Raw genomic sequence first — 144,179 nt, forward strand, 5'->3', positions numbered from 1 at the left:
TTACAGACAAATGTCGCCAAATATTAATTTACCATTTCCTAGTGAAATGAACACCGAATCGGACAGTTGCCAAATATTAATTTGCCATTTCCTAACATTGTAGTAGCCTGATACTGGTTATGATAGGCAAAAAATATAATTATTCGTATTTGTTGGTACTGTAGCTTATAGAGACTTTAATTTATTGTTGTATCATTGAAACACTCTCTAAACAAACTGGAGAGATACAAGGAATGCTATATTGTCTCAATATGATGAAAGAGAAAATACAAATAGAAAATTCTACTGGTATGGAGCAGGCAATGAATAAAGGTGGCTTTTCACATGCAACAAAAGTGACACCACTTGGCCACCACTTGAGTGGCATTATCACAGTTGCATGTCACAACACCTAAATTTCTGTGCACCATTAGAATAAGGACAATTTTAGCAATGCCACAGATTTTAAAGTTGCTAAGCTTTGTACTGCCACTTTCTTCCCTGCATCACCAATAACATCTTTCGACTGTCATCACGTGTCTGAAATACGAAGCACCGTTGCAGTATCTTGTTTTCTGTGTCAACAGTTTTGATGTACGTGTTTTGTAGTGTTTAAAATATCTAAAACGTGTTTGCAAAGGCAGTTGTACTTTTTATAGAGGTGTATGAAGAGCAACCTTGCCCATGGAAACACAAATATGAGTGCTACAGATACAGTATTTTGACCATTGTTTGAAACTGTGAATCATATTTGGGAACACATCTCTACTTGTGATTTATTTGTTGCAAAAGCTGAAATAAGCATTCACAATGCCTATAACAGTGAATATGCCAAAGTGTTAAAATCTTATAAGAGTGGTGCACCTGCAGTTCCATCTGTCACCCAAAAAGATTGGTTTTTGGAAATTATGTAGCAAATATGCAATCATAAACAAAATAAATTATACTAAAAATACGTTACCTTCCTTTACGTCTTTAAAAAAAATTCTTCTGCTTCATGTAATATACAAGTGAGATACTTCGTGAAAGTTAGTTGAAAATAATTTTATTAATGTACTTCGTGTGGTAAGCACACAGCTAATAACAAAAAAATGATATGACACAATATTTCATACTATATGTTGAGTACCAACAATATGATGTGTCTGTTTTTATCCGAAATGATATGTGTCTATATCCATGATGTGTATATTAACAGGAATATAATACCTTTTTTCTACATAGAAGATTGATGGTAGCTAAGGTTTTGCCTTTGCAATTACCAGTACAAAATGATTCATATATGAGGTGAAAGTACATGATACTTTTATTATCTGATGCATGGATGTTATTTGTCTATGAATGAGGAGCTGCTATTGAGAACTCAATGACAGATGTAGTTTCATATAGCTCACTTAATTCTACAAATGATGAAAATTAATGCAATGTTGTCAATATATTCAGAGTCTCCTACTGACAACATAATTGTATTTCAATGCCCGTTCAGCGAATCTGAGACAGGAAGTAACAAAGTTTCTGTTCGCAGTGTAACTGCTACTTAAATGTAGCTTTCAATAAAGGGACATGAATGTTCAGTCACCAATTATATTACAGTGCCTTTTAGTGCCCTTCCATAATTGTATATAAAATAGCTTTAATATTTCGTCTTATTTAGCATTACATAGTGCAGGAGTGAATATATATGCTTTCAAATTGACCTTTGGGGGTCAGTATCCAACACATCACACAAGAATGTTGAAAATCTACTTTTGGGAACATAGTATGTATTGGAAAGATGACAGGCTTTATTGCCAGATGTCAAATTTCGAAGTGCCACTTGCAGTTTCATCTGATCTTGTAGTGCATCTTAAATGTGAGTACTGAACCTTTTGACAGAGTGCAATATCCAGTTCAACATGTTCTCAGAATTTACTTTTGTTATTCGAAAGTGGCTGTTAAATGGCTTTTCATTTATGTCTGCTACTTTATTTATAAATTCGTTTGATGTCCCACATTATTCTTGTGCAAAACATACTTCTAAATCCAACTCTGATGCTATGACTTCTTCTTACTGAATCTTTGCTTAATTATAATGCCGTAACTGGATGATGATACCAATATCTGTCAGATAATCTCAGTTGCCCCAGTACTCAAACTGCACAACTGTAATTTTGACAGGAGCATATGGAAATGGCAGCGCACAGCACCACTGCCGTATCAGCTTTCAGGTGATTTGCTGTGGCATCGTTTTATTTGCATGTGAAAACCTGCCTTAATGCAGTTAATGCTGGTACAGAGCTCAAATCTACGAATTGACAAATGTTTCTTCCTTAGAAGAAGATATCTTTTAGAAACAGTGATGTTTGTACCTAAGATAAAGAACTCCAGATGTGAAACAGTCCTCTATTTCTATCTTTGAATGGTGATTACTTTGAATGGAGTCATTAAGAAGGATAAAAGTGATCTTTTTCATCTTATTGTGGAGACATAAAATGTAAGGACAATGTGAGAAGAAGTTACAGAATATAAAGATGTAGATGAAAAAGTGTAATTGAATTGAAGCGTATTGGAAAAGGAGCTGGGAAATAACCTCATAAAGTATAAAATGCTTTCCTCAGATGAAAACACTGAAATTTAGCTTCCATTAGCTAAACATAAGACTGTTGAAAATATTGTTCAGGTCAGTAGCTAGTATTGATTGATGTTTATTAAGTTCATAATAACTAAATATTGTGATTGTTCAAGTATGTATGCCAATAACTGTCTATGAAAACCATGAAGTGAATCTAACTTAGAAAAAGAAATGGATAGCATGTAGACCCATGAACCAAAAGGGACAGTCAGTACCATAATGACAAAAACTGTCAGTTGTTTAGTAGGAGAAAGAATGTTAAACAAACTCTAGGACCACTGGACTCCTTTGCAGAAATCAAATAAAAATGATCTGTTAGTGATGGATACTTGTCTTACAAAGAAATAACTATAGACGTAGAAAACAATTTAACACTTTGGCCATTACAAGATTTGTTACATGCTAACCAAATAGGGATTCACAAATAGCATACATCAACTGAAAACAGCAGTACAGACAGGACTAAAATCTTTCGGTGGAATGTAGAGAAAGAAACAAAAACAGAATTTGCAGAAATCGAGAAATAATGAAAAGAATTTAAAGAAACCATATTAAGTGTATTTAAGGAAATGTACGTTATGGAGGCTCTAGAGAAACATTTGTGGAAGACTTGAAGAGGTTCTCTAGGATATGTACAACAAGTAGGTCAGCAAGATTAAAATGATACCAAGGAAATCATGAACCCAACTGAGTAAATGTAAGGAAGGAGAAAGTAAATATTCAGTATTGATAAAGAACTTAGAAGTTTAAACAATTATGAAACAGAAGGGATATAATGATTTACTGGAAAGAAACCTTCACCCTGCAATGGAGTGTTCTCAATCTTCCCAGAAGTGTAGAACTGTGTGATGCACCAGGTATTAAGCTTTGAACTTTGCCTATTGCGGACAATGCTCTTACAGGCAGAGCTGCCTTGGTATGAAACCATACCCATCCTCACGACTTCAGTGTTGTCAAACTTTTTCCGCCTTTCCAAATAGTATAAAAATGCTAAAAACATTGCTTGTGAATGGCACAGTTCCAGTTTCGAGTCCCAGCCCAGCATACAATTTCAGTCTGCCATGAAGTATATAGATAAGGTTTTTGAGCAATAATAGACTTCAAAGACAAGGAATGTATGACTTGATGAACTATAAGACACAGGAATGAAGCAGTATTCTAGGAAGAAGTGTGTTCATTGGTGGTATAATAAATGAATAAGGCTAGCTAATCAGTAATGATTCACAGACTTTAAAACTTAGGGAGGAACCCTTATCACAAGAGGAATATACCTACTGAAAGTTATCAAAAATGGAAGAGAGAATAGACAAGGGCAAGAAAGCACCTAAAGTTTTAAACAGAAAAATAATTGAAAAAAATGTGGTAGGCAAAAGTTTCAGGTGATGATAGTTTATTTGGTGAAGAAATTTTGAGACAATGTAGTAAACAGAATGACTTAATTTGGTATTAAATTAAAAAATGGAATTTGCCAAAATAATTCTTAGGTATAAAAGAGACTGAAGACAAATCAATTAAGTGTTTACAGTACTGTGTGTCTTATTTTATACACAGGAAAATTAATGCATGTTCAGTTCCCAGACACTTGGAAGAATGGAAGATAAGATGGAAAATGTTATGGAAGAAGATCATCAGAAACTAAAATGAGAAGGAGACAAGAAACACTACTGAATTGCTGAGAATTGTACTAGAAAGCTTATTGGTGACAATGAATGCTTATGTTTTTGTTTATTTTCTGGCGATTGCATACAATTTGTGGAATTAGGGAAGCAAACTAAAAGAAACATAAAGATTGACGACCACTTTACAACCCATACATGAATTTAAAAAAAAGGAAAAATGGAGCCACAAAAAGAATTAAAATTGAGAGAGATGTGGAAAAACATGATGCATGTCTCCTAAATTGTGCCCTGTGTGGAAAGAGTGCCTGGTGAAAGATAATTAGTAAAATGTTGAGATATGAAGATGGTAGGCCCATTTATTAACAAGACAAAATGTATAGATGTCATGGTAGTTAGAGAGTCACTGGAAATATGTTAGCAGTACCTGGTAGAGAATGTACTATGGTTGGGAAAGAATATAACATGGAAATTATTTTTGATAAGACAAAGATAATAAAGAAATCTCACAATAAAATGAACTTACGGACAAAAATAGGCTCCACTAATGTGAAGCAGGTTCAGATATCTCGGAAATTCTCATGCCAAAAAACTGATGATATTCATTGTCAAATTTTAATATACAAAGAGGCAGTCACAAAAGATCTCTGCCTATTTGCAAGATTAATGCAGGAATAATGGAAATTTTTTTATATAAGTCTAGGATGTAGACTAGCAATTTGAAACCTAAGGAAAATTGGTACAAAATACAGGGGGATTTTCTTGGTAAGAGACAGATATGATTAGAGTGGTAAAACAAAAAAACGAGTAGCTTCTGAAATGAGATGGAGAAATGAAATCTGTTTCTCAGGAAATCTTCTAGGACTCATAAGGAAACATTCCCAAATGTCAATAAACGATCTTGATGAAACTTGGTGGGCATGTGGAAGGTGCAAAATAACACAACACATATTTTTTGTCCCCAGTTTCACATTTAAGTGGTAAAACAAACCCCAAAAACTGATTTGGCATTTTTGATCTGGAGGGAATAACTTCGAAATGATGATACATAAAAAATGTTTCTCAAGTAAAAGTTGATACATAACTAACATTCTTGAATACTGTATAGTCGAATTTTATAATAAACTGACATGTTACAAAGTACCTAGCTACCATTAATTAATTTTGAAAAATGAAAACATAGATTAAAGGAGTGTTCAAGCTACAAACATCCATGTGTAATAAAGCTAGTTTCTGAAACACCATTCCTGGAAAATGAATTGCACACAATCTGCTGTCAGAGTATTTTCAACATACCTAATTAAAATATCCAAACATTTATTATTAGTCTAGTTATTAATTTAATTATTATTGTTTTATGTTTTAAATTGCTATTTTAGACTTTTTAGCTTACTGTTTCACATATGTATATTTCGTTTATTAAAAATAATATCTTATTATATTGGTACAAATCATTACAATAATGATAATGTGTAAATAAAAGCTAAAAACATAAAGTTGTTGTACACCTAGCCCATAAAATGAAAGAAATTTCTACACATAATATACTCGACAAAGAACTTAATATGAAACAAAACTCAGCAGGATTTCAAATTGTCACAGATCACCTTCTAAATATCCTGATTTTTATCAGGCATGTTTCAGTAAATTGGTAAGCCTTGGCGAAGAGACTGAGCAAGGTGGCGCAGTGGCTAGTATGCTGGACTCACATTCGGGAGGATGATGGTTCAATCCCGCGTCTGGCCATCCTGATTTAAGTTTTCTGTGATTTCCCTAAATCACCTCAGACAAATGCCGGGATGCTTCCTTTGAAAGGGCAGGGCCGACTTCCTTCCCTGTCCTTCCCTAATCTGATGAGACCGATGACATTGCTGTCTGGTCTCCTCCCCCAAACAACCCAACCCCCTTGGCGAAGAGAATTGATCATATACTAGTGACTGCAGCATGATTACACTGTTTCTCAAGTGGAGATTGACATCATAATCACCCAACAGAACTATATCTGAAAATCTTCTCACAAAATTTTCCCAACATCGAAAGCCATATACATCTCATAACTATATAAGATTGGGGAGAAGTGAAGAGACGTTTGTGGCACAACTTGACCAGAAGAAGGGATCGGTTGGTAGGACATGTGTTGAGGCATCAAGGGATCACCAATTAAGTATTGGGGGCAGTGTGGAGGGTAAAAATCGTAGAGGGAGCCTAAGGGATGAATACACTACGCAGATTCAGAAGGATGTAGGTTGCCGCTCCGGACATGACAAATAACACGAGAAACGCGATCGTACACAAAACGCCAACAACCTCATACATAGTCAGTACTTGCGATCCCACCCCTCATCCCCTTGTCCTAAGTCCACTCCTGGCATGCAAGGAAGGACCAAAAGGAGAAGCACTCCAAGGGAAAGAAACACTCCACCACCCAAGCCCCAACCACTCCCTCACCCTCTGAGGAACTTGTGCCTCCGACAGCACCTGTCATCGCCCTGGGAGGGCACCAGGAAACAACTGCCCTGGAAGGGATCCGCGTAACCGAGCAGGACTCGGATGTTTTCGTGTTGGCGAAGAAAACCTTTCCCCAGCCAAAGCTTCCAGTGGCTCGGGGAGTGGCACCAAGTCCGAACAGGTTCCAGATGGTGGCTGATGAGCCAGAGACAACATATAACACAACACAAATACAAAAACATGTCACCCACCACCTCCCTCCGATTGTCGCAAAGTTTACTCAGAACTATGAGGAACTCTTTGAGATGCTAGAAACAGAAACTGGAGGAGGCAGTTTCCAGGCAAAACCTGCCAGTGGTGATAAAATCAAAATAACAGTATTCACACTTGAAGACTACTCCACGGTCAAAACACTTTTCAACAACAAAAACATACCCCCTTACACATTCCTCACAACAATAACACAAAACAAGAACATCGTGATCAGAAGCCTCTTGAGACGACTGTCCCCCCAGGCGATCAAAACAGACTTGACTGCCCAGGGGTACGTCGTCAAGGCGGTCCAGCAGATGGACAACATAGGAAGCAAATGGCCCCTATATCAGGTCACACTGCCAGAAATCCCTCAAAACAAACGGGAAATAATAATGATCCTGGCCATGCCTGTGACCACTGAACCACTGCACCACAAGAACAAGACGGTGCAGTGCTTCAGGTATCAGGGCCTGAATCACATTGCAGCACACTGCACCATGGCAGTAAGGTGCAGAAAATGCGCCGAGGTCCATGACACAAGGACATGCACACTAGAACTCATGGACCCACAAATAAGGTGCACACTGTGTGGCAAAAACCACACAGCAGCTTACCAAGGTTGTAAGGTCCACAAAAGACACTCACAACAGGCAAAGGGCGCTAAGGCCGCCCCCACACACGCAAACAAAACACCATCAGCCCATCCAGTCACACAAGAAAACAAAAAATGACAACACACACGGACAAGGCCTGGGTAAAACCAAGACTGGGCACACCATGGTCAACATACGCGAAAGTGGTTTCTTCTTCAAGAAGCCATGGAAACATAGCCCCATCACCACAACATCAGACACAGTCACAAGAACAACACCGGAAAACACACAGCAACAACGACCAGGTCCACCATGGCAGAGAAAGCTCTAGAGAACCCCACACACAGCCCACACTCTCGGATCAGGTGTCAGGCATTATGGTGCAGACCATGAACCTCGTCATGGAAATGATGAAGGAATTCAGGGAGGCCCAGAGGCAGAACACACAGATCCTCGTTGCCCTTCAGGCAGCAGTCCAGCAGTCGCTCCCCTCTGTGACTTCCTCAGTAGTTTCAAAGCCCCATCATGGATAGACCACGAAACACCTAAGGCCTGATAATGTGCGTCTTTAACACAGACGGCATTGTTAGTCAAGAGGTCGAGTTCAGAGAACTCATGAGAGAGTTCTCCATCGACATATGCATGATGGGGAAAACCCACCTAAAACTGGGAATAAAAGCGACAGTTCCCAACTACGTTAGCTACCATAAAGACTGGCTAACCCAAGGCGGAGGAGTGGCCATATACATAAAAAGAGGGATCCCCACCACCAGGTATTCTTACCAGCTACCAACAAAATCGAAGCTGTGGCGGTGGAAGTAACCACCGCCACCGGACCCCTAACAGTTGTTGCAATTTACCGACCCCCACAGGGCCAGATAGATGAGGAAGACATTACTGCTCTAGGGCAAATTGAAGGCAAACTCATAATAGGGGGCGACTTCAATGTCAAACATCGTGATTGGAATTCTAGAGTAAACTCCAGAGCAGGCGCCAAACTGCAACAACTAGCGCGCACCCACCACTTCGAAACATGGGGTCCAGTCGAGCCCACACATTTTCCAAAAAATGGAGGCAGGCCCGACGTGTTAGACATAGCTCTCACTAGGAGGATGACAGCGTTTGTGGCCGCAAGGACAATCAACAGAATGTCCTCCGACCACAACACAGTGATTCTAGAGGTCGATGTGGGAGAATGGGTAGCACTCCCACAGTACCAGACGTTTTACAAACGTACAGACTGGGAGCGATACCGAGAAACTGTCCCCTCTGATATCGCTCGCGCTCCGCCACCTACTGCCAAAACAGTAGAACGAGCGCTGCAAGACTTAACAGGCACCATTTTGCAGGTGGCGGAAGAGGCCACTCCTCCACAAAGGGATGGCCCACCTCCGCAAATACAGCTCCCGGAACACTTGCTAGCTCAAATTCGGCATATGAACAGAGTGGCAAAAGAGTGGAACATCACCAGAAATCAGGCCACCAGGAGGCTGCTCAATCGTCTACAAAGAGAACTGAAGGTAGCGCTCAATCAGCACAGAAACCATCAATGGCAAAACCGCCTCACAGCTCTCAAAGTAGACGATCATACACTATGGCAAGCAACCAAACAGTTCATAAAAAGACGCGCTAGGATGCCGCCACTGCACGGCGAGCGGGGTCTGGTCTACAGCCATGCTGAGAAGGCCAACGCCCTCGCCGACTCCTTCGAGAAGCAGTTTCAAGCAGCAGAGCCCCAGGATGAAGAGCATGAAGAGGTAGTCACTCGTCAACTGGCTGTCTTCCTCAATGCTGAGGAGGACCCAGAGGACGAACCCACACTTTTCGCCCCTGAGGACATGGCAAGAGTAATTAGGTCCATCCCCACGAAAAAGGCGACAGGACACGACAGTGTCACCAATCAGTTAGTCAAAAATCTCCTACCCATGACGATCACACACCTCACGAACGTCCTCAACGAGATTACTCGTTCCCGCGAGTTCCCAGCTTGCTGGAAACATGTGGAAGTAGTCGCGATACACATACCAGGGAAAGACCCTCTATTCCTGCAGCACTACAGGCCGATTAGCCTCTTGCCACCTCTCAGCAAGATCTATCAGCGCCTCCTGCTAAGACCCATACTGGAACATACTACCAGAGAGCAACTTCTGTCAGACTTCCTATTCAGATTCCGGCAGAACCACTCTGCCCCACAACGGGTCATGAGAGTAGTTGAAGCAGCCACAGAGGGTTTCAACCACAGAGGCTACTGTGGGATAGTACTACTAGACATAGCCAAAGCCGTTGACTCAGTATGGCATAGAGGGCTACTCTACAAGTTGTACACACAAGGGTTTCCTGGGAGCATAGTTAAGCTAATCAAAAGCTATCTCACAAATAGAACTTTCTCCGTCAAAGTAGAAACTGCTACCTCCACCAAAAGGTGTATTCGTGATGGGGTGCCACAGGGATCGGTCCTGGGGCCCATTTTGTACAGCCTGTACACTGCAGACACACCAGCGGCCCCCCTGGTGCACACTGCACAGTACCCAGACGACACAGCCTACTACACGAGAAATGCTAACAAGGACCTGGTCATCCATAGGCTACAAAGGGTTTTATTTAGATGACACGGAAACCTGGGCCTGTCGCCGGCGCATCGCCATGAACTCTGAAAAGATGCAGGCTATGCTGATTACCTACAGGCTCGGAAGGCGCGAACCTCCTTAACGCCCCCCCCCCCCCCCATTATCACCTAAACGGAACCCAACTCCCATGGTGCAGAACCGCCAAGTACCTTGGCGTAACCTTGGACTCTCGTCTTATGTGGAAACCTCACATAGACGAAGTCCACAGGAAGGTCTGCGCCAGAATGTCCATCCTATACCCAATCCTGAACTCAACCATCTCCCTTCCCTACCCAGTAGGTGTAAATGTGTACTAGGTCATTGATCTGGCCAGTAATTGAATATGCATGCCCCGTCTGGGGATACGCGGCAAAGCAGCATCTGGACAAACTCCAGAGGCTGCAAAACCGCGCCCTCAGGAAGGCACTGCACCTACCCCTTGGATTCCCCACTGATGATCTGCACGCCGCTGCCGAAATCCCACTCCTCAAAGAAAGATTCCAAGATTTGGCAAGGGCTTTCTACGAGAGCTCTTCCAGATCTGGAAATAACCTCATCTACTCTGTAGGTCGGTATGGCATGTCCCGCGACAAGAACAAACGCCCTATGACGGTCTTCGACGACCAAGTCGAAGAGAACATCCCTATATCCAAATCCTAATCCGCTTCCCACCCCCAAAATAACAATCATCTCGTCAACCTCATGCAAGTATCAGACACATACAGAACACTCATCACATTTCACAGACACCAAAAAAACACAGATAAATTCACACACACAAGTACACAGAGGAGTAAAAGCCGCAAGATTACATACTCCCCCACACGCTTCCCCAAAGAGGGGAAAGTTTTAGATGAGAGCAGCAAGGCATGAAGTGCAGCTTTCAGGTACAGCTTGTACATTAGAGAAGGAAGACAGAAGTGTAAAACAATGCAGAAAAGAATGTGGGTCCAGAAAATGTCATCACGAGGTACAGAAGGTGAATTTCTTTCACTGGACAAGGAGCTCGAGGAAGAGAAATCGGCATTTGTTCAATATTTTAGGAACTCGAAACACCAGTTGTTTCATCTCTTTACACCAAATTGTACCACAAATTACTATAAAGAACACAGTGTTATGAGCTGTCATCACATCCCTTGAAAAATTGGTTTCTTTAAGCTTACATTTAGTTGCCAATCAAGTGCAAATTTTTGAGGTTGGTTGGTTTGAGGGATTATAGGGACCAGACTGCAACGAAATTTTTGAGCAATAGTTATATTTCCCACAATACCTGTCCCTCCTAGATTTATAGTTTTTTATGTGTCGTATTTGGCTTTTAGTAGTACTGGGTTAGCTAGTGAAACCACATAAATGTTGACCACTGACGCTTGCAAAACTCACACACAATCCAGAGAGCTATTTAACAAGAAATAAACCTGTCACAAACAAATATTTAAACAAATAACTCTAATACATTACTTGATGCGCACTTCACAAAAAAGCATTTTGCCACTGTTGCAGTTTCTGAAGGTTTCAGCCCATTTCTTTATGAAACATCACAAATGCCTGACAACATACAAATAAATTCCGCTTGGTAGTCAATCTGATTCTACCCACATTACCATATTCACTTCAAGTTGCAGCTATATTACAGTCCATATCATTGTAAAATGTTAAATATGGTACAGGTGTGTATATAAATGAACTTTATAAATACTGTAGAAGGTAAGTAATCTAGTACACTCATTTTGCACAATTCAGACTGCTGCCTCACTGATTCAATTAATCTTTCGTCATTTATTATAAAATTGTAAATTTTAACAAAAGAAATAACAAAATGGAAAAATTTATAACAACTAACAAACAACCAACAACTGATGTCAACCACAACAGCCAAGACAAGACTAAATATGGAGATGTGCACATGGCTGTGTATCAGGTGGAAATGATTTCAGGGTCACTTGATTAACAATGAGTGGATGACGTCAAAAACCAAAACTTTCTTTCCAAGTAACCTCGACGGTGTTGTGACGTGACATGATGGAATGGGATGGGATGGCCAGTGTGGGTGCTGCCATATGAAATGCACTGCAGAATGTTTTGATGGGATATGATGTGTGTGAATTGACCTTCATTCTCATCTGCCATTGAGCTATATGCTATTGTATATTTAAATAAACTTTATACAGACGGATTTTTAACGCCAATTCACACTGGCTGTCATGGCACCTTTCCATCACAAACTGTCACATCATGTAACCGTCACGTCAAGGTCTAGAACGTCATGCACGTCAAGTCAATTCAAGTCATATGATCTCAACTGACATGGCTCTCCTGAGAAGTTTTTTCGTGGGCATTATGATCTTCGAAAGATGGTTTTCAACTGTGGTAGCTCATGTACATGGATGCTGGAGTCCACATTTGTACAAAATTGACGTTTATTGGACTCCAGAGAATTACATAACAATAAATAAGCCTGCCAAAAGCATACTTAAAGAAACACCTTTCATTGTCTAAATGTTTCAGACAGTTTCTTCATAACACGGTACAAATTCCTTACAACATACAAATGAATTCCACCTAGTAATCTGTTTGATTTTCCCTGCAGTACTCTTGTCATTTCAGGCTGGAGCCATATTGAAATGCATTTCATTGTAAGAAATACAGTTCAGGTATGTATAAAAATACACTTTACAAATGTAGTGGAGAGCAAGAAATTTAGTATGCTCATGTCGAACAATTCAGATTGCTCCCTCACTGATTCAATTAATCTTTTTGCATTTCTTATAGATTTTAACAAAATAAATAATGAAACTGAACAATTTATAACAAATAAGGGATGAAAAACAACCACAAAAACCAAACGAAATGAAATACAGAGACCTGTGCATGGCCATGTATCCAGAGGAAATGAGCTTGGCGTCACATGATCAACAAACGAACAGATGACTTCAGTCGGCAAAACTTTCCTCCAGAGAAACCTTGATGGTGCCGTGATGTGACATGACGTGACGAGACGGGACAGCCAGTGTGGATGCCGCGATTTAAAATGGAAAGCAGAATGTTGAGGCAGGACATGACATACAAACAAACATACATATATTAAACCTTGTTCCATAGATCATGAATATGACAATTCGTAAGGATGTGGAACATGGCGCTTTAATATACGTTTTCTTTGCACAAAATAATTAATTAATTATTTTTTTACAGTTACTACTTTATATCTAAGAATTCATCTATTGCGTAGAAGGAGTTGTCATTCAGTCATTCTTTTAATTTGCTTCTAAATGTTGGTTGGCTATCTGCCAAACTTTTAATACTATTTCGTAAATGACCAAAGATTTTTGTGGCAGTATAATTAACATCTTTCTGTATCAAAGTGAGATTTAATCCAAAATAGTGAAGATCATCCTTTCTTCTAATGTTGTCGCTCTACAGCTTGCTGTTATTTTTGAATTTTGATGGATCATTAATGACAATTTTCATAAGAGAATATACTAGGTGCGACGATAAAGTAATGAGACTGATATGAAAAAAAATTTTGCTTACTGTTTTAGTCAAGTTTAGTGTTGTCTCCTTCAAAGTAGTTCCCTTCTGATTGCACAAACTTTTTCTAGCGCTTCTGCCATTGATGGTAACATTTCTGGAGCTCATCTTCTGTAATATCCTCCAAGATGTTACGTTATATATGTAAAAAAAAATTATCAGGTGAATTTTTCTTTTGTTAGAGCATGATACTTTCTCTCAGGGATATTATCTTTTCTTATCACTTTTACATATGTGCATAAGAAAATAGGAAATGGGTTCTTGAAGGGCCAATGTTATTCATGTGCCAACTTTAGATTTTTGACCTGATGACTAAAGTATAGTTGCCGTTAACTGAATTCAATGTAATTTTGTTAATTTCTGTTTATTGATTGCAAAACAAGGCTTGAGAGACTTTCGATTGTTGCCGTGGAGTGGCCAAGATAAAACTTACTGAACTCATGGAATCTGTATAATTTTAAATATGAACTTTAACGTAAATTAATTATCTGTTGCAATTTAGAAAGGTTCTTACAACGAAATCTCTTGCATTTACAGTTACTGTTAACACTTTGAAAAATAACTTAATACTTCAGGGCATAATGGCCGAGCAGAGGCTGCATCGGAAGATGAGCTTCCCGCAGCGCTAATTACTGAAAAAAATGCTTATTAAAAATAACTAGCTGCTGCAACCATTTGAAGTGACAACTATTACAAAGAAATTCATTTTGTGGTAACAATAAGTAGTTTATTTTAGCAGACTACCGAATAACTTACATAAAATACGTGTAGCCGCTCAATGGCTGCCTTCTGTATCACGAAACAAACAGTGTGAGTCCCCTAAAGTACGTCCTTCCTCCTTAGCCATACAATCGCGTCTCTTAACAATCCTTTTTTATTTTCATAGACAAGTTTTAAATAAAGACGCTACTTTTAAATTATCACTGCATATCAGTTGTTTCTAGAACAATAACTGTATCTTTTATACTAATTATATACATAAAATATTTAAGTATTTACAAATAATTTTTAGTTCACCCTTAACACTTCAAAATATTGTTCACTGTTTACAACTGATAAAAATGTCAATTTTTATGTGACATACCGTCACATGGGCCCCCTAGTGAGGGTGTACCTAATAAAGTCCACTGTTTATGCACAGACTCACTACAGTTTTATATTTAGTTCGGTTTTGTGGACAGCCAAAAGTTTATGTTTGGCCCATCTATTTCAATTCACTGTTCAGTACTCTATTGAATTCACAATTATGGATGTCATACATAATTCACAATTACAGGTGAGAATGTCTATCAGTGGGTGTACCTGCAAATGCCTTCAAGCTGGAATCAGTGTGGAAGTTAAGAGATATTATTCTATTTGAAATTTTTTATTACGCGAATTCTCGCGTTTGTTCAGCGATTCGCTGTTAATGTGCGCGTCCGACGACCATGCACAATGCTTCTTCCCTTTTCAAGGTTTATCATGTGCAGAGCGTCCTTACACAAATTCATTTGCTAATCTCTTTTCTGTCATGGCACTTATTTAAGTGCAGTATTCCCCTTCTGTCACAACTCACTCATACATACACTTAGCAACTACTCTATATCTAACAAGCACAAGAATAAAATCAAATAAACATGAAAGAACTCTTACTAACTAGGCATACAACTTACATCTACCTTTACATACTACACATTTTAGACTTATACCCTTCAGTATCCCTGGATATAAATGGTTTTATTATTTGCCACCACACCATTCTCTGAATTTCTCTCCCCATGGTTTGTCTTTTCGACCATGGAACTGAATAGGAGGTACGGCAGAAAGTTTGGTAACGTTTTACTTGCATGTCGAACTCATACTCTTTTATTATCCCCAGTTTTTCTGAAAAAACTTGTACAAATTGGTTCAGCACTTGGCTCAAATCAGAGTGCTGTGACAGGCTCAGGCACGAAGATTCGGCTACTTTTGATGCAATATGTTGCTTAAGAATAGCATTTTCCCCTTCCCAACTGGGTTCGGGTTCGCTGCTGTCTTGATTTACGACACAGTTGTTGTGATTCAACGTGTCAGGATCCCGTAAAGTTACCTGGACGTTCTGGCAGTAGTTCACATATGCGTCCGGAGTCCTCATTAATGCCAGATCAATTTGTTGGTTTAGATAGGTTAAGGTCCATCTGGCTCAGGAGAGGTCAATTTTTGCCTTCAATTCCCTAAGCGCGTCAAGGCCCACGATGCAATGTACTGTGAGATTTTTGAACACCAGGAATGAGCACAGTATGGCTTCGTTTTCCAGGGCAATCTCTGTCTGCAGCTGATTCTATATTAGCTGCACCCTGCCCTGTAGGGCACCTACTACGCTACAATTTTCTACTCTCAGGCTCGGTAACTTTTTCACACAATCCATGTACTTGAATAACTGCTCATCAATACAAGAAGCACTCGCCCCTGTATCCAATATTATTGTTACTTCGACCCCATTTATCTTTGCCACAAAAGCAGCCTGCACATGTTCTATTTCTTGTTGGTCCGCAGGTCGAGGATCAACTGTCAGTTCATCTTTCATTTCGTATCCGTCATTGTAGAGGAGCAGATTCACCTCCCCCCCCCATTCTGTCTGCCCTCCTCTTTCGTCTTGCTGACCGTCTGGGAAGGGCCTACAGAGGTTGGCCAGAGTTTGATGGCCTGTTGCACCCTGCCAACACATCTGTTATTCGAACATTATCAGTCACAGTTGATGATGTGCACTGTGGTGCATACACATGTGACTGATTGTTCGGAGGCTGAAGTGGAGGCGGTGGCATCAGGATGACATTGATGTGATTAACAGGTACATGACCTGACGACATGTTTTGATGTGCTTGCCAGTTTGCTGGCCCATCCCCTTGCCACTGCTCATTGTTAGTTCTCATATTTTTATTGCCGAAGTTGGAATTTCCTCCCCCTTCGCCTCGTCTCTTTTGATTGTAGTTTTCTCCACCTCTTTTTGGTGAAGACGGGTTTGACTGGCCATGCTGGTACGTACTGTATCCAGTGCTGTGCCAGTGACCATCCACAGTGGTCACACTATTCATAGTGCTTCCTTTCTTAGAGAAGTTTTCCCATTGCGAATATTCGTCACTCTTTGAATACCTGTTCTTCCGAGGGCTATTATTGGATTGGTTTTTTCCTTTACCGTTCGCTTGTCCGTTGTTCATACTCCCCTGACCTCCCTGACTGGCATCCTCGTGTATTAAATCGAGGGAGTCTATGGTTGCCATAAACAACTCCATGTCAGGGACATGTACGAGCTTCTCTCTTATCGTTATAGGTAGTTTACCCTTCAAAATTCTTAGAACGTCCCTGGCAGGCATGGGTTCGTCCCAGTACCTCGTTTTGTTTAGGTATCTTACAAAATATTTTCTCAAGTTACCTGAACGGGGATTGAATGGTTCCGGGTTATACACTTGTTTGTGGAGACGCTACTGAACAGACCTGGACCATCATCTGACAAGAAATTTACTTTCGAATTCAGACAACGACGGACACTGCTCCTCGATTTCCATTGCCCACAGTGCCGCGTCGCCTGTGATGAAAGAGATCACAAACTGCACCTTTTGGTGCTCAGTCTATGATGCCCGGAGTATATTCTGGAAACTTTTTATAAAGATTACTGGATGGACATTCTTTTCATCATTAAATGTCTGGAACTGCCTGTATCTTAATAGTGATTCCTCGTGCTTTACTTGCGCTACAGTTGGTACCACTACCTCTTCGTTCGTGGCGACAACGTCTGAACAATTGACTGGCGAGTACAGTTGCACTTTCTCGCAGTCAGCTTTTTCCACTTGGCATACATTTATCAGCACATTTCTGTACTGTGTTTTGCTACTAGGTGTGAGGGTCGATGACTGCTCCCTCTAAACGAGCTACCGTCTGTGTTATGCAGTCGTCGAATCGCTGCTCGACAGAGATGGAAATTTCGTCAACTGCATGGACGACATTTTTCACTTGTTCTCCAACAAGCACTGAGCTTTGTCTACTCGATCTACACGTTCGTCTAATTGCGTGACCCTTTGTGGAATGTCTTTGTTCTGGTCTACCAATTCAGCCACTTGCTGATCTCCTGTGACAAATATGATACTAGCGCCTTGTTACGTTGTTCAGACATTTCATTTAATTTTGCCAGGGACTGAGCGTCACGCTCCTGTTCCTTGCGTTCGCGTTCGTTGCGTTCTTGTCTTTGCTTTTCCTCACGTTCGAGACGTTCTTCCGCTAAAATGTCCTTAACTTGGGTAATTAATGCCTGCTCCCGTTGCTTGTCTCTCATGTCTAATTGTGCCATCAGCAGCGTTAGAAAATCGGTCGTTGGTACAGGTACCTGTACAACACTTGCTGTCGATGCAGTAGCATCCTCCTTCCCTGTGCCAGTAATTCATTGGATTTCTTTGCTCAGTTGAGCTTGATCCTGATCAGTGCCTAATATTTTGTCCGTTTCAGGTTGCTCAGCTTCCGGTTTTGGAAGTTGAGAAACTGTCATTGTGGGTGGGTTCCTCACTGGAAACTCTTGTATATTTTCGTATGTGTCATAGCCTGACAGATCTTCCCCCTCTAACCGTTTGTCTTTGCGTATCTTCACCATTTCGACTAGTATTAATCCTGACTGGTAAGACACGAGTACACACAAAATCTATTTTCCCCCAAAAATGACACACACACAAAATATACCAACTACGAGAGGTCAGGATTGAAACAAATCTTCAGTTTAGGAAAGAAATTAAACAGCACAATTCTAGCACATTGGATCACCAATCACAGCTACCAATTATAAATTTTCACCAATCACCAGAAATTTTATCTCCATCAAGTTGTATCTCAGTCCTAGGTAATTGCATTGATGAATTAAAGTCACCCAACCCAGTTGACATAATCTGCCTCTCTGAACACCATGTGACCACTGGTATAGGAACTAGGCCTAAGCACAATCAGAAACTCAGACAGGAGAGTACTGCAAATGTTAGAATAAGGAAAGGTTCTCATAAAAGTATAATTAAAAATAATGTAAGTATATTTCATCAAAATATTGGGAGTTTAAAGAATAAAGTAGATGAGCTTCTGGTTTGTTTAGAAGATTTAGAAGCTGAGAATGAAATAGATATACTATGCCTGTCTGAGCATCACATTGTTACCGATATGGATAAGGTAAATGTAAGTGGTTATAAGCTCTCTGCACATGCAATGAGAGAAAATATGGAGAAAGGAGGAGTTGCCATATATGTCAAAAGTTATCATTGTGCAAAAAGTATAGAAACAAAAAAGTTTTGTGTAGAGAAACATATAGAAGCATGTGCCTGTGAGCTTAAATTAAATAAAGGCACATTTATAATTGTAACTGTATATAGGTCCCCATCAGGAAATTTTCATCTATTTCTGAAAAATTTGGACTCCTTGTTGTGCTATCTGTCAGACAGGGGGAAGCAAATTATTATTTGTGGGGACTTCAATGTAGATTCTCTGAAAGAGGGTAATAGGAAAAATGACCTTGAAGTATTACTCGGTTCTTTCAATTTGACACCCGTTATTGATTTTCCTACTCGGGTGGTAAAGGACAGCAGCTCACTGATAGATAACTTCTTTATAGACCAAGATAAGTTTAACCAGATAAATGCTCAGCCTGTTGAGAATGGTCTTTCTGATCATGGTGCACAGCTAGTTACAATATATGACATAGCTCCATTCAGCAGTGCTAAACAGTCCTCCAAAGTAGTACGTTCAGTCAACGATTTAACAATTGCAAATTTCAGGGAAAGCCTACAGCAGTTAGACTGGGATGAGGTGTACCGTGAACCTGATGCCAATTTAAAATATAATTTATTTCATGACATTTTTGTAAATGCATTTGAAAACTGCTTCCCCAAGAAAATAGTTAAATATACTCGTAAGAAACCTTGTAACAAACCATGGCTTACTAAGGGTATAAAAATATCTTGTAACCGGAAAAGGGAATTGTATCTGACAGCAAGAAAGAGTAGTGACCCAGAAACTATCAAAAATTATAAAAACTACTGTGTTATATTAAGAAAAGTTATTAAAAAATCCAGGAGTATGTGCATCATGTCTGAAATCAGCAACTCTGATAATAAAATTAAAACAATTTGGAATATTATTAAAAGAGAAACAGGTCAACCAAGAGCAGAGGAAGACAGTATTACCATCAAATAGAATGAAAGCTTTATGAACAAAAAGTCAGAAGTTGAAAATATTTTTAATAATCATTTTCTAAATGTTGTGGATATAGTAGGATCCAGGTGTTCATTAGAAGATGCTAGGCTGTTAATGGAAGAGGCCATACCTATGCAATTTGATACAATTGAAATCTCACCCACTTCTCCCTCTCAAATTAGGAAAATAATAAACTTGCTTAAAAGCAAAAACTCACATGGAATTGATGGCATTTCCAGCAAAATACTAAAAGCTTGTTCTCAACAGATAAGTAAGATTCTCAGCCACGTGTGTAATAGCTCTCTGGAACAGGGCATTTTCCCTGATAGACTGAAATATGCTATTGTTATACCTTTGCATAAAAAGGGGGATAGATCTGATGTCAACAATTACCGTCCAATCTCCCTTCTAACAGCTTTATCCAAAATTTTTGAGAAAGTAATGTTTTCAAGAGTAGCTTCACATTTCTGTAAAAATGAAGTACTAACAAAATGTCAGTTTGGTTTCCAGAAAGGTTTTTCAACAGAAAATGCCATATATGCTTTCACCAGTCAAATTTTGAATGATCTGAATAACCGAACACCACCCATTGGAATTTTTTGTGATCTCTCAAAAGCTTTTGATTGTGTAAATCATGAAATTCTGCTAGACAAGCTCAAGTATTGTGGCATGAGGGGGACAGTGAACAAATGGTTTAATTCGTACCTAACTGGAAGAGTGCAGAAAGTTGAAATAAGTAGTTCTCGTAACATGCAAAGATCAGCACATTCCTCAAACTGGGGAACTATCAAGAATGGGGTTCCACAAGGGTCAGTCTTGGGTCCTTTGTTGTTCTTATTATATATTAATGACTTGCCATTCTATATTCATGAAGAGGCAAAGTTAGTTCTCTTTGCTGATGATACAAGTATAGTAATCACACCTGAGAAACAAGAATTAACTGATGAAATTGTCAATACTGTCTTTCAGAAAATTACTAAGTGGTTCGTTGTAAACGGACTCTCACTGAATTTTGATAAGACACAGTACATACAGTTCCGTACAGTGAATGGTATGACGCCATTAATAAATATAGACCTTAATCAGAAGCATATAGCTAAGGTAGAATATTCCAAATTTTTAGGTATGTCCATTGATGAGAGATTAAATTGGAAGAAACACATTGATGATCTGCTGAAACGTTTGAGTTCAGCTACTTATGCAATAAGGGTCATTGCAAATTTTGGTGATAAACATCTTAGTAAATTAGCTTACTACGCCTATTTTCACTCATTGCTTTCATATGGCATCATATTTTGGGGTAATTCATCATTGAGGAATAAAGTATTTATTGCACAAAAGCGTGTAATCAGAATAATAGCTGGAGTCCACCCAAGATCATCCTGCAGACTTTTATTTAAGGATCTAGGGATATTCACAGTAGCTTCTCAGTATATATACTCTCTTATGAAATTTGTTATTAACAACCAAACCCAATTCAAACGTAATAGCAGTGTGCATAACTACAATACTAGGAGAAAGGATGATCTTCACTATTCAAGATTAAATCTAACTTTGGCACAGAAAGGGGTGAATTATACTGCCACTAAAGTCTTTGGTCACTTACCAAATAGTATCAAAAGTCTGACAGATAACTAACAAGTATTTAAAAAGAAATTAAAAGAATTTCTGAATGACAACTCCTTCTACTCCATAGAGGAATTTTTAGATATAAATTAAGAAAAAAAGAAAAAAAAAAACAAAACAAAAATATAAAAAAAAAAATAAAAAATAAAGAAAAAAACACAAAAAAATAAAGTTGTTATATTAACTTAAGTATGTTGTTAAATTAACCTAATTATGTCATCTATTGGAAAATTCGACTCGTTCCACATCATTATGAAATATCGTATTCATGATCCATGGAACTAGTATTAATCTAATCTAATCTAATCTACACAAAGCACATACAAAACACTGAAATCAAGTAAAGCAAAGGAGCTACCTACCACTAGTCCTACTGAAACTAACAGTTACACTTTCGCGCTTGTAATATTTCCGTTGCACTGTGAAAAATTTTACTTCTGCTAAAACAGATGACCTCTGCAGTTTGGTCCCTTTAATCCTTAAACCAACCAACCTGCTAAAACATTATTTGGACGTGATGACTAAAATATAGTTGCCGTTAACTGAATTGAATGTAATTTTGTTGATTTCTGTTTATTGATTGCAAAGCAAGGCTCGAGAGACTTTCGATTGTTGCCATGGAGTGGCCAAGATAAAACTTATTGAACTCATGGAATCTGTATAATTTTAAATATGAACTTTAACGTAAATTAATTATCTGTTGCAATTTAGAAAGGTTCTTACAACGAAATCTCTCGCATTTACAGTTACTATTAACACTTTGAAAAATAAATTAATACTTCAGGGCGTAATGGCCGACCAGAGGCTGCATCGGAAGATGAGCTTCCCACAGCGCAAATTACTGAAAAAAATGCTTATTAAAAATAATTAGCTGCTGCAACCATTTGAGGTGACAACTATTACAAAGAAATTCATTTTGTGATAACAGTCATTAGTTTATTTTAGCAAATACCGGATAACTTACATAAAATATGTGTAGCCACTCAATGGCTGTCTTCTATATCGGAAAACAAAACAGTGTGAGTCCCTGAAGTACGTCCTTCCTCCTTAGCCATACAATCGCGTCTCTTAACGATCCTTTTCTATTTTCATAGACAAATTTTAAATAAAGATGCTACTTTTAAATTATCACTGCATATCAGTTCTTTCTAGAACATTAACTGTACCTTTTTTACCAATTATGTATGTAAAATATTTAAGTATTTACAAATAATTTTTAGTTCACCCTTAACACTTCACAATATTGTTCACTGTTTACAACCGATAAAAATGTCAGTATTTATGTGACGTACCGTCACAAAGACGCTCCTCACAGCTTTTTGGACATGTCGTGTTGTTTGAAAATGGTGTCCCTTGACCGCCTTTTTGATTCTTGGAAATAGAAAAAAGTCGCACAGAGCGATATCTGGTGAATAAGATGGCTTTGGTAGTACAGAAATTTGTTATGAGGATAAAAATTGCTGAACTGACAGAGCAGTATGGGATGGCACATTATCGTGATGCAGAATCCAATTATCAGCAATGTTGACATAGACTCGAAGACCTCTTTTACGAAGTCTTTCTAAAATTTCATTTTAGTAATATTGGTTAACTCACCATCGAGGACAACGTACTGGGTTCTATTACTTAAGAAGTCTTCGATCCACTCACATATTTGGGAACCAATCCTATATGCTTTTACATTAGTTAGGAGTCTGCAGCGGGGCACCGAGTCAAACGGTTTCTAGAAGTCAAGGAATATGGCATCTATCTGATACCCTTCATCCATGGTTCGCAAGATATCATGTGAAAAAAGGGCGAGTTGCGTTTTGCAAGAGCAATGCTTTCTACAGCCGTGCTGATGCATGGACAGCAACTTCTCTGTCTCAAGGAAATTCATTATATTCGAACTGAGAATATGTTCGAGAATCCTGCAACAAACCGATCTTAAGGATATTGGTCTGTAATTTTGAGGATCCATCCTTCTACCCTTCTTATATACTGGCATCACCTGTGCTTTTCTCCAGTCGCTTGGGACTTTATGTTGGGCAAGAGATTCGCGATAAATGCAAGCTAAGTAAGGAGTCAATGCAGTAGAGTACTCTGTGTAAAACCGAATTGGAATCCCATCAAGACTTCGTATGTATTTAGAAGGTACTGTGAATATCCCGAGTTCCTCTAAATAAATGTCTGCAAGGTAATCATGGGTGGGCTCCAGCTATTATTCTAATTACATACTTTTGTCCAATGAATACTTTCTCTCTCAGTGATGAATTGTCCCAAAATATGATGCTATATGAAAGCAGTAAGTGAAAATAGGCATAGTAGGCTAATTTACTGGTATGTTTATCACTAAAATTAGCAATAACCCTAATACCATAAGTAACTGAACATAACCATTTCAGCAGATCGTTGATGTGTTTCTTCCAATTCAATTTCTCATTAATGCACACACCCAGAAACTTTGAGTGTTATGCCATTTACATCTACATCTACATCTTCACCTATACTCCGCAAGCCGCCTGACGGTGTGTGGCGGAGGGTACCTTGAGTTTACTGTACAGAATTATATATACTGTGCTTTGTCAAAATTTAGTGAGAGTCCATTTGCAGAGAAACACTTAATTATTTTGTGAAAGACATTATTTACAATTTCCTCATCTGATTCTTGCTTGTTGAGTGTGATTACTATACTTGTATCATCAGCAAAAAGAACTAGCTTTGGATCTTCATGAATATAGAGTGGCAAGTCGTTAATAAATATTAGGAACAATAAGGGACCCAAGAGTGAACCCTGTGGGACACCATTCTTGACAACTCCCCAGTTAGAGGACTCTGTTGATATTTGAAGACTATCTGTACTGTTAATTTCAACTTTCTTCAATATTCCAGTTAAGTATGATTTAAACAATTTGTGCACTGTCCCACTCATACCGCAATACTTAAGCTTTTCTAGAAGGATTTCATAATTCACACAATCAAAAGCCTTTGAGAGATCACAGAATATCTCAATGGGTGATGTTCAGTTATTCAATGCATTTAATATTTGATCAGTGAAAGCATATATAGCATTTTCTGTTGAAAAGCCTTTCGGAAAACCAAACTGACATTTTGTTAGTACTTAATTTTTCACAAATATGTGATGGTACTCTTGAATACATTACTTTTTCAAGAATTTTGGATAAAGCTGTCAGAAGTGAGATTGGGTGGTAGTCATTAGCATCAGACCTATCCCCTTTTTTATGCAATGGTTTAACAGTAGGATATTTCAGTCTATCTGGAAAAATGCACTGTTTCAGTGAGCTACTACATATGTGGCTGAGAATCCTACTTATTTGTTGGTAACAAGCTTTTAGTACTCTTTTGGAAATGCCATCAATTCCATGTGAGCTTTTACTTTTGAGTGAATTTATTATTTTCCTAATTTCTGTACGAGAGGTGGGTTGAACTGCCATTTTATCAAATTACAAAGATACTGCCTCTTCCATATACTGCCTTGCATTTTCTAATGAATAGCTGGATCCTATTTTCTCTACAACACTGAAAAAATGATTATTAAAAAGGTTTTCTACTTTTGACTTCTTGTTAACAAAATATTCATTGTGTTTGTTAGAGATACAGTCTTCCTGTGCTCTCAGTTGCCCTGTTTCCCTTTTAACAATATTCGATATTGTTTTAATTTTATTATCAGATGTGCTAATCTCAGACATAATGTACATACTTCTGGATTTTTTAGTAACTCTTCTTAATAAAGTGCAGTAGTTTTTATAATGTTTTACTGTTTCAGGATCATTACCCCTCCTAGCTGTAAGATACATTTCCTATTTCTGATATTTTTATCCCTTTAGTTAGCCATGGCTTTTTACATGGTTTCTTACAATTATGTTTCACTATTTGCTTAGGGAAACTGTTTTCAAATATACTCACAAAGGTCTCATGAAATAGGTTAAATTTTAAATTAGCAACACGTTCCCTGTACACCTCATCCCAGTCTAACTGTTGCAAGCTTTTCCTAAAATTTTGAGTTGTTAAATCGTTAGCTAAACGTACTATTTTGGAGGACTGTTTTGCCTTACTGTATGGAGCTATATCATATACAGAAACAAGCTGCATATCATGATCATACAGACCATTCTTATCAGAAAAAGTTTTTATTTGATTAAATTTGTCATGGTCTATGAAAACATTATCTATCAGTGTGCTGCTTTCCTGTACCACCCAAGTAGGAAAATCAATAACTCATGTCAAACTGGAGGAACCAAGTAATACTAAAGGTCAAGCTTTCTATTGGACTCTTTCAGAAAATCTACATTGAAATCCCCACAAACAATAATTTGCTTTCTTCTGTCTGATAGATAGCAAAACAAAGCATCCAAGTTTTTCGAAAATAGTGGAAAATTTCCCAATGGGGCCTATACTCGCTATATTTATAAAAGTGCCATTATTTAGTTTAAGCTCACATGCACATGGTTCTATATGTTGCTCTATGCAAAAGTTTTAGTTTCCAAGTTTTTCACACTATGGCAGATTTTAACATATAAGGCAACTCCTCCTCTCTCCATAGTTGCTCTACTTACATGTGCTGAAAGCTTATATCCACATACATTTACCATTTCCATACCTGTGACTATATGATGTTCAGACAGGCATAGTAAATATTCCACCCTCAGTTTCTAAATATTGTAACCAAACAAGAAGCTCATCTAATTTGTTTTTTAATCCCCTGATATTTTGATGCAATATACTAACATTATTTTTCATTTTAATGTTACGAAAATCTCGTGATATTTTAACTTCTCCAGTACCTGCCTGTCTGAACTTCTTATTAAATTTAATTTCAATCAATGTAGGATTATTGGACTCTGATCTTAGCCAAAAAAAATACTCCCATGAGTTTCAGTGCCCCCCTCCCCTTTCCGTAAAAATTTCGCCATCATCCCAGCCAGTTTACGATTTACTTGACGTGACGGGACGTGACGGCCAGCGTGAATTGGCATTTATCGAGCTTCATTTACTGCCCCTGATTACAGGAAATTTAACAGTAATATCAGGTTGTCGTTCATATAGTTCTAGAAACTACGCAAGTGTCCCTGCCGTCCATTGTTTTATCTTTTTTCTCAGTAGGAAAACGAAAACTCACTGAAATCGAACCGAGTAGATTCTATAAAAACTCCGATAGAATGCTTCTGTTTGGAAATACAGCCATCTGGGAGCAGTCGAATGATGCTTTTCATAGCTGGCGAAAAGACTAGTGACGTTACAAAGTATAGTTGAGCTGAAATTTTCCATGGCATGACATAAGGGTCTTCAGTTGCGTGTTAACACTTTCAACTGCGGTGCCAGTTCCGTGTACCACTAGCTGCAGCATCACTTTAGTTGCGTGTGTGAACCTGGTCTGTCGATTATTATACAACTTTCGATATACGCGACATAGAAATTTGCAGTGTAGTCTGCTCTTCGAGTGCAGTTGTCACTGGTCACAATGGTGAACGTTGTTTGAAATGAACATTATTAATAGAAATGTGAAGAAATTATTGCTTTGTGTCATTGTGCTTGTTATACGTAAGTTGGAGATTGTGATTATCACTATGTGTAAATAACTTCCATTCAGGTGACTACAAGTGTTGCCTGCTGCTTCGTAGATTTGTTAGAAAGTGAAAGTTGTATTATGGAGATACGATCAAAACAAATTTTCTAATTCAATCAACAATGTTTTTGACCCAGTTTCGAACGAGAAAGTATCTCAATGTATCGTCCATATTATTGGTTTATCTGCTGCGTGCGCGTGTTTAACCGTGGCTGTTTGTAAATTGTTTCCAATATTTTGAAATTTGAGATGCTTCATTACTTTTACCTGTGTTTCGATTCTCTGTACCACTGCTGGGTTTTGTGTGATACTGTGGTAATTAATTCAGAGGAAAAGTATGTGTGAATAGCTAGGCTATTTACAAAGAAAAGTATGTTATTTGCTTGCCTGAATCTGTAATATAAATAGTTGGTTGAACACAACTGGTGTACGTTTTCGATCCTGGGATAACGTATTTAGACAGTTAATTGACAAGTTGCATATTGTCACGGGGCGTTGAATAGTAGAGACTAAATCAGAATAGAGTACATCGTCATGTTGTTGATGTAGGATAAGGTCGTGCTTTTGATCTGGATTAAAGGCGACAAAAACCCTTTATTTCTTGGTACATATTCCGACGTTATGCATTTCTTTAAACGCAGTTGCATGTGAACGTAATGTGACTCTGCCAATAAGCTTTGTGTATAGAGTTGGAAAAACATACAGTTTTATACCTATTATCGGTCATCAAACGTATCACTATCGGGATTTTTAATGCGTGGGGGAACAACATACACTCTCAGTAAACGATTAAATAAAAATGTGAAGCCTTTGGCTCGTATTGTGAGATAGTGATATAGGCAAGAAGCAGAAAATTTTTTACCAGTATCACTCCTCTCAGCATTTTCTAAAGTAATTGAGAGGTTAAGTAGTAAATTGCCAGACAGTGAAATGACCATAACCTTCTGAATAGTGATCACAATGGCTTTCAAACAAGTAGTAGTGGAGTGGCATTCTCCTGTACAGTAACAGCATCGTTTTTAATATCTGTTATGGATGTTAAATTTTGACTTGGTGGGTTGAATTCTTCAGCCTGTTTTAATGGGTAGTTCAGTTGGAGCATGTGAAATTTTATATCAGTGAAGCAATTTTGAAGTGTACTATTCAGCCACAATTAAGAGCCAAATATTTGTTGTGTAATCAGCCTGTTTGACTGTGCCATTTGTAGATCTATTGAACACTAATACATTACAACTCACTGAAATTGGCTCAATATAAGAGGAATTCTTCAAACCCACTATCTCCTCTGCAGTACATTGTATTTGTTACAAGATGTATTGTAATTTTTTGTTTGGATATTGTTAGTGACACTGTAGGAAAGTGAAAGCTTCATCTGTATCCAAAACTACTGTTAGGAGTTTCAAGTTAAAAGCAGTGTATATATTTTTTTGTCCATGCAAAATCTAGCTTTCATTTTAATGTGAATGTGTGTTATTAGCATATATTGGTACTTTTGTAGTGGTGCGGCATATTTGCATACTGAAGAACTTACCTTGGTACATCCGATGTCAGTGTTGTTGATGTGAGGTGAAAGCTGCTGAGAGAAATTACACTAGGTCAGATATGTTTGGTCCGATCACAAACAATAGAGGCAAAGAATAATTTCAAATATTACTTCTATACAAAAATAGTCATTTAGTGAAAACTAATACTAAAGGAATTAGCTAAGGGTTCAGAAAAATGCAATTGTCTGGGGCAAAGGTACTGGAAAATATTGCTAAATCATCTTTTGTACTGAGGTAGTCATTGTTGGTGTTGGAAACATCTCCTGATGAGCAAGGCAAACCAAGTGGCTGTATTTGAACACAAATATATCATCTTTGAATGAGTGAATTAGCCCATACTATGACCATGATTCACTGTGTTCTTAAAATATTCACCCAGTTTAGATCAATACAAATAGCACTATGTTTCCTGGTGGAGTTAAGATTGCTGTTTTAAAGACTGCAAAACACTTTCAGTATCTGTGGCAAAATTTTATCTAATTTTTAGCACTAATTTTTGTGTGTTTAATAAATTCACTTTAATACAACAAATTGTTAGTCAGACCAATGTGATGTGTTTAAATTGCATGGCGATAAAAGGGTTTGCCAGAGTAGTGGCCAGCATTTGTCAGGATCCTACACACAGTTGCCTTCAAGTGATCACTGTTAGGGGAAGTTCAGACATCAACTGCCCAAATGATTTAGCCAGTGTGTGAATGGAGGAGCTAGCAGGTTAGTTCCCACTGAAATTTAATCACAAGAAGTGCCTATAGGCTGTTCCACTTGGCTATACTGACCTTTTGCAGCACAAAACGGTGGTGTGACAGTGTGCAGATAAATCCAGTAAGTATTAATTTTCCTCTGAATATGTTAATACTGTATGTAGGGTGAAGGCTCTAGTTTTGGCCACTGCCCCACTTATGGCCACCTCGATGTCAAAGGTTAATTTTTAAGCTTCTCTGGAATACCAGCCAGTTCTACCATAGATTATAATAAACTTTGTGAAAGGCTCTATTCATTTGTCTACATAATCATTCTTTTGTCTGTTTTTGTTTGGAGACACCATTTTGTGAAATGATCAGTGTTGAAGAAGCTGGGTTTTGCAGAAGTTTTTTTTAAGCAACACATGATCTGTTTTTTTGTATTTTACATGTTTAAATAAAACATCAGAAGAAACTTAATCTTTTCAGAGGTAAGATAAGACATCATATTTTCATTTCTGTTAAGTTTTATATGGCTCAGACTAAAAACATGTTATCAAAAGTAGGTGGCCATTAACAGATCCATATTTAGCCCTGGTTCCGGGTTATGGCCACGCATGTGGCCATAAGTGGAGACATATATATATCCTGTTTTGGCCACTTCTAAAAACTAATTCAAAAACGTCAATATTGATGTTCTGTCCTACATTACACTGGGCTAATTTTATTTAAATAGGCTTATTAAAAGATTTTTGGTATTTTTATATAAATACATACCGGATTGAAACTTCCTGGCAGATTAAAACTGGGTGGCAGACCGAGACTTGAACTCGGGACCTTTGCCTTTCGCGGGCAAGTGCTCTACCAACTGAGCTACCCAAGCACGACTCACGCCCCGTCCTCACAGCTTTACTTCTGCCAATACCTCGTCTCCTACCTTCCAAACTTAACAGAAGCTCTCCTGCGCTCCTTCATCAATATTGACATATATTCAACACACAGCAGCATTTTACAAAATACAGGTATTCCTTCAACACCCACCAACAGTCTTATTCCTGCAGATATATCAACAACCCACAATAGTATTTCACATAATTCAAGTACTCCAACTTCCAACCATAGTCCATCTTCAGTGTGTATCCAATTGACACCACCAAAATCATTAGTAACAGTTTTTGAAGGTGTCATCCCTTGGCCAAAACCCAAAGAACGAGGCACAAAAAGAAAGAAAGAACACCCACCCACTGTTGTGACTAGTGACAAGTGGGTGGAATATCATGAACTAAAGGAAAAAGAGAAGCAAGAGAAGGAGCAGGAAAAAAGGAAGAGAAAAGCTATGGAGGAGTTAAAGTCGAAAGAGCTGCACTTGGCATTATCTTCTTGTAAAAAAGGGGAAAACAAGAAACAGACAAGAGTTAAGTGATAGGCCGACAAGTTCTTCCGAGAAAGAAGAACGGACGGACAGTGGAAGCAGTTTAGATGACTACGTAGAAGGAGATGAAGATGATATACCAGAAAATGTGAAACTATCTTCGAGTGAGAATTTGAAAGTAGGGGACTTTATTTTGGGAAAATTTAGTTTAACAGGAAATAGAACAACAAGACCTGCAATTTTTAAGTATGTATCTGTAATTTTGAAAGTGCTTTCTGATTCTGAATATGAAATTCAGTGCCTAAAAAGTTCTAATGTTCAGAAAACTTGTTTTGAATACATTGAAAATGATGTTTCGACTAGAACGGGTGAAGATATTATAGGGAAACTGCCAGTCTTGATGCAAGAAGGACGTTCATTAAAAACAAAGTTTCCTAGTTCCATTGATATTCGTAAGAAATAAACTTGTCTGGAAGTTGATTTAAGTAATTACTGGGACAATACTTTGCCTAATGATTTTTTTTTTTTTCTGTTCATTCAGTTGCTGTACCTTTTACCTATTTGATGTATGTTTGTTGTCTTATATACTTGTATAAAGCACAAATTACCTTCTGGCACATGGATTAACAGTTATTTTAGCCATAGTTTTATTATAATATGAAGTGGCCATAAGTGGGGAAACAACTGGCCATAGGTAGGGTTTACATGGCCAAAACCGGGGAAATGCGCCATTTATTTTTCAATATTTTTTTCTGATTTTGTTATACAACTTAGAATATTTGTTTTTACATGGTTGTAATGTGTAGACTTTGAAGCAATAGATACGATTTTTTGAAGTAATTTGTATACTTTCTTCCTATAGTAAAAATGTGATGTATCTCAAATTTCCCTTAATGTGGCCATAACTGGGGCCTCGACCCTAATGCAGAAATTTGTAATGAATATAATTAACGCAAAATCCACACGTGAAAAAAGCTATGTAAATCACTGCATTACACTTCTGTATAGGCAACTGTTTTTTAGTTATCTTGTACGGTAGTTGTAGCATTCTTATGGGCCCTTCTGCATCACAGCTGCTGTTTGTTCTGTAGTTTAAAACTGTAGTTCCCCTTTCACATCCTGGCTACAGTATTCCGTGTAATCTGTGACTTTGGACTTAGGCTTGGTCATTATGAAGACCAATACAACCTGTACCATTGAAGATATGCAGTTTCAGTACCTGCTCAGAAAACTGAAAGGACAGCTTAAACCAAGCAATGTGGTAGTCATGGTATTGCTCTCATACATGTTAGCAGAACTTGGAGTAAATGGGACCCGATAGCTTCTTAGCTGCTTTCATTGCAGGTTGAGAAAATATTACTGCCTGACTGATGACTCACTCATATTAGACCACCCTACAAAAATGGATGTGTTATGTAGGTCATTTCTGTTAAGGGGAGCCGGAGGTGCCTATGCTACCCATGTTAAAATCAGTAAGTTTGAGGAACATGTATGAATAAACTACCAAATAGAAAAATTTGAATTTTTTTTACATATAGAGTGGTTTAGTATTGCAGTTATGACAGAGGGATTTTGGAGTATCTTTTCTAGTTTTCTTCCAATTATTTTTTTTATTAATGACCCTAATTTTTTTTACAAATAATTGCTTTATAATTAAACTGAAATGAAACTACTGAACATATTGCCAAATGGCTGTGTTAAAATGTACGTTTGACCACTAGGAGTGCTGTATAAAAATTTCATCTCTCTAGCTTGAGTGGATTTTGAGAAAATGTTCCTTATATTCGAAAAATTCTAATTTACGGGAAATGGCTATCAAAGTTTCTCAATACATTCCTGCACTATAGGATGGATTATCAGGGTCTTCTTCTTTATCCTCCAAAAGCTTCCTCTTTTGTCTTCTTTTCTGGCCTGTTGTTCCATCGTACTTCATATGCCTTTCTCTTCTTTCTGCTCCTCTTATCCTTTCTCTGTCAATATTTCTTACTGCTCATACAGTGTTCACCCCAGCTGTAAATCCTAATGCCTTCAGAACTTCACACTTCTCCCTTGGTTGTAGGTTGCTATTGCATCATAACTGCCAAAGTGCAGTGTTTTTATGCTTACAAACACCCTTTTAGGAATCACTTTCCAAATCAAATTGTTTACGCTCATATTAGGATTCTGCATCTTTCTGTGTAGACATTTGTGTAACAATTCTGGCTGTGCTAAGTCATGAAAAATTGGTTTTATTGCATTTATCACAGCTGCTGGCAAACCATGTTTGTGATCATAGTCCTTTTGGGAATCTTTTGGGCGCAGGCGGTGTTGAGGGTATTCATTGGAAGAGGCAGTATGAAGGAACAATGCCCACACTGCCTTTCGCATGTCACTAACATTACTAGTATTTTGCCTAATAGCATACCCATAGTATCTCTGTAGACGTTCAATCACCTCATCAGTAAGCCTGCCTCTCCCTCCTATTGTCTTTCCGTCACTGAGCTTACTTGAACCCAAAGTTGGTTTGAGCCTTCGAAGCTGTGCACCCATACGCTTTTGCACGTGCCCAGTGCATTTCAACTTTTCAACTACAAATTCATTTCCATATGGTTTCAGTTCCTCTATAGTCTTGAAACCTTTGGAGTCACCATCAGCAAGGTAGTATTTGTACCTAACGTTGTATCTGGGAACTGAACGTTCAAAAATTTGTTTCACTCCATCCACTTCCATTGCTCCACTTGATCCACTAAAATTTGCCACACAGATTCCACTGTGCTCTCCTTTGATTTTATTTTTGCACCTACAATGTTTTGATAATATTGCAACATCTATCACTTTTGCACTATCACCACAAGTAGCAGTTACAACCCCATTCAGGGATTTATGACCCCTCTTTTGCCAGGAACCATCTAATGCCACTACCAAATCCCTAGAACCACCGTTCATTTCTACAGATTCCTCCATTGCTTCCTTCATGGTTTTCAAAGCCACATCTTCAACAGAGGATCCTACCAGTTCACAGTAGTACCCAAATTTGCTTGGAGGTGATGGCAAGTTCATAATACCACAAAACAGTTTACCAGCAACAGACCCTTTTCCAATGGATCGAAGACCATACACAAGTCGAACATTCACAACAGACACTCTAGATCGTCCATTTTCACCAAAGAGACTGGCATGTGAATTGTAAAAAGTCACTTGATACTTGCAACATGCACAGATTATCTTCATCTCACAAGCTAAACCAAAGTGCTTTGTTATCTCTAGTCCCACTCCTACACTTGAACACATTTTGCACAGAACACTTTCTTTCAGCACAGAAGTTAATAATCCAATATTCAGTACTTCGTTAATATCATCACTGTCACTAACATATTCACGAAATCTGTCACTTCCACCAGTCAGCTTCTTGTTAGAAGATGTCACAGGGCTATGGCCGGCCATGTGTTGCTTAGCAGAAGAACGCACTGTTTCAGTAATTGTAGTATCGCAACTTGGTATTAGTATTAATTTTCTTTTCCCTACGTTCTTCCTCTTCTTATATACACGGTTACTAAAATGTGGCATCGTAACCAGAACAATGCTTTACACAAGAAGTGTAATACTACCAACAATAGGCGCAACACTGAACTAATTCGAAACGGTAAACAGCAAAGAGACGATGTTCCGCACTCTTAGTGCTTCATTTGTCACAGAAAACAATGTAGCCAACCCTTGTACACTTTCTGTATGCGTAACAGGCCGAGAAAATCCCAAGCAGTTCGCCAGGAAGTCATGAGAGGGTGTTAGATGCATTCAGCGGCCGCCCATTTCCTCTGTAGGCATGGGGGAAAATGGTAATAACTCCACTTCTAGGGCGAGTAGAACGATAATTCAAAGTTTACATTAAAGAGGAATGTTCCAATTAATTTTCGGCAGGAAAAAAAAATGTAGTTTTTTGGATTTTGACCACCTCCGGCTCCCCTTAAGTGTCTTCTCTAAACTTGAGATGGCCTACAGTACTGCTCCAAGACATAATACAATTGGACATCACTTTAGAAGGATCTTCCTGGGACATCTATCCCAAGTTCTTATTTATTTTGTTGAAGTACTCTTGGGTTGAATTCAGCAAGGAAATTATCTTTGCAATTTAATTAGCAGCAAATTATTCCAAATAGGGAGCCATTCCAGTGATCTTAAAATATTTTTCATGTGGTTTCACAATAATTGCTACACGTAATTTCCAGTTGATAGGGAGGCCAGAGGTATAGGTGGAGAAATCTAATGTCAAAATTCTTGTGAACGATTTGTGTGTTGTTTTTAATTCACCTGAATGAAACCTTTGGGATACAATTTAAAATTTTGCAAATTTCGTGAAAGAAAGTTTTGTTAACACTGCCTGGCTGGTGAGGAGAGGAGTTCTTCTGACCACCAGATTAACCTACAGTGTCCCAAGTTAAATCCCAAACCTCTCCAAAGTTTCTCAGTGGACAGTGGAATGTGATTCTTGCAGATGATGGTCCAGATGCTGTAGGAAGTCCTTTAATGAATGAGGCTTTCAGGCTCTCCCTGCTCCTTTCCTTATCAACACCCATGTAACACTATTTCTAAACAGTGTCATATACAGTAGACATCCAGGAGGTCATAGCTGTACATCACATTTCACAGGTGGATGTGAGTGAAGGAAATTTATCTGATTTATGTTGCAGCAGTTGTAAAGGACATGCCAGCCAGCATTGGAAAATGGTGTTTCCATGTACTTGTTGCCATCACAGTATTCCTGCATGTTAGGTTAGGTTCCATATCTGTTGGTACAATTAACAAGAGAGAACTACTAAATGGCGAACACGCATTGGACTATCTATATAATAACAATAATTACAATGGGTGTATCTAAATACAGACACTTTGTATGGTCTGTCTAGTAAAGCCTTTATAATTGGCTGTCTGCAAAACCATTTTGTGAAATAAAAGAATTTTATGATACGCTAAATTTAGGCTTTGGTTCTTATGATTTTAAGTTTGCGATTTGTCGTGACAATTTTGTTGATACAGTGAGGAATGCAGTGGTGTTAATTGTCTAGGGCAAACAGCCATTTTCCATTGTTTTGTCTCCTCACCTCCTTTCCCTTGTTTTATGTTAAGCTTAAATTATTAAAATATGTTTTAAATCAACTTCTCTCTCTCTCTCTCTCTCTCTCTCTCTCTCTCTCTCTCTCTCTCTCTCTCTCTGTGTGTGTGTGTGTGTGTGTGTGTGTGTGTGTGTGTGTCAACAATACTTTTAGCTTTATGGCAAAGCTCAATAAGTTTCTGAAATTATTTATTTCTTTTACAGTTTTGTGTTTCTATAAAAATTGGGTACACAGTGAAGAACTATACACATATGAGCACGCATACTCCAGATTGCACAGCGCTGATAGCAAATATGTTACGCATCTGTCACCAGTGGATGTCGGTGGTTCCCATGAACAGTATCATGCCACCAAAAATATTCTTGAAGCCCAGCAGAGAATCAAGGAATTGGAAGCTCAGATTAAGAAGCTAGAAGCAAGGATTCCACAGAGATATCCAGATGTTACTTTCTTGAACTATAAACTGAGAAAAAGAATTCTTGTTAGTACATATTTTTTTTTGCTGCATAAATGAAAGTATTGTTACTTACTGTTTTTGTGTGTGTGTGTGTGTGTGTGTGTGTGGTTTTTGCTGTGAGGTAGTCAAAGCACGTACAACCCGTCAATATGACAATAGAGTGCAGAACAGACAAATGACATGGTGTCACTTTGTTTGGTCAGGCAGGTCATGGATGTTCAGTGCTTAGTGCACTTCCTCTAGTAGGTCATACAGGCAGGTTCCCAGGTATTACCATGTTCCGGGTATATAATAAATGTCTTGATTCCTGTCATGAACAGTAAAATGTTGATGGTGAGGTTACAGTTACTATGGTGGATTGTAAAACCAGAGACATGGTCTGAAGCAAATGTCTCACATGTGTGTCTGTATTCACCATACATTTTGGGACACAAAGAGTTATGTGGGGGCGGGAACACTGACGTTAGACATGCAAAACCTGAAAAGAGGTTACTTGGTCTGACAAGTCATGGTACACATAGATAGATACACTTTGGTTGGTTGTGCGCCTGGGGTGGGGGGTTGGTTAATTGCTCAAAAAGCACATTACACAATTCATCCTGTGTTCCAACAGTGTACTGTTCTGGGAAGAATTGAGGGTAATATCTATTGGAGATGAGGTTAGGGGTTTATTATAAATATATATCTAACTAGTGAAAGACATAGATGTCTACTATATGATTATGTGCCTTCACCACCCTGTGTGTGTCAGCAGCATGGTACAAGTCTTTCAGTCAGATGCTACTTCAGCAACTAATATGTTCCTAGCGTACCCATAGTAATCCTACTGTAAGGGGTCCTCTAATTTTAATGTATGATCTAAACAGCGTGTCATTTGTGGCAGATCTTCGCATCATTGAGAAGTGATGGTTACATTAAAGACGGACTGAAATATTCTGTTGTTGGCCAGGATTTGGTCCTTCAGCCTTTGGGTTTCCAAGCACATGCTACTAGATTACCAGGCTTGGTGACCCTTTAGTTCAGGCCTGACCAAGATTTGCCCTCATGCTTCACGGGTGCAGCAGTGTTGCTCAGTGCTCTGGCTCCCCCGGCCACTTTGCTGTTCCTAGGTGGGATGTAAATGGGATATCTATATGCTGAAGGCTACACAAGGGAGAAACTGAGGAATATGTCTTTGTGACACAGTGTTATTATTTCTAAAATGCGAATATTGCAGCTTACTTTTATAAGGGTTTCATCAGTAATATCAATGTTCAACCTTTTACTTTCTTCCAAAGCAATAATTTTATTACTTGAGTTAGTGCGTTAAATAGTATATGGTTAGCAGAACTACAAAAAACTTTACGTACAGGCATTTATCATTGAGCTGTTTTGTTTAAACAATGGAAAATCCAGGATGGAATAATGAAAAGGGTGGATTGCTACTTACCATATAGAAGATAGGGTGATATGCAGACTGACACAGCAGATTGCTTCTCCCATCAGGTGCAATTGTTGTACACAGTCTGGACTCGATGGTCAGAGACAATGGTTTTTTTTTCTTTTTTTTCCCTGCATGTATGTGTTTTTTTTCTTTTCTAGATTAGAAGGTCTCTTGCCGAAAAGCTCAAATATATGGCAGCTGTGTTGTTTATAAATTTGTACAATTTCACTTTAGAATATTTTTAAATATCTGTAACTTTGATTTGTGATGCAGACAAACATAGTGGACTTACAATGATCAAAATCGTTTAAACCTTCAAGTTGGCAGGACTTAGTAAGCTTCGTAACTGAAAAAAAATTTTGCACATGTGTTGAACCAAACATTGGAATAACTTCGGCAGTTGGTCTGTGCAGTCAAGGATATTGTGATAGCATTTTAATAAAAATCTTTAAATTCCTGTCTTGGACAAACTGGTCATTGAGTTGCGTACTAGACTGTATATCTTGTCAGCCTAAGCTGGAAATGAGGTACATTAGCAACCATAACTGAAAATAGTCTGACAGGTAATTTGATATCAGTCTTTAGTCATGCAAAGTCTTAGAACCTCTGTGAGAACTCAAGACAGTCGCATCCGGTCTACAAATGACAGCCTCGAGTTTCGGGGAAATGTTCCATGTCATGAACTTGAAGTCCACTTTTCTATAAGATTAATTTTTGTTTGATTACTCACTCTTGTCTGCCTTACCTTACCAAATTATACTCCCCTTGTGTTAAACCAGTAAATAATTTTTTCCCCTAGTTGTCACCTTCAGTTCAGTCAGCATTCACTCTTGTTCATCAGAAGACAAGTGGGTCATATTGTCTTTGTGGCTGGTACTGTGATGACATTTGAATCACTGTACACTATGTGATCAAAAGTATCCGCCACCTGGCTGAAAATGACGTATAAGTTCATGGAGACCTCCATCTGTAATCCTGGAATTCAATATGGTGTTGGCCTACCCTTAGCCTTGATTACAGCTTCCACTCTTGCAGGCATATGTTCAGTCAGGTGCTGGAAGATCTCTTGGGGGATGGCAGCCCATTCTTCAGGGAGTGTTGCACTGAGGAGAGGTCAGTGAGGCCTGGCACGAAGTCGGCGTTCCGAAACATCCCAAAGGTGTTCTAGCCTATAGGATTCAGGTCAGGACTCTGTGCAGGCCAGCCCATTACAGGGATGTTATTGTCGTGTAACCACTCCACCACAGGCATTACATTATGAACAGGTGCTCGATCGTGTTGAAAGATGCAGTCGCCATCCTTGAATTGCTCTTCAATAGTGGGAAGCAAGAAGGTGCTTAAAACATCAATGTAGGCCTGTGCTGTGATACTTCCACGCAAAACAACAAGGGGTGCAAGCTCCCTCCATGAAAAACACAACCACACCATAACACCACTGCCTCCAAATTTTACTGTTGGCAGTACACACGCTGGCAGAGGATGTTCATCGGGAATTCGCCATACCCACACACTGCCATTGGATTACCACATTGTGTACCGTGATTCGTCATTCCACACAATGTTTTTCCTCTGTTCAACCATTGAATGTTTACACTCCTTACACCAAGCGAGGCGTCATTTGGCATTTACTGGCATAATGTGTGGCTTATGAGCAGCCGCTTGACCGTGAGATCTAAGTTTTCTTGCCTCCCGTCTAACTGTCATAGTACTTGCAGTGGATCCCGATGCAGTTTGGTATTCCTGTGTCATGGTCTGGATAGATGTCTGCGTATTACACATTATGACCCTCTTCAACTGTCTGTGGTCTCTTGTCAGTCAACAGACAAGGTTGTCCTGTACATTTTTGTGTTGTGCATACCCCTTCACGTTTCCGCTTCACTGTCAAATTGGAAACAGTGGGCCTAGGGATTTTTAGGAGTGTGATAATCTCGTGTTCAGACGGATGACACTAGTGACACCCAATCACCTCATCACATTCAAAGTCCGTGAGTTCCGCGGAGCGCCCCATTCTACTCTCACGATGTCTGATGGTTACTGAGTTGCTGGTATGGAGTACCTGGCAGTAGGTGGCAACACAGTGCATCTAATATGAAAAACGTATGTTTTTGGTGTTGTCCTGATACTTTTCATCACATAGTGTATTTCCAGCTCAAATACTGTGATGGCATATTAAGAACTTTGTGTGACACTAAACTTGGAGAGGTTGAAAAAAGTCAGCCAACTAGTTGCAAATAAAGGCTTATTGGAGCCCTTTACCGATATTTCAATAATGATATAATTAACTTCTTCAGAAGATGTAATGAACACCAAACATGACATTACTGGTTACAAAAAGGGGTATTTTAAACAAAACACAAGTAACAACTGTAGACAATAAATTTTAAGGTAATCATAGTCACTCGTTCCATCTTATGCTGATAAAGTACATTGAATAAAGCCAAATGGCTCTTGTTATACGAGACATGTTTTTCTTTTAATGTTTTTGAGTCTAATTTGAATCTGGAATCTTTTGGCTGTTCTACTTCCTCTACTGTCTGTAACTTCTTTGTTGCTAATTTGAAGTTTCTCCATTTTAACAAGGTTTCAATAAAATTTTAGTTCATTTTGCCCCCCTCCTCATCTTTTTAACAGTATTCATTACTTTTGTTAGAACATTTCTACTAAATGCACTGGGAGATGTCATTGCTGTGTTACTTTGTTTCAGAATGTTTTTGTATGCACTTTTTATATTTTTAATTTTGTTATTGCTTTAGATTAACATTGGTCCTATATGAGGCAAAATTTTCTTTTCTATTTCAATGTACATAAGTTACACAGTACATTCGAAGCACATATATTTAGTGCCCTCTGTACGTAGCTTTCCTTAATGTTAAAACCTGTACATTTGGGCATCTGACCTTTGGTGTTTGCGGCATACAACCTTATGCGAATGGACATCTGCACTTGGCATTTAATCTTCAAACCTGAGATGCTGTGTTCGCACACTCTTAAGCTATGGCTTGTGATATTTTGTTCTTAAGATGAATGTCTCGTACAACAAGCCATTTGGCTTTATTTAGTGTAGGGCATCAGCATTTAACTACCGAAATCCATACGAATAAACCTTTATTTGCCACTGGTTGGCTGACCCCCCCCCCTCCCCCCCCCCCCCTGCCAAACCTATCCAATATGTAAGTACCTCAGGCTTTCTGTGTAGTTAAGTAGCAAATATCATGGAACAGTTTTGCCTTGGTTATCTCAAATTATGAACCTATTTAACCCTTTGACTACTACAGACGTGCTCTCTGCTGAGTGCGACTTTGTTGTTGCTGTTTAGTATGTCTGAGAGATGGTCTTTGGGCCGCTATGAAATACATTAGATTAGATTTTTAAGAAAATTACATGGTGAAAAAAATTGAGTTTTACACATCACTCGATGAAAGATGGAATTTCTTTTTATTTGTCATAGTTATTTGCCGCATCAAATTAAGTAAAGCATTGTGTGAGATTTTAAAGAATTTGCAGGGGTAAAAATGCATTTCGTAAACTTTGCATATGGTTGATTTTTATCTCGTACATTGCTATGTATGAAATGTAGACAAGATATTGTAATCGAGAGCAGGACAACATCTTATTTTGTTCTCGAGTGACTGGTTTTTTATATCCAGAGGACGGTTGCATGCAGTGTGCCCAATCCAGTTGCTGCGTATCGAGAATTGCATGATCATAAATAGCTCAAGATAGCAAAATGAAGGAAGGTTTTTTTCCAAATGATACCCACAAGCTGTATGTTTGACAAATTATTGAAACTTATTTAATCACCGAGATATGGAAGTAACTCATCTACAGTAGGGAGAGGGTGAGTGGAATGGGACGCTAAACACATTGAAAGTGCTTGAGGAAAACCCAGGGGCTATGTTTAAACATGTGCTTGGCACCTAGGGTGTGTTAGAGCCTGACAGGTTAACTCGTCCACAGCAGTTAGAGTTAATTACATTTAGAATTTTCTCCTTAATTGTAATAAGAGTTGGAAATGAGGCATGCAAGGGCAGTTTGTGACACTTTGCCCATTTTAATACTTTTCTTGTTAAATAAACAATGGAAAATACAGGATGGAGTAATGGCAAAGTTACGAAAAGGATAGATTGCTACTCACCATATTGAGGAGATGTTAAGCAAAGGCAGGCATAACAAAAATACTGCTAAACAAATAAGCTCTCAGCCAAAAGGCCTTCTTTTGAATTAGACACCATGCACACACACACATTCACATAAACACAACTTGCACACACATTATCACTGTGTCTGGCTGCGAGCAACAGTGCATGCTGGGAGAAGCAGCCGGAATGGTAGGGGGTAAGGAGGAGACTGGGGCAGGGAAGGGGAGGGATAGCAGGTTAGGGGTGGGTGATGCTAAAGTGCTGCTTGTGGGAGCATATAGAGTTGAGGTGGAGAGAGGGTAAGACAACTAGGTGTGGTTAGGAGGTTAGGTGGAGGGCAGGGTTGGAGGGAGTAGGGGAGGAGAGAAGTAAAAAGACTGTGGACACATTGGTAGAATAGAAGGCTGTGTAGTGTTGGAGTGGGAATAGAAAGGGGATAGGTGGGTGTGGACAGTGACTAATGAAGGGTGAGGCCGGGAGGGTTATGCGAATGTAGGACATATTGCAGGGAGAATTCCCATCAGTTCAATTCATAAGAGGTGTTGTTGGTAGGAAGGATCCAGATCACACAGGCTGTGAAGCAAAGAAAGTTATGTTGGGAAAGATGCTCAGCAACTGGGTGGTCCAGTTGCTTCATGGCCATAGTTTGTCAGGGGCCATTCATGTGGACAGCCAGTTTGTTGGTTGTGATGCCCATGTAGAATGGAACACATTAGGTGCAGCTTAGCTTGTAGAGCACATGACTGGTTTCACAGGTAGCCCTGCCTTTTATGGGATAGGTGATGCTTGGGACCAGACTGGAGTAGGTTATGGTGGCAGGATGTATGGGACTGGGTCTTGTACCTAGGTCTATTAAAGTGGTATGAGCCATGAGTCAAGGGTTTGGGAGCAGGGGTTGAGTAGGGATGGATTAGGATATTGTGTAGGTTTGCTGGGTGTTGGAATACCACTGTGGGAGGGGTAGGAAGGATAGTGGGTGGGAAATTACTCATTTTAGAGCTTGACGAGGATTATTAAAAACCCTGTTGGAGAATGTGATTCAGTTGCTCCATTCCTGGGTGGTACTGAGTCACAATGCAAATCTTCCTCTATGGCTGCATGGTGGTACTTTGGAGGTGGTGGGTGGCTGGAGAGATGGTCCATGGGAGCTCTGTTTGTATACAAGGTTTGAAGGCTAATTACGGTCTGTGAAGGCCTCAGTGAGTTCCTTGGTATATCTTGAGGAGGACTGCTCATCAGTACAGATGTGACAGGAACAGGTGGCTCGGCTGTAGGGAAGAGAATTTTTGGTATGGAATAGGTAGCAGCTGTCTAAGTGGAGGTATGGCTGTTGGTTGGTTGGTTGGTTGGTTGGTTGGTTGGTCTGATGTGTATCGGAGGTACTGATGTAGCCATCTTTGAGGTAGAGGTCAACACCGGGAAAGGTGTCTTGTTGGGTTGAGGAGGGCTGGTTGAAACAAGTGGGGGAGAAAGTGTTGGAGGTTCTGGAGGAATGTAGTTAGGGTGTCCTCACCATTGATCCAGATCTTGAAGATGTCATCAGTAAATCTGAACAAGGTGAGGGGCTTGGGATACTGGGTGTTCAGGAAGGCCTATGAACAGATTGGCATAGGGCGGTGCCATGTGGATACCCATTTCCGTACCCTGAATTTACTTGTAGGTGATGCCTCACCGACTACAAACATAACCTCCCACCGTGGTATTCCTTCATCCACTGAACCTATACAATATTGTCACCCATCTGTACTCAACACCTGCTCCCAACCCCCTTGCTTCACGGCTGATTTACCTTGTAATAGATCTGGATACAAGACCTGTTCCGTACATCCTCCCACCACCACCACCACCACCACCACCACCACCACGTACCCCAGTCCTGTCATAAGCATCGTCTATTGCATCAAAAGCAGGGCTACTTGTGAAACCAGTCATGTGATCTACTGGGTATGCTGCAACTAATGTGCTGTGTTCTATGTGGGCATGATAACCAACAAGCAGTCTGTCCTTATGAATGGCCATCGACAAACTAGGGTCCAAGAAACAGATGAACCACACAGTTGCTGAGCACGCTGCCCAACATGAATGTCCTTCATTGACTGGTTCACAGCCTGTGCAATCTGGATCCTTCCTACCAATGCCAGAAATCCTGAATTGCACAGGTAGGATCGCTGCCTGCAATATATCCTATGTCCTCTTAACCCTCTTGGCCTCAACCTCTGTTAGTCACTGTGCTTACCCACCTGTCCCCTTCCCACCTGTTTCCACTCTAGCACTGCACAGCCTCCTATTCCCCCAACGCTCCCACAACGTTTTTACTCCCCATCCCTCACCCTTCAGTCACACTCTTATTTTTAAAGTAAGGTAAAAATAAATCTATTGTATGTTTCATTGTCTCGAAGATAAGCAGGTTGCTGTTATCCATCATTCATTACTGCATAGCACTTTGGTTTACATCTCAGTGGAATTGCCATACATCTTGTATCCCACTGTCCGTGCAGCCTCGAGACTGCATCTAGCTTCCCTACTCTTTCCCCACCAAATCACGGTATGCTACCACAATCAGCACTTTACTGTGCCCCACTCTATCCTGCTAACCCTGTCCTTCCCTGCCCCAGCCCCCTCCTTACCCCCACCACTGAGACTGCTTCTCCCATCAGACACTGTTGCTCTCAGTCCTGCCTTGGCAGCCAGAGACAGTGGTCAGGTTGTGTGTGTGTGTGTGTGTGTGTGTGTGTGTGTGTGTGTGTGTGTGTGTGTGTGTGTGGGTGGGTGCGCGCGGGCGGGCGGGCGGGCGGGCGTGTGCGTGCGTGCATGCACATGCTGTCTAATTCGAAAGAAACTTAATTGTTTAGCTATCTTTTGTTGTGGCTGTGTGCGCGTCTGGGAACATAGAATTGTGGATTAGTAGTTGTGATGAGTGTATTTATGTTATAGATCAAAAATTATGCACTGTTAATAAATTAATGTTATCACCATTAAATGCGAACATTTGTGATAATACTCTATGTTGGAGCTGAACTGAAAGTGTATAATTTGAGTGGCTACTACAGCTAAAATTGAGCTCTGGTCTGGTGCACTAATTTGTCACAAATGCTCTCATGACAGTACACTACATTTGAAATGAAAAGTGTTGTTCATAAAGGAATTAAGTGTGATAAGATTACTTGTAATGTTACTTTGGCAACAGACAAGTTGCCACAATTATTGATAATCAGTATCAAAATATTTTTCTTCAGATTACAGGTGGAGCTGGATTTGTTGGGTCACATTTGGTAGATGAACTTATGATGACTGGTCATGAAGTTATTGTGGTTGATAATTTTTTCACTGGACGCAAGCGCAATGTTGAACACTGGATAGGTCATGAGAACTTCGAGTTAATACACCATGATATTGTAAATCCTTTATTCATTGAAGTTGATGAAATTTATCATCTAGCAAGTCCTGCATCGCCACCACATTACATGTATAATCCAGTGAAAACAATAAAGACAAATACAGTGGGCACAATCAATATGCTGGGCAAGTATTCCAATTCACCTCTGTTTTGAATAGGAATCATCAGAAGCTCAATTCTACTTTTTGTGTGTTCTTATTTTATACAGTTCTATTTGTTTCTAGGTTAATATTACTCGCTAATCATTAACCCTTTCCACTTCAACACAATTTCTAGTATATCTCACATGCTCCATTCTTGAATCTGATTGTACTGGGCATCAATCGTCCTACATAGTACTGCCATCTCGGGAAACCTGTGTGGAGGGAGGTTACAATTAATAAATTAAAGTTAGTAGGAGTGAAATGACTAGTTCTTCAAATACAGTCCTTTCTGAGGAGGAGATTGTAGATCTTTTAGAGTAAGTTAAAATGAGTAAGGCAGTGGTTCTGATGATGATAGTGATTCATTTGTAAACAATTAGAGTGGAATGACTATGGGAACAGTTCAACTGGAAGAGTGTTAAAAAATGTCACACAGTGCAACATTTTGCATTGTATTGCTTATGTAAACATATTTGAATTCACATGCACTTTTTGTGTTAATGTATACCCTAATTGATGGTCAGTAGCATCATTGTTTCCACAAAGAGACTTGTACTCGTGGCGAAGATTTAAATAAGAGGGCACAGAGATGCCCCGTGTCTACATTATGGAGTGCAAAGGGGCTAAACATACATTTTCTGCTATGTTTGGGAACAGTTTCCCAGTTCCAGTTGTAATTTTCATATTTGGAGTAGTGAAACATCATTAGTACTGCATCTTCTACCGATGAGGTTGACTTACATCCAATACAGGGTTATTACAAATGATTGAAGCGATTTCACAGCTCTACAATATCTTTATTATTTGAGATATTTTCACAATGCTTTGCACACACATACAAAAACTCAAAAAGTATTTTTAGGCATTCACAAATGTTCGATATGTGCCCCTTTAGTGATTTGGCAGACATCAAGCCGATAATCAAGTTCCTCCCACACTCGGCGCAGCATGTCCCCATCAATGAGTTCGAAAGCATCGTTGATGCGAGCTCGCAGTTCTGGTACGTTTCTTGGTAGAGGAGGTTTAAACACTGAATCTTTCGCATAACCCCACAGAAAGAAATCGCATGGGGTTAAGTCGGGAGAGCGTGGAGGCCATGACGTGAATTGCTGATCATGACCTCCACCACGACCGATCCATTGGTTTTCCAATCTCCTGTTTAAGAAATGCCGAACATCATGATGGAAGTGCGGTGGAGCACCATCCTGTTGAAAGATGAAGTCAGCGTTGTCGGTCTCCAGGTGTGCCATGAGCCAATTTTCCAGCATGTCCAGATACACGTGTCCTGTAACGTTTTTTTTTTCGCAGAAGAAAAAGGGGCCGTAAACTTTAAACCATGAGATTGCACAAAACACGTTAACTTTTGGTGAATTGAGAATTTGCTGCACGAATGCGTGAGGATTCTCTACCGCCCAGGTTCGCACATTGTGTCTGTTCACTTCACCATTAAGAAAAAATGTTGCTTCGTCACTGAAAACAAGTTTTGCACTGAACGCATCCTCTTCCATGAGCTGTTGCAACCGCGCCGAAAATTCAAAGCGTTTGGCTTCGTCATCGGGTGTCAGAGCTTGTAGCAATTGTAAACGGTAAGGCTTCTGCTTTAGCCTTTTCCGTAATATTTTCCAAACCGTCGGCTGTGGTACGCTTAGCTCCCTGCTTACTTTATTCGTCGACTTCCGCGGGCTACGCGTGAAACTTGCCCGCACGCGTTCAACCGTTTCTTCGCTCACTGCAGGCCGACCCGTTGATTTCCCCTTCAGAGGCATCCAGAAGCTTAAAAATGCGCATACCATCGCCGAATGGAGTTAGCAGTTGGTGGATCTTTGTTGAACTTCGTCCTGAAGTGTCGTTGCACTGTTATGACTGACTGATGTGAGTGCATTTCAAGCACGACATACGCTTTCTCGGCTCCTGTCGCCATTTTGTCTCACTGCACTCTCGAGCGCTCTGGCGGCAGGAACCTGAAGTGCGGTTTCAGCCTAACAAAACTTTGAGTTTTTCTACGTATCTGTAGTGTGTCGTGACCATATTTTAATGAATGGAGCTACAGTGAATTTATGAAATCGCTTCAATCATTTGTAATAGCCCTGTAGATTATTTCAACAGCACTCTTGTACAAACTGCTGGAGAGTAACTCTATAATAGAGTAGCTTCACTGTTAACTGAAACTGACTGTTGAATAAACCCTTGGCAAAGTTGTTACCATTCCTTATCTGATGTAAATGAAAAACACATTTCTTTGTGATAGTATACCTTCATAGAAGCACTTGGACCATAACTGCACAATGAGCAAGTCCTTGGCTGTGGAGGACCACATTCAAGAAAAACTTCCCATTGTCACAGAGTTTGCACCCTTCCTGACTCTTTAAGAACTGTTTATAGCATTGACCTTATGTCTTCTACTTTTTGAATGAAGCTAATTGGTGTTTTCTGTCTGTCTACTATTATTGTTACATTGTTAACCATTTCATATGACTGGGTAGATGAATCAGTTTCTCATACTGAAGCAGTACTAACCTTTTAATACTTGTTTCAGTAGGTTCTAATCCAGGTAGAATTCTCATAGATGTTTCTTACTCCACTGGTTATAGTTCTTAATGATTGGTTGTGGACATTTTCTAACATTTAATGAATGATTCAAACTTAAATCACTACCTTGTACAAATGTAGAATATAAAAAGAATGGGAGGTACTCATTTATCTTTAATGGACAGAATATTGATATCATAAAGACATGACATCTTCAGAGGAACCCTGACCACTATTGGTACCCTGAGAAAATGTTGCCTGTGTTATTAATTTGATAATCATTTTCAACCTGGTGCACAGATCTTCAGGGCCAAAACTATTGCTGCAAAGCATAGTATGTTCAACAGTGTGTAACAGAAGATTAACATTAAATGTAAGTGCAACAAATTTAAATAAATGGAGTAATAGTAATGAAGAGTCTCAAAAACATGTGAATCTGTCATTAGTAGCTTCTTCGCAATGGGCAAGTGAATACTGATTTCGTGAGACCTAGTTGTGTCGTCATCAACTAGATTCTCATGTAGCCCTTTTCACGTGCCTGCACGTGCACTTAAACGGAAACCTTCATAGCCATATTGGTGAAAGTGCTCAGGTTCACAGTTGTCTTTCAAGTCAGTCAGTTGCTTTTACATCTTCTGATGGAATTCTCCTGTATCTGGTATTTCAGAGTATAATAATGATGGAATCTGGTTAATGTATCTTCCATGGATTGTAGAAGATTTGAGGAAAAACTATCTAAGTGTGTCATCATATGCAGTTTCTTGAAGATTCAGAAAGTGACAGAGTGCACTTTGACTCGAGTTATTGCTGTTGAAGTTGCAGTTTGGCCATGAATGAAGATATTTTTGCTTTAGACTTAAAGAAATTCATTTTGTCTTCCTGCAGCCTTGTCCTGACCTCGTTGGATGTGTCAGTTATATCTGCAAGACGGGCAATGTCAAGACATTGTAGTTTGAATGCTTAGATCACTTGACCAAAGAAATTCAACTCTTGCATCAAAAGGATGGGGAGGGGGGGGGGGACACTTTTATCTTGATAACTGCCTCATATCAATGTGTTGGAGAAGACATTTGAATTCTTTGTCAATTCCTTGACAGAGCTGAAGGAAAAGATGACTGTTCAAAGGATACACATTCCTATTGTTAACGTTGCTGACAAAGACAGAGATTTATGCAGTCTCTCACTTAAATTTGTTTAGCAACAGAGCACTACCTTTGGGTTACACAATGTAGGTTTTGAATGGTCTCTATAACCACAATACTTAGGAAATGATATTTTTATCTGAAAAAATCTTCTATTTTTATATTTGTAGTGAAGTCATGCTGGTGGTCAAATTTCTGGCAAACATCATTTCATCAATTATGTCGTCACTTAAGCTAATGGATCGAATGGCAGGGAGCAGCAGTGCCTCATAATCTATAGCTGTGGATCCATCAATTTGCATTACTAGTTGAGTGTTCTGAGAGACATTGAAATGCATTTCATCCACCTAAAAGGCCATCTCGCCAATTCTTTTCGGAACTGTCATTGTTCAAAGGAACTTATTTCATCCTGCCACATGCATCAGACTCCAGCACTATACCGATAGTTTATTTAGTTACATGGTATACAAGTGTTCTCCAAAAAAATATACAATTCCCCACATTTTGTTATAATAATAATTGTTTTTATAAAGCAAGGAGACCTTTGTGTGTGCAGAGAGTAGGCTTTCTGAATACCTTGCTTGCCGAAAAGCACTTTCCCAAGACGATCGCTTAGAATGTGGTAGGTTCCATAGCTTCATTTCACAATGAGTCTCCACGAATGATGCACAGTGCTGGATAAAGGGACGAGTCAGTGTTCCAAGTAATCAAGTGAATATTTTTAGAAGTGAAAATGTGCTTCCAAAATGCGCTGGTTATGCTGCTGAACAAATGCCATAGGTTTTCACCATGCCCAACTGATTCTAGGCACAATGTACCACAACATGTGTGCAGTGCCAGTAGTCTCAATATTGAGGCTTCTCTGTTGGTATATAATCAGTTTGGAAGATTTCATTGTTGGAACTTTGCCCACTTCATGCACTCGTATGGCCTCCAAGACAAGGCACCTACTAACATTACAGCAGCTGTGGATGTTTGAATATTAATCGAAGCTAATAATAATCATATAAAACTGTTGTTTTGTCTGTCTGAACATTCTTCTCCAAAACTACTAAACAGATTTTCAGGAGGTTTTCGCAGGCAGCTCGTGTATAGCTTGGGGCATTGTATGGGTTTAGTTCATCAAAATTGGATCACAGAAAAAAAGATGTCATCATTGAAAGTTTTATTAGTATTTCTATAAATGTGCAAGTAATCCTGTCTGTCAAGTTTTCACGACCAACCCATTGAACCAGTTTTAGTGTAATTTTGTACGAAGATAGCTTGAACACTGATGAAGAACATAGGCTACTTTACAAGTCTGTAGTAGAAAGTACTTCCCTCTGACAACCATGCCTCCATCCTTGCTACCCTCCCTGTTTACCTTTCCCTGTTGCTTCATAACCTGGGTTGTGAGTAACTGAATCCACTTTCCCTTCTTCCCTTTTTTTCCCCTCTCTCCTCCCTGATGAAGGAACAAAGTTCCGAAAGCTAGGAATGTAAATTTTCAGTTCTGTTTTATGTGTATCTATCGGCTGTACTGAGCTGAGGTAAGTACTGGCCAGCCCCTCTATCTCTTTGTTAGTATTTGTTTCACATCTTATATGAGATTTTCCATTAATCATGTAGAAAGTACTTACTGATTTGAAGAATATTATGCAGATTAGGGAAAAATATTTAGTCCTTTTGATCTTTATCAAATTTGTGTAATGTTTTTATTGGTTGATAAATGACACATAATAAGATTCAATGTAATGAATGCAATGCTTATGTAATCATCACTGTGTTTAATCTATACATCCACACTATTTGTTGCATGATTTACATATTATGTAATGTATAGCTTCTTCAATAGCATGATGCATAGATGTGTGCTCCTGCTCTTGCCCCTCTGTACTCACTGCTCAGCAGTGTCACTGCGCATGCCAATGCATTGTGTGTTGGGACAGCATGGGAGGGGGAAGATCTGGATGCACATTATGAACTAGGCTTACACAAACAGGTAGGTGTGAGAGCAGCTTATGTTATTGTATGTACAGTAACTTGTGTACTTACCATGGCTCATCATATCAAAGCTACTGATTTGCGAGCGCAGCTGCAGGTAACATGTATTTCTTACATAATTGTACTAAAAAAAAGTTTTTATGTTTAAGTCTCTTTTTAAGTTGTTCTGGTCTCATTTTTAAACCAAATGTGAATCGAAATATAATTTTAATAAATATATTTGACCACCTCTTTAGCCGAATTGTTAGCCACTGCCTTTGATGCTGAAAGACCCAGGTTCAATTCCTAATACCATCTAAGATTTTTTATTGAAGTAGAGGTCTGGAATGGTGTGGACTCAGCTTCATGAGGCCAAATGAGGAGTTTCTTGAATAAAGAACCACTGACACCATACAGTATTCAGCTACTGGCAATTTCTGCTGTAGGGATTGAACATGCTGATCATGTGTCCCCACACTCATGTACCACTCCTACTGACTTGAAGGTGTCTCTTTGCCAGTCAGTACAGGCATACTTTTTTAAAAATGATATTGGATTCAGCTGTCAGATGTTATCGTACCTATGTTTAAAAAGTTAAATTCATGGAAATTTTTATCTTGACTAAAACATCAGTTAAAAGAAAACACTGGCAGTTCATCCCCCAATATTCCTTTAGTGCCCCCCTTTACAAACCCCTCCCCCCCCCCCTACCTCTCCACACCCTACCCAAATATCCCCATCTCTCTCCTGTGGTGTCAGCAGCTTGTGGTCTAGTGGCTAGCATTGCTGCCTCTGGATCAAGTGGTCCTGGGTTTGATTCCCGGCTGAATTGGGGATTTTCTCTGCCCGGAGATGGGGTGTTTGTGCTGTCTTCATCATTTCATCATCATCATAATCATCATCATCATTCGTGACAGTGGCTAGATTGGACTGTGTAAAAATTGGGACTTTGTACGGGCACTGATGACAGTGCAGTTAAGTGCCTCGCAAACCTGTCATCATCTCTCCTGTGGCAGTAATAACAAGTTGGAGAACAACTATTGTAAAGCGCCTTCATAGTTGGGCATCGGTGGACAACTTCCACTTCTATTAAAAGTCCTTTCTGGTAGAGTGGTTTATTGCAAATTTATCTAAGTAAAAATTGTTCTACAGTATAGCATATTCCATTTCGCTTATCTGTAAATCGTGTAACTAACACAGTAAAAACCATTGTAAAAATGATCATTTTTTTCTTCAGGACTGTATTTCTTGTTCATTTTCAAACCTCACTGTGACAACTCGTCATTAGAAATTGACCACCCTTAGCTGGTTGGAGGGATAGGCTGTGAGCATAGATTTACTCTCATACAAGTGTTTGAATACTCACTCACCTTTCAACTTAAAGACTCTATTCTTAACTTGATAAAACAGTCATCTCTCATTGCATGGTATTAGCTGATAAAGCCACTTGGCAGCCACACTAGAAAACTTAATATTACTAGTTGTAGGAGGTCACAAATCCCTTGAAGTGCTTCAGCCAGAGGGATGAGGATCAGTTAAATAAATTAATGTGTACTACTCTTTCTATATATATGTATCATTCATTTGCTCCTGACTTGATAGTGGGTGTAGCTTCTGTGAATCAACTTTTATAATTTGAAAATAGTGAATAGACCCCAACTGTGAGCCCATTAAGACTTGCAACTGGAGCTCGTAAGACAAGCCCCCATTCTGCGATGAAGGAAGGTGGTGCAGTGGTATAGGCACTGGATATTGCTTTTGGGAGCAGTGGGTTTCAAGTTTTTCTCTGGGCATCCACATGTAGCTTTCTGTCCCCCCCCCCCCCCCCCCCCCCCCCGCTTCTCCCCCTCCTTCCATCCTCCCTCCCCCACCTCCTTCCCTTTCCCTCATAACAGATTAAGGAAGATATTGGGAAGGTTCTCTGTGTAGGACATGGCCTAAATTATTTTATTTATTTATTTTTTGCCAATCTGTGCTAGCATTTGGTCACTGACTTATTTGTTGATAATGTGGTAAACTTAAGCTTCCTTCTTTTCTGAGAATGTAAGGGAAGCTACTCACAGTGCTTTGTCCCCCTTTAAAACATTCGGCCAAAGAATCTTATGCCATTGGGGAATCCCAGCCAAATGACTCATGATTGAAAAAAAATTGTAAAAATGAAAGTTCTCCAATAGTATTATAGCAACCATTCACCTTGGTTGATAAAGAGGCATAAAAAACATTTTTAATTACCATATGAGTATGACCTATGTTTCTTAAGTGCACTTACAGTACCTATATTTTATTAAAGTCAACAAGTGGAACACGTCTTTAAACTGATCATACAAGCTGTTTCTCAAGAAGTGGACAATTAAGGGTGTCTACCAGTGTATTTACCATTGCAGTTCACACAAATATGTCCAGGAAATGGAACTTAAATAGTAAGTCCATTTTCTGTAACATCCTGAGGATAAAGAGTTGAGTGCAATACTCATTGCTCTCAATTGTATAAAATTTAGCCATAAAAAGGATAACAGTGCTCGTCATGTTATCGATAGAATATACCCAACAGAAAGGCTTGTCATTCACAATTTTTGCAAAAGCGAAGTTCACTAGTATCATTATGGTGGGTACCTGATTGAGTTAGATTTGTAGCAGTAAGATAACAGATTGAGTTAGATTTGTAGCAGTAAGATAACAGATGTGGCAGCCAGGTAGACTTGAGGAGAATTAAGTGGCATTATGCTACATCTCCAAATGTGCACTGATGTTATCGGTACGGAGTAAAGTTATGGCTGTGTGGAGGGAAAAGAGACAAAAAGTGTAACTGAACAAGCCTTGGAAGATCTAATTGATCTTTGTCAGGGTGTACCTTTGTTTCAATGCACTTCGATGGAAAGAAGTAATTCTAGCTCACTTGTAGCACATGGAGTCCTACTGCATCATGAATGGCCTGCATGAAGTGATCACTATTGCAGTGCACTGTAATTTAAGTATGTGCTAATTTGTATTTTAACAAATTTGTATTTTAACAAATGACAGTGATAATTTGAGGTGCATGTTAATGTTTTGTGATCCAATGAATCTTGTTCAGATAATTTAATGAACGTGTTTCCTGGCTGTTTTATGATCTTCAGGGAAATTACTGTAATATTTTTCGTTAGTTGGCTGTATATTATGATTTTTAGTTGAGCTATATTAATTGAATTGAGAGGGCTGTAATGATCATAATGACAGCATTAAAGTAAAAGTGCAGAGAGCAACTAGATGAACCTCTCCTCTGCACTAACATTGTCATGAGGAGTAATGTGGAGGGACATCCAACTCAGTCATATAGTGCAGCTAAGAAGGAAGGATTTAATGTCCCATCATAATTGAGGTCAATAGAGATGAATCACAAGGTTGGAATGTTTCAAGGATGGGGATGGAAATCAGCTGTGCATTTTCAAAGGGAACCATCTCAGCATTTGCCTGGAGCAATTCAGAGAAATTGTGGAAAACCTAAATCTTGATGGCCAGATGCAGATTTTAACTGGTGTGTCCTCCTGAATTTGAGTCCGTTGTGCTAACCACTACACAGCTTTGCTCAGTGCAGCTAAGAGAAGAAATGGAAACTGCATCTTTTGTATTATGTTGAAAATTGAAAGGTTTAGATTGGTGTAGAAAGTTGATTAACATACCAGTATTTCAAGTTATTAAAATTACCTTAAAAATTAAAATGATGATAACAATAAGTATTTCTGCCATATAAATGTCAGTTATCACAAAAATACAAAACTGGAAATAAGGCTGTGCACTAATCTCACATTGGTTGTTAATGCACTAAAGTGTTATTTGACTACAGTAGTTTGCTGGTGTCAACCTACTGAGTTCCTCATTGAAGGTGAGTGAAAAAAGAAAGAAAGAAAGAGCGTGCGTAGTGTTACATTAAGTTGTGTGAAATCAATGAAATATTAACGCTAAATTTTATATTAGTAGTCAGTTAGCCTTAAAATATCTGTTTCTAGTGAAATTAAAAAGATTTTTTTACTGCTTTATGATTAACATTTAATCGGTTGCAATAATTTAATTTTGTTTACAGGGCTGGCAAAAAGAGTTGGTGCTAGAGTTTTGATTGCCAGTACATCGGAAGTGTATGGCGACCCGGAAGTGCATCCCCAACCAGAAACTTACTGGGGCCATGTCAACCCTATAGGTGAGAATCAAACAGAAAGAAATAATTATATTCCTTATAATGAACATGTAATACATCGGTTTACACACACACACACACACACACACACAATTTCCACAGTTGCAGTGTGTTGTATGACAGGTTAGAAGCATGTGCTCGACAGAGTAGATGAAGAATAATGTTGAACATTAAAAAATTTCAGCATTCTGCTATAATTGTTGAGTTTTGAAGCATAATTTGAAGCTGAATAAATATAAGATGCATAAAATCGAAAATTTCTTTTGTTAGCCAAATTTTTGAAGAAATGATAAATTGCTGAACAAATATGATTTCTAAACTCTATTAAATCTTCATAGCTTAGTATGTATTACATTAATTGTTTAGGTCCCAGGGCATGTTATGATGAAGGGAAAAGGGTTGCTGAAACACTAAGCTATGCCTATGCAAAACAGGAGAAAGTTGATGTTAGAGTTGCAAGAATATTTAACACATATGGACCAAGAATGCATATGAATGATGGAAGAGTGGTATCAAACTTCATTCTTCAAGCCCTTAACAATGAAACCATCACAGTGAGTTTCTACATCCTTTTGACATTATAGTATTTAAGTAAAATGATGAAGGTTAGAATAAATGATCACAGCAATGTAAGTTGCACTTCATACCTTTAATTACTGACATTAATGGTTGCTTACATTTGAATGTGTGTATAAATTGTGTTTGGGTGGACGAAAAAGGATTTGTAAGTCCTTGATATTGTAGTGGCCTTTTTGTTGTCCTGGCATTTGCTAGTTGAATTGTATTTGGTGAAGTTTGACTGTTTGACAGCATGACACAAGGTAACTGAAATTTCGTATTGTTAACATCAACACATTTGCTTAGTTTTCTTCTGCACTCATTATTTATAAAACACTTCTGATAAGGGAGAATTAGCATTTGTACTGCCAATAAGTTCGCCTATAGTCCATTCCCGAAGAGGTGAATGAGGGCTTTGAGGGCTCCCTAGTTCTGGATCAGCAGAAGCCTGTCAACTTTGGCGTGCTCATGTTTTGTGGGCTGCTGCCATCCTTAGTGATCAAATACAGAACCTTGCATATGCAATCATTTCAAAGTGATTGTTATGTAATTTTTATTATTTTTTAATTGCCACAATGTAAGTTTAGTACTAGTTGTTTTTAATTTCGAATTGTTTATGTGAACTGTTAGTGACAAGCACCGTCATTCAATGTTAGTGACAAGCACCGTCATTCAATATGCAACCATCAATTTAGATTTCACGAATCCTGTAAGCTTCTGTTATGCTCCTGTCTCACTTTTAACCTTCATAAACGCGCAGTATGCACCGTATTTTACAGACTATAAGACACACCTTAACTTTTAAGCAGTTTTTTTTTTAAAGTAACATTTTTACCGTCAGATTGCAAAGCCAGACTAAAAAAAAAATTGTAATTTATAAAACCGAACTTATCTTTATAAATCACTGAAAATCGTCAACTGGGCTGCTTCTTACTCCTCCTCCTCCTCCTCCTCCTATTTGCCATCATCAGTGTTCTCTTTATATATAAGATGGTCTTCACTGCCATCGAGAGCATTACTTATGCCACACTTCATGAAAGATTTAACAATAACAATTTGTATACGCTCCGGGACAACCAGGAAATCCGGGAGAAACCCGGGAATTTTTTTAAGCAGGAGAAAACCAGGGAAGACCTGGGAATCTTTTTATAATTCCAGGTATTTGTCATTGTTTTAGTGTTCAGTAAAATTTTGTAACAAACAATTTTACTGTATCCCGCTGCTGCAGAATAATACTTCAGCAATGAAACATAAACGAGAGGAAAAAAACCAAAATATAACTTAAGTTGCAAAGTTCATGCGCCATTTACAACAACAAAACAAAGTGCATGCCAAAAGCAAAATGTGTCAAAGACATGAAAAATGTTCACATTTAAAGACAATGAAATATTTTATAACAGATACCTGTTTCCGATGAATGTGACATCGTAACTGTTTACATTAAGTTTGTTTGAGCAGTTGCCAGCAGGCTCATGTGCATGCGCAGTTGAGTTGCGTATGAGCAGTACCTTCTCCCTCTTCTGGCTACTTGAAGTGTGGCTGCCGCAGTAGCAAGGAGCAGTTACGCTACCCAGAAAAATTTTTCTGGTACGCTCAAGCTGCCAGATTCATGCATGCACAGAGCAGTCTGGGTTGTAATGGGGTGGGAGATGGTTACCGTGTTCAGGTTTGGTGATTTTACTGCTTCCTCTTCGTTTACAGTTTACACATCAAATGAAAACAAAATGGATTTCTGTGGCCGGAAGCTATCAAGTGAATTAAAACACATTCTCATAATTACGGGAGGCTAAAATATGTTACTGGTTTAAGTTTTCTGATTTTATTTTATTTCCACATTTTTGGTAGTAAAACATTAATCATCTTGTTGTAAATGAAGTTGCTTTTGTGGTTTGCTAAATAAATGTAGTTTTCATTAATCTTTTCCGCAGATGCAGTCAGTTTTAAGATACGAAGTGTTTGTTCCACGCTATTGGCTAGCTTCAACTTTTCATAGAATTTCACATGACAATTTTTATCTTCTGGCATGTATGGTATAATAAAGAACCAAACGTGACACACTACACTACTGCTACTCCAAGAAAATTTGCATCCCGAAAAGTTTACAGAAAAGCTTATCATCAGATAGGGGCCTACTTTGTTGTGAATCTACACATATGAATGTATCCTCTAAGCTGAATTATGCATTTTAGTATGGTTTACGGAACTCCCATGCTCTTGAAGTATCCTCTGATGCCCTATTTCTTTTATGACGTCATGTAAGATCTCTTAATGCTATATGTGTACAAATGTACTGGCTTCCAGTGGCCTACATGCAGTAATGCCTGTTTTCTGGCGCTCTGTGGCAGCTGCTGAAACAAATCCATGTCTAAGAGGTCACGGGGAAAATATTTCGAATATTTCTTTAAAAAGCGTCATTTTCAAAGGAAATTTCCTTTTACACAAGGTGAATTATATTACGTGTGAGAAAGTGTAGTGAATTTCTTAAATCACAGAGCATTTGACTCTAATGTAAAACTTACACTTTGAGTACCAGCTACTTTGAATAATTTCAAGCCCAGGAGACCAGACATTAATGTCATTGTTTAAAATTTTACTGATGCATTTGTATGATGTATCTCAAAGTGTAACGCATGCTAAAAAGGCCAGTATTATATGTGAAAGATTAGCTTTTCTTGTAGCTACACTATGTACATTAACTTTTCCTACTTACGTGTTCATGCTGCTTAACAGTGATGTTGCTATTGGCTGACTGCATGTCGTGTCATATGCTCTGAATATCTGCTGTCATTGGCTCGCAAGATCATGCGACATGAGCTATGATTGGCTTACCAAAGTGCATTGCAATCTTTTTCAGTGCTTCAGAAACTATAAAGTGCTGTGTTTGTTGAAATTTGAATTTATACTTTCGTAATACGAAAATATTTAGTGTATTGTAATATGAAAATATGCAGCGTACATGTTGCTGCACAACAAAGGTCTTTCGTAAATGCCCCCCCCCCCCCTCCCCCGCCCCCTCACGCCGAGTTTCATTTTCATTTTCTAAAGTGCCGGGTAGTTCTACGCTGGTGTATAAAACCTTTGTTGTTCTAAGGATTGATATTTTTACAGCTCCAAGTTAAAGTACACTGCCGCTTATTGTGGGAAAAAATGTATTTTCACATTGGAAGAAGTAAATTTTCACATCGCAAAAAGTGTGTTTTTAACCGGGAGATCCGGGGAAAATTCAGAAAATTTTTTTTCTTGTCCGCATATACACCCTGAATAATGTCCTCTCGCACTCTAGACCATGACTTCTATCCAATGACACACTTGTTTGATTATAGGTCGTTTCAAAGCTCCCTTCATTGTGAATTGATGTTGGGTTTCGTCTACCATCCATTTGTTCCACTTCTCTCTAATATACACATTAAGTGATTTATTTATCAAGACATCAGGAGATTGCAGTTTTGAAGTAAGTCCTTCCATAACAGCAGCAAGCTCCATATTTCCCTGTCTCAATTTCTCTTTCACAGAATTTTTCAAATGACTACTAAACAGATCTAGCACGAGAACAGAAATCTTCTTTAATAAAGCACCTTTCCTTCCTCCCACACTCTTTAGTCCATAATTTCATAGCAGCCTCATCCATCCAACCCTTGTCATATATGTGAACAACAACACCTGGCGGTATTTCAGAAGGTTTTGGCACTGTTTTGCACTTGAAAATGATAATTGGATTACGTTAAGTACCGTCAACACAGTATGAAAGGACAACAGTGTAGCGCATTTTTTGACGATTTTAGCACCTTTCACAGCAACAGTTCTGTTACTTGACACATAAAAAGTCAGAGGAATTTTTTCCATATTCACTATTTGGCTTAGTTCCACACTGATTTTCTTTCGATGTTGAATAATAAAACCATTTTCTTGTTATACTCTCGTGGTATTTTCTGAGCTATTTTGGTTTTTGTTCACAGGGTAAGTCCATGACGCTTCACAAACCCGGAGCACCAACCAACTCCACTGTTAAAGTTTGTGTATTTGAATCATTTTGTATTGATTCCAGTGCCATTCTGATGGTGTCCTTGAACCTATTTCAATGCATCACCTTCTAGTTCTTGCCATTTTGAATTCAGTCCTCTATTTGCACATTTAGTCTTCCTCATTTTTTTCAGTCCTTCATCAGCCTACCGATTGTGAATGATGATTTTGTAGAGTGCCAAAGTGCCACTCAGCAGCTCCATGTTGTTCTGCATATACTGCTGCTTTCAATATATAGCCCACATCATATGAAGACCTTTTGATTTTGTTCCATTATATAACTAGCTACTAACAAAAATATTGTACTGTTACCGACAACAAATCACTTCCAGTTCAAGTTCACTGACACCATAGACTGCAATGACACATCGTAGGCTAGACACTGTGCTGGGTTTGTAATGGCTGGGTGGTGGGAGATAGTGTTAGCAAGCTTGTGAACCCCCACAACTCATGTTCATCACATTGGTACACCACTGGTGTCAGTTGAGTCCAGTTTTGCCAGATAGAGATAGATTTCCCGCCACTTCAAATATATAGCTATTTTTAAGGTTGGCGGGGATTATAAATCAAACACTAGATATTTTTATATTAATTTTGATTATAAGATCACCTGAATTTTGGAGGCAGTTTTTTGAGGAAAAAAGTGAATATTGTAGTCTATAAAATACGATAACAGTTGACAGTTGGTATGGCAGCCAGTAGATGGCACTGTCAGGGCCACTTGGAAAGGTGCTGGAGTCTGCTTCCCCCACTCCCCGTACCCTCCTTCACGATTCTTTCATTTCTGTGTGGTATTACTTTACATTTTAGTCTGGTACCTGTTTGTAGTGCAGATGTAATTCCCAAATTTTTACACATCCAAAGTGTGCATAAACACTCTCCTCATTGACATCAGGTGTGTGTGACTTTTTTCATTTCATAGTGCATCAAAAATCCATGTGCTATTAGTTGGTACATCACAAAAACTTAAGTGTAGTATTAATAGTAATTCATTCCACTGAGTGATCACAGCATAAAGTCTTAAAGTGATAGAAAAGTGAAAAACAAAGAGTATGAGAGACGGCAGAATAAAACATGAAACTCGATGAAATTATGTGTCGGTATTTTTAAGAATTGTGATAAAAATAGTTTTTAACATAATTTGTCAGTGATGAATTCACACAATGCTGTCTGTGAAATTATAAATTTACAGAATTCATGTTTGAGTAGAAGTAATTGTGAAATTACACTTTCTTGGTATTGCTGCAAGAATACACTTAAAGTTTGCACAGTCTTGCAGCCCTTTACTCATTCAGCGCAGTTACACAGCCTTCTCTAAACTTTTTTCTTACAAGGGAACCTCCGCATCGCACCCCCCTCAGATTTAGTTATAAGTTGGCACAGTGGATGTGCCTTGAAAAACTGAACACAGATCAATCGAGAAAACAGGAAGAAGTTGTGTGGAACCATGAAAAAAATTAATAAAATATACAAACTGAGTAGTCCATGTGAACATATGCAACATCAAGGACAATCGGAGTTTAGGAGCGCCATGGTCCCGTGGTTAAAGTGAGAGCTGCGGAACGAGAGGTCCTTGGTTCAAGTCTTGCCTCCACTGAAAATTTTACTTTCTTTATTTTTGCAAAGTTATGATCTGTCCGTTCGTTCATTGATGTCTCTGTTCACTGTAATAAGTTTAGTGTCTGTGTTTTGCGACCGCACCGCATAACCGTGCGATTAGTAGACGAAAGGACGTGCCTCTCCAATGGGAACCGAAAACATTTGATCGCAAGGTCATAGGTCAACCAATTCCTCCACAGGAAAGCACGTCTGATATATTCTATATGACACTGGTGACGGCATGTGCGTCACATGACAGGAATATGTTGTCGGCCCACCTAACTTGTACACTTAGCAAATGGGTAAAAAGATTCTTCTACCTTGCCCGATATAGGGTTTCTTGTGGATGTGATAATCACTCCCAAAAAAGTGATGAAAACATAAGAGTTTGTCACATAAACCGAAAATAAAAAATTAAACTTTTCACTCGATGGAAGACTTGAACCTGGGACCTCTCGTTCCGTAGCTGCTCTCGCTAACCACGAGACCACGGGACTCCTCGATTACCATTGTCCTTGATGTTGCCTATCTTTGCATGGATTACTCACTTTGTATATTTTACAAATTTTTTTCATAGTTCCACACAACTTCTTTCTGTTTTCTCGATTGATCTGTGTTCAGTTTTTCAAGGCCTATCCACTGTGCCAACTTATATCTAAATCTGAGGGGGGTGCGATGGGGAGGTTCCCTTGTTAGCATATTTAATTATTTACTGTGTTGGAAGATAGATGCCCGTTTAAGTTACTGTGAGAGTACAGTTAAACATTTTTTTCACTGAATATTTATTTTTTATTACTTTATAAGTGTTAATGGGCCTAAGAGGCCTTTTATAGGTACTACAGTACTTGAAATTTCACTCATTTGAGACTAATAAATGTGCTCTCACATAATGTCTGGCAGTGCAGGGAGGGGGGGGGGGGGTATTATTGGTTGAGTTAATCAGGGCTGGTTCAAGAACATTTTTCCTCGCAAGTGAATCTGCTTTGCTCCCTCCTCCTTCACTTTCACCTATGTTAGTTTTTGCTGCTTGTTGTGTACATCCTTTATACAGATCTTACACTTGAGTGCCCTTGCCCTTGGTGCCCTGAGAGGCCACTACAAATTGTGATGCATCATGTAGGTAAATCTTACAGTCGTGGTGTATGTCTCAGCTTGCCACCCCAAGTGGCATCTTGTGTCACTTGAGCCTTAAATAGGTCCTGGAATTAAAAAATGGCTTCTTTTAGTACGTGAAGCAGTTGCCATTGATTCCACAGAGTGGTAACAGTATGTAGTATTGTGGGTGTAATAGACACAGTAAAGTGTAAACACTGTAAAAACTATGGATAAACAAAAGAGTAATTGATCTTTTGTTTTTAGTTATTTAGTATTGTTATTGAATCTTACACTAAAAGATAATGTGTGCATTTATAATGGTTTCTTTTTGTGGTGCTAAATAAATAATTATTTTTATTAGGTCCCTTAAATGTTGACCCCATTGTGACTGTGAGTACACAAGAATAGCTCCAATCATTGTTCCAATGTTACTGTAATAATTTGAATGTCTTTTTTTCGTGGCAGACTCACCATATAACAATACCTGTATGGAAATACCCTGTGTGGTGAAAAAATACAAAGATGGATTTTGTAAGTGGAGTCCCAGTTTATTACTGCACATATTAGCAATGGGGTAACAAAGTATCATTACATTTCGGGATAGTTTGATAGCGAGTTGCTGAGCTAATTGCAGATTTCATGTCCAAACTGTTACTGACTTTTCGAGAAACAGGCTTAAAAACACCTCGTATCACAGAAATCGGGAATCAGAATCACACAAAGTTAAAAATTACTAATCAAAGTAGAACTAAGACACAAAAATTCGTCAACTTTGCGGCAAGACATGCATGCTGTTGCTGAAATGCGAGTAACCAATGATATTTTATGAGCTATATTTTTTCAACAACTACCAACCGCTGAATGTTCTATCCCCTCCAGACCCAAGGTTGCGTTTTGTGTGTTTTTGAAACTAGGATCTCCAAGCGTGTGAAAACCAGTCATTAATACATTAGAAAAATGAAAATAAATTTATTTTCAGAAGTTTCTAGAAATTTGGCAACTGCACAGTTGTGCATCTTGGCCCTAAACCAAAACTTTTTTGTGATATATGCAATCCAAGTCTGTCATATTTTCACTCATTTCTTTGTGAGATAAAAGCAAAACAGTTGGCATCTTTTGATAAACACAGGTACACATCAAAACTATCAAATATTTTTTTCTTCTAGGCTGTTTGCAACAGGTTTTGTGGCAACTTCTTGCAGCAGAATATTTATCAAATTTTAGTGACCTCTTATTCATGCATGGTGAACATGATGGTTTATATCTTTTGCTTTCAGCTATAATAAGTGGCCGTCTCCTTCGGTTTCATCATGATCATCAATCCCTGTAAGGCTTTCCATTCATGCTATGACAAGGTATTCCCTCATGGCCATCTGGAATATGTATGTCTCTTATTAGAACTTTTTTTGCCTTACGATAATTCCTATACCAAATTCACGCATGCCACATCCATCAAATGTAAATTTATCTGGAGGATCCACTTTATAGTTTTTATGTATATAATACGCCTCCATCTGCTGATCGCACACTTCAGTTCCTTTTATTGATTGATTGCACTTGCATGCAGTTTATGTGCACGCCAATTAATTTCTTGATTTCCTGTGAACTTCTTGCAGGTTGTAATTCTGTTTTAGCCATGTAGCAAATGTCTGTATAGGTTGCTGCTTTTTGGAACAATTGTTTATTGATGGAATTTAGGAAATAAGATGCTGGATTTGTAACTTTGACAACATACTGAAACAAATGAAATGAAACTTTTCTTGAACAATATTGTACAAAATTTCTGCTTTAATATAAAGCATGAATAGTAAGGTTTACTGCTGGCTCTGATCTTCAGAAGGTGGTGTCACCTGAGAAAGTGTTGTCAAATAGGTTTTTCACCATTTGCCTGGTGCAGTTATAGTCAGAAACATGTATGTTTGGTTCCTTTGCTGTCATGTATGTTGTTTATGTTCCCCAGGTTTTCAGTTTAGTGTTGTTAGATGTCATCTTCATTGTACTGTGAAGTGAATATTTCTTTAAAATCTTCACCTGTGAAGATGACCCAGATGAACTCCTCCAGGAATTTGAAGCATTTGTCTTTGCATTTAGGAGTCAAGTAGATTCAAGTATATCACCATCATTGCTTAAATCATCTATATCTTGTGGATTTAGCAAAGCAGCGATCACAGTATCACTCACAAGTGTTGAAATAGGACCAATAATTTAATTTTTTTGTTTGATTAATAATAACTATTAGAGTGATATTATTAAAGTAATGATAAAACATCACAAGACCATATGAAATCAACTGGCTTTCAGACATGATAGATACAGACATTGAAACAATTGTGAATATCAGCACTCTGTCAACAAGCTAATGTCTTAAAAAATCTGACATTAGGCCCGACATGCACAATTGTGCGTTTGCTAATGTTTCAGTGTGTATGTTATGCTGAAAATAATCTAAACTGAACTTACATTATAACAATAGAGACAAACAGTTAAATATGTGCTACCCTTTTTATGCAAATCTAGAGTTACGTGATTTATCTGTTTGACTGCTGTGCACCTCAATTCCGCCATTCTGCCCCACACAGATTCAGACGTGTTTCATGCAGAATCATTGTATCCACAGAGCTGGTTTGATTGATAGAGCCAGTGTCGTCCAAACGAAGCAGAACTGATTCATTTGCATCAAACAAGGGAAGAAAATCATTATCTTTGGAATTTAATCTTTATATTATCAAAGGCTTCAATGCAAAAATTAAAATTGCCAAAGAAGTTTGATCTACCGGAGTAAACAGTGAAAACAATTGTAAAAGGTAAAGAAAAAATTCTGGAAGCTGTGAGAATTGCTCAGTCTTTGAACTTAGGTATTATTCGTAAACTTCATGGTATTATCGCTCAAATGGAAATTGTCCTGTTGATTAGAATGTGGTGTGCTCTAAAACTAAGCTGATATTTGAGAAGCTGAAAGAAGAAACTGGGGAGGCAGCCAAAGATGAGGTGTTTGAAGCTAGTAATGGTTGTTTTAGCTGATTCAGAAGTCGTCTTAATTGGCATGTTGTTGTTGTGGTCTTCAGTCCTGAGACTTGTTTGCTGCATCTCTATGCTACTCTATCCTGTGCAGGCTTCTTCATCTCCCAGTACCTACTGCAGCCTACATCCTTCTGAATCTGCTTAGTGTATTCATCTCTTGGTCTCCCTCTATGATTTTTACATTCCACACTGCCCTCCAGTACTAAGTGGTGATCCCTTGATGCCTCAACACATGTCCTACCAACCGGTCCCTTCTACTTGTCAAGTTGTGCCACAAACTCCTCTTCTCCCCAATTCTATTCAATACCTCCTCATTAGTTATGTGATCTACCCATCTAATCTTCAGCATTCTTCTGTAGCACCACATTTCGGAAGCTTCTATTCTCTTTTTGTCTAAACTATTTATCGTCCATGTTTCACTTCCATACATAGCTACACTCCATACAAATACTTTCAGAAATGACTTCCTGACACTTAAATCAATACTTGATGTTAACAAATTTCTCTTCTTCAGAAACCCTTTCCTTGCCATTGCCATTTTATGTCCTCCCTACTTCAACCATCATCAGTTATTTTGCTCCCCAAATAGCAAAACTCCTTTACTACTTTAAGTGACTCATTACCTAATTAATTCCATCAGCATCACCCGACTTAATTCGACTACATTCCATTATCCTTGTTTTGCTTTTGTTGATTTTCATCTTATATCCTCCTTTCAAGACACTGTCCATTCCGTTCAACTGCTCTTCCAAGTCCTTTGCTGTCTCTGACAGAATTACAATGTCATCGGCGAACCTCAAAGTTTTTATTTCTTCTCCATAGACTTTAATACCTACTCCGAACTTTTCTTTTGTTTCCTTTACTGCTTCCTCAATATACAGATTGAATAACATTGGGGAGAGGCTACAGCCTTGTCTCACTCCCTTCCCAACCACTGCTTCCCTTTCGTGCCCCTCGACTCATATAACTGGCATCTGGTTTCTGTACAAATTGTAAATAGCCTTTCCCTCCCTGTATTTTACCCCTGCCACCTTCAGAATGTGAAAGAGAATATTCCAGTCAACATTGTCAAAAGCTTTCTCTAAGTCTACAAATGCCAAATGCTAGGAACGTAGGTTTGCCTTTCCTTAATCTTTCTTCTAAGATAAGTCGTAGCGTCAGTATTGTCTCAAGTGTTCCAATATCTCTACGGAATCCAAACTGATCTTCCCCGAGGTCGGCTTCTACCAGTTTTTCCATTCTTCTGTAAAGAATTCGTGTTAGTATTTTGCAGCTGTGACTTATTAAAATGATAGTTTGGTAATTTTCACATCTGTCAACATCTGCTGTCTTTGGTATTGGAATTATTATATTCTTCTTGAAGTCTGAGGGAATTTCGCCTGTCTCATACATCTTGCTCACCGGATGGTAGAGTTTTGTCAGGACTGGCTCTCCCAAGGCCGTCGGTAGTTCCAATGGAATGTTGTCAACTCCCGGGGCCTTGTTTCGACTTAGGTCTTTCAGTGCTCTGTCAAACTCTTCACGCAGTATTGTACATCCCATTTCATCTTCATCTACATTCCCTTCCATTTCCATAATATTGTCCTCAAGTACATCACCCCTGTATAGACCCTCTATATACTCCTTCCACCTTTCTGCTTTCCCTTCTTTGCTTAGAACTGGGTTTCCATCTGCGCCCTTGATATTCATACAAGTGGTTCTCTTTTCTTCAAAGGTCTCTTTAATTTTCCTTTAGGCAGTTTCTATCTTACCCCTAATGAGATAAGTCTCTACATCCTTACATTTGTCCTCTAGCCATGCCTGCTTAGCCATTTTGCAGTTCCTGTCGATCTCATTTTTGAGACATTAGTATTCCTTTTTGCCTGCTTCACTTACTGCATTTTTGTATTTTCTCCTTTCATCAATTAAATTCAGTATCTCTTCTATTACCCTAGGATTTCTACTAGCCCTCGTCTTTTTACCTACTTGATCCTCTGTTACCTTCACTATATCATCCCTCAAAGCTACCTATTCCTCTTCTACTGTATTTCTTTCCCCCATTCATGTCAATTGTTCCCTTATGCTCTCCCTGAAACTCTCTACAACCTCTGGTTTAGTCAGTTTATTCAGGTCCCATCTCCTTAAATTCCCACCGTTTTGCAGCTTCTTCAGTTTTAACCTACAGTTCGTAACCAATACATTGTGGTCAGAGTCCACATCTGCCCCTGGAAATGTCTTAAAATTTAAAATCTGGTTCCTAAGTCTCCGTCTTACCATTATATAATCTATCTGAAACCTTTTAGTATCTCCAGGGTTCTTCCATGTATACAACCTTCTTTCATGATTCTTGAACCTAGTGTTAGCTATGATTAAGTTATGCTCTGTGCAAAATTCTACCAGGCGACTTCCTCTTTCATTTCTTAGCCCTAATTCATATTCATCTACTACGTTTCCTTTTCTTCCTTTTCCTACTGTTGAATTCCAGTCACTCATGACTATTAAATTTTTTTCTCCATTCACTACCTGAATAATTTCTTTTATCTCATCATACATTTCATTAATTTCTTCATCGTCTGCAGAGCTAGTTGGCATCTATACTTGTACTACTGTAGTAGGCATGGGCTTTGTGTCTATCTTGGCCACAATAATATGTTCACTATGCTGTTTGTAGTAGCTTACTCGCACTCCTATTTTTTTTATTCATTATTAAACTTACTCCTGCATTACCCCTATTTGATTTTGTATTTATAACCCTGTATTCACCTGACCAAAGGTCTTGTTCCTCCTGCCACCGAACTTCACTAATTCCCACTATATCTAACTTTAACCTATCCATTTCCCTTTTTAAATTTTCTAACCTACCTGCCCGATTAATTGATCTGACATTCCACGCTCCGATCCGTAGAACGCCAGTTTTCTTTCTCCTGATAACGACGTTCTCTTGAGTAGTCTCCGCCCGGAGATCCAAATGGGGGACTATTTTACCTCCAGAATATTTTACCCAAGAGGGATGCCTTAATTGGCATAGCATTGCAGAAAGGAGCATGGATAGGCGGCAGGCACTGATAAAGAGACAGTGTTGCTCTATCCAGAGAAACTCAATTCAGTGATAGAAGAGGGTGGCTGTACCAGCCACACCATATTCAGCGTAAATGAAAATGGTCTGTTCTGGAAGAAGATGCCTAAAAGAACTTTTGTTGCATGGGAAGAGCAAAGCTTTTCAGATTTTAAAGCCACTGAAGCTCAGTTGACAGTGATGTTTGGCGTGAATGCAGCTGGTGATTATAAATTAAAATCTTTCTTAGTTCATTGCTTAGAGAATCCAAAGGCTTTAAAAAGTAAATCTATAACTGGGTTGCACATGATTTGGAAAATGGAATGCTGAGGCTTTGGTGACAGCCTCACTTTTTGAGGACTGGTTTGGTCATTTGGTCATCGCTTGATTCTTGAAGTTAAATGTTATTGCCAATTGAAACAAATCCCGTTTAAAATGGTGCTACTAATCGACGAACACTCCAGGTCATCCTCCTTTTACTGTAATTGAGAAACTTATATTTTTGCCACAGAGTACAACCAGCTTTCTTGAGCCAGTGGACCAGGGGGCCAGTAAAACATTGAAAGCTTACTACATAACATGATTGTTTGCACACATACATGTAGCTGCGAGACAAAACAACAAGCTATCTCTTAAAAGACTTTTGGAAATAATTCAGTGTTTTAGATGCCATGAGAATTATTGCACAATCTTCGAATGAAATTTTACAAAAACCTTAAAATTGTATCTGGAGAAAACTGTGTTCATTCTTTTCTTTCCTTTTTTGCCACGGAAACGCAGGAGGAATCAATACCAGATCCTGATCAAATTGAAAATGTGATTGAAGAGGTGGTTGATTTTGGCGGGCAGTTAAATTTAGATATGGGTGGTGATAACATTCAAGAACTGCTAGATTCATACAATCAGGAGCTGACAATTGGAAAATGATCATTTCTGCTACAAAACAGGGAATAAAAGACTAATTAACATGCTACAGGAAACTTTGCATGAAAAGGAAAAAAAAATTGATTCATCAGATGACATTGTGAGATTTTATGCAGCCTTCTACATTTCAGTAACTTCAGTTTACATAGATATTAATCCATTTGCGAGAAGGGACACCTGAATCATTTGCATTTTTCTCCATATCTATCAGTGACATACAGCATGTGACATTGAGTTACTGCCAGCATATTCGTCTGTCAAACACTTTTGTTATCTTCTGGAAGGCAGAGAATTCACAAAATTCACAGACCACAAACCATTATCATTTGCCTTCTTTGTGCCCAAAATAGCAACACCCAAGTAGGCGGTTCACAACAAGTGTTCAGTATCTTCCTGGATGAGAGAATATTCCTGCTGATATATGTTCCAGAGTTTTGAACATAATGTTGCCAGCCAGCATTTTATATGATGATGATATTGCAAAGGAGAAAGAAGTGACCCAGAATAGACGAAAGTGAAGAACGCGAACTTCCTCTTCCTTAGCGTTTGTAACAATATTGTTACCTCATGCATCACAGCTACTTGTGATAAGTTAACAGGTAAACTGGGGCCTTATGTTCCTCCATGCAACCACCAAAATGTCATCCATGTACTACATAACTTGGGTTTCATTGAAACGAGATGTAAACATGTGGCCAAAAGCATGTGTTCATTGTCAGTGAGCAAACATTTCAAACATACAACCAGTACTTGCTTAACTGTCAGTGAGGGTATCAGTCACATGTAACATATACACATAGATGTAGTGGGACTATTGCCTTGCTCTCAGTGTTTCACCTATCTGTTAACAATGTCAGGTTTACACATTGGCCAGAAGCAGTTCCACTGAAGGCCATCTATGCAGAAAGTGTTTGCACTACACTTTTATCATCATGGATCGCTTGCTTGGGAGTCCCAAAAATTGTCAGCACCAACAAAGGAAGGCAGTTTGAGTGTCAATTGTTCACTCGCCTCACAAGACCCTAGATATACACCACATAAACCACTGCTTACCATAAGAGTCAAACCGCAAAAATTGAAACGGAAACTCGAGGTAGGAATATCAATAATGTAGGAAAAGATAGATTACCACTTATCATAAAGAAGACAAGCACAATTAGGACACTCTCATAAAGCTTTTGGCCACAGCCTTTGTCAGTAGAAGGTAGACGTGTGTGCCCACACACACACACACCTCATGCACTCATGACCACCAACTCCAGCATCTTGGGCTGGAATGCATCATCATGTGGGATGCAAGCAACAATCTGGAGGGGCGGGGATGGGCAAGGAATAGTAGTGTATGGGTCTGGTGTTTGGTGGAATGTCCAGGGACTAAACTGCCAACAGGTGCAGTGTCATTAGGTTGTGGGGTAGAGAGGTGGGAAAAAGGTGAAAAAAAGGAGAGGAGTGGGGAAATATGGGAGGATGCATTGGCAGAGGGCTGGAAATAATGTGGGAGATTAGAATGGGGAGGAGATGGTAGGACATAATGGGTGGAAACTGTGGGGACAGTACATTACTGTAGGTGGGACCTATTGTCCACATATCCACCACTCAAAAGTTTCCATCACCTCTGTCCCATCATCTCCCCATTCTCATCTCCCACCCTGTTTGTTTGCAGCCCACTGCCAATGAATCCGCTCATCTTTCCCCATGCCTCTCAATTTTTCCCCACACCCCTGCCCCACAAACGCCTGCCACTGCACCTATTGGCAGTCAAGTCCCTGCCCACTCCACCAGACAGTGTTCGTCTCTCCTCCCTCCAGTATACTATTATCCCTTCCCCTTCCCTCACCCCGTCCAGATTGCTGCTTGCATCTCACATGATGATGTATTCAGGCCCGAGATGCTGGGGTTTGCGGTCGTGTGCGCATGAGGTGTGTGTGTGTGTGTGTGTGTGTGTGTGTGTGTGTGAGGATCTTTTAATTGTGCCTGTGTGCAAATTAACGTGTCTACTTCACGGTAAGTAGCAATCTGTCTTTTCCTACGTTGTTAAAAGTTGAACAGTGGCATCACAACATCAAAAACATTAAGAGCACAACTTTCAGGTGACCGTGTTGCTGACTTACCAACAATTTTAGTGGATATCTTGTATCTATATGATTCCAGAACATAACACCACTGCTGTAGAAATGAAATAGCTTTACAACTAGACTTCCAGTTGATTTCTGTGATCCTACGCGAGTGGAGTGTGACATTCCACTTTAATTTACAACTTGAAACAGAACGTGGCATTGTTTAAATCAATAAATGTTTGACACCGTGCTATCCCTTCTGTTTTAATCTGTCTTCAGTTGTACTTGCAAGGCATGATGCACAGAGAGAAGCTCTATTTGTGATAAACATGCCGAGAAATTCCAGATAGCGTAGCTGTCTCAGTGTTGTTTTTTCTGGGTGCTGTTTAAAGGAAAAAGTAAATGGCTCATGGTCTTAAGTAATCGACACAGTGAAATGGAAACTTGTAAAAAAAAATGTGTATATACATTGAAATAATTGGTCTTTTGTTTTTAGTTGTTAAGCTTTTCCATTGCTACTGATATGAAAAAGTGTGTGTGCATTCATAGGAGTTTCCTTTCTGTGGTGATAAATAAAGGATTATTTTTACTAGAACCCACAATATAAAACAACAGATAGGTGAAAAAACATGGCAGACAGCAGTACAAAAATGCATATGTTTTGACCTTCTGTAAAGAAATTTGTTGTGTTGAAAGCACAACAGTCATTTATGTTAAAAGCAGTAGACATTAAACAGGAGTCAATAAGTAAGCTGAATACTTAATGAAATGCAAGTTAGATTAAAAGCTATGTAAGTTTACATGAAAATGACATATTTAGATGAGTAAATAAACGTATTATAAATGCTGGTTAAATTGACAAATAAATGTTGAAGTAGAGGTAGGTCTATGACATTGTGAGGGAGGGTCGGCCAGCCAAGGCAAGCAAGCCCTCTGTTACACGTCAGCATTATGAATGTCGTTAAAAAATATTTCATACTGAAACAATGTTTATTCCATTGTCTTACAGTTGTTATTTTTCTTATTCATTTATTTTACAGGTGTATGGCCATGGTAAACAGACAAGATCTTTTCAATATGTATCAGATCTTGTGAATGGTCTGATATCGTTAATGGCATCAAATTTCACATTACCAGTAAATTTAGGAAACCCCACTGAGCATACTATTGAAGGTATTCTTCCAAAATCAATAACTACATAATAATTTCACCTGTAATTAATTTACTTTGAAGACATTAATATGAAATGTGGAAGCATCTGGGGTATGGAATTCCTTTTAAATTTGATGGTACAGCTTCAGGTATTTGTATGTGGGTCACACTCTGCTTCTATCAAGAAGAAAAATTTAATGCCACACTTACAATATGAGGTGGGGCAAATAAAAGTGGCCCAGAGAATGGAATTCCAGGGTACAAAGAAAGACAGCAGAGAAAAGGAAGTACAGTACTAATCTGACTATAGCAGATGTTGAAAGGGATCACCATTCATTTCTTGGCACTTTTGGGCCCGGATCAGCAAGTTGCTGAAGATGGATCAAAGCTGGACTACTGGAATTCCTGCAACCTCATTCGAAATACCCTGCTGCAGTTCTTGAAGACTTTGAGGTTTATTATGATACACCTTGGACCTGAGGGCTCCCCACACAAAGTAATCACACACTGACAAATCAGGTGACCTGGGTGACCAGCTATGGCCTGACCAGACTAGCCTCAGCTAACAACTGTCAGGCATGAAGGTTGTGTAAATTAGTCAAAGACTTAGCCAGATGTATGGGCAGTTGCTCCATCCTGTTGGAAGTAACCGGGTGTGGTTATATGCATACATTCACGTACAGTCGTATCCACTTGTCTGGGCCATTTTTATTGGCTCCACTCTGTATTAGTGAGGTAACGATTTTGCTAGTAAGTACTTTTACTGAAGGCAGTCTTGCCAACTCACTACTGTGGCTGGTTCATTGTTTGAGCTGTTTTCCTAAGGATAATTGTGCAGTTGTAAATATAAAACAGTATTTGTTGGAGGGCAGTGTAATGAATGCAGTTTATGTAAATATCTCTTTCACTGAGAGCTCGGTAATAGTGAGCCTGAGGATTATTATGGATTACTATAAATGTCATTACAAATTTAATTCAGTTAACTTACAATTTTTAAGGAATTTGTTCATCATTACATTGCAGTGTTGTTTGTATGGCTAAGAATAAGTAGTAATATTGTGTAAAGGATGTTGCTACTCACCATATAATGAAGATCCTGAGTCACAGATAGGCACAACAAAAATACTGTATCAAAATAAACTTTCAGCCAACAAGGCCTTTGTCAAAAAACAGACAAAACTTACGCACATGCGCGCGTGCGCGTCGTCTCTGGCTTCAGCTGCTAGAGACTGTTTGTGTGTGTGTGTGTGTGTGTGTGTGCGTGTGCGTGCGTGCGTGCGTGCGTGTGTGTGTGTGTGCGCGTGCGCGCGTGTGCGCGTGTGCACTCACTTGTATGCATGTGTTTTGTCTAATTTTGACAAAGGCCTTGTTGGCAGAAAGCTTATTTTGTGACAGTCCCTTTGTTGTGGCTATCTGCAACTCAGCATCTGCAGTATATGGTGAGTAGCAACTATCCTTCTTGTAATATTTTTACCTTCCATCCTGGATTTTCCTTTGTTCAAGAATAAGTAGTAAGTGATAGCAATATCATTTCACGTCACTATTATTTTCCTTGGTGGCGTATTGGTTTGTGACTGTAACCCGCAGTTGACTACTCTCCAGGACTGTAAAAGTAACTGAATAGCATCAGTTTTTTATGTCACTACTTTGTTTGTAGTAACATTTACATAATTCCATGTTTCGCATTTTACAGTGTTTTGTAGTATCTTATAGACATTTATAGTGTCTTTTCATCGACTCATGCATGTGTGTACTTCTTTTATGTTTTTTTTTTTTTTTTTTTGTCACTTTCTTCTGAAGAAGTGCTTGAAAGTATTAAACCTAGTGTACATGCAAGCCCAACTTTTCTGTGTTCTTGAGTTTCTGTTAATGGTAAGACAGTTTGAAATAATTCTCTCTCTCTCTCTCTCTCTCTCTCTCTCTCTCTCTCTCTCTCTCTCTCTCTGTGTCTCTGTGTGTGTGTGTGTGTGTGTGTGTGTGTGTGTGTGTGTGTGTGCGCATGTGCAAATGTTGAAAAAGTGTTGTGAACAACTGTGAAACGTGTCGTACCAGGCGGTCTTGGATGTAGATGGTCATCATATTCAGCAATGTTTGTAACCTGGAATATAAATGTGATACTCATTTAACAAAAGCTACCCTCTCATGTGGAAATTAAAATGAGTTTCTTTAGATGGTTTATTCATTATTGCTCTTCCACATGTTATTACAAATGTTTCTTTTAAGTTACTTTGTCATGTGATCACATGTTCCTCACGGGGTCCCTCTCCGTTAGCAAAAATGAAATATAATCACCCTGTAAGTTATATCTTAATTTTTGAAAGTCATTGTCTTTTTTATGACAAAAAATAACTTATATTTATGCTTACACTAAACGAGGCTTCTAAGTTATGCAATAATTATACCCAGATCAGAATAACAGTGTGATTGACAGCAAAGCACAGTTGCATGTGGAAGGGGGGTCTGCTGTAATTTATTCTTGTGGCACCAATTACAGTCAGTTTAATATGATTTATTTAGTTTGTTAGACATTTTATACTGGATTAATTTTTCTTCATCTGTATGTCATGACATTATTCTAAAGCAGATTTAAAGCTGGAAACGATTTTCTCCAGCTTTCTAATATGTGTATAGCAACTGAATTTCTCATTTGCAACCAACTTGGTAAACCATTAATTTCTCTTAACCAAATAAAATATTGATTTGGGTTCTGAATCAAATAATGGTTTTTGAAGGACAATATTTTCGCCTTTGAATGTTACTTTTACTTAAAAAGCGGCATAAATGTACATATGCGGTGTCCATCCACATATGAGAACTTTTATTCCAAACCTTTTCAAATACAACAAAAGTTTGTAAGTTGACAGAATTTAATGTTATTTCCTCCTGTGTTTCACAAAACTGTCAATTTTTAAGCAGAGCATTAGATTGTTGTAGTGTCTGGTTCAGAGTTTCTTGCATATCCCTTGCGCTAGCATCGCAAGCCAAATGTCACATGGGTATTCAAGCAAAGTCGTTACTATATCGTGCGCTTTGGCGTATTGGGAAATCTTGAGCACATTGAATACAAGTATTGTCTGATATGCCCTGCTCTTCAGAATTATTTAGAAGTAAATTTGTGCGAAACCTCAATAGTCAGCCTCATCTGTAAATGTAAAACGATCCCTAAATTAATCGATTAAACAATGTAGAAACATTGACCTCAGCAGCAGTAGTTTAATATGTCAATGTAAGAACCCGATCATTGACCTCAGCAGCAATAGTTTAATATGTGAATGTAAGACGACCCGATATTTTTCGAATGACGAATTTGAGAAAAAAAACTTTGTCTTCTAATCGGTTAAAGACGCTATGCCCACCTGCTATGAATTATTCCTTCATTCTTTAAGAGATCTCTTAGTTCCTGGTTGACATATTCCTTCCTATTGCCTGTGCACAAGACACAAATTTTACAACTACAACTATAGGTTTTTTTCCCACTAGTTACTTAAAATTTCTAATAATGTCCAATACTTGTTACGTAGTACATACAAAAATATCTTCCTCATGTAATCAGTCAGGGAATACCTGCCACCTCCAGTTGATCTTGTTTCTATCTGAGCACCCAAGTCAGAATATATTAGTTCAAGGATACCTTTCACTGTCGAGTCAGAATGTTGGAAAGGTAACCTTGTGTATTTATCTTCCAAGCATATAACACATGAGAATCAATAGTTCCCGTATAAATAATCCAATTGGCTGTACCTTTCTGCAGAAGCTTCGATTCTGTCAGGTCTTAAATGTCCTATCTTTGTGCCACAAGTTAATGTCATTTAATAGTGATATGGATGTGGCTTCAACCAAATAATTATCTGGTTGGTCCACTTTGTACATGTGTAAAGTCACTTTGTACATGTGTAAAGTGTTTCTATTGAAGGTAGCTTCTTCAGATTATTATAAATCCTACAGCCTTGTTTATCAAAAGTGATGGAATGTCACTTTTACAGTATCTTACTTGCAGAAAGTAAATTCATACTTAACAGTGTTGTGCAAAGAACATCTGTTACTTTCTCTTTTTTGCCCCCCCCCCCCACCCCCCCTCTCTTTTCTACCAGCTTGGGCACCAATGTGTTTGTCGCAAATTCCTTCAGCGGGTAAATCATTATTATTTGCCACAACCATCTGTGGTGATAACATCGATCTACATGAATTCATTTTACACAGAAGTTTAGATGTTTGCTGAAGCACCAGAGTCAATGTACCAGTCTTTAATTATAGCTCTACCTGTTGTATAGTTGGCGACTATATTAATGTCTTCTCACCACACAGCGCATGAGGAAAGCTGCATTGTCAGTTTGGCTGACAACAAATAACCAGCAGCGATGTTATGGATAGCTGCAATAGCAGTAGTCCAAGCCACCTCACTGTGGTCATTTTCATTGTGTATTACAAACCATTTCATGGTAAATTTATTATGTGTACCTAATAAGTGTGACATACACATTACAGAATAAAATGTTTATTCAATCATTCCCAGGCATAATGATATGAAGCGAAATCAGTGATACAAACTGTCACTTTGCAGAATGGATTCTAAAATAAATTACAAATTAAAACAACAGATTACACCTTCTGTTGTCTCTTATTTTACTAACAGAACAATGCAAAAACAAAGGTAAAGTAGCCACAGCAGGATGAAGAGCATTTTATACTACTTTAAGTTGTAGTCATAATATGAGATAAATAAAAGAAAATTTGTGTTACAGAACAGATTATTCTCTCAACTATTACTTACTGCATTCCATTCACATACTTTTATACTCACAAGGAGAGGCCTCAGCGGTGTGATCAACATCTAGGAACTATATAAACCCATTTGTCATTTCAATTTTCATCTCTCTTATTTTGTGCATAGTGCTCTAGGTTTTTAGGTTATATTTAAAATGTATGTAAGATCAAAGGTGGGAATTTAAGGAGATGTGACCTGGATAAACTGACTAAACCAGAGGTTGTACAGAGTTTCAGGGAGAGCATAAGGGAACAATTGACAGGAATGGGGGAAAGAAATACAGTAGAAGAAGAATGGGTAGCTCTGAGGGATGAAGTAGTGAAGGGTAGCAGAGGATCAAGTAGGTAAAAAGACGAGAGCTAGTAGAAATTCTTGGGTAACAGAAGAAATATTGAATTTAATTGATGAAAGGAGAAAATATAAAAATACAGTAAATGAAGCAGGCAAAAAGGAATACTAATGTCTCGAAAATGAGATCGACAGGAACTGCAAAATGGCTAAGCAGGCATGGCTAGAGGACAAATGTAAGGATGTAGAGACTTATCTCATTAGGGGTAAGATAGAAACTGCCTAAAGGAAAATTAGAGACCTTTGGAGAAAAGAGAACCACTTGTATGAATATCAAGGGCGCAGATGGAAACCCAGTTCTAAGCAAAGAAGGGAAAGCAGAAAGGTGGAAGGAGTATATAGAGGGTCTATACAGGGGTGATGTACTTGAGGACAATATTATGGAAATGGAAGGGAATGTAGATGAAGATGAAATGGGATGTACAATACTGCGTAAAGAGTTTGACAGAGCACTGAAAGACCTAAGTCGAAACAAGGCCCCGGGAGTTGACAACATTCCATTGGAACTACCGACGGCCTTGGGAGAGCCAGTCCTGACAAAACTCTACCATCCGGTGAGCAAGATGTATGAGACAGGCGAAATTCCCTCAGACTTCAAGAAGAATATAATAATTCCAATACCAAAGACAGCAGATGTTGACAGATGTGAAAATTACCAAACTATCATTTTAATAAGTCACAGCTGCAAAATACTAACACGAATTCTTTACAGAAGAATGGAAAAACTGGTAGAAGCCGACCTCGGGGAAGATCAGTTTGGATTCCGTAGAGATATTGGAACACTTGAGACAATACTGACGCTACGACTTATCTTAGAAGAAAGATTAAGGAAAGGCAAACCTACGTTCCTAGCATTTGGCATTTGTAGACTTAGAGAAAGCTTTTGACAATGTTGACTGGAATATTCTCTTTCACATTCTGAAGGTGGCAGGGGTAAAATACAGGGAGGGAAAGGCTATTTACAATTTGTACAGAAACCAGATGCCAGTTATATGAGTCGAGGGGCACGAAAGGGAAGCAGTGGTTGGGAAGGGAGTGAGACAAGGCTGTAGCCTCTCCCCAATGTTATTCAATCTGTATATTGAGGAAGCAGTAAAGGAAACAAAAGAAAAGTTCGGAGTAGGTATTAAAGTCTATGGAGAAGAAATAAAAACTTTGAGGTTCGCCGATGACATTGTAATTCTGTCAGAGACAGCAAAGGACTTGGAAGAGCAGTTGAACGGAATGGACAGTGTCTTGAAAGGAGGATATAAGATGAAAATCAACAAAAGCAAAACAAGGATAATGGAATGTAGTCGAATTAAGTCGGGTGATGCTGATGGAATTAATTAGGTAATGAGTCACTTAAAGTAGTAAAGGAGTTTTGCTATTTGGGGAGCAAAATAACTGATGATGGTTGAAGTAGGGAGGACATAAAATGGCAATGGCAAGGAAAGGGTTTCTGAAGAAGAGAAATTTGTTAACATCGAGTATAGATTTAAGTGTCAGGAAGTCATTTCTGAAAGTATTTGTATGGAAGTGAAACATGGATGATAAATAGTTTGGACAAGAAGAGAATAGAAACTTTAGAAATGTGGTGCTACAGAAGAATACTGATGATTAGATGGGTAGATCACATAACTAATGAGGAGGTATTGAATAGAATTGGGGAGAAGAGGAGTTTGTGGCACAACTTGACAAGAAGAAAGGACCAGTTGGTAGGACATGGCCTGAGGCATCAAGGGATCACACATTTAGCATTGGAGGGCAGCGTGGAGGATAAAAATCGTAGAGGGAGACCAAGAGATGAGTACACTAAGCAGATTCAGAAGGATGTAGGTTGCAGTAAGTACTGGGAGATGAAGAAGCTTGCACAGGATATAGTAGCATGGAGAGCTGTATCAAACCAGTCTCAGGACTGAAGGCCACAACAACAACAACAACAACAACAAGGTGATTACTGTGCAGATAAAATGCACATCTGGTAACAAAAATACATTTTCTCACAATTGCACAAATATAAATAGATTATTCATCTTTCCTTTTTTAACTGATGAATGGGAATTTTCAAATAATTGAGTATTGTTATGGATAAATAGAATTAAATTTATATTCACAAATAGTATGATTGGAAAAAAATGATATAAAGAAAGAACGAAAAAAATGAAAAAGTTTATACGATGCTTAAAGTGATGTGACAGAGGAAAAGAAAGAAAAAATTACATTTGAACCAATTAATGGAATAAAAATAATGATCACAGTAAATTCAATAAAAAAAAATTCTGTGCCTACCTGACGAGATTCGAACCTACAACGTCCTACATGTGAAGCTGTTATCCTGTCCATTATACCATGCAATCGGACTGTATAATGCCAATTTTTTTTTTAATGCTGTTGAGTGTTACACATAATTCCGCATTTTCTTTTGTTTCGTCAATTACTCAAAAACGCGGGTCCACCAGAGTGAATGGCTGCAATGTGTAATAACTGTGATCTTAACCTACATCACTATATAGATAATTTCAAAAAGTCGATCATTCCATTTCCTTGTCAGATGTTTCACCATCACTGTCTTTGGAACTGGAGTCGCCGGATGGGGGTGCCAGATTGATGATTAAAGAATCCATTATTTTGTCTCTTAACACCCTCTTTCCGATAAACTACTACTAGCGGTTTATCAGAGTGATGTACATAAGCTTCCCAATCAGCTACGGTGATTTTGTGTATTGCTTCATGGTTCAGCCTTTTTTGCTACATGTCCCCGCACCAATTTTATGTAATTACAATGGCATGGGAAGCACCAGTTATGGGTAGTGTGTGTTGATACTTAATTATTGTTTGACATAACGGTGGAAGTTCTTGAGTTAGTTCTCTGTTCATTTGGTGTCAGGTGATAATTTGCTGTTGTAATCAGTAAAACAAACAGTTACCGCATGGTATTCTGTGAGTGTCACTTTTGTAGACTACATGTACATCTACATGGTTACTCTGACATTCACAATTAAGTGCATGGCAGAGGCTTCATTGAACCACCTTCAAGCTACTTATCTAATGTTCCACTCCCGATCAGCGTGCAGGAAATACAAACACTTCAATCTTTCCATGCGAACTCTGATTTCTCTTATTTTGCTGTGATGATAATTTCTCCCTATGAAGGTGGGTGCCAGCAAAATACACTGCCAGAAAAAAAAAGTAGACCTAGAGAGAGGACATTGATTTCAATATGATGATGGCATATACCACCTGTGGGACAATAGATGTACTGATAATGCTGTCAGTGTTATCGTCCAACAGATAGTGTAGTGGCGCTATCTGTGTCTACCCTTTAATAGGGAATGCCCACAGCCAGAAAGCTCAGTGTGGTGCAAACATGTGAAGCAAGCGGAGATTCACTCGTGCTTTCTACAGCCAACTGAGTGAGTTTGATAGGGATCAAGTGGCAGGGAGGTCCTTTTGGAGAATTGCCAATGAAGTTGGGCTTGCTGCATCAGTTGTGCAACAATACTGGTATCAGTGGTCACATGAACATTCTCATACACGTAGATGAGTTGCTGGATGTTCATAGAGCATGAATGCCTGCCAGGATTGTTGATTGTAAGGGCAGCAGTGGCAGATTGTACAGCTGCTACAGCAACACAGATAAGAGGACTTGTGAGCCCAGATGTGAACTAGTTATTATCAGTGTGAACTACGGGTGCACACACCTTGAGCACATCTTCCACTCACACCACATCATCAGTGTGCTTGGCTTGACTGGTGCTGTCAGAGGATCACTTGGAAGATGGAATGGCATGGTCTTCAGCAAAAAATCCACACCTAAAAGACTAGAAAGTTGCGCAAGTCACACCAACGCCCAAGAAAACATATTCTGCTTGTATGCAGATGATGGTTGCTTGCGCGTATGACGTAGACCTGGTGAGTGCTGTCTCGTAGTGTGCATTTGTCAAATACACAATGGGTCCACCCCAGGCCTTACGATGTGGATTGAGATAAGCTACAGCTCTCATTCACATTTGGTGTGTGTGGAGGGGACACTAACCAGTGCTTGGTATGTGCAGAGTGTCAATGTCGTTAGACCCGTTCTGTTGCTATTCTTGCATCAGGAAGGTAATGTGTTGTTCCAACAGGATGATGCTTGCCCACACACTTCCTGTGGAGCTCAGTGTGCTCTGAAAAAAGGGGCAGCAACTTCCCTGGCCGCACAATCTCCAATCTCTGACTCAAATAGAACTGTGACCTTTCTGACAGGAAATCATGAACTTTATTAGAAGACACTTGAGGGATGGTGCCAAAAGCCTTATGGAAATCTAAAAATATGGAATCAATTTCACATCCCCTGTTGACATCACTCATTACTTTGGGAGAATAAAGAGTTAGTTGTGTTTCACAAGGACAGTATTTTCTAAATCTGTATTGGCTGTTATCTTTGAGTTAAGTCATAATGTCTGAGGACAGTATATGTACCAAAATCCTACTGCAGATTGACATTAGTGATATGGGTCTTCAATTCAACAGATTACTCCTGTTTTCTTTCTTGGGCGTTGGTGTGACTTGTGCAACTTTCTAGTCTTTTAGGTGTGGATTTTTTGACAAGTTCGAAGCTGTTGTATCGGCATCCAGTGAAAGGGATGTGACTGTATGCAAACTGTACCAAAGACATTGTCTTGATTTAAGCTGCTTCGCTACGCTAAGGGTATCTGCTTCTGAGTTTAACATGTTGGCAGTTGTTCTTAGTTTGAATTATGAAATATCTGCTTCATCTTCTTTGTTGAAGGAATTTCAGAAAGCTCTGTTTAGTAACTCTGCTTTAGTGGCACTGTTTCACTAACATTATTTTGAAAGCTATTTAACAGCATTTTGAACTAAGTTTCGAGGTTCTGTAAAACTTTGCCAATCTTGATGTTTTGCATTCTTTTAAATTAGGCATGCTTTTCTTGTTGCTTCGGCAACAGTGTTCTGACTTCTGTTGTGTACTGTGGGGGATCAGTACCATCTCTCATTAATCCGTTTGGTATATATCTCTCAACTGCCGTTGATACAATTTTTTTAAATTTAAACCACATCTGGTTTATGCTTACATAGTGGAATTGGAAGAGTGGAGATTGTCTCTTGACAAGATATCTGCTTTTTGAAATAGCTGTATTTTACATTTATTTTTGGTGGATATAGATGTTATGATTTTCACTCTTGCTACAACCACCTTGTTGTCATGATTCCCTATATCCACCATAAGGTTCCTTATATGCTCAGGACTGTTTGTTGCGAAGAGCTCAATTACATTTTTGCAACCATTTACACTTTTGGTGGCCTCCAGAGCCTATTGTTCAAATTAATTTTCTGAGAATGCATTAAGTATGATTTTGATCAATGTTTTATGCCTACCCCCAACTTTAAATAATATTTTCACCAACATATCAAGGGTACATTGAAGTCACCACCAACTACACTAATATGAGTGGGCTACCTATGTGAAATGACACTTAAGTTTTCTTTGAACAGTTCAGCAACTGTATCATCTGAGTCAGGGTGTCAGTGAAAGGAACCAGTTGTTAATAATATATACCGGTTGTCGAGTATAACCTCTATCCAGACTAAGTCGCAGGAACCATCTACTTCAATTTCACTACAAGGTAAACTACTTCTGACAGCAATAAACATTCCACCACCAACTGTGTTAAATCTGCCCTTTCTGTGTGTGGTTAGGTCCCTACATCGATTCGAGCTTCAGCACTTTCCATTAGTGCTTGGAGCTCTGGTTCTGTTGCAACACAGCTACGACTGTTTACAGCTACAATACTGATTGTTGCTAGATCTAGTTGTCTGTGTGTGCACTGCAGCCTTTTAGACTGATGTCCTATCTGTAGTTCCATGACACCCTTTAACTTAACAACCACCTAGTACCCGTCCACACAGCCCCTGCTGCCCGTGTAACTGCTTCTTGTGTACGGTGGACCCCTGACCTATTAAGCAGAATCTGGAGACCTACCACCCTACGGCACAAGTCGAGGAATCTGCATCCTTCATGGCAGCAGAACTGTCTGGGCCTCTGATTTAGACCCTTGCATGGGCACTGTACCAAAGGACCTCAGTCAGGTCTGTTGATGATGCCACAGATGATGAGCTCCTCTTTCATCTCACAAGCCAGATTGAGAGTCTTTACCACTTCAGATAGCTGCCCAAAACCAATCTAAAGTGATACACATCGTTAGTATCGATGTGACCCACCAACTGCAGTTGGCTGCACTCAGTGCTTGTCACGGCATCTGGAAGCAGCCTTTTCACATCAGAAATGACTCCTCCCACTATGCATACAGCGTGCAGTCTAGATTCTTCTCCCCCTTAGCAGCCATATCCCCTAAAGGGCCCCATTACTTACCTAATGTTGTCACTCCCAACTACCAGTAATCCCACCCTCTGTGTGAATGCCCAGGCCTTGAGGGCCGAGAGGCTTCCTCTGGAACAAGACAAGCAACTGCATGAGGCTCAGGGACTTCGTCAGCCACAGATAGCACCTGAAACCTGTTTGTCTGTTGAGCCGGTGAGGCCTTTTGATTGGCAACCTGGAAAGTTTGTAGCTGCCTGCCACACCTTTGAATGACCTCTCACTCAACCATGGGTGGGGGGCCATCCTTAGTGTGGGCAGTACCAGGGGTGGCCACAATAGTGGAGCGATTAGGGGGACACGTGGGGCATGCTGGTCCCCCATAGTGGTTTTCATTGGCTACAGCCTTAGGCTGTGGGACCAAAGTAAATGACTGCCTGCAGGTAAGCAAAGGGTCACCATTTCAGCTCGCTCCTCCACACAGCGATCAAAGTCCCTATCCATACAAAAGACAGCAAAACTGTACATAAACAGTTATTACAATACTGGACTGCATAGTAAGCACACAAACCTGCAAGAAATTTAAGAACTAAACTAGTAAGTACACATATAACTGTGAATTAAGTTGCTCCTGTTTGAAGCTTGTAAAAATATATAGCAAATGAACACTGTGCAAATGAACACTGTGTTCAGTTTATCAGCAGCAGGAATGCAAGGTGTTCTCACCTGGATGCAAATAAGGCAACAGTTGATTCTGAAACTATTTTTGAAATGTTTCTCCATTCATTTCAGAATGAGAATCGGAGTTGGTTTTCGATTTTGATTGGAACTCCAACTTACTTGGAGGCACAAATATGGTTGCAGCAGAACCAGTGCAAAGCCACCTTGTCCGTCTGTTAGTCAAATAAAACTTCTAGTGTGGTTTCAATTACCCAAGTCTCGCCCAAGTAATATGCAGTTGATGTTCCTTTTGATCTGACTTCATGCATTGTTCTTAGAATCATCATCCTAGCAGCAGTAACATCACTATGCAGCATTAACAGTTTCTGTCAGTCATTACATATTGCGATCCCATGTTCTTCAGTATTCTATGTATTGACCTTGTACTTCCTTCAAACTCAGTAGCTTCACACACAGCAGTGAGCAATTTCACTGCCATGGGGAACTTGCGTCTTTCATAAAATTTGAAAACTTTTTGACTTAAAATATCTTATTGAAGTTGTAGATTCTTATTACCTGCTTTGGCATTGTATGTTTCTTTCCTGGGCCGAAATACCACATTTCCAGTTGCTGCTGAGTCGTCTTGGTCTTCCGACAATTTGCCTGACACTTCGTAAACCAATATTGCCACATGCTGCTGCAGTGTGACCCTGCACCTCGGCAACCTTGCAAACTGGATTGCCTGAATCTGTTTCACATTTGAAGTATGAGCACACTTTAAAAATAAGGCTGCTTACCTGTTTGTGAAACACTTGGAACTTACTTGGGTTTCAGCCACCTGGACAAAGCTCACAGTACATACAGCAATACCACAGAAATCAGTCAGTTGAAGTTTTGCATATGTAAAACAAGATAGAATGCTTAAATATGTTAGTGGCTGAGCACTGATTGGCTAGCTGTGCAACTGTCAACCGCACATCCCTGCCCCATAGGCCATCAACACTTGTTGCAGACAATGAGAGAAGAATATCTTGTAATTTGAAGTCCGTTCGAATGACTTGCTACTTGCCTTGGTTATGCTGCGACAATTTCTTTCAATATGATGATACTTATTGCAGTTATGGCAGTTCAGTCCCTTGGAGGAATTGTGTACAAAGTTTCTATTATCTTTCTCATTTACTTGAAGAGCTGTGTGTCTGTTCGTTGAGGGGCAATGCTATTCGTATTCCTCTTCCAGCAACAATTTAGTTTTAATAGTATCTCCAGTTTTTGATGTATTGGAATTCTTTAGGCTCATGATCATTGGTTTGTAGTCATCATGCAGTTCAGCCAATAAAATGTGCACTACCCACTCATCTTTCACTTTAAAATTCAAAGCATTTAACTTAGAAGTGGGAATTGCTTTGTATGCATATTCTTCTGCTGGCGTAATGTTCTCCATCTATATTGGGAGGAGTGTAGTCAACTAACAGATTCTTCTCTGAAATCTGGAGTATTTGTACACTTGTTTTAATTTGTCCCTTGCTTCATTTGTAGATGTATATTGCATGTGTATGTAAATTTCTGTGGCAACTGACAATATTATTTTTGCTCTAGCATCTGGCACATTTGAATTGTCCTTTATTTCACCCAGACACAGGTGGGATCCTGTCCACTCGTCTAAATATGGTGCCTAAGAAGCTGTTTCCTCCAATAGCGAGACAACATTCAAGCAAATCTTATTTATAGAGTTTATTAAAGTAGGTTGAATTGACAGTACTTAACTTGGATATACTGTGACTTACCACAAGCAATTGGCGACATGCAAATATTCAATGTCCTTCAATATATACAATTTCCATGCAAGCAATTAATATAGATCAAAAGTCACAGCTTGTCTTCTAGTGCGGCCGAGTCTAGCTGGGGTGGTGCTTATATTCTCTCCATATAGGTGCCACTCCTGTCGTGGTGTTGTCTTAGCGTTCTGTTGGCTGATGTCATGTCACAGCCTTCTCTGCTGTACTGTTCAGGCCGACATCCCGCTGCTTGATGTTATGCGGGAACAACACATCCCATAGCTTTTTGTGCTGAAGATATATTTTCATAACAAACTGCCACATGTTCTAGTTTTATCATCCTTTCAGTTTTCCTTTCAGTGGTAATGAAACTAATGCCATAATTTCGGCTTCAGTTGGATCACTGAACTTACTTCCTCTTTTCCTTCTTCTTCTTCTTCTTCTTCTTCTTCTTCTTCTTTTCTTCTCTTTTCTTTTTTAGCAAAATGTGTTTACTGGTTGCACTGGGTACCATAGAACACACACATGAATGAGAATAGATGCGGCAGGTCGACATGTACATAATATTTCTTTGTTGTGTCTGTCAGTCGGTCTTTCCATGTAATTTGTTAATAACAATACCTTTCCATCGATATTAGCAACTCTGATGCTATATGTTGACTGCTTCAGTCTTTCAATGCTCTTAGCAGCTTTCTAGTCATCAAACTGGCTAATAAACTTATCCTGTGAGGCCTTAACTTTACAAGACTGCTGGAAAGAGTTGCACCCTAACTGATTGGGTTGATATCACCATCACCTCTTCCAAAGAAATACATTATCGTAGCAGGTTCTTATTGAATAGGACTATCGGGCATTAATTGCATAACTGTGACAAATGAATCTGTTTGTGATTGCAAGCAGTAACATATTTTTCGCAGTGCATCATACAGTTGTTGTTGTCCGATGCTCAGACAACCAGCGATATTAGCACATGAACTAATCAGTCATGAGCACAACTGTGTAATCCATATCTCTGAGCTAGTGTTATGTCAGTGTCAAAAATTATGGCGCCTTTTCACGTTTGAAACTGTAGATCACATAAAGAGCATGTGATAATGTTTCAGAATTGATTGCGGATGTTAATACTGGCTCCAATACCCAAAGTCACTTCCCTGAAAATCATGTCTCAAAGGTAATCCGTTTCCCTTTTTCTTAATTGCACCTCAATTAATGAATAAGGCTTTTGTTCAATAACATGATCTGGATGAGATTTAACATGATGAGTATATAGCAAAAACACTCTTGTAACAAATCAGTTATCAACACAGGTTTTATGTTTCCATTAATAACATCTCCCGTTCAGTTTCTATTCATTCATCATAATATATTTGTATCGTCAATGTAATAACAGAAACTATGGTTGCTCACACATATGAGTGCAACTTAATGCTGTGAAGACAACCAGGCAACAACTGATACATGAGTTAAGATCATTCAAAACTTTATCTCTTTTTTCCTTTGTACAGTACATTATAATACAGTATGATACCTGTCCCAATGACGATTTTCAGCTTGGCACAGCCTATGGTTTCGCATGCATGGTGACCAGCTTTCAATGACACCGTACCTTGTTATAGCAAGTCTGCCACATTGCTCCAGCGTCCTCGAACCCATGTAACAGAGGGAAACAACAACACACAGCGCACACGCTATTTCTGTTATAAAATTAGACGTATCAAGTATGCTGTGACCCAATATAGCTTAACTTTTTCCTTTGATATGAGTATTAGGTGCTTTGTATATCATAGTTCTTACCATGAACCACCCAATGAACTGCATCATTGAAATAAGGTAGTGCTGGCCAAGACGGCGTTATATTCTAGCATGGATATTGGCACACTACATACATGAAAAATAGCAGCAAAGAAAACACATAACAGCAGAAGCATATAGTTTCATTTCTAACAAAAATAAATTGATACTTAAATTTGTTCATAAGCATGCTTTTTATCAGAAACTGGCTGTTAATGACACACACAATTTTGCTGTGATTTCAGAGTTTGCAGTTATGATAAAAGACCTGGTTGGAGGTCCAAGTCACATAAAACAGGTGGCAGCAGTGGAGGATGATCCACAGAGAAGAAAACCTGACATATCAAGAGCACGACAATATCTTTCATGGGAACCCAAAGTGAGTTTTAAAGAGATGAATGTGAGATGTTTCTCTGTTGGTTTCTGTTCAGAAAAACTGAATGATACTGCAGGTGTGGTAGGTTTTTCAATCCGTGTTGCTACAGTATTAAGTTGTAATGGAAATGGTACGCAATACGAAATAGAACTGATAAAAAAGATAAACTTCAGTTGATGGTAAAGTGTCATTCCAATGACAGAAATGAAAAGAAGTCGTCCTCATTTGAATTAGAATAGACATCAAACAGAGCAACTAGGAGTAAATTATAGTTGCAGCCTCTCAAACAAAATTTAGCACAATAAGTTCTGTAATGACATTACTTCCTCAATATTGCCTTCAAAATCAGCGTACACCTCCCAGTATTATTGTAGCAAAACAAATACATTTATTTTTTATGTTATCTTGATAGTGTGAAAGGTCTTTGCACTACTGCACACTATCGCCTAGACAATTGCAAGGTATCAGATCACAAAATTGCAGAATCAAGATTTCTGTGAGTTTGTCATTATGATTTCCAAAACTTCTCAGTATTCTTATTTTTTTTACACAGCTATGTTTGGTAACAAGAAGAGGGGTTTTCTTCTGTAAATGTCACTACAATTGTTAATGATATTTATTGTATACCACTCTTGGTAGACAATACTTCAGCAAATGGTTTTGTGTAGTGACACTTCAATATCATTTGCTTTAGCCTTTATTTTAAGAGCTCATTAGGAACGTGTGGTGGAAGTTTAACACTATTGTGTTTACACAAATTTTGATCCACTTTGGCACAATTATGCAAACCACTATTGTGTCTTACATTAATTTTGGGTCTCGATAACAGATCTATTCAGAATTAAGAGAAAGACAAATGGACCTTGAAGGAGAAGAAAATGTTTTAATTTTTACTGTTGTGCACCTAACCTCAGCCTGATTCATGTTCAGCATAGTTGGGACAATCTGAATGCTATTCCTCTTATCACACACTGAGTTGACATAATTGATACAGTGTTCATTTGTTAAGCCAGTGATATTTATTGCATTTTGAACTATAGGACTAAATTGAGGTTACTCTTGCATAGAAGGGGAATTTGTTATGACCGAAATTAAAATGGAGTGTGTCCTTTCAATCCTACCCCTTTTTGCAGGATTTTATTCGGTATTCAGTATGTTGGAGGTATGTCGAAAATATTTCCTCTAAGAAATTTTCAGTTTTCCAAAGAATGACTGAAGAAAACATAAGAGACAATATAGAAACCATTTGTTTTATGTTTCAGTGTCATGTAATGTTCTAATAACAGAACTTTGACTTTTACAGGTGCCTTTGGAGGTAGGACTTCGTAAGACAATTGAGTACTTTAGGAAAGAATTGCAGAGAGCAAGTCATTCTGAACGCAACATGTTTGCGCCTGAGAAAAGAATGCGAATTCCTCATGTATAATGATTCAAACGTCATGGTGTCATCTTAAAGTCTTTCCTCAAGTTAGAGATTTCTTTTAAATAATGTGCCTTTCCTCTTCGACAATGTTATATAGAGAGATACTTGATATATTTTTATAAAATATTGTTGCTGTTCTATGACACTTTTTTCTGCAGATTTAAGTTATAGTACCAACACAATGTGTATTGTGTAGTTCAGTTTCAAAGTTGCAGAACTTCTGGAAGACTTCTGTGTCTTTATTTACAGTGTGTGATGGTGTCCTTCTTTTTTTTCGGTTTCACAGCTTTTTTATGTAGCCATAGTATCTTTTTAATCCTTTAGGTAACTGTGATACAAGAAGTGTTGCATTGTGATCTCAAAGTTTTTAAATAATTTATGTGTAATATATGTAAATGTGTGGTATATTGTTGTTATATGTTATGTACATAAAGTTTGTTACTTGTACAGAATTAATATATCATTGGTGCTGGCACTGCGACCATCACATAACAATAACTGTTTGTTATTGGAGCCTTTATGTTGCAGAATTCCTGTTTTACTTTGTGTATTTTGAGATGTATTACTGAGGATAGTGATCTTGCAAAACAAAAAGGGTCCATATGTCTGATTCATACGTTAACTGCACCCTGTATTCTGTTCCATGCATGCAGAAAATGAAGTGTTTGTGGTGGAATAGGGTTAATGGTACACAAAAAATTAACAGTGATTCAGAATTGAAGAGATACTGTGAATAATTGCATGGAGCCCCATTCTGAGTAATCATTTTATAGTTCTCCAGTGTCAATTATAACATAATGGTCGATGCAGACATTATTGGGAGGCGAAGCTTCTTGTGCATTGGTTTGGATGAAAGCACTTGAAAGTTGAACTTGCAAGAAACAAGGGTAAACAGTATCACATTGTAAGGAAGTGTCACTTGTTCAGTCATCATATTTCGCTGCCAGTTGTCATAAAAGTATGAGCATGGTTGATTATATCATTTAAAATGTATGAAATAAGTCTTGGGTCATGCGATACAGAGCCTGGCTCAAAAGGGACAGGAAATTTATGGTGACCATTTCAAAGTAAGCATCGTGGTATTGACTGGAGAGAATTTAGGATGTCTTTGGTATATCTAAAACTGAAGAACTTAATTGGAATTTGAAGCCCACTACTTCCAAACCACTGTGCCACCAGAGAAAGAGATGTAAGTTATTTAATGGACAAACATTGTCCAATTTACAAATGACGAAGTTGGTTTGTTTGGTAATGAATCAGAGGAGCCCAGTTAAAAACCCAAATATCTCTTGATTTGGTCTTTTCTGTCATTTTCTTAATTACTTCCAGCATATACCAGAATGAGTCCTTTGATGAGACCTTCAAGAGTACAACCCCCTTTTAATACCTGAAGTAAATAATAGTGTTGGGAAATAGTCATGAGAAACATATTTTTATTCATGGAGAATAACAATCGTTTCCCTTGTAACTTAGACCAATAACAGCAGTTGATACAGTTTGCAGGTTTTCCATTTCATTTTACTGCACAGATATTTCCTTAACATATTGATATTTTTTACAAAGTCTGTTAAAAAAATAGTATTTTTATAAATGAAAAATCCTATAATGAATGTCATTATTATAGCTTTTAAACCTGAAAATAACGACTTAAAAGCTTTTGAAGATTACCGTTAATAAAATCCCAATGAATGAAATGTCCTGAATCTTACAAGGGGAGGCCATGACCTTGGGATCACAGATTAGATTAGATTTACTTTCATTCCAATTGATCTGTACTGAGGAGGTCCTCCAGGATGTGGAACATGTCAGAAAAACAACAATACATGACAAATATTTTCAACTAAAACAAATAAGCTAATGTACCATTCCACAGGTCCCAAGTGGAATGATCGTCATTTTTTAATGAACACTATATGAAAGAGTCATTTTACAAATACTAATGCACTGAATTTAAAATAAAGTTTTTATTTATTTATTTATAAGATAATAAACATGTAATACAACTTATAATACTTATTTACAATGAACACATTACTGCACTGAAATGGTGCAGTAGTTAGATTGTACTCACACATACACACACATTTACAATGCACTGAAATTGTGCAGAAATAAAAACAAAGATTCCATGACTTACCAAACGGGAAAGCGCTGGTAGATAGGCACAATAAAAAACACACCCACAAAATTTTGAGCTTTCGCAACCCCTGGTTGCTTCGTCAGGAAAGAGGGAAGGAGAGGGAAAGATGAAAGGATGTGGGTTTTAAGGGAGAGGGTAAGGAGTCATTCCAATCCCGGGAGCGGAAAGACTTACCTTAGGGGAAAAAAGGGCAGGTATACACTCGAGCGCACACACACACACATCCATCCGCACATACACAGACACAAGCAGACATTTGTCTGCTTGTGTCTGTGTATGTGCGGATGGATATGCGTGTGCGCGCGTGTACGAGTGTATACCTGTCCTTTTTTCCCCCTAAGGTAAGTCTTTCCGCTCTCGGAATTGGAATGACTCCTTACCCTCTCCCTTAAAACCCACATCCTTTCGTCTTTCCCTCTTTCCTGATGAAGCAACCGTCGGTTGCGAAAGCTTGAATTTTGTGTGTATGTTTGTGTTTGTTTGTGTGTCTCTCGACCTGCCAGCGTTTTTGTTTGGTAAGTCACATCATCTTTGTTTTTAGATATATTTTTCCCACATGGAATGTTAGAGGGAAACATTCCACGTAGGAAATATATATCTAAAAACAAAGATGATGTGACTTACCAAATGAAAGTGCTGGCAGGTCGACACACACACACACACACACACACACACACAAAATTCTGTGTGTTTGTTTGTGTGTCTGTCGACCTGCCAGCACTTTCATTTGGTAAGTCACATCATCTTTGTTTTTATATACACTCCTGGAAATGGAAAAAAGAATACATTGACAACGGTGTGTCAGACCCACCTTACTTGCTCCGGACACTGCGAGAGGAGAGGGCTGTACAAGCAATGATCACACGCACGGCACAGCGGACACACCAGGAACCGCGGTGTTGGCCGTCGAATGGCGCTAGCTGCGCAGCATTTATGCACCGCCGCCGTCAGTGTCAGCCAGTTTGCTGTGGCAGACGGAGCTCCATCGCAGTCTTTAACACTGGTAGCATGCCGCGACAGCGTGGACGTGAACCGTATGTGCAGTTGACGGACTTTGAGCGAGGGCGTATAGTGGGCATGCGGGAGGCCGGGTGGACGTACCGCCGAATTGCTCAACACGTGGGGCGTGAGGTCTCCACAGTACATCGATGTTGTCGCCAGTGGTCGGCGGAAGGTGCACGTGCCCGTCAACCTGGGACCGGACCGCAGCGACGCACGGATGCACGCCAAGACCATAGGATCCTACGCAGTGCCGTAGGGGACCGCACCGCCACTTCCCAGCAAATTAGGGACACTGTTGCTCCTGGGGTATCGGCGAGGACCATTCGCAACCGTCTCCATGAAGCTGGGCTACGGTCCCGCACACCGTTAGGCCATCTTCCGCTCACGCCCCAACATCGTGCAGCCCGCCTCCAGTGGTGTCGTGACAAGCGTGAATGGAGGGACGAATGGAGACGTGTCGTCTTCAGCGATGAGTCGCTTCTGCCTTGGTGCCAATGATGGTCGTATGCGTGTTTGGCGCCATGCAGGTGAGCGCCACAATCAGGACTGCATACGACCGAGGCACACAGGGCCAACACCAGGCATCATGGTGTGGGGAGCGATCTCCTACACTGGCCATACACCACTGGTGATCGTCGAGGGGACACTGAATAGTGCACGGTACATCCAAACCGTCATCGAACCCATCGTTCTACCATTCCTAGACCGGCAAGGGAACTTGCTGTTCCAACAGGACAATGCACGTCCGCATGTATCCCGTGCCACCCAACGTGCTCTAGAAGGTGTAAGTCAACTACCCTGGCCAGCAAGATCTCCGGATCTGTCCCCCATTGAGCATGTTTGGGACTGGATGAAGCGTCGTCTCACGCGGTCTGCACGTCCAGCACGAACGCTGGTCCAACTGAGGCGCCAGGTGGAAATGGCATGGCAAGCCGTTCCACAGGACTACATCCAGCATCTCTACGATCGTCTCCATGGGAGAATAGCAGCCTGCATTGCTGCGAAAGGTGGATATACACTGTACTAGTGCCGACATTGTGCATGCTCTGTTGCCTGTGTCTATGTGCCTGTGGTTCTGTCAGTGTGATCATGTGATGTATCTGACCCCAGGAATGTGTCAATAAAGTTTCCCCTTCCTGGGGCAATGAATTCACGGTGTTCTTATTTCAATTTCCAGGAGTGTGTGTGTGTGTGTGTGTGTGTGTGTGTGTGTGTGTGTGTGTGTGTGTGTGTGTGTGTGTGTGTGTGTATATATATATATATATATATATATATATATATATATATATATATATATATATATATATATATGATATGGTTATAATAGAGGGAAACATTCCACGTAGGAAATATATATCTAGAAACAAAGATGATGTGACTTACCAAATGAAAGTGCTGGCAGGTCGACAGACACACAAACATACACACAAAATTCAAGCTTTCACAACAAACTGTTGCCTCATCAGGAAAGAGGGAAGGAGAGGGAAAGACGAAAGGATGTGGGTTTTAAGGGAGAGGGTAAGGAGTCATTCCAATCCCGGGAGCGGAAAGACTTACCTTAGGGGGGAAAAAGGACGGGTATACACTCGCGCACACACACACATATACAGACACAAGCAGACATACTTGGTCTTTAAGTATGTCTGCTTGTGTCTGTGGATGGATATGTGTGTGTGTGCGCGAGTGTATACCCGTCCTGATTTAGGTTTTCCGTGATTTCACTAAATCACTCCAGGCAAATGCCGGGATGGTTCCTCTGAAAGGGCACGGCCGACTTCCTTCCCCATCCTTCCCTAATCCGATGAGACTGATGACCACGCTGTCTGGTCTCCTTCCCCAAACAACCAACCAACCAACCATCTCCCATATGTTTCTTCCATTACCTTTTGGCCACATGTCCTCATGATGCAATGCTACATCCATCTGCCCTTTTCATGTGGGGAGCCCTTGCACCCCCCCCCCCCCCCCGCCTAACTGTGTAAACCGCTCTGGTCTCCATCCTCCCCACTCACCAGTGTCCAGTGTACATGAAGGAAAAAAGAATTCAGGAATTAAAGATCCAGGACTGTCTCAACTACTTTGAGGCTTGGAAGAAGTTTGACAGACTTCACCCTGTAAATCTGTGCTCTACCTTTGCCTCAGTTACATCCCCTCCCCTCCCCCTTACCCCCATCTTGCCCCTCTTCCATTTCCTCACCCTTGGCAGCTCCAATCCATTCCCCTGCAGGAACTCCTCCTCCTAGGAAGACACCCTCTTCTCTGGCTCCTACTAGGGATGGGACTCAGTCTCAGAACACCCCTGCCTGGCATTCTCAGGACACGAAGCTTGCACTATCAGGCCGGAGGAGAGACCCACGCTTCGAGGGCCCCTTAGCCACTCGTTCTCTGTCCGATCCTGACATCATTGACACCTGTTCCCTTGCTTGATAATGCCTCCTCCCTCCCTGCGCGGGAGGAGAAGCAGCAGCACAAGTCAAAGGACGTGGCTTCCCCAGCTTCCTGGGGTTTTACTCCCTCCACCTCATCGTGAATCAAGACCTAGTTCTTATGGATGTCACCTCATCCTCTTTGGTGACGGCCACTGACCAAATGACATGACCTCCCTTCGGCTTCTTAATGTATCACCTGGACTCTCACCATATGACAATCCAGTGGAATTGCAACGGATAATATCCTCACCTCCTGGAAATACGACACCTTGTTTCCTCCTCTTCGTTGTGTCTTCCGCTTCAAGAAACGCACTTGCTTGATGACCACTCTCCAACATTTCATGTTATTGGGCATTTTGTTGGAACTGTGCTGGCCCTGGGATAGCGCCTGGAGGGGTTTGCACCACAATGTCATTAGTGTCCATCCCTCTTCGTACCAACCTGGAAGCAATAACAGTTAAGAGTCAGACGACTCTGGCAATCACCGTTTGAATGTCTATCTCCCTCCAGGTAGGTCATTTCCTTATGTTGAACTGTCTGCCTTAATACAGCAACTCCGGCCACCATATCCTCTCCTTGGGGGACTTAAATGGACACCACCTCCTGTGGGGAAGTTCCACTTCATCGGATATTGGTCTTCTACTTGACCAACTTACTACAGGCTGCGATTTGTGTCTCCTCAATGGCTGGTCCCCTACCCACATCAGTGACACTCGTGGAACCTTTACTACCATCAATCTCACTATCTCCTCCCCTGCTCTCGTGGCTTGCCTTCATGGTCATCTTTGTGAGAGTGACCACTTACCGATGATTCTGTCATTCCCCTGCTGCCACCAGGCAGACAGACTCTCACACTGGACATTCCACAGGGCCAGTTGGCATTAATTACGTCTGCTGTGCGGTTCAACACCTCTCTCGTGAACTGCATTGATACGGTTGTGCAGGGCGTCTCTGCCACTATTCTTCATGCTTTTGGCACTGCTGTCCCCCTACCCACAGGTCACCATCATCATCGACTGGTACCGTGGTGGACCAAGGATGTAGAAGTCGCTGTCCAGGATAGCCGATGGGTGTTTCAGTGATTTAAACGACATCCTTTACAGACCAGCTTCCTTGCTTTTAAGCGTCTCCATGCTAAGGCTTGTTACCTTATTAAGCGGAGTAATGAGGAATTCTGGGAGCATTATGTTTTCTCTGTGGAGATGTATGGCTCTTCGTTGCAGGTTTGGTCCAAGCTCTGTAACCTTCTGGGCCACCAGTGTCAGTCAGCTCTCCGGGGGCTTATCCTCCAAGATATTCAGTCTACCGATCCTTTGGTCCTTACTGAATACATCCCAACACACTTTGTGACAGCATCGATGTGTTCTTCCTATCCTGCTATATTTCTGCAGCATGAACACAAAATTGAACAGACCCCACCCTCTTTCAACCCTCGCAAAGCTCAACTCTGTTATCAACCTTTCACTGAATGGGAATTCTTGCAGGCTATTATCTCTCCCATGACATGGCCCCATGCTTGGATTCCATCCACAACCAGATGATCCAACACTTGGACATTACACAGAGACACTATCTTCTCAGGGTCTTCAACTGCATTTGGCTCAAGGGTGCCTTGCCCCTACAATGGCGAGACAGTATAGTTATCCGTGTCCTTAAGCCTGGGAAGAACCACTGTCTCTCAACAGCTACCACCCTACTAGCCTGATGAACGTACTTTGTAGACTGCTTGAGAGAATGGTTAGCTTCCAATTATGGTGGGTACTCGAATCTTGGGGCCTTTTGTCCCCCTATCAGTCTGGCTTTCGGGAAGAACGATCTCCAACTGACCATTCACTCAGATTGGAAACTCCAATCTGACAATCTTTTACTAACTGTCGGCACCTTGTTGTCGTCTTGTTTGACTCATAAGGCATATGACACGGCTTGGCGCCATCACATTTTAGTTACCCTCCATGACATTTCCTGTTTCCTTACATGTATTGTTCAAAATTTCGACCACCATGATCACGTGTGTACAGCGACACACCATCAACAGTCTTCAATGCCCAAGAATTCCAGAGTGTGTTGTACTGCTTCTGCAGGTGCGGTAATCCTTGCAGTCAGGTCTGTGCTGGTACTGTCCAGAGTCTCGTGAAATGAAATGATCGTATTGCGTTGATGGCCATGTCAGCCCTCCTGGGAAAGTTCACCACCGAGTTGCAAGTCTTTTTAATCAATGCTACAGTGGATGACTTGCATTTCGATGATGATGAAATAACAACAACACAACACCCAGTCCCTGAGCGGAGAAAATCTCTGACCCGTTCTGGGATCGAACCTAGGCTCACTGCATGGCAGTTAGATGTGCTGACCACTTCTTTTTTACTCTCCCCCCCCCCCCCCATATTTTTGGTACGATGATTCATGATGAAAATAACTGTCAGTACACTATATATTATCTGATTGTTAATCACACTTTCCAATGTTTTACTCAAAAAAATCCAAAAAAGTTTCTGATTAGAATATTATCACATACAACAAAAAATACTGAATGAAACACAACTATGACCAAGTTTCAAACATGGACAAGCTGTTTGGTAGTCTTATGCCTTCATTGCTTTGGAGACAATGACCCCATCACCATTGGCGACACCCGTGGCTGCATTTCGAAAACAATTTGTAAAAGTCTTTCACTCATGGTACACATGTGGACAGACGGGCATCATATACATAGCTGAGTTCGACAAAGTAGATCGAATGTGGGAAAGTGTTGGGGCAATGCGAGTCACATTGACCAGTGAGACAGGGCAGGTCCGCATAAGAACCTCCAAGAGGCTGCACCAAAGGGACGTGGAAGGCCTGCACCAATACCTTATCATAGTATTTAAATATAAAGCGTATGTCCTGCCTCTGACATGGATGAGACTGAGTTCCGCTGAAGTGGCGTGGGTGAGGGAGTTATAGTGGCTGTTAAAGATGGTTCTTTCTGATACAAACTACCCGAAGGCCACCTGAAATTGCTGTCCTAGGACCATTGGCAGAGGGAATATTTGGTTAACACATACCAACTTGGGTGCGACATAGGTGTTGATGTAGGCTAGCTACTTGCTGGACTGGATTCAGCCTGTGGTGGAGGTTGTGTTGGATTGTCTGAAGCAAATGGCTGAAGGCCTGTGCTGCCATACAGTGGATGTCTGATAAATGTAATACCCAGTTAATGGAGTTTGTCGACTGTGGGCAGCAGCAGTGATCTTTTGTCTTGGTGGGCTACATTCATAATCGGAGATCAGGCCACATTGAGGATAATTCCTGAGGTTCTTCTGTACACTTGGATTCATGTGAAGGCGTTATGTACTGTATTTCTGTAGGTGTATGTGCCAGGAGCAGGAGGTCGTTCACATATGCCTGGTACATAAGGTATGACTGCATAGGGTAAATCCCGTAAGTTATGGTAGGAGGCCTCCGATAAGGGGCTTGAGCACTATGGCGAACAATACAGTCGACAGAAGACAGCCCTGCCTGACGAAAAGCTGTATTGGAATTGGTCCCGCCTGTCGTCCGTTGACTTGAATACTTGATGTGGCACTGGTAAGCAGGCATCACAGGATGTCAATGAATGACCATATGCGTTGCCACTGATAGAAGCAACTGTTTTCGGACCCTGTCAGAGTAGATCGATACCAGTGCTGCACAAAGGTGGCAGGACAGGCCAAGTGCGACGAGATCGCGACATTTGCGTGTGGCAGTTCTTAAATTTGCACCACAGCCGTGTGATGTCTGCGCCAGTGAAAGGATTGAGGAGAGAACCATGTGTATGTGCGCCACCAGTAGGCGTGCATAGATCTTTGTGTCCACATTAAGAAGCATGTGTACACAACAGTTTGTGATCTCCATACCTTGGGATGGTTTATGTGCCGGAAATAAAATCCAACCACAAAGGCTGCTGGCACTTCGCAGTTGATAGTGAGCAGCTCCTGGAACATTTTGGTCCACCACTGGATCAAAAGGTCATTGAATGCCCAAGAGAAATCAACCAGAAAATAGTCTAGGCCTGGCAATTTATTCATCACACCTTTGGCAATAGCATCTGCCACCTTGTCTGTAGTCATTGCAGCCACCAGGGATGTTTCCTCTGTAGCATTGAGAGTTAGTGTGATGTGTCAGAGAATGTCCTCGGAGGTTGTATTGTCCATGGTTCTGTAGTAGCAAATTTGTCCATAGTGGTCAGCAAAGGTGGAGGGCAACTGTCTTGTGTGAGGAGTGTGGTGATAAGCTGTTGACGACGACGATATTAATGGTCAGATGCACTGTGTAGCTTAGATGGTGTTTCCTTGGGTGTGATATCCTCCTGTCTGTGTGATCTCACAACCGTACTCTGTCGCTTGTTGCATGTCAGTGATAGGAGCTTGGCTTTACTGTGTTGTCATTACCTGGCGTTTCAGGTGATGGAGGTTTGAAACTTCCTGGCAGATTAAAACTGTGCGCCCGACCGAGACTCGAACTCAGGACCTTTGCCTTTCACGGGCAAGTGCTCTACCAACTGAGCTACCTAAGCACGACTCACGCCTGGTCTTCACAGCTTTACTTCTGCCAGTATCTCGCCTCCTACCTTCCAAACTTTACAGAAGCTCTCCTGCGAACCTTGCAGAACTAGCACTCCTGAAAGAAAGGTTACTGCGGGGACATGACTTAGCCACAGCCTGGGGGATGTTTCCAGAATGAGATTTTCACTCTGCAGCGGAGTGTGTGCTGATATGAAACTTGCCCATGAAAGGCAAAGGTCCCGAGTTCGAGTCTCGGTCGGGCACACAGTTTTAATCTGCCAGGAAGTTTCATATCAGCGCACACTCCGCTGCAGAGTGAAAATCTCATTCTGATGGAGGTTTGTCCTCGGGTTCCCAGACGAACTCCCTCTTGATCACTGGTTTGGCGCAGTTGTGCCACCACATCATTGTAGAAGGATATCTGGGAAGGTGATGTTCACAGGAAGTCATACTGCTGTGATGCACTGTTGATAAGTTGGGTTGCAGAGGAGAGACATGTATAGCTTTCACGTCCCATGGCGGTGCCAGACTGACAGTTGTGCAAATAGGTGGGAGCTGATGAGTGTGCCGTGGTTGGAAAAGGGGAGTGGCCATTTTTCCACAGTGAACACTCTAGACTGGTGGATGACAGAGACACTTATGTGATCTATGTTGCTGGCGGAATGGCTTGTGAGAAGTGTGTGTATGGGGTCGCCGTGGACCTATTTCCATGCACCAGTAAGGTGGGTTTCTTCTGCCATTGTACATAGGGCTGGGCTTGATGAGCATCTGGGAGTAGTAGGACAAACTTTGTTTTATGGCGTCTTGTTAGTGCGGGTTGCATACATTCAGGGGCACTTGACTGGTTTATGGTCCTCCACCTCCCCTTAACCAAGTGTTCTGCTAAGTGGATTTCAACCACCTGGGCGGTGATTTATGGCCCCCTGGACATAATCTATCCACATACGAAACCACCTCCCCACCACTCTCTCCCTTGTCCTCCTCCACCCCTCTGGAAACGACCAACCCTCCCCATCCTCCTCACTGAGACAATTCACTTTGAGTCCTGAGTTATTCAAATAGCCCCCTCCCACTCTATCAGTTTGATTGACTAATTAATTAAATAGATGAATTAATTAACCCCTCCCACTCCGGGAATCCCACAGCCCTCCCCGTCCCCTTCCCTCCTGAAAACAGACAGGTCTGTGCTGAAGAGGAGGGATCTGAAACAGTAAATTCGATTACACTGTAGAGGGTATATTGTTTATTTATAAAATTCAATTTTCAGGCCTTGGTTCTCACTTGCTCATCAATCTCTACAGTTTGAGAAGATGATGGTCTTGTAAAAAACATTGAAAAGAAGTAATTAAATCAATCACTTGTTTTTATTCTGATTGCACTAGGAACCACATAATTACACTGGTAAAAATCTTTTGCAGCAACTGCTGGGCTTTGTGCGCCCATGCCTTGACCACTTTTCCAGGTGTGCCACTTCACATATTCCCACACACACACACACACACACACACACACACACACACACACACACACACACACACATTCCACACCATGCTGCTTGGGCCCTGAGACCACTGCTGACACGTGACGTTGCAGACCACAAGTTGCACTAACTCTGACCAAAAACTTCAGGTGGTGGCAACCATCTGATATTTGATTCCTGGGAAATTCCTGTTGAAACACATGTGCTCTCTCTCTCTCTCTCTCTCTCTCTCTCTCTCTCTGATGGCTACTTCTGTCATGTGCTGAACAAAGTGGTGGACACCTGGTATCCCCCTCAGCTGTGGATGTCATGGAAATATTCCTTCCATCAGAATGATTGACTCATTAATTTAATGGATTCTCTGTGTGCAGCCTGTCCATTAACTTGGATGTTGCTGAAAATATCAAATATCAGCTCATTTGCAAGCTATGTCCTTAAACAATTTGCGGGAGGGGTTGGACAGATGTGTGCTCACATTACCACGTGATCACTATTGGGAACAATAAATTGATCAATCAGCAATTTGATGTTGCAATTGTGTTTTTAAAGCACTGCAGAACTCTTAAATGTTCTCTACACTACATTCAAAAGGAAGAGGAGGGGCCTTCTGTGTAATAGGATAGAGACAAACACAACAAAAACCACTACAAGACAAGAGTTCACTGTGAGGTATTAAGAAGCACTAAACATGACACACTTAAACCACGATCCAATCTGTAGTAGCAGTCAGCTGTCTGAGATCACTGAAACACTCACACAAAGGAGCCAAACGGTGTTGTCCTAAAAAACCGGGCACATATTTGTCACTGTAATTACATTTAATATTACATTTGCAGCCCCAGTCTAATGACATTCGACAACGAGAGAAGTATCGGAAATACCTCCTCCTGATGGCTATCTACATCTACATCCATACTCCGCAAGCCACCTGATGGTGTGTGGCGGAGGGTACCTTGAGTACCTCTATTGGTTCTCCCTTCTATTCCAGTCTCGTATTGTTCGTGGAAAGAAGGATTGTCGGTATGCTTCTGTGTGGGCTCTAATCTCTCTGATTTTATCCTCATGGTCTCTTCGCGAGATATATGTAGGAGGGAGCAATATACTGCTTGACTCTTCGGTGAAGGTACGTTCTCAAAACTTTAACAAAAGCCCGTACCGAGCTACTGAGCGTCTCTCCTGCAGAGTCTTCCACTGGAGTTTATCTGTCATCTCCGTAATGCTTTCGTGATTATTAAATGATCCTGTAATGAAGCGCGCTGCTCTCCATTGGATTTTCTCTATCTCTTCTATCAACCCTATCTGGTACGGATCCAACACTGCTGACCAGTATTCAAGCAGTGGGCGAACAACTGTACTGTAACGTACTTCCTTTGTTTTCGGATTGCATTTCCTTAGGATTCTTCCAATGAATCTCAGTCTGGCATCTGCTTTAACGACGATCAACTTTATATGATCATTCCATTTTAAATCACTCCTAATGCGTTCTCCCAGATAATTTATGGAATTAACTGCTTCCAGTTGCTGACCTGCTATTTTGTAGCTAAATGATAAGGGATCTGTCTTTCTATGTATTCGCAGCACATTACACTTGTCTACATTGAGATTCAATTGCCATTCCCTGCACCATGTGTCAATTCACTGCAGATCTTCCTGCATTTCAGTACAATTTTCCATTGTCACAACCTCTCGATACACCATAGCATCATCTGAAAAAAGCCTCAGTGAACTTCCGATGTCATCCACAAGGTCATTTATGTATATTGTGAATAGCAATGGTCCTACAACACACCCCTGCGGCACACCTGAAATCTCTCTTACTTCGGAAGACCTCTCCATTGAAAATGACATGCTGCGTTCTGTTATCTAGGAACTCTTCAATCCAATCACACAATTGGTCTGATTGTCCATATGCTCTTACTTTGTTCATTAAATGACTGGGGAACTGTATCGAACGCCTTGCGGAAGTCAAGAAACACGGCATCTACCTGTGAACCCGTGTCTATGGCCTTCTGAGTCTCGTGGACGAATAGCGCGAGCTGGGTTTCACACGATCGTCTTTTTCGAAATCCATGCTGATACCTACAGAGTAGATTTCTAGTCTCCAGAAAAGTCATTATACTCGAACATAATACGTGTTCCAAAATTCTACAACTGATCGACGTTAGAGATATAGGTCTATAGTTCTGCACATCTGTTCGACGTCCCTTCTTGAAAATGGGGATGACCTGTGCCCTTTTCCAATCCTTTGGAACGCTACGCTCTTCTAGAGACCTACGGTACACCACTGCAAGAAGGGGGGCAAGTTCCTTCGTGTACTCTGTGTAAAATCGAACTGGTATCCCATCAGGTCCAGCGGTCTTTCCTCTTTTGAGCGATTTTAATTGTTTCTCTATCCCTCTGTCGTCTATTTCGATATCTACCATTTTGTCATCTGTGCGACAATCTAGAGAAGGAACTACAGTGCAGTCTTCCTCTGTGAAACAGCTTTGGAAAAAGACATTTAGTATTTCGGCCTTTAGTCTGTCATCCTCTGTTTTAGTACCATTTTGGTCAAGAGTGTCTGGACATTTTGTTTTGATCCACCTACCGCTTTGCCATAAGACCAAAATTTCTTAGGATTTTCTGCCAAGTCAGTACATAGAACTTTACTTTCGAATTCATTGAACGCCTCTCGCATAGCCCTCCTCACACTACATTCAGCTTAGCGTAATTTTTGTTTGTCTGCAAGGCTTTGGCAATGTTTATGTTTGCTGTGAAGTTCCCTTTGTTTCCGCAGCAGTTTTCTAACTCGGTTGTTGTACCACGGTGGCTCTTTTCCATCTCTTCCGATCTTGCTTGGCACATACTCATCTAACGCATATTGTACGATGGTTTTGACTTTGTCCACTGATCCTCAACACTATTTGTACTTGAGACAACTCTGGAAATATCAACATCTATATGCTTCTTATGACTGGAAATATTTTTCCACATAAAGTACTTCATCTCCTTTACAGCTGTCGGTGCAATGAGCTCGCAGTTTTCTGCATCAAATCCATACCACCCTTAAGGCCAGACATAGTCATTTTCTCTGCACATGTCAGAACACTGACCATAGTAATTTTACACCCAGAACATACTTTATAAGCCTGTCGATCACGGTGAATCTATCACACATTCCCTTACTAAGTACAGTACCTCGCTGTAACTGAATACTGATGACACCAAACAGTAATTATATCTGTATTAAAAACTATACATGCTTTATAAATCGAGTTATGGCATTGCTTCCGAATGAAATGGTCTTCCACACAAGTACTACGACACTTAATATCGACTGTGATCATGGGAACACCCCGAATGTGTGAGTGCACGTTGCCAGCAGTGTAAGATAGTAATGAAACCACCCTCATCCCCGAATGTAGATAGTGATTCGGCTAAAGAATGTGGTATTAAGCCAATATTTGCAACACCCTCATGTCGCTGCTAGATATTTTCCACATGTAACATTCACGTGATAAATTTTTGTCTACAGTGCGACGAGAGGAAATTATGCCTGTAACAGTTATAAACATTATCTATTCGGCATATGAAAAAATAGTGAATTAATTATTTATATAATATTCTGTGATGTAATTAGACATATCGATGTGTATCGTACAAAGACAATGATAATTGTAAATTCCTTTTATGATCTGCGTTTGTCTTCCTTTGTTTTTACCTTTTGTTGGATGGCTTTTGTAGGTTCAGCAGGCAAGACGCATATCAAACTGAGGTCTATTAAGAAATTGTAATTATTTGTTAGTTATTACTTGAAAATAGAGTTCATTATTATTATAAACATGAGTGAATAATTGTTTGTAACTGTAATTCCTCTCTCAGTACGCATTGTCCGTGTTAATTATTTCTTTCCGCTGCAACGAGCGCAGCCATTGATGATAGCGATTTGTATCGCGTTTTTGTCTGTGTTTTCCTTAGAAACAAATCAAATGTTTGCTTGATGAAGTCTAAATTGTGCACAATACGAAAGTAGAGTTTCTGTAAAGTTCAATAAACATTTAAAATACTTATTTGCTCTAACAATAGAAAGTCTCTATCAATTGTCTGCCGCCATCTTAACAATTATCACAGCAGCAAATTCAAATTACGCAACTCTGCAGACATAAATGCTGAACGTAATACAGATGAGTAAAAATAAATGTGCACCGGTGGCTCCAAACTCATTTTAATGAAAATAATTCGAATCAGATGGGTTCTTTAAAAACAGTGCTCATAGCATGATCGTTATAACAAACTTTTCTAGCTGATGTATGGAGCCGAAATTAATTACGCACACGAGTTGCGAAGAATATTGTTTCAGGTAACATACGTCAGTGTTGTGCGCGGCTGATATTCGGTGGTTTTAATGATCATTTTGCTGAAGATAACTGTTTCCATCATAATCCATAGTTGTATAGAATCTGTTGTATGAACTGTGATTTAGTGACACTTACACAACTTACAGACAACACTTTAACACGACGTTAACTGGGAGTTCTTTAGCAACTTGATCAAATCTTTAGCCGGGAGAAAAATTATTTAGTAATTACTCAATGTAATAAAATAAGATTATCATTTCCATTTACAAATTAGTTAAATACCAAACCACTGAATAACACAGCGAACGCCACACACACTAACAAACAGTACTTGTACCACATTCTATCTCGATACCATGTAGACAGTGTAACAGAGGTTCTTCAATACATCCATGGGGTCATAGGTAAGGGAGGATGATGGTTGTTGGAAATGATCACATACAGTGGACGCTGTGCTATGTGAGGAATCGTTTAAAAATGCATCACTAGATTGAAACTGTAAGAAATCAACAAAACCAATACAATGGCTTTCCATATTTACAGTGTTATGCTTTCTGATAGAAATGCTGTCCGTGGCTTGTGCTCAAATCTGTCCACTCAACCACACACTTGTGATGGACATTATGGAGATGTCTTTTAATGATTACAGCCGCTGAGGTATCATATTAGTGGCACTCTCATATCTCAAAACGAGTCACATTTTTCGAACCTATCTGCTAAGGACCCCATTCAGTAAAACTCCAGTGTGGTTTAGGCTGTCCCTCCACATCCTGTAACTGTTCCTCAGTCTCTGTCCTGCACTCCCTGCAGCTATGTCCATGTGAACGTTCCAATTTGAATCGGAACAGAAGTCAGAGAGTGCTATATCTATCGCCTTCTGCAACCTGTGGAGAAACAGGGTGAGCTGAGGTAATGTGACAGGACCGTGTTTTGACTACTCATTGGAAATGGGAACATGTTATCGTAGCTCTGCCAACCATGTACAATGTGTAATGCCAGCAGCAAACTAAGCTTTCTATTTCAACATGAGGTATTAAAAAAGACGGTATTAGCAACCAGGACGGTGTTTCTTATCAGGAAAATTAGGAAGACTGTACATCACATGGGAATTGGAAGACGGATGAGGATTTTGCTACTGCATACATACAAACTACGTACAGGTACTGCAGTCCAAAAGAGATCTGCATCCCTCAGGGTTCATTTATGTCTGTACCATTATATTCTCTATATCCTCATTATTTTGTACAATCCAACATAGAAAAGCTAGGAACTATAAAAACTCTGCTAACGCGCCCCACCGCCTCCCCTGTAGAGATTGATAAGATGTTACTACATCCCTCTCTTCTGACATATTGAAAACAAATACCGTGTGCATGCTGACATTGAGCTATTAAATGTACGGGTGTTGGTCCATTGGAGCAGGTGGCCAGTGATTGTTGCAGACCAGCATAAAGTTCCGTCACCCATACTGTAGGAGGACTGTATCCTACAGACTATCAATCGTAGGAGGCGGTCCCTGTGTTGTTCTTTCATAAGAAGTTTGATAACATTGTTTTCACTGCTGTCGCACATCCAAGCAGTGTATGACTACAGTTTTATACACCACCATATATTTTGTTTTTCCACAATGACTTTGAGGTCGGTGTCAGATGCTAAACTGACATTAACACTTGATTGGCGACTCCATGGAGTGTTGTGTGCACCACGACCAAATAGTGGATAGAATTGGAAGGAAAATCAGCATTGCCCGTATTTTGTTGTTTTATTGTCGGCAAAATCGATTTTCAGTCACTTAGTGATCATCCTCAGTGCTGTAATATACAATTAAAATTGGTAGGCACTGGTATCAAATCATAACCTGAGTTTATGTGATCGCTCTAAGCTTGTGGTTATAGCTTGATACCAGTGCCTACCAATTTTAATTGTATATTACAGCACTGAGGATGGTCACTAAGTGACAAACTCGATTTTGCGGACAATAAAACATCAAAATACGGCTAATGCTGATTTTCCTTCCAATTCTATGACATTAACACGTTTCGATCCATTGGTTCTCACAGTTAGCTGGACGGCACATGGTGTAAACTACGCTGATCCCACGACACAGAGGATAGTTGAAATAAAAGGCAGAGGTGGTGTTTCCTATTGACAAAAATGTGGAAGGCATCACGACAGAGAGAAACTGGAAGAGTCTGTGGCATTGTGGAGCATTTGCGAACAGCACACATTTCTGGGTGTAACACATGGTGGATTGAACCCTGACCCAGATTTAGCGTATTGTGGATCTGCCCCTGAACATTGCTGCGGATATAACGAGTGGTGGATCCACATTTGAACACTAACTAGGATCTAAGCCGGGCCATGGGAGCCATTTGTTGCAAACTGACAGACACAGATGTACAGAAAACAGAGCAAATGCATTGCAACTTTAGAATGTGTGGTTCGAAGTGACTGGGGATGCTTTCGAGTACAGTGCTATATGATACCGTCAGAGCAAAAAAATAGTACATTTGCGCTAGATGTTGACAACTGTGCTACATCTACAAGCACTTTGAAAATACTTGGCGAGAAGTGATGACATGATCATATGGGCAGAACTGATATTAAATCGGTAAAATTACGAAAATTGACAGAAAATACGTATAAATTGAGGGAAAATATGCCAAAATGCGGGGAAATAAGGGAGTACTTGCATGTCTTCTGCTTGGTGCAGGAAAAGTCTTATATATGGGAACAAGTATGTGACAGCAACAGGAATACGAAAAAATGTTGACTTGGAAGCACTGGGAACCAGGGAAACAGTAGTTTTTCGTTGACAGCGATAAGACGGTTGGAATAGAATGCTTAACATAGATTATCACTAAGTGTAGAGTAATTAATTCATTTAAGTCGGATCACAGAGCCAGTTGTGGCCCCAGGGTTATCGGCAACCACCCTATAAACTGTTGTAAAGTGTCCTTAGCTGAAGAGCGTTGTATTCCCATCTGGGGATCGCATGTTTGACACTGTGCAAGTCTGCTTATGTGTCTTAAACCCCAACAAACAGTATTTACTCTCCACTAATCACAACCATGCTGTGTCAGCTAACAAATACCTTACAGAACAGTTGCTGCATGGCTTGTTAACAGTATACTACGGGATGTCTGTTGAGGTAATAGTGATACATGCAAGTTGACAGCTTTCTTTGATGAATCCTGGAAAAGAAAAATTGACATGGATCTGAGTTAAAGGATGATAGAAAGTAGATGGAATGATTAGTTGAGAGAGGTTGTAATGAGTTATGATTTAATGGTAAGTTGGTGGTGCATTCTAGGAACAGGGAGATATTGCTGCAGGTCATTTATCATGCATTTAACCATTTTTTTTCCATTGTTCTCTCAGGGTGCATCAGTTGTGTGGTATAATTTGCAATCGACTCATACACAATTGCGTGTTCTGTGTGTGAATTTGAGTGCTATCTACCGGCAATCGTTAACAGCAAATGTCTCAAATCCACAGTCAGCAGAGGACTTCCAATGCAAGTGTGATGAATCATGTCCATTGATGTGAAACCTATTTCAGCACCCTCCTCTAAATGAACGAAGATGAATGCGAAGTACTCCATTTCTCTGCCACATCTTGGATATAAATCGAGTCTTCAGACGCTGCAGCCGCTAGTATCTCACTTACAAGGGACCCCTAGAGCGCGAGGTTGCAGTTTCAGTCTTTAGTAACGCTCCTTTGAAAGTTTAGTTTTAACTATTATGACATGAAAAAAAATTAGCTGCTACTGACTCACCTTGCGCATCAGGAAGGCGGCGGCAGAAAATGAGTGTCCGCGAAGTGCAGAGGTCAATCTTCCATGGGATTTATGTATTACACTTCACCAAATGGACGTCGTCGACATTGGAGAAATGTACAAAACAAACCATTAACTTGCACCATGAACACCGAACGAGAAATGGCGCGCCACAGTGATCACTCATCACAAAGGTTCTCACCATCAAGATCGAAGACGAACTCCTTCCGAGATATAAACTGTGCAGGACGTTCAGCTAAGTATCCATTCTTAAAGAATGCATATAGTAGCATGTTGGTGTAATGAGGTGATGAAAACTGACGGATTGTGATGGCATGCAACCGAAAGCGAAACAGTCTGTCGTGAAACTGGCTATCCTTTACGGCGTAGCTAAGGATAGTGTGATAATATGTTTTATAGGCAAGGGAAAAAAAAGCATCCAGAGGATGAATTTTCCAGTGGTTCCAGGTGGTATGAACTGGAATATCACACACTTTTCAGGAGAGATAGTTTGGTCTAAAGGAGTATGGCCAAAAGCAGTGCCCATACCATAGTTGTAGTTCTGTTACGAACACCTTCCCATTCTTGCTTGCTGTGACGTAAATATTTCGTATTGTCCTTTGCAAGATCACGCTCACGACAAAGAATCGTAGGGCAGAGCATAATAAACGACCTTCCAGGTAATTTACCATCCGGATTAACATTCGGCATAATTGTATACGAAGGCGTTAAGACATTGATGCTAGATGGTCTTGATGTAACTCTCTACGTACCTCTAATTTCCAGGTTTCCTTTTACATGAATTTCCCAATTGGTCGGAGTTGAAAACAAATTCCGTAGTGAACGATGGGACAAGTTTATTTATTTCATCTAGATGGTTTCATCCAATTCCGCAGCTTGCTGTGCGTCGTCAAATTAATGTTTTGTTTGAAATTTCATTGTCTTACGTCTTCCAGGTCTGCAGCACTGTTTGAAGTTATGCAACCTTCTACTGCTTCCCTTGAAATCACTGTAATATATGTGGCGCCATTTAGTGTGCATAACGTAGTAAGCTACTATCAAACACATCCTGTAAATTGTATCGAGCATCCTTGAAATGCACAAACACCAGTTTTTGCAACAAGTACGCCCTGTCCTCCCTTGAATACCTGCAGTTTTTCTTTCGCGCTACACGGTCATATTGCAGCGGAGTCACTCGACATCTATTTTACTATGCTGTGGATGATCTTCCATGTACGTCATTATGTTTAGTACCCGCTCCTTCGACAACGATTGTCCTTTACTATATTTCCTGGAAACAGGATCTGCAGCTCTCTGTCTCAAAACGATGATAAACTGCATGGCTCGAAATTGTTTCAGTATCACTTTCACTTGTTAAGCACGTATAGTCATCATTGTAATTCTCGTGTACATTTTCCGCACAGTCGGTCGTATACGACACCATACATTGCACTGACTCATCTCGCAGAAACGCTAATGTTTCATCTGTCACTTCTTTCTCACTCTACAAAATTCCTTGGGTTCCTTTCGTCCGAAATGTCAACTTCGGCAACAGTTGTTATTGATACAATGCAGTATTTGCCCTGCTTTGTATCAACAGCGTAGGACTGTTGTACTGTTCCAAGTTACTCGTCGACTAAGTGGTTCAACTACGGTCATGCTGTGCTCACCATTGGGTACTTCCAGATCGCCCCCTGTGCCATTAGCAGCCAATATTGTGGTTACATGGTAGGCAATATGTACGGCGTCGAATGCTGTGAACATGACTGGCCTTTTGCGACCTCACACTCAAGGGTTCCTTGTTAGACAACGAATGGACATAATTTAGTTCAAATATGACGGACGTAGAGGAATTATGGGCAAAGTTTAAACTGATTATAAATCGCACTCTGGAGAAATACGTGCGGAGTAAGTAGACTGAGGATGGAAAAGACCCGCGGAGGTTTAGCAAGCAAATTCGAAATTTGTTGAGCAAGCAGAGACTGTTGTGCTCTCAGTTCAAAAAGAAACGCGCAAATGACGACAGGCAAAAGTTGGTAGGAATTCGTGCCTCTGTAAACAGATCGATGCGTGAAAGCTTACAACATCCATACTCATACTTTAGCAAAAGATCTTGTCGGGAACCCAGAAGAATTCTGGCCCTACGTAAAATCGTTAAGCCGGTCGAAGGATTCAGTCCAGTCACTCGCTGACCGGTCTGTTGTGGGAACAAAAGATAGCAAAAGTAAGCTGAAGTTTTAAATTTCACTTTTAAGCATTCATTCACGCGGGAAGATCGTGCAAACATACCCTCGTTTGAACGCCTCACAGACTCCCACACGGTGGCTACAGCATCATGCATTCCTCGCTTAGAGAAGCAACTGAAAGAGCTGAAAATAAAGAAGTAGCCAGGTCCGAATGGAATACCAGTTCGGCTTTACCCGAGAGTGCTCTATGGCATTGGCCCCTTACTTAGCTTCCAATTATCAAGAATCTCTTGCTCAACGCAAAGTCTAAAGAGAACGGAAAATAGCGCAGGTGACTCCAGTATATAAAATGGGCAAAAGAATGGACCTGCAAAATTAAAGGCCATTGTTCTTAACATCGGTTTGCTGCAGAATTCTAGGGCATATTGTAGAGTTCGAATATAATAAACATCCTTGGGTCGAAAAGGCTTCTGCCCACAAATCGGCACAGATTTAGAAAGCACCGCTCGTGTGGAACTCAGGTTGCCTTTTTCTCACGGGATATCCTGCTAAATATGGCTCAAGGGAAACAGGCAAATAGCGTAGTCCTAGATATTCGGGAAGCGTTTAACATGTCATCTCAGGGCAGACTTAACGAAGGTCCGAGCATACAGAGTAGAGAAACCAGTACATTGACTTCAACGGCGAGCTTGCATCAGCGGCAACAATAAGGTCACTATCGCCTGAGGGAAGTAACACAGGACTGCTTTCGTTCTACGAATAAATAAACGATATGACGTGTAGGATCAGGAGCATGCTGCAGTTGCTTGTGATGACACTATGGCATACGGGAAGGTGTAGTCATTGTAGGAAGATACAAGCTGACTTTGACGAAATTTGAGATTGGCGTGATGAATGGCAGTTTGCTTTAAATGTAGAAAAATCTAAGTTAATGCATATCAGTAGGAAAAGAATCTCGTAATGTTTGAAGACAGTGTTGGCAGTGTGCTGCTTAACAGTCAGATCAGTAGGGGTACAATGGGGGTGCAGCCCCAAAGTACCGTTATCCAAGATGGCGGCCATGACGTCAGCTGATGACATTATCCAAGATGGCGGCTGTGACGTCAGTTGATGACCCAAGAACTGTTTTCCAAGATGGTGGTTTTTGGTGGGAAGTTTGATTTTTGGCAGGAAGTAGGTCAATTGGGCTACCTCCACTAACCTAACCCCCTCCCCCCCCAGAAAATCAGAAAATGGCGGGAAGTTCAAATTCCATCAGGACAATGCAACATGGCTAACCTAAGAAAATGGTGGGAAAGAAAGGGCACTTGGGCTACCTCCACTAACCTAAGTCATCCAGTCGCCACCTCTTGCTAGGAACTGGAGAGGAAAAGGACTCAGCCTGTGCTGGACATTTTATTTTCAGTCTTTATTTAAAGAATTAGAGACAGTACCACCATCAAGTGTGTTCCCCATGTGGTCCAGAAGAGTCCAACTGACCTAGTACACAATACTTTCACCAGAGGGTGCTGTCATCAATTCCATGATGCAATCCAAGATGGTGGGGCAAAATGGTGAGAAAAGGACACACATCTTTAATTAAACAATTTGAGGCAGTACCTCCATCCAGTGTGTTCACCATGGGATCTGAATTCCAACTGACCTAGTACACAGTACTGCCACCAGAGGGTGCTGTCATCCATCCCGTGACCGAGTCCAAGATGGCGTTCCAGAGTGGGCGGAAATGGTGGGTCACACCGCTGCCGATGGCATGTGAAAGTCATGTCTACAGCTATAGTTCTTTGAGTGTTATGCTAATGCCACATGTCTATCTAAATAAGCATCAAGTCATTCTTTGGGCTGTGCACGTGTGTTTACCATTGCTGACGCGAAACCTGGACATACTGATGTCACAACTCGTGGTATAGAAATCTATTTGACTGCTTTCTCTCCATCGTGATACCAACGGCACATGCAAGATGCATCTAGCCATTCACGCATGGCTGACACATTGCTGCAAAATGCGTGCGCATAGCTACAAAGCATCGCAAGCGCATCTAACAAGGTTCTCAATGTTATACTGATGTCACATAGCTATGTAAAATAAGAACCAAGTCGACCTCTCGGAAAATGTATAGTGTCCCAGAAATAGTTAATGTTGGCTTTCTTGATGTCTCAGCTTGTCTGCATGGGAATTCTTGCCCTAACAGAACCTGTTTACGAAAACAGTGCAGAATTTCATCTTTTCCGCTGTACACCATCCCAAAATACTAAAATTCTCCATTTTATCATCTCAAGACTTTCTAAATCATTTGCTTCAGCGTTTACGGAACTAAGCTAAATCTAAGAAACACTAGTCTTAATACCAGCAAGCTAGAATTACCCGTATATAACATTCACCTTCAAAAATCAGTAAAAATACCTTCCTTCTTTGATCAAGAATGTATCTAATTGCATTCTCCACAGCTGAGCTCGTAATACACATAATGACTCCAGATGCAGAGGCTGAATTCAATATCATCCACCGTGTATTCCAAATAACATCTTCACTCATAGTATTAATTCTTTTGCTGTAAATCCATAAATTATCAGAGACTCAGGTGTCCTCGAAGTACTGGAAGCATCTGGCACAGTTCAGCTTTCAGTCACTAGGACTGCTAGTGAGCCCCCCCCCCACTCACAACCCTCCTCCCCCCCCCCCCCCCCCAAGATTCTCAACACCCATTGGTTCACGCTGAGATCACATGATGTTGTGTCATCACATCTATATAAGGAATTGCTTTCCAACGCTTTCCAACAGCCTTTCTCACTCCGCTTTAGCTCGTCTCAGCATTCTTTCATGTGTGTGTGTGTGTGTGTGTGTGTGTGTGTGTGTCTGTGTCTGTGTGTCTGTATTCTTACACCATGAAGAGGAGCGGAAACGGTGTTGCTCACGATTCCAACGAGGTCAAAGGCGTCCGCTCAACCGAGACCCAGCGTAAGTTATGATTACCTTTTTTTGTGTGTGATCAATCTTCAGCATGCAGAACTGAAAGTTGTTTCAGTTCTTGTGCTTTTGTGTCGCCGAAATTTTATTTCTGTCTCTCTCCTACACTATATTCGCTCCTTTCCTTTCAGCATTCGGGCTAGAGATGTTGAGAAAAACAGATCCGAAGTTTGCGGAGGAAATTAGAGAGCAACAGCAGTCTTCCTCACTTCAAAACCGTGATTCTGAATTTCTTTATCTTGTAATATTGTGGTTCCGTTTCTGCATCCTACTTTAGAGTTTATGTACAGACATCTGATCGAGATGGTATTACCTTGTGCAGTTATGCTTTAGAACATCTTTGTTTAATGGAGTTCCTTTGCTGCATTCATGTGCTTAATTTTACACGGTCTGTTGATGTGGATACGTCTGTAGATCCGCGTCCATCCTCCCTAGTGCCTGAGTGGGTACATGAAATTGCCGAGGAGCGGGGATACACAACGTCAAACTGGATGCAAGACATCCTCCTGGATGCAGATATTTGGGAGGAGATGCCGTCCTGGCGGCAGGGTGAATTAGGTAATTACCATTATTATTATTATTGCTATTATATGAACAAGTGTTCTCTTCCTCATACAATGTGGATGTGGGTACTTATTGATCCCATCCTATCTTTACAGAACCACCTTCTCAGCACATAGTGCGTGCTCCTGCAGCCTCCCCAGATGTACGCGGGGCTGCAAAAGCGACAGGTTCCCGCTGGCACACGTTGCCAGCTCGCACCCCTTTGTCGGCTGCTCTGCAGAGGTTGCAGGCAGCTGCAGGCGCCTCTGCAAGTGGTTGCGGGCTAAGTGACACTGGGGCAAGTCCACAGAAAAGAGCTAGCATCATCTGTTATGCTCCGCCTACACCCAGCCCAGGTTGCTCTCACTGGGAAGCGGCCGCCGCCGCCGCCGCCGCCGCCGCTACCGCCGCCTCTGCCCCTGGTCCCGACCCTGCCCCGGCTGTGGCTGCCACAGCGTCGCTCTGACGTCCATGGGCCGCCCTCCCTCAGGCTAGCAGGTTAGGGCATCAGCATACAGGATGCTCGCAGCTGCCCGATTCCACAGCGTCTCCTCCTCTGCTGTCACATCCTCGCCGATCACGTGATGTACAGCACACACTCCTGTCGACCTTGCCAACTCCATCGACTAGTTGTAGTTATAATATTAGGAATAAAGAAAATCCTATGGCTAGTGCCAGTTCCCTCTCCCGTCCTTTTAGTGAAGGACATTAGGTCAATGATAGCAGACCGCAGTTGGTGTACTCGGTGATTGCAGACGCTTTTGTGGAGTGATTCTCGTTCACCAGGATCGAGAACCTGGCAGGAGGGTACCACGACCCTGTTGGATTTCTAAGGGCATGCCTTCCTGTCATGGAAATGGAGCTCCTCAAGGTAGTCAATGATCTGCAGTATCCCGCCATTAAATGCAGTGCAGTGCTTTGCATCGAATTATCACATTCCCCCCCCCCCCCCCCCCCCCCCCACCACCAAAGTTGAGTCACCTGTTGAATAGACGAGTCTTCATTATCTTTGGAGGGAAAATGGCGTGATAACACGGACCACATCAACTGCTGAATGGTTTCGTAAATCCACCTTGAGTGCTATATTGGGCCGGTTTTCTGAGATGGAAGTGAGAGGCTCAGCTTAAACACTCAGCAGAAATCTACACCTGGACGTCCACACACGTGACTATGATCCAATGAATGGAGGGTCTAGCTATATCAAGCTCTCTGAAGATATAGCTAACAAGCAGGCATGTATTAATGTCGAAAATAGATATGATCATGCTTGTTTTCCATTGTCGTCAGCCCCCTCCATTTCTCAAAATTTGCCAGTGAGCCTTAGCTTCGCAACATGCTGCTCTTCTCTGAAGGTCCAAGAATGCTCACCACCAGGAGCGATGCCCGTTTGTATGGTACGCTGACTTTGAATGTCTCCTTGCTCCTGTGACCCGCTTTGAAGGTGACCCTACAGCCTCACATACCACCTTTACAGATAAACACATACCTTATGCGGCAGTGTACCAAATTGTATCATCATATGATTCCAGTCTTAACTGCTACAAATCTTACATCGGGGACAGCCCTGAAGTTTGGCTGCTCACTGAGCTCGAAAAATTTTCATGAGAGGTTGATAAGCTTTACAGCGGCAATGTGCCCATGACCAAATCGAAGGAGAATGAAGATTTGTATAATAACGTGGTTGATTGTCATATTTGTGGGCTGCCGTTAGACAGAAAAGCCGAAACTGCTTGCAGGGACTACCGTCATCTTACAGGGAAATTCCATGGTGCATCTCACAATACGTGCAATTTGAAGTACCAGCTACCTAGACACATACCCGTTTTCTTCCACAATTTAAATGGGTATGATGCTCATTTTATAGTTGAGCACTTGGCTGATTTCGGTTAGGATAAAGATCAGGTCAGTGCCCTACCTGAGAGTATCGAGAAATACATTTCATTATCCAAACGAATTACGCCAAGAATTATGCTCTGCTTCCTTAATACACTACATTTTATGCAGGCATCACTCCAGAAACTAGTTGAAACTCAACCCCGAGGGGATATGCATATCACTCAAGCTGCATTTTCCGATGAGGAAAAGTTTCAACTTGTAACTAGGAGAGGGACTTTTCCATATGACTATGTGGATAGTATGGCAAAATTCAACGAAACCAGGCTACCCGACATACCTGCATTCTCCAGCAACCTTACAGGCGATGCCATAACATATGCAGAGTATGAGCATGCCATGAATGTCTGGTGTGAATTAAATCTTTCCACTTTAGGAGAGTATGCACGGCTTTACATAGACACAGACGAGCACTTGCTTGCGGACGTTTTCGAGAAATTCCGGAGTCTATGCATGATCACATATTCTCTGGATCCCGCCTTTTATTACAAGGCACCTGGGTTCTCTTGGGACTCAATGCTCAAGAGAACGAAGTGCAGCATTGAATTATTAACCGATGCCGATATGCTTCTTCCCTTTGAGGGATCTGTTGGGAATTTTGCCAATGTGTCCATAGGCACGCAAAGGCAAATAACCCGTGGATGGGTGACAGGTTCAATGCATCCCTTGATTTGAGTTACATAATGTACCTGGACGTAAATAACTTATATAGGCACGCCATGCAGCAATCACTGCCGATTGGCGAGTTTCGATGGGTGTCCAAAGCGAATGCAAGGGATTATGTGGAAAAATCTTGGGGGATATGGCAGCTGATTCTGATGTAGGGTATGTGGTGGAGGCAGAACTCACATACCCTATTAGTTTGCATGATGCACACACCAATTTGCCACTGTGTCCAGAGCAACTAGTTCCGCGAGGAGGCTCCATGCCAAAACTGATGTTAACACTGGGGGATAAGTGGACGGACATACATAATTCATATCGTTATCTCCAGCAGTATCTCAGATTGGGTATGGAGCTGGTTAGAATCACCCAGGCTGTCTCTTTCAAGCAGTCCTCCTGGTTGAAGGAGTATATTGATCTGAATATGAGACAGAGAGCTTCCACGACATGTGACTTTGAGAAAGATTTTTATAAATTAATGAATAATTCAATTTATGGTAAAACAATGGAGAATTTGAGAGAACGACATGAAACTTTGATTAGAACCGAAAGGATGGCGTAAGAAAATGCATTGCCAGACCAAATTTTAAGTGGGTCACCATATTCAAAAGAACTTTGTTGTTGTGGAGATGGCGAAGACTGCAGTAGAGTTTATGAAACGTATTTATGTGGGGACTTACAGACTTATCCAAATTCCACATGTACCGCTTCCATTATGTGTTTGAGAAAACTCATTTTGCAGATCCTAAATTATTTTATATGGATACAGATAGCTTCATCTGTTGGGTGAAGAACTGCGATCCATATGAATTAATTACGTGCCATGGTAATGAATTCGACACGTCCTCATGCACGGCCGATAATCCTTATGGTATTTGGTTTTTGGTCTTATGAAGGACAAGGCAAATGGATTGCCGATTGTGCAGTTTGTAAGTGTACACTCAAAAATGTATGAGTATTGCACATTGGAAGGTACCACCAAGAGGTGGGCTAAGGGTGTGTGTCATATGGCATCGAGAGCCCTCTGTATTAAAGACTATTTGCGGTGGCCGTGCAGTGGTGTTCGCAACCACTGCTTATGGTACGGCAGACCAGTATTCGATCAAGAGGACAGGAGGTGTATACTGTGCTGCAGTCTAAAATCGGTCTGTCACCTTATGACGATAAAAGGGTCATTTGCGATGACAGGATTGAAACTCTCCCATACTCACACTACTTACTTGTTGCGAGAGAAGGGGGAGGGGGGACTCTGATTGAGTGATAGTGAGAGAGTGAGAGAGAGAGAATGTGTGGAAAAGAAAGGATGCCAGTGAAAGAAAGAAAAAAAGCATAAACAAAAAAAGCAAAAAATAGAAAAGAATTATATATTGATTTATTTGTTCATTCGCAACGGATGTGTAGCCTGTAAATATATGTATGCACCCTGTGCATGTTGTAAATCGAATAGCTTTAAAGTTTTTCACCTGCCACTAGGCATCCAAGTCAGAATAGTTTTAAGTGTATATAGCTCACAGTCCATCAGAATTCTTATTTTAAAAACCTTTATTATTGTGGACTGTTGAAATTAGATTCTAAGTGTGTGCAGTCCATCAGAATTATTGTAAAAGCTATGGTACTGGGGTTGTTGAATTTAGTTGTAGTAAAGAAAAATCCTACCAGTGTTAGTGATGTAGTGAGTAAGTTAAAAGCATTTCTGCAATGGAATAGCAGAGTCAATTTATACCTCAAGAATACTATATTGTATCTCAAAAAAACTTCATTGTACCTCAAGAATTATATTGTATCTCAATAACTACACTCCTGGAAATGGAAAAAAGAACACATTGACACCGGTGTGTCAGACCCACCATACTTGCTCCGGACACTGCGAGAGGGCTTTACAAGCAATGATCACACGCACGGCACAGCGGACACACCAGGAATCGCGGTGTTGGCCGTCGAATGGCGCTAGCTGCGCAGCATTTGTGCACCGCCGCCGTCAGTGTCAGCCAGTTTGCCGTGGCATACGGAGCTCCATCGCAGTCTTTAACACTGGTAGCATGCCGCGACAGCGTGGACGTGAACCGTATGTGCAGTTGACGGACTTTGAGCGAGGGCGTATAGTGGGCATGCGGGAGGCCGGGTGGACGTACCGCTGAATTGCTCAACACGTGGGGCGTGAGGTCTCCACAGTACATCGATGTTGTCGCCAGTGGTCGGCGGAAGGTGCACGTGCCCGTCGACCTGGGACCGGACCGCAGCGATGCACGGATGCACGCCAAGACCGTAGGATCCTACGCAGTGCCGTAGGGGACCGCACCGCCACTTCCCAGCAAATTAGGGACACTGTTGCTCCTGGGGTATCGGCGAGGACCATTCGCAACCGTCTCCATGAAGCTGGGCTACGGTCCCGCACACCGTTAGGCCGTCTTCCGCTCACGCCCCAACATCGTGCAGCCCGCCTCCAGTGGTGTCGTGACAAGCGTGAATGGAGGGACGAATGGAGACGTGTCGTCTTCAGCGATGAGTGTCGCTTCTGCCTTGGTGCCAATGATGGTCGTATGCGTGTTTGGCGCCATGCAGGTGAGCGCCACAATCAGGACTGCATACGACCGAGGCACACAGGGCCAACACCCGGCATCATGGTGTGGGGAGCGATCTCCTACACTGGCCGTACACCACTGGTGATCGTCGAGGGGACACTGAATAGTGCACGGTACATCCAAACAGTCATCGAACCCATCGTTCTACCATTCCTAGACCGGCAAGGGAACTTGCTGTTCCAACAGGACAATGCACGTCCGCATGTATCCCGTGCCACCCAACGTGCTCTAGAAGGTGTAAGTCAACTACCCTGGCCAGCAAGATCTCCGGATCTGTCCCCCATTGAGCATGTTTGGGACTGGATGAAACGTCGTCTCACGCGGTCTGCACGTCCAGCACGAACGCTGGTCCAACTGAGGCGCCAGGTGGCAATGGCATGGCAAGCCGTTCCACAGGACTACATCCAGCATCTCTACGATCGTCTCCATGGATGAATAGCAGCCTGCATTGCTGCGAAAGGTGGATATACAGTGTACTAGTGCCGACATTGTGCATGCTCTGTTGCCTGTGTCTATGTACCTGTGGTTCTGTCAGTGTGATCATGTGATGTATCTGACCCCAGGAATGTGCCAATAAAGTTTCCCCTTCCTGGGACAATGAATTCACGGTGTTCTTATTTCAATTTCCAGGAGTGTGTATTGTATTTGTGTGAACTGAATAAACCAAGAAAAAAAATTAGTCACCATACGTCTTTGTTGTTGTTGTTGTTATTGTTGTTATTTACAAGAAACCATATCCCCTATTGCATTATGTATGTATATGTATATAAAGGCTATGCAGGTCACAAATGACATTAGTTTTGCTGAAGATGAGTGCTATTAAGGGGGTGAAGTTTAATATGGAAGTTAACAAAATATATAGAATGGTTACATGGAATTATGCCTATCGTGCAGCACGAATTGGGTTATGGGAGGAGGAGGCACATGACCTTGTCTGCTTCCAAAGATATACAGCAGACATGTCTAAAATAATATCTCCTGTGCTTGAACAAAACCACAGATATAGCATGCGGTTAAAAATGTACACTATCACAGAGGGAACAGGGTTGAGGAAGAAGAATACAGAGTTTGTGAGGTAAAAATTCATTTCTTTCTCGTCCAACTTAAAAGTAATTTAACATTTTCATAAGCAGACACAGCAAAACTTTTTTCATACATGTTCTTGAGTCGATGGAGAGAAGGACATCTGTAGAATTCCAGGTCTTGAATAGCAGCAAACTTACAGATTCAACACATCCATGAGATCTTCTCCTTCCCCTTCACGTAGACGATGATATCCATGTAATCGAATAATTTAAGTGCCCTCATCATATCTTTATAGGGTATGCCAGGATCATCCCAGTGAATTCCATGGTAGAAATGTATTAACCACTTTGCACTCCATGTCTTAACACACTTCATATACTTGAAAGACCTCAGTGATGCAATGTTTGCTCAGAATGTCTCTATTATTATAGCATCTTGTTTGTACGCTTCAAACGCAACATATTTAAATATGAACTGTCTACGCTCACCATCATAGAAACCCTGAGCATCCGCAATGATGTTCACACCTTGAGATGCCATTGTGAAATGCTCTAGGTATGGTACAACACCTAGTAATGTATACAGCTCGTTGCACAACATCGGTGAATGGCCAGTAGTTGATCACATGGTCAAGTAGAACTAGAGCATACGTGGCAGTGTGTTCTGAGAGATTTGTCAAAGATTCAAATTAAATTCACATGTCTATAGGTCCAGATCTAATTATCTCGTTCTGTTTCTAGCAGTCTATTATGATTATCGGTGAAAGTTCCTTGAACTTACGTGGACTGAGTAGACACCCTCCTCCCTATCCTTCAGCAATTTCGTAGTGAGAAGCATGAAACCTTGCATACATGTCATAAGCTCGACTGCATACATTTTGTTTCCACTGCAAATGTAAATTGTCATATGGGTAGAATTCTGAATTCAGGTAGACTTTGGATTAGTCAACTTGCAGCTGTCGAACATGGTGGAATCATTTGTTACATTACCTCTTCTATCAGTCAGAAACACAAGTATGATGAATCTACGCGTCTCTAGCTGCAAAGAGGCCCATGTTTGTCTGCTCGGAGTCGGTAACACTGGCTACTCGGAAACCTTCCATGAGCGAAATGTCAGTGACAGAAATGTACCAGAATTCAGAACTTTTAAAAGCTTCAAACGCTTCTCGTCGGATACACTGATGTGAGGCATTTTCCAAATTATCTTGCTGTTTGTGATAATAATCTCCTCTTGAGCTCCTTGTATATATGAGTTATTGTCCGTCGCACTCTGCACCAGAATGAGTTCCTGTTTAGCGTTCATAATAATCTGTCTCATGCCCTCAAAGTAGCCCATAAGCATTTTTAGAGGTATGCATGCATTAAATCGCTTGTACTCTGCAACTGTTCTATCCTCTGGATCGACTATGAACAATCCCACATTTTCTAAACAATGCAAATCTGCAAGTGATGTAGAGACTTATGTTTTAAGGGGTTGCGTGTACGATCGACCTCAGACCGATTGAGTTCATAGCGTATCTCTTGGAACAGGAATGCTAAAGCGTTACATGTAAGCTTGGAACCCACTGTATCACTGCCGTCGGTTTTCTTGAATGACCCCTCTAGATATATGAAACTCTTTCATGGAAGCATCAGTGTGGCTTGGTGCTGGATGACAATCCTGATTTCATCGTTCTTGTTAAATGTGGTAGAAGCGTAAGGTTTATGGGACAAGTATTCCTGACGTATAATTATCTCATCATACTATCGATTGGTTATGTTGAGTGAGGACATCACTGCGCGGTTTGAAGCCAACTGATTTGAGAAACTCGTAGTTCACACATGTTATCGCTTTGCTTTTCGGTAGTGTGGATTGCGTGCAATTGTTTTATATCATACGCCCATGCTGCCTTAGATGTAATTGTACAATGATTTCCTCGCCAAGAAAGTCAACAAGTTGATTATTCTGGTCCACAATACGCAGCTCCAAATAATCCAGTGTCTGAGCTGTCACTGGAAGGTATATTGTATTGGCAGGCGTCTCGGCAATCTTATAACCCGTTACAACTGTTGCAACTGAGGGGCAGAATCCATAAATAGTATGAGTCAAACTATCGTTAAGATAGGAGTTCGTTGCAATGTTACACTCGACTCGGATTGTGCTGATAGGCAGTATGTCCATAGTCTGATCTGACTTGTAAAATTTACTTGGATCCTTCTTCAAAACCTGCTCTTTTGTGAAACCCAGCAGGCGCCCTATTGAACCTTTCTGGTTAAAGTCAATCGATGCATTTACAGTCCTTATTTTAGATTTAAGTGTTTTGAGGTTTGCAAACGTCTAAGAGAAACATGATGCATAGATGTCCATAAAGGTACGTATTAAAGTCCTGGTAGCGCCGATAATTGTAAAACACACGTCTTCTGTGAGTGAAGTATCGTTGTAATTCTTCTGGTGGTTGCAGGTCACCAAATGAGTCAAAATAGTATCCGCATTTTTCATAACATTTGATACCCAGTGGGTGCCAGGGCCTCCAGCAACATCTAAATTCTCAATGCCACATTCACCAGTTTTTCACATAGTCTTCGGTAATGTATTGTGTCATCAGTTACAGTTACAGGGTGCTTACCCAAGATGTACAGTTTTCCCGTGCTAACGACGAATGTCCTATCTATCTGGCCAGGGGCGTGATGGATAATGAATTAGTCAATGGCAACACATCGTTATCGCGCGTTTTTGTTTTTCTGAGAGCTGTCGGAGAGATTCAGTAACCGGCTAACAGGTCTCTCTTAGTGTTTTCTGTCGATCCATATACCCTAACCTCATGATCATCATAAACTAAAGGCTGTGCCTTATCGATTTAGCCATGTCCCTCTCTCCATTGTCATCCTCTTCAATTCTTCATACGATTTTATCCCCATATCTTTTTTGATGTTATTAAAATACGTTGCTCTTGGCCTGCCTCTTGGTTTTTTCCCTTAAACTTTTCCTTAAAATACATTATTTAGGAACTGGTTGTGTCTCATTATGTGCTGTATCATTTTTTTATTTTCTTCTTCCTATATAATTTAGCAGCGTTCTGTTCTCATTCACTTCTCTTCGGACTTGTTCATTACTTTTTTATCTACTCAGCTTTTTTTCGTCAATCTTCTCCATATCCACATTTCCATTGCTTCCAGTCTCTTTTTCTCTCCTTTTCCCAGAGTCCAAGCTTCACATCTGTATGTTAAGACACTCCAGACAAAAGTTTTGGCAAACTTTTTCCTAATTTCTAAGCTTATATGATTGTCTGTTAGCAAATTCCATTTATTTTGCAAAGCTTGCTTTGCCAAGGCTATTCTTCTCTTTATATCTGTGACACATTTATTGTCGTCAGTGATTGTGCTTCTCAAGTAACAGAAGTTCTCAGCCTGCTCTAGAACATCATCTTCTAGTTTAATATTAACTTTACCATTTTCTTTTTGTCTTCCCTACTACCATAGTTTTTGTTTTCCTCTTATTTATTTTTAGATTAAATTCTCTTAGGATTTTGGCAAATTTTAGCAACATAAACTCCATTTCCTTTACTGAGTCAGCAAGTACTACTATATCATCTGCAAAACGGATACAGTGTATTCGTTCCCCATTAATTTTAATTCCTTTGGTTATTCTTTTCAATTTTTAATGTTTTTTTTTAATAAATAAGTTGAACAGATATGGTGATAATGGGCATCCTTGCCTTACTCTCCTCCATATTTTTGCTTTCTTCTTCATACCATTCACTTCTATCTCTGTTTCCTGCCTTTTATACAGGTTCCAGATTAATCTTTTGTTCTTCCAATGAAGATTTATTTCCTTCATTTTTTTTAGGAATAACAATTTCCAGTTAACCATGTCAAATGCGTTTTGTAAATCTATAAAGGTCAAGTAGGTTTTCCTATTAACTCCAATTCGTCTTTCTAATACCATCCTCAGAGCTAGTATTGCCTCTCTAGTTCCTTTTCTGGATCTGAAACCATATTGTCCTTCTCATAGGTTTGCCTCAATTTTCTTTTTTATTCGATTTTTTATTATGTTTATCATTATTTTGGAAGTGTGGGATAGTAAGGAGATAGTTCTGTAGTTCTCACAGTCCAGAGCATTTCCTTTTTTTGGGATTATTACTGTTTTGTTGTTAAGCAAAGCTGTAGGTGGTTCTTTTCCATCTTCATAGTACTCTTTAATAAGTTTATATAAGTACTCTTTTGTTGATTCACCAACTTCTTTCAGTATTTCTGCTAGGATATTATCTGTGCCTGTCGCTTTGTCATTACTTAGATCATTCAAGGCAGTGTTGAATTCCTCTTTAGATATAGGTGGCCCTATCATGTCGATGTCCACACTGCTTCCAGAATTTCCCCCTCATTAGCAATATCTTCTCCTTCATATAGTTCCTCAATATACTCTTTCCATCTTTCGCATACATCCTCTAATTCGAAAAGTAGGTCACCGTTTTTATTCTTGACCATATTTCTTTTTGTTCTTGGCTTTATCTGCATTGATTTAATTTTAGAGTAGGCTCTATCAGTTTGACCTCCACTTAGATCTTGTTGAATTTCCTTATGTTTGTTGTGCAACCACTTTTCTTTTTCAAATGTACATTTCTGTGTAATTACATTTTTTACTCTTTGTACTTATCGAAATCTTTTTTCCTCAGCCTGTTTCGTTCTTCAATAAGGTCTAGTATTTTCTTGGTCATCCATGGTTTCCTTGGTTCTAGTTTCCTTAATCCTACTAGTTCTTTAGCAGCTACTTCTACAGTCTCTTTGAACCTTCCCATCCTTCCCTGTTACCTATCAGGTATCAGTCAATTCTTTCATGTCTGCAGCTACATGCTTTTTCTTAAGTTTTTCTACAAACCATCTGTGTTGGTTAGTTCTTTTATATTTCATAAATCTGTTACTGTAGTCTGCTATCACTAGGACATGGTCACTGTCCTTATCATATCCAGGGTACGAGTGACTAGACTTTATTTGATTCATAAATTTCTTCTTGACTAGGATATAATCTATCTGAAACCTTTTGCCATCTGCTGGACTTTTCCATGTATATATTCTTCTCTTGGGCATTTCAAAACACGTGTTGGTGACTATCATCTCATACTGTTCACAGAAATCTAGCAACCTTTCTCCTCTAGCATTCGTTTTTCCTAGCCCGAACTTGCCATTCCATAATCCTTTTTTCTCTTCACCAATCGATGCATTGAAATCACCAATTATGCTTAGATTGTCCTTTTCTTTAACCAGTTTCATTAAGTCATCAATTTGCTCATATACTACTACTACATCTTCATCCTTGCTATTTGTTGTTGGTAAGTAAACTGCAATTGCACACAAATCTGTGGGTTGTGCTTCAATTTTAATCATCATTATCCTATCATTGCAGTGTTATGTGTTCAACACGTTGTTCTTCCATTTCCCTCTCAAAATTATAGCGACGCCATTTCTTCCTATTCGAGCACTACCACTGTGAATGATCATGAAATCCCCTGACGTAAAATCACCGTTACCACCCCACCTAGTTTCACAGATTCCTAATATGTCCAGCTGTGACTTTTCCATCAGCATCATAACCTCTTCTAGTTTCCCAGCTTTTAATAGGGTTCTGACATTCCATGTTCCAATTCTCAGCAACCGTAATTTCTCACAAACTGCTTTCCGCGATTGAATCACTTTCTGCTTTATTGACACCTCGGTTTATACTAATCAGACATCTCCACAGTGTGAGACTTTATATATCCATCTTATTCCTCTTGCTATGTACCTGCTCCCCCTTCTCAACAACATGGAACTCTACATCTATTTTCCCCTCAATAGCTTCGACCTTTTCAGTTAAGTCAGTTATTTTCTTACCGACTCCATTAACTAACTCATTTAACGCATTCACCATTCTCAGAAGAGTATGGTAATACATCTACATCTACATTGATACTCCGCAAGCCACCCAACGGTGTGTGGCGGAGGGCACTTTACGTGCCACTGTCATTACCTCCCTTTCCTGTTCCAGTCGCGTATGGTTCGCGGGAAGAACGACTGTCTGAAAGCCTCCGTGCGCGCTCTAATCTCTCTAATTTTACATTCGTGATCTCCTCGGGAGGTATAAGTAGGGGGAAGCAATATATTCGATACCTCATCCAGAAACGCACCCTCTCGAAACCTGGACAGCAAGCTACACCGCGATGCAGAGCGCCTCTCTTGCAGAGTCTGCCACTTGAGTTTATTAAACATCTCCGTAACGCTATCACGGTTACCAAATAACCCTGTGACGAAACGCGCCGCTCTTCTTTGGATCTTCTCTATCTCCTCCGTCAGACCAATCTGGTACGGATCCCACACTGATGAGCAATACTCAAGTATAGGTCGAACGAGTGTTTTGTAAGCCACCTCCTTTGTTGATGGACTACATTTTCTAAGCACTCTCCCAATGAATCTCAACCTGGTACCCGCCTTACCAACAATTAATTTTATATGATCATTCCACTTCAAATCGTTCCGCACGCATACTCCCAGATATTTTACAGAAGTAACTGCTACCAGTGTTTGTTCCGCTATCATATAATCATACAATAAAGGATCCTTCTTTCTATGTATTCGCAATACATTACATTTGTCTATGTTAAGGGTCAGTTGCCACTCCCTGCACCAAGTGCCTATCCGCTGCAGATCTTCCTGCATTTCGCTACAATTTTCTAATGCTGCAACTTCTCTGTATACTACAGCATCATCCTCGAAAAGCCGCATGGAACTTCCGACACTATCTACTAAGTCATTTATATATATTGTGAAAAGCAATGGTCCCATAACACTCCCCTGTGGCACGCCAGAGGTTACTTTAACGTCTGTAGACGTCTCTCCATTGATAACAACATGCTGTGTTCTGTTTGCTAAAAACTCTTCAATCCAGCCACACAGCTGGTCTGATATTCCGTAGGCTCTTACTTTGTTTATCAGGCGACAGTGCGGAACTGTATCGAACGCCTTCCGGAAGTCAAGAAAAATAGCATCTACCTGGGAGCCTGTATCTAATATTTTCTGGGTCTCATGAACAAATAAGGCGAGTTGGGTCTCACACGATCGCTGTTTCCGGAATCCATGTTGATTCCTACATAGTAGATTCTGGGTTTCCAGAAATGACATGATACGCGAGCAAAAAACATGTTCTAAAATTCTACAAGAGATCGACGTAAGAGATATAGGTCTATAGTTTTGCGCATCTGCCCGACGACCCTTCTTGAAGACTGGGACTATCTGTGCTCTTTTCCAATCATTTGGAACCCTCCGTTCCTCTAGAGACTTGCGGTACACGGCTGTTAGAAGGGGGGCAAGTTCTTTCGCGTACTCTGTGTAGAATAGAATTGGTATCCCGTCAGGTCCAGTGGAGTTTCCTCTATTGAGTGATTCCAGTTGCTTTTCTATTCCTTGGACACTTATTTCGATGTCAGCCATTTTTTCGTTTGTGCGAGGATTTAGAGAAGGAACTGCAGTGCGGTCTTCCTCTGTGAAACAGCTTTGGAAAAAGGTGTTTAGTATTTCAGCTTTACGCGTGTCATCCTCTGTTTCAATGCCATCATCATCCCGTAGTGTCTGGATATGCTGTTTCGAGCCACTTACTGATTTAACGTAAGACCAGAACTTCCTAGGATTTTCTGTCAAGTCGGTACATAGAATTTCACTTTCGAATTCAATGAACGCTTCACGCATATCCCTCCTTACGCTAACTTTGACATTGTTTAGCTTCTGTTTGTCTGAGAGGTTTTGGCTGCGTTTAAACTTGGAGTGGAGCTCTCTTTGCTTTCGCTGTAGTTTCCTAACTTTGTTGTTGTACCACGGTGGGTTTTTCCCGTCCCTCACAGTTTTACTCGGCACGTACCTGTCTAAAACGCATTTTACGATTGCCTTGAACTTTTTCCATAAACACTCAACATTGTCAGTGTCGGAACAGAAATTTTCGTTTTGATTTGTTAGGTAGTCTGAAATCTGCCTTCTATTACTCTTGCTAAACAGATAAACCTTCCTCCCTTTATTTATATTCCTATTAACTTCCATATTCAGGGATGCTGCAACGGCCTTATGATCACTGATTCCCTGTTCTGTACATACAGAGTCGAAAAGTTCGGGTCTGTTTGTTATCAGTAGGTCCAAGATGTTATCTCCACGAGTCGGTTCTCTGTTTAATTGCTCGAGGTAATTTTCGGATAGTGCACTCAGTATAATGTCACTCGATGCTCTGTCCCTACCACCCGTCCTAAACATCTGAGTGTCCCAGTCTATATCTGGTAAATTGAAATCTCCACATAGGACTATAACATGCTGAGAAAATTTATGTGAAATGTATTACTTTTGAATGCATTATGGGAACAGCAGTGACCAATGTCTTGTAAATAATTACTATTAAAAACAGTCTTGATCACGATTTATTTTATAAGGTGACCGGTTTCGACCATTACTGTGGTCATCTTCAGACCATTGAGTGGAAACCCCTTTCTGTTGGAGAATCACAACTGTTGTGGTTCTCCAACAGAAAGGGGTTTCCACTCAATGGTCTGAAGATGACCACAGTAGTGGTCGAAACCGGTCACCTTATAAAATAAATCGTGATCAAGACTGTTTTTAATAGTAATTATTTATGTGAAATGTATTCCAAATTTTCTCTCAGTTGTTCTGCCACTAATGCTGCTGAGTCGGGAGGTCGGTAAAAGGAGCCAATTATTAACCTAGTTCGGTTGTTTAGTGTAACCTCCACCCATAATAATTCACAGGAACTATCCACTTCTACTTCACTACAGGATAAACTACTACTAACAGCGATGAACACTCCACCACTGGTTGCATGCAATCTATCCTTTCTAAACACCGTCTGTACCTTTGTAAAAATTTCGGCAGAATTTATCTCTGGCTTAAGCCAGCTTTCTGTACCTATAACGATTTCAGCTTCGGTGCTTTCTATCAGCGCTTGAAGTTCCGGTACTTTACCAACGCAGCTTCGACAGTTGACAATTACAATACCGATTGCTGCTTGGTCCCCGCATGTCCTGACTTTGCCCCGCACCCGTTGAGGCTGTTGCCCTTTTTGTACTTGCCCAAGGCCATCTAACCTAAAAAACCACCCAGCCCACGCCACACAACCCCTGCTACCCGTGTAGCCGCATGTTGCGTGTAGTGGACTCCTGACCTATCCAGCGGAACCCGAAACCCCACCACCCTATGGCGCAAGTCGAGGAATCTGCAGCCCACACGGTCGCAGAACCGTCTCAGCCTCTGATTCAGACCCTCCACTCGGCTCTGTACCAAAGGTCCGCAGTCAGTCCTGTCGACGATGCTGCAGATGGTGAGCTCTGCTTTCATCCCGCTAGCGAGACTGGCAGTCTTCACCAAATCAGATAGCCGCCGGAAGCCAGAGAGGATTTCCTCCGATCCATAGCGACACACATCATTGGTGCCGACATGAGCGACCACCTGCAGATGGGTGCACCCTGTACCCTTCATGGCATCCGGAAGGACCCTTTCCACATCTGGAATGACTCCCCCCGGTATGCACACGGAGTGCACATTGGTTTTCTTCCCCTCTCTTGCTGCCATTTCCCTAAGGGGCCCCATTACGCGCCTGACGTTGGAGCTCCCAACTACCAGTAAGCCCACCCTCTGCAACTGCCCGGATCTTGCAGACTGAGGGGCAACCTCTGGAACAGGACAAGCAGCCATGTCAGGCCGAAGATCAGTATCAGCCTGAGACAGAGCCTGAAACCGGTTCGTCAGACAAACTGGAGAGGCTTTCCGTTCAGCCCTCCAGAATGTCTTTCGCCCCCTGCCACACCTTGAAACGACCTCCCACTCTACCACAGGTGAGGGATCAGCCTCAATGTGGGCAGTATCCCGGGCAACCACAGTCGTAGTCCGATCAGGGGATGCGTGGGGATACATCTCTAGTTCCCTGCGCATACCTCCAACTTTATGCACAATAGCCTGAATTTTCGGATCCACGTACAGGCGAATCTTCTGTCAGTGTACAGCCATTCTCTCGGGTTGAGACCTAGACATGCGCGCGAATTTGTCCATGGTTCAGCTTATACTGATGTAGTATCCTCTCTTACCGTGCTATATATGCAGAAACTCTTGAAAGTTTCGCCTACACCTACCATCACCCAGTTTTCTTGTTTTATCAATAACGAAAAACCCATACTGTGAATGATTCCAACAGTCAGCACATATTTTTACAAAATTATTGAACGACATGTCAGTTCCGACATGTGCCTGGTAAATGTGTTTTAAATTCAGATTGCCGTGCGGTTAAAGGCGCTGCAGTCTGGAACCGCAAGACCGCTACGGTCGCAGGTTCGAATCCTGCCTCGGGCATGGATGTTTGTGATGTCCTTAGGTTAGTTAGGTTTAACTAGTTCTAAGTTCTAGGGGACTAATGACCTCAGCAGTTGAGTCCCATAGTGCTCAGAGCCATTTAAATTCAGATTGTCTTGATGAAGGCTTTAATGAGGTGCGCATTATACTTAACCAACTATTTTGGGATTCTGGAATATGTTTGGCTTAGATGAAATACATCAGCACCCATGCGACGACCGAAGCAGAAATATTTTCAAATTTGGTCTTTTTTTTTCTTTTTTCTTTTTTTTTACATCAACATTGTGTATGTAACACCATCTACACCGCGCAATATCTCCTGCAATAGCTGATACTTGGGTTAAAACAGTGTTTTTGAGAGTACACAAACATGTTCAAATCGGACTCCATCTACATGTGTTAGCAGCGTCATGAGGACATTAGTCTTCCTGCAATTGGATGGACCTAGTTTAATTGCTCGTATATTATCAGGAAGAAGAATTCTATTCTTCTCCTTCTTCAGGTCTTCTTTTGCATCTTCATAGGACCAGTCGCCGACAACAAAGTCCTTGTGATGAGGATGTTTCACCCACCCTGCCATGATCCCAACTACGCCACATACTGACAAGTAGTTGGCATACATAGAAAGATACACTTGAAGGGACAGGAATAGTCTGTGTAGCTACTATAGCTCCATAAGTTAATCGACTGAACTATATTGGCTACGCAGAGAAATCAAGTGTATATATAACTCATGAAGAGTAACTTGATGATTCATTTATGTGAATAACTGGCATAGCATTGAAAAAATATTAATGAATGTAATACTTTGACTGTAATTAGAGAGGTATGAAATAAAACACAGTTTGAGATTATATATACATACATTATTTATGTATATAATACAAGCCCCAGACATGATGTGCTTCTATACCAACATTTACATGTTTCGTTCCAGTGGGAGTTAAACTGTATGTGGAACTGAAAAGCATGGGTACACTCAATGCCTTCTTGTTCACAGCATCTGCACTCTGTGGCTGCACTATCACAGGGATGTTCTGCTGGAATGGGTCATATGTTGGTGACCAGTACTGTCCTCTAGCTTGCTGTTGTTTAGGACCACCAGCGGCGTTCGGTGTGTTGGGAGCAGACTGCGTGTCTTCAGCACACAAATCGGTGAGTGGGACAGACAACAGCAGCTCCTTGCCCTGCTCCAGCTATGTGTGCTCCAGGATCCTACGTGGTCGCTACAGGTTCAGACGTGCTGGATCTTATTGCTGCCGCAGGTCCAGAAGTCGCTGTAGGTCTCGACAAGATGGCAGCCAAGGTTGCCACAGGTTCGGGTGCGGCAGAGATCGGTATGTTGGCGCTTGACCCTGCGGGCTTGGACGTGACGAGAGGGCTACCGCTGAACAAAAACAAGGAAGCATTACACATGGACAAAGACGCAAAACAATAAATAATAATAATGCTAACGACAGAGAAAGATATGATGTGGGATGCTTACTTTTCCGTTTCCTCCTGTTCTGCAGGACTGTGCTGCGTTGCAACTGCTGTCAATGCTTCATGGTTCTTCTTCTTCTTCTGCTGCTGCTAACTGACTGAGCAAGACTGAGGTCCCAGGGCTGCTGAGCCAGCCCTATATCCCCTCCAATGACGTTGCCAGATACCACCATCCTACCGGCTGAAGTCTAACTTGAAATAAAGAATTAGTCCTTTTCCCCTCCAGTTCCTAGGAAGAGGTGGTGGCCAGATGAGTTAGGTTAGTGGAGGTAGCACAATTGACCTATCTTTCTGTCAAAATTCAAACTTCCCGCCAAAAGCCGCCATTTTGGATAATGTTACTTGCATCGTCCGCTGACGTCACGACCAGCATCTAGGATAACAGTACTTGCGTCATCAACTGACGTCACGGCCGCCATATTGGATGACGTCATCAGCTGACGTCATGGCCGCCATCTTGGATAACTGTACTTTGGGGCCACACCCCCTTGTCCCCCTTACGTCGATTAAATATCTTGACGTAGGCGATACTGAGTTAAATTGATGAAAGAAGAAATTATAAAATCGCAGTAAATGAAGGAGGCGAAATGGAATGCAAACGTCTAAAAATGAGATTGACAGGAAGTAAAAAATGGCTAGGCAGGAATGACTATAGGACAAATGCAAGGATTTAGAAGCATGTATCACTAGGGAAAAATGTAAACCGCCTAGAGGAAAGTTAACGAGGCGTTTGGAGAAAAGAAAAACAACTGTATGAATAACAAGAGCTTAGATGAAAACCAGTCCTAAGCAAAGAAGGGAAAGCTGAAGGTCGAAAGAGTATATAGAGGGTTTATAAAAGTCTTTCGGGTGGTTTCCCCCTCCGACAACATGCATTTCGCGCCGTTGCGGTTCGACAACTGTTCCTCTGTATTCTGCGGAGTGTTGCTCGTGCTTAGGTGCGCGAGTGACGGTGCATTGGCGCTAGCGGCGTAATTGGAGGCCGGGGGCTCAATTCTTGATTGCCGGTGTTTACGGCAGCAACGTTGCATAGGGGCGCCACAGCGACGAGGACGAGGCAGAGTCGTGTGTTAAAGTGCTGGTAACGACTTCAACTGTGTGCCACGTGTCGATTTCCTTGTCTCGTTTTGTTGTGCGGCTGTTGTGAGTTATTGCAAGCACTGGCCCCGACAACAGCTGTGCTTGACAACCTTCTTGTGGCTAAGGAGAGCTACAAAAGCACGTTCACAGTAGTGAAATGATGGAAACTACCGTTACAGAGAAGCTGTCTGCATTCTAGAGGTGCTGCATTTGATCCTGCTTGTCTTGTTGTGGTGTAGTGAGGCCGTTGTGAAATGTTGTAAGGATTGTTTCCGGCAACAACGTTGGTGGCAAAAGTTACATTAGTGGCAACGTAGTAGGCCAGCGGAAAGTATCGTTATTCAGCAGTGGTAGCATTCTTGGCTGTGGCGATTCTGGATCGTACGTATCTGGTTGTTGCCATTGATGTAACCCAAAACGGGGAGGTAGTCATGGTCTGTCCCGTGGATACGTTGTGTTTAAAAAAAACTGAAGCTTTGATTTTGGAAAGTTGAGCGTCCCCCTGCTGTGTTGTGTGGTCACAATGTCCTGGCAGTGCAGGGTGTTCTATGATCAGGCCTTTTATCCTTTTGTTCTTTTGAATATGCTCTGATGTTTTTATTATAAAGTGTGTATGGTGCCCTTTGGGGGCGATTATATTGTGGAGTTGTGTTCTTCGAAGTAGCGCGCTTCTCTTCTGTAGAATCGTAAAGTGGTGCAGCATCGTAATTAGTAAATTTTAAGAAAGAGTGATTGAACGCAACTGATGGGCTGCATACGGTCGCACGGGCTTATTTGACGATGTTTTGCGCACCCCCTCAGTATCTGGACGGTTACAGCCTGGCCAATGTTTCGCCTCGCTATCAAAAATGGTTCAAATGGCTCTGAGCACTATGGGACTTAACATCTGTGGTCATCAGTCCCCTAGAGCTTAAAACTACTTAAACCTAACTAACCTAAGGTCATCACACACATCCATGCCCGAGGCAGGATTCGAACCTGCGACCGTAGCGGTCACGCGGTTCCAGACTGAGGCGCCTTTTTTTTCTTTTTTTTTATCTTTCATTATTGATCGTTGTGTTTGGTCGTTGCGGACGTCGCAGGACATCCTGTTCAAGTTCGGTGGTTGATCCTTCCACTCAGTTTTTTTATTACAGAGGCCAACCGACTCTCTGACCGAATACGGAGCGCCTAGAACCGCACGGCCACACCGGCTGGCGCCTCGCTATCGCATTGCTGTTGTGGCCCTGTGACCGTATAGCCCGCGTGGGTGACACAAGCTGTCTCAATGTAGTGGCCAGTATTCATTTTAGTATAGTAAGTTTTAAAACCCTTGATGCAAAGCCCTGTTAGCCTATTCCACTTGAATGTAGTAATCATGATTTTAAACATAGTAAGTTTTAAAAGCCTTGTCGTTAAAACTGGGCCCTGTTAGCTTAATTTAGTAATCATGCGCTTGTCCACCAATAAGTTTGAACTGTAAGAACCTTGTTGCTAAAACTTGACTCTGTTTGCCTGCTATTTATGTGTTTGATGGTTGAAACCTTACGCCAGTGTTGAAGTTGCTTGCTGTCCTTTCTTGTTCTGTTATATTTATACTTATTGTGGGGCTATGTAGTTAAGCTACGGACATGGGCCACACGTGTTAGAGCTAAAGAGGGCCGGTAGGAAAATTTTATTGTTTGTTGGAAGCTTACGCTGTTAATCCCGCTACGAAGTTTGCACTATGTTACTTTGATGACGAAGGTAATGATCATGGTCTTAGTTTCAGGGATCCTGCGGCAGCGCGTTGGACGTTCGGCCTGGGTTCAAGTCTCACCACCTGGTCATATGGGAAGTCTTCCTGGGGGGTGGCCAAGATCGAGCTCCATCAAGACTGAGACGGTGTTCGCTTCCTGTCATCATACAGCGGGCGATGGGCGTTGAACATCCAGGAGAGCTTGATTTTTAATTGTTTGAAGCTATTTAAAGAAATTAAAAAGATTGGATTGCATTCTAGCCTCGACACTTTACAATCCAGCCATTCAGTCCAACCATATCGGAAACAAAAGAGAGATGCACTTGATAACAATATTACAGAAACGGAAGAGCACCGAGATGAAGATGACATGGGAGATATGATACTACGAAAAGAATTTGCCAGAGCGCAGAAAGAGCTAAGTATAAACAAGGCCCCAGGAGTAGACAACAGTTCATCAGAATTACTGATAGCCTTGAGAGGGCCAGCCATGACAAAACTGTTCCAGGTGGTGTGCAAAATGCATGAGACAGGCGAAATACCTTCAGAGTTAAAGAATAATATTAGAAATCCGTTTCCGAAGCAAGCAAGTGCTGGCATGTGCGAACATTACCGAACTATCGGTTTAATAATTGGTGCTTGCAAAATACTAACTTGAATTCTTTACAGAAGAATGGAAAACTGGTGAAAGCCGATCTCGGGAATGATCAATCTGGATCCTGGAGAACTGGAAGAATGTGTGAGGCAATACTGACTCTGCGACTTGTCTTAGAAGATAGGTTAAGGAAAGGTAAACATACATTTATAGAATTTGTAGACTTAGAGAAACCTTTTGACAATGTTGGTTAGAATATCTTCTTTGAAATTTTGAAGGTAGCAGGGGTAAAATACATGGAGCGAAAGACTATTTGCAACTTGTACAAAAACCAGACGGCATTACAAGACTGGGGGGGGGGGGGGCATGAAAGAGAAGCACACTGGTTGAGAACGAAGTGAGATGAGATTCAATCTGGACACTGAGCAAGCAGTAAAGGAAACAGAAGATGCATTTGGAGTAGAAATTAAAGTCCAGGGAGAAAAAGACGACAAAAGGCCTTGGCAGAACAATTGAATGGAATGACCAATCTCTTGAAAAAAGGATATAGGATGAACATCAACAAATCAAAACAATGATACTGGAATGTAGTAGAATTAAATCAGGTGATGCTGGTCCTCCCAAGGCTATCAGTAATTCTGATGAACTGTCGTTTACTCCTGGGGCCTTGTTTATACTTACTTCTTTCTGTGCTCTAGTCAATTCTTTTCGTAGTATGATTAGATTATGAAACGAGACACTCAGAGTAGTAGATGAGTTTTGTTATTTTGTAGCAAAGTAACTGACTATGGCCAAAGTAGAGAGGATATCAAATGTAGACCAGCAATAGCAAGAAAAGCGTTTCTGAAGAAGAGAAGTTCGTTAACATCGAACATAGATTTAAGACTCACGAGGTATTTTCTGTAAGTTTTATATGAAGTGTAGCCATGTATGGAAGTGAAACATGGACTATAAACAGTTTACACAAGAAGAGAATAGTTGTTGTTGTTGTGGTCTTCAGTCCAGAGACTGGTTTGATGCAGCTCTCCATGCTATACGCTATTGAAATGTGGTGTTACAGAACAGTGCTGTTGGTTAGATGGGTAGATCACATAACTGATGAGAAGGTACTGAACAGAACTGGGGAGAGAAGAAATTTGTTGCACAACCTGACTAGAAGAAGGCATTGGTTGGCAGGAAACATTCTGCGACGTCAAGGGTCACCAGTTTAGTACTGGAGGGTAAAGGTGTGGGGGTAAAAGTCGTAGAGGGAGACCAAGGTACGAATACAGTGAGCAGATTGAGAAGAATGTAGGTAGTAGTAGAGCTACCTGCATATCACCCCATTCTCCACTGTTGACAGATGTATCCAAAATGGCGGCGATGACGTCATCCAAGATGGTGGCCTGTAGACTTTTTAAATGGCTCTGAGCACTATGGGACTTAACTTCTGAGGTCATCAGTCCCCTTGAACTTAGAACCACTTAAACCTAACTAACCTAAGGACATCACACACATCCATGGCCGAGGCAGAATTCGAACCTGCGACCATAGTGGCCGTGCGGTTCCAGACTCTAGCGCCTAGAACCGCTTGGCCACTCCGTCCAGCGGCCTGTAGACTTGGCAACATTGCATGATGTCATCCACAATGACGGCCAGGCGTCATTCAAGATGGCGGGTTTTGGCAGGAAGATAGGCCAATTGAGCTACCTCCACAAACCTAACCCCCTCCCCTCCCCCAGAAAAATAGTGGGAAGTTCAAATTCCAACAGGATAACGCATCACTCCATGGTTATCTCTACTAACCTAAGAAAATCGCCGGAAAATAGGTCACTTGGGCTACATCCACTAACCTAAGTCTCTGACTGCCACCTCTTCCTAGAAATTGCCGGGAAAAGGACTCGTCCTGTGCTGGATAGGACGGATGTAAGTCTTTATTTTGCAGGCTGACTTCATTTAAACAATTTGAGACAATAGATTCATCCAGTGTGTTCTCCATGAGGTCCAGACTCCAACTGACCTAGTACATAGTACCACCGCCAGAGGGTTCTGTCATCCATTTCGTTACATAATCCAAGATGGCGGCCATAGAAGATTGAATATGGAGGTGTGTTTGCCCTGGGCCGTTATTCCCTCCCATGTAAATTAATCAGTTGCTGCTTCTGCTCATTTCTCGCCTTTATTTAATTGAGGGAACATCGGTTGCGGTGTATGCATCTAGCAGGTGAAAGAGACGTTTGCTTGATCTCTAGACATGAGAAACACCTTAGTTGACTTTGTAAATTATAGGGATGATTTGAAATCTGTTACATCACTGACATCGGTACTCACGAGTTCAAAAATGGTTCAAATGGCTCTGAGCACTATGGGACTTAACATCTATGGTCATGAGTTCCCTAGAACTTAGAACTACTTAAACCTAACTAACCTAAGGACATGACACAACACCCAGTCATCACGAGGCAGAGAAAATCCCTGACCCCGCCGGGAATCGAACCCGGGAACCCGGGCGCGGGAAGCGAGAACGCTACTGCACGACCACGAGCTGTGGACTACTCACGAGTGGAAATATCATTCTCCTCTATTTATTTTGAGTTGTCACGTAAAGGTCTTCGTGGGATAAGCACTAAAGTTCCAGGTCTGTAGAGAAATAATTTCCAGTCTATATCTTCGGAATTATGTTGTGCAAACGATCGGTAGGCTACTGCTGTGTGCTTGATATCGAGAAGTGCCACGAAATTGGTATAATATTATGTCAAACCATGCGAAATTACATGTGTTCTTGTAATCCCAGAGTCTGGAGATAGGTGTAGAAAAGCAAGCAAGCTAGTAGGTCTGGACCAGAAACAGTAATGCATTTGTGCAGTGACCCCGAATTTGTAGAACAATTCTCAGAATGACTTCGGTCCACTGAGGGTGCTGTGGCCACTCATCGGCGTGGATGCCCTAGTGCCGCAAGTATATGTACTGTGCTATCTACCTTAGGGGTATATGTACGAATGATGTAAAAGGTGTAATTTTGTATGTTTACTACATCGACATGGTAAACGGTGATATATTACTGGGTTGGGGTTCGGTTTCACGCTCTAATATTCAATCTCGTGTCCTCAGTGGGAGAGCAGTGTAATTGAGTAAGAATCTTTCCGTATTTGACAATATGTATGGGCACTTTGCAGGGTTTAATTGTCGATGAAATATGCCTATCTGTGTAAAACAGTTTTTTCCCTGCTGAAAGTCTCATCTGCAGAAAGAAAGAAAAGGTGGATGGTGCTTCCACACTGGTTGCATCAGTAATTCAGAGGGTAAATTCGATTCATTGACAAGACATTCTTTTGTGCTGGGATATAGGAGTCTCTGCATAGCGGAGGGGACGTTTGTGTGTGTTGAAAGCAGGAAGGGTAACACGTGATGGAGGTGGTACCACGTTAGGCCTGCGAGGAAGACTGCATTCGATGTTATTCCGCGCTATATTCGTAAACAGGTCCTGTCAGGGCAAGAATTTCCGTGCATACAAGCTGAGCCATCAAGAAAGCGAGCGGTAACTATTTCTGGGACACTATACAATTTCCTAGAGGTTGACTTGGTTCTAATTTTACTAGCCACGTGACACTAGTGTAAGACTGAGAACCTTGTTAGATACGCTTGCGATGGTTTGTAGCTAAGTGCGCGCACTTAGTGGCATTGCGTCAGTCATACTGGGCAGTTAAGCACAGTCAGATGCAGCTCGCATGTCCAGCTAGGAACAATGCACACTGTGCTACTCTGCCATCAACGGTAAACACATGTGCTGCCCAGAGGCGTCTCGTGTATGAGACTGATGTGAGCACGCCTTGGAGTTCTGTGACATCAGTATAACACTGACTGTATACTCGAAAATAGAAGCAACTTTCATATAGGTACGAAAAGGGCGTCACTATACTTTCGACTACCTAGTTTCAACTACTTTTCCAGATTACCTAACTACCCCCTGCTTAGCAAGAACACCTTACCCTGCCAAAAACCGATGAACAGTCTCCTATTTACGATAATCCATTTGCTCCATTTGCATATTTATAGTATAAAACAGCAAAAACAGGTAGTTGGGTGACCTGGAAAAGTAGTTGAAACCGGGTAGTCGAAAGTATAGCGACGCCATTTCATACCTATATGAAACCGCTATCTGCAACTCCCTCATGCCTCTAGATTTCTCTACAGTATTTGTAACGTATTCTGTCTGAATCTGCTGTGACATATCCACTGATCAAGCGATGACTGTTTGAGAAGGATCACAAACAGTAATAGATGGTTTGCTGATTGAGATCATAAGAAATGTACACTAGCTTTCCAGATCTTTAGTGTTACGCTATCCATTAGGAACGATGTCAATGATTTGGAATCAAGTCCTTCCATTCAAGCACATATCCGCGTTGGATCCTGTTGACAAGTCCTTTAATGATTACAACAACTATTCAATCATATTTCTGGCACTCTCATGTCTCGAAACAAGTCACCTTTCTCGAACCTGTCTGCGACAGTAAAATTCCAATCTGGTTTTATTCAGCCCCTACACATATTGCAACTGCTCCCATTTGTACAGCTTTGCGCACATGAAGTCAGAACTGAGCAGAAGTCAGAGAAAGCCATATCCACCGCCTCCTGCAGCCCATGTAGAAACAGAACGACCCGAGTTAGTGCAACAGGACCATGTTTTGATCTCTGTGTTGGATCTTATTGACAAATCCTTTATGATTACAGCCACTACTCAATCATATTTCTGGCATTCACATATCTCGAAATGAGTCACCTCTCGTGAACCTGTGTGCTACAGCAAAATTCCAACCTGGTTTTAGTAACTCCCTGTGCATTTTGCAACTGCTTCCATTTCTACAGCTTTGCGCATGTGATCTTTCCAATTTAAGTCGGAACTGAGCAGAAGTCGGAGAAAGACATGCCCACCACCTGCTACCCGTATAGAAACAGAACGACCTGAGTTATTGCAACAGGACCGTGTTTTGACCATTCGGTGGAAATGCGCGCATTGTGGCGTGTCTCCAAACTAGATATAGATACTACAGTCCAAAACAGATCTGCACCCATTCAAATCTATCAGCCGAACATGCTAACATCGTTATTCTCTACCCCCTCCCCCCCCCAACAGAGAAAAATTACGAACTATAAAATCTCCATTAACTTTATCCGATACAGAAGTCACCTAGGCACCGATGTTGGCGCAATGATGCATAGCTGTGGTGTGGCACAGCGTGGAGAGAGAGATTTTGCAGTGCTCCCCAGAATAGCACAATGTGCATCCCTCCAAGCATTCCTAATGGAACACCCCATCCCTCACTGAATTTACACCTCAAACTGCTGCTGCTGATGCTGTTGGTATGCAACGATCCTATTAAGTATACAGGTATTGTTCCACTCCAGAGGCAAGTTTAAGGTTTCATCACCTGTACTGTAGGAGAATGATCATATCACGGGCTATACTGTAAATCGCAATAGATTCTCCCTTTGACCATGTCTCATTGCTTGAAAGATTATTTTTTTCTGATGTAGCACTGCTTCCCTGATTCCCTTCCCTTCCATGTCGACGTTTCCTCGGATTGAATAAAACGTTCTCGGTTTTCCAGCCACGTCAATTCGAATAAATTCCTCGGATTCCGACTGGTGCTGCATACTTGTCCCCAAGTACAAATTGTTCTGTGCAGACCAAAAGATATGCAGGTACATCCTCAATTTCCCCACATTTCAATGCATATTTGGTCAATTTATACCTATTCCCTGTCATTTTCAATTCTATCGATTTTTTTATCCATGCAATCATGGAATAACCTCTCGTCGTGTGTTCTAAAAGTGCTTGTAAATGTAGCACGGCTGGCAACACCTAGCCCAAATGCACTGATTGAGGGGGGGGGGGGGGGGGGGAGGCGTCACGCCGAGAAAAAAGGCAGGAAAAATAGACTTATGGACTTGTCTTTATTATTTAACCAGTTTCAAGCATGTGTGTTCTCCACGAGCTCTAGAACCCAACTGGCTTAGTTGATATCGTCGCCACCAGAGAGCGCCACTGTGACGTCATCCAAAACGTCGGATTTTGGCGGGAAGTTTGAATTTTGTTGGGAAGATGGTCAATTGGGCAACCTCCACTAACCTTACCCCCCCCCCCCCCCCCCCCTCACTCCAGGAAGTGGCGTGAAGTTCAAATTCCAACATGATAATACATCATACCTAGGAAAAAGGCGCGAAAAATGGACGTGTCGTAATTATTTAACCAATTTCAAGCAGATGTGTTCTCCACTGGGTCTGGACAACAACTGGCGTAGTTCATATTTGTGCTGCAAGAGGGCGCTCTCCCCACGTCGGACCATGACGCAAGTACCGTTATTCAAGAAGGCTGCACCCGTTGTATCCACCACGAGCTCCCGAGCTCAAGTGGCTTAGTTCATATCGTGACTACCAGAGGACGCTACCGTGACGTGTGATGACACAAGATCGTGTGCTCTCTCTTGTGTGCATGCGTTATAAACGGACACGCGCCGGGCCACTGGCCCGCGGGCGTACGACCGCTTACGTCACGCACCCTGACCTGCCTCCTCCATACACGCGTCGGCCGTAGTCTTCTGTAAATATGCTAACACTCACATCGCGCATCTAACCTATCAATTACCTAACTAATTAATTCCATTTCAATTTTAATCATATTCAATAATTCAATTTACAATTTCAATATTTAATAATCAAATTAGAACTTACACATTTTCCCACTATCAGCGTGGCGTTCAGTCATGGCCTAGCACCCCCCTCCGCCCAGCCCTAGAATGCTGCACCAATAGTCACGTGACTCTACGTAAGAAAATTGTGGGAAAGAAAGGACACTTGTACTAACCTCAGCCACCCGACCACCACCTCCTCCTAGGAAGTTTGAATTCTGGGATTGAAGAAAGGTCACTTGTGCTTTCGCCACTAACGTAAGAAAATTATTGTAAACTAAGCTCACCACCACCACTAACCTAGGTCACCAGGCCGCCATCTCTTCCTAGGGGCGGGTGGTAAAAGGTCTCAGTACGCACTAGGCTGATGGAGAGAGGAAGGAATGTACGTTATTTATCTGGGAGCATTTTATTTAGGGATGGAATATATGTATCACAGAACACACACACTGACATGGCCCACAGCATACAAAAGTGCAAACCATTCCTACATAACTCATTTATAATACTGTACACACACTCTTGCTAATTGTAAACAGTCAAAAATAACACATTTCACAGCCTACAGACATGCCAATCACTCATAAACAATGCAGAGAATTTATGTCCAGATAGCCGAACAACTCCTAAACTGTCAAAATAATAATCTATGTAAAAGACTCTGCTTGCTAATCGTCAATTGTCGAAATCATACACCAGCCTTTATTTAAACAATTAGAGGCAGTACCACCACCAAGTGTACTCGCCACTGAGTCCATAGCCCAGCTGATTTAGTTTATATCGAT

The 144,179-nt window shown here is 40.6% G+C and overlaps 2 protein-coding genes across 2 annotated transcripts; both read left to right on the forward strand.

The window, feature by feature from the left end:
- Window positions 1–26,855: 26,855 nt before the first annotated feature.
- On the forward strand, window positions 26,856–90,403 carry LOC124777350 (UDP-glucuronic acid decarboxylase 1). Its single transcript, XM_047252722.1, has 8 exons — window positions 26,856–26,983; window positions 35,898–36,175; window positions 44,950–45,235; window positions 54,947–55,060; window positions 55,424–55,611; window positions 72,406–72,538; window positions 88,403–88,536; window positions 89,837–90,403. The coding sequence occupies exons 1-8, from the start codon at window positions 26,923–26,925 to the stop codon at window positions 89,957–89,959; spliced, it is 1,317 nt and encodes a 438-aa protein (XP_047108678.1). The 5' UTR covers window positions 26,856–26,922; the 3' UTR covers window positions 89,960–90,403.
- A 24,884-nt stretch (window positions 90,404–115,287) lies between these two features.
- LOC124775493 (forkhead box protein D1-like) lies at window positions 115,288–115,805 on the forward strand. Its single transcript, XM_047250327.1, has 2 exons — window positions 115,288–115,354; window positions 115,456–115,805. Exons 1-2 carry the CDS (start codon window positions 115,288–115,290, stop codon window positions 115,803–115,805), a joined length of 417 nt encoding a protein of 138 aa, XP_047106283.1.
- The last annotated feature ends 28,374 nt before the right edge of the window (window positions 115,806–144,179 follow it).

The sequence above is a fragment of the Schistocerca piceifrons genome, chromosome 2, assembly GCF_021461385.2.
Source record: "Schistocerca piceifrons isolate TAMUIC-IGC-003096 chromosome 2, iqSchPice1.1, whole genome shotgun sequence".
NCBI lineage: Eukaryota > Metazoa > Arthropoda > Insecta > Orthoptera > Acrididae > Schistocerca > Schistocerca piceifrons.

Excerpts from the sequence above, each read along its gene's own strand:
- LOC124777350 (XM_047252722.1), top strand. The coding sequence starts at position 26,923 with ATGAACATTATTAATAGAAATGTGAAGAAATTATTGCTTTGTGTCATT. Across the intron at positions 26,984-35,897 it reads TGTCATTGTGCTTGTTATAC|TTTTGTGTTTCTATAAAAAT; the intron begins GTAAGTTGGAGA and ends TTTCTTTTACAG. Across the intron at positions 55,612-72,405 it reads TTAACAATGAAACCATCACA|GTGTATGGCCATGGTAAACA; the intron begins GTGAGTTTCTAC and ends TTTATTTTACAG.
- LOC124775493 (XM_047250327.1), top strand. The coding sequence starts at position 115,288 with ATGCAAGACATCCTCCTGGATGCAGATATTTGGGAGGAGATGCCGTCC. Across the intron at positions 115,355-115,455 it reads CTGGCGGCAGGGTGAATTAG|AACCACCTTCTCAGCACATA; the intron begins GTAATTACCATT and ends CTATCTTTACAG.